The sequence below is a fragment of the Colius striatus genome, chromosome 1, assembly GCF_028858725.1.
Source record: "Colius striatus isolate bColStr4 chromosome 1, bColStr4.1.hap1, whole genome shotgun sequence".
Taxonomy (NCBI): domain Eukaryota; kingdom Metazoa; phylum Chordata; class Aves; order Coliiformes; family Coliidae; genus Colius; species Colius striatus.
The window spans coordinates 61,212,002-61,355,837 of NC_084759.1; the positions used below are offsets into that span (position 1 = coordinate 61,212,002).

At 39.6% G+C, this 143,836-nt stretch overlaps 4 protein-coding genes across 15 annotated transcripts; 2 read left to right on the top strand and 2 right to left on the bottom strand.

Annotated features, from left to right (window-relative positions):
• Positions 1-1,152: 1,152 nt before the first annotated feature.
• Positions 1,153-24,404, bottom strand: DCUN1D2 (defective in cullin neddylation 1 domain containing 2). 4 transcript variants are annotated; one of them, XM_061997147.1, is made up of 7 exons: positions 24,303-24,404; positions 21,564-21,780; positions 18,861-19,029; positions 14,959-15,089; positions 2,882-2,964; positions 2,416-2,512; positions 1,153-1,684 (listed from the first exon to the last, which is right to left on the bottom strand). In XM_061997147.1, the coding sequence occupies exons 1-7, from the start codon at positions 24,303-24,305 to the stop codon at positions 1,605-1,607; spliced, it is 780 nt and encodes a 259-aa protein (XP_061853131.1). In that variant the 5' UTR covers positions 24,306-24,404; the 3' UTR covers positions 1,153-1,604. The 4 variants fall into 4 exon arrangements, 2 of the variants coding, with proteins under 2 accessions (XP_061853131.1, XP_061853113.1); XM_061997129.1 differs by lacking the exon at positions 24,303-24,404 and adding an exon at positions 23,738-24,288; XR_009818814.1 differs by lacking the exons at positions 1,153-1,684; positions 2,416-2,512; positions 24,303-24,404 and adding exons at positions 12,840-12,950; positions 23,738-24,293 and having other exon boundaries at positions 2,880-2,964.
• TMCO3 (transmembrane and coiled-coil domains 3) lies at positions 23,742-63,309 on the top strand. Of its 5 annotated transcripts, XM_061997093.1 has the most exons (14): positions 23,742-24,809; positions 25,140-25,687; positions 27,744-28,286; positions 33,987-34,166; positions 39,620-39,811; positions 40,599-40,727; positions 42,883-42,975; positions 44,049-44,235; positions 45,184-45,301; positions 45,866-46,061; positions 52,998-53,148; positions 59,782-59,861; positions 60,372-60,521; positions 62,116-63,309. In XM_061997093.1, the coding sequence occupies exons 3-14, from the start codon at positions 27,840-27,842 to the stop codon at positions 62,227-62,229; spliced, it is 2,037 nt and encodes a 678-aa protein (XP_061853077.1). In that variant the 5' UTR covers positions 23,742-24,809; positions 25,140-25,687; positions 27,744-27,839; the 3' UTR covers positions 62,230-63,309. The 5 variants fall into 5 exon arrangements, 4 of the variants coding, with proteins under 4 accessions (XP_061853077.1, XP_061853095.1, XP_061853086.1 ...); XR_009818812.1 differs by lacking the exons at positions 59,782-59,861; positions 60,372-60,521; positions 62,116-63,309 and adding an exon at positions 50,854-51,018 and having other exon boundaries at positions 52,998-53,088; XM_061997111.1 differs by lacking the exons at positions 52,998-53,148; positions 62,116-63,309 and having other exon boundaries at positions 60,372-60,460.
• Positions 63,310-67,558: 4,249 nt separating this feature from the next.
• On the top strand, positions 67,559-110,942 carry TFDP1 (transcription factor Dp-1). Of its 4 annotated transcripts, none has more exons than XM_061997176.1 (12): positions 67,559-67,686; positions 69,271-69,355; positions 81,690-81,756; positions 94,698-94,804; positions 99,479-99,600; positions 100,839-101,004; positions 101,195-101,341; positions 103,379-103,447; positions 104,845-104,996; positions 105,650-105,816; positions 106,396-106,477; positions 109,597-110,942. In XM_061997176.1, the coding sequence occupies exons 2-12, from the start codon at positions 69,344-69,346 to the stop codon at positions 109,742-109,744; spliced, it is 1,239 nt and encodes a 412-aa protein (XP_061853160.1). In that variant the 5' UTR covers positions 67,559-67,686; positions 69,271-69,343; the 3' UTR covers positions 109,745-110,942. The 4 variants fall into 4 exon arrangements, with proteins under 4 accessions (XP_061853160.1, XP_061853144.1, XP_061853169.1 ...); XM_061997160.1 differs by lacking the exon at positions 67,559-67,686 and adding an exon at positions 68,241-68,375; XM_061997185.1 differs by lacking the exon at positions 67,559-67,686 and adding an exon at positions 68,241-68,375 and having other exon boundaries at positions 101,198-101,341.
• A 10,688-nt stretch (positions 110,943-121,630) lies between these two features.
• Positions 121,631-129,188, bottom strand: ATP4B (ATPase H+/K+ transporting subunit beta). Of its 2 annotated transcripts, XM_010210401.1 has the most exons (8): positions 129,077-129,188; positions 127,249-127,377; positions 125,641-125,754; positions 124,787-124,986; positions 123,010-123,063; positions 122,274-122,285; positions 121,959-122,051; positions 121,631-121,792 (listed from the first exon to the last, which is right to left on the bottom strand). In XM_010210401.1, exons 1-8 carry the CDS (start codon positions 129,186-129,188, stop codon positions 121,631-121,633), a joined length of 876 nt encoding a protein of 291 aa, XP_010208703.1. The 2 variants fall into 2 exon arrangements, with proteins under 2 accessions (XP_010208703.1, XP_061876549.1); XM_062020565.1 differs by lacking the exon at positions 122,274-122,285 and having other exon boundaries at positions 123,007-123,063.
• Between the last annotated feature and the right edge of the window lie 14,648 nt (positions 129,189-143,836).

Consider the following 143,836-nt stretch of genomic DNA (forward strand, 5'->3'; position numbering starts at 1 on the left):
AGTGACAAAAACGAAAGCTGACTGCTTGTATGAAACTCTAAATATTAGAGTTTAACGACAACGTTGTAAGCTTTTATACCCTCACAACTACAATATAAAATAGTATACTGTCATGCAATACTTAAATGATCTGATGTAATCCAAACAGGTATAAATTATATAACTTAATGCACTGTTATCTCAAAAATTCTTGCATCTAATTCATCCTGACTACAGAAAATAATATTGATCATAGCTGTACATAATCTTTAGCAACTCTTTGTTTTAATAAAGTCTTACAGTGGCTATGACAAACTCATTTTGATGAGGTAGCATTTAAGAAAGCCCCGTGTGAAGTTTCTGGTAAAACTCTTTTTGTGCTTAGGCACTGGAAGACACTGTTTAAGAGGAGACTGATCCCTGTACACTTTATAATCAGTGGCTGGAGAAAGGAGAGAAACAAATGACTGAACACATTCAGGTTTGGTGAAAACTGGTCCAATGCCACTAGCCTTGAGATCAATGATACTGATTACTTTTCCCCCCTCTAAGTAAATAAAACTGAATGCACGACACAACCAGAGGCGTGAATGCTTATTATCACTAACATAAATTCTCCTTACCTCTAACAATTTCTCTGAAGTAGAAGCCAACTAGTTAAGTCTTTAGGCTTATTCATGTTTATTTCCCACGAGAAGGGCTGGGACTTGCATTTACAACTATATCTCATTTAGCCAGAACTTACGGTATGTTTGAGGCTGCAACTAAAAGTTATATTCCACCAGTTCATGATTTAAAAATAAATAGAAACACATGGTGAAGCCTAACTGAATTACAGAAGCATCTTTGGTTGTTTAATGTGTACTTTAAAAGGGCTAATAAAAATCAGATGGAGTTGCAACACAGCACAGAGCAGCAGCCCTTCCTCGGCAATGCTACTGTGACATGCTCAAGCACTTCATGGAGAATAATGAGGAAATTGATCTGACTAGGAGAAACAAAAGGCTGGATGTAATCAATCTATATATCTAGGACTTAAAAATACCAATTTAAAATTTTGGCAAGAAGTAAAAAAAGCTTCAGTGATTTTTTTTTGTTGTTGTTTTGCTACAGTTCTATTTCACCACAGATGCATGGAACTAACTTTTATAAAAATACAACATACTGCATAAGTTTTATTTAGGGATTTAATTTATATACCACAAATATTGCTTTTACTATAAGTACAATATAATACAGTTTTACTTATGTAACTGCTGGTGTTCACTTTGGATCATAAACTGAATGGCATGCTGTGCTGTCAAATCTTTAATAAAAACGGCCTCTAATTAAACTTCTCCAAAGTATAAAATCATGCAAAATCTACATCCTATATGATACAACCAGTACAATAACTGAAGCCAACAGCCTACTAACAGCCTGGGCTATCTTCTGAGTTTGTTCTTGAAGTGTCCACAAATCAGTCATCATTTTCTTCAGGCAGAAAGGAAGAAATTCAGTTTTGTCTGCCGAATCTCATCACAACCAATGAAACCAGCAACGATGTGCACAGTTATCAGCCAACACATCTTCATTACCTAACGCAGTTCAGAGTGCACATTCAGTCCATATTAACAAGTCTGGGGTTAGGAAGTTTTATGTTTTCCTCCTGTGACTACTGGTCGTGCGTATTCCACAAAATCATCTATAAGAACAGGCCATGCTCCTAAAGAGAGAAATCAATCAATTCAGAAAGGAATGTCTCATTATTAGCAATAAATTGATGCAGTCTCTAAATACAAGGGATCAGTAGCTCAGTTGGATGTTTCTGGACTAGTCTAGCTTTAACACAAGAGACAAGACAAACACTTGAAAAGAAAGCACCTAACTAATAAACATTTTAATCTCTTCTTGCAACAGTAGTTCTTAGTGCAAAAATAACATCTTTAAAGCATAATCCACACTCTAAAACCTATAAACATTAGTTGATAGCAAAACCATGGCATTCCTATTACGGCCATTCATCACTTAGGAAATAATTCTGTACATTATCATTCCAAAAGAGAGTTTGCAGGATTAGTAACAGAGTGTAAATTACTTCCAAGTTTGTTAAAAAAGAACCCCAATGTTCATGTAAACACTCCAGTACAAAAGAAGAAATAATGTCTTTCCTTGCAGTTTGCAGCACTTTGTACAAACAAAAATGAAGTTTCATTGAGACTTCTGCTGCATAACAGGTTCAAACAGCATGTGCTATATCATGATGTGACAGTATCTTTATTTCTGTTTACACATTAACTTTATCATTACCGTTTGGGCAATGAGTATGACACCATATTTGCAGTTAACTGCTAAGAGGGAAAGAATTAAGTCAGAATGTAGCAGCGTGTTCTGTTGTTTGTAGCAATACTTTCATTCCTCTGTACCAATTTTTGAAGATATTCAAGCATTGCTTACCTTCTTCATCATAGTTGGACATATCATCTGCAATCATATTTCCAAAGTCTAACAAAAGATTCCAAGTATCTTTTGGAATTGATCTTTTATGGTGTTCCTATGAAGGACAAAAAAATTGTACTGTTCAATCCAAACTATTTTCAGATTCCACAGTAGTATTTTATATTGACATGTGAGAGAAATACACACTTCACAAGTATTTCTTCTTTTTTTTTAAATGAAGTTCAGTTCTTCCAAAGAAAGCAGCAAATTAAATTGCAACTAAAGAAGGCAACAAAGTGTAAGAAGTCTTTGATAGTCACTTTATTTTTTCTGTTATTCTTTTAGGATATGTGTTTCTAATTTGTTACAGAAAAGAACAAGGAAGAAAGCATTTGTATATCTTGCCTTTTTATTGTAAGCACACAGCCTACAAGCCAGACTACTTTGGATTAAGACAGTCAGGAAGGAATTAGTATGTACTTACCAACAAAAATTTATTCCAAAGATCTAGAAATTTAAACCTTCCTGACAAGACTAAATTCCAATATGCAATTGCCATTTCTAGATCTGCAAGAGACACATTAAACGCAACACATTAAATACTACAGCACACTCTATGCAATAAGACTCTTAGGGTTAATCAATTAATGCTACATACAACATTTTATGATACAAAGGAATAACATTCTTTTAAAAATCACTATGAAAACGATAAGGAACTGTCTTCTACTTTCACTGACCCCAAAGGTGGAAGATAAGCAACAATGGTATAAATTGCACACTGAACTTTGCAGTCATAAAAACTAAAAATATTTTATTTAGACAAAAAGATTATCAGTAACTACCTCTATTAATAATAATATAAATCCCCAAATCACACTAACACAGCAAATATTGACAGAAACCCAAATGTTAGCGTCTGCAGGTGTCAATTCCTGTTAGTTTACCATATTTTAAATTCCTTTTAAAGACAAGTGTGTCTAAGGACATGAGGAGATCAGAAATAGATTTGTCTGGAGCAGGATCTGAAATAAATTTGTCTGGAGCATGGTAAGTCCACAGCACCGCTTACAACAACAATTCTTCTCTTCTGGAATCATTCAACAAACACCTATTCCCACTACTAAAAATGTAAGTCCAAGGCAACGGTCCTTATTCTGCACCAGGACCAGTGATCTGGGAGCGGAGCTCAGCTCACGCGTGCCAACAGGAAGATGCAACACTGCCACACAATCAAGTGTACGACTAGGAGCGATATGAGATGCAGCAATAAGGGTAGAAAGGATGTTTTCTTGAAGGCCTGTTTTCCTTCTCAGCATCTCACAGTACCTATAATGGCTTCTGTGCTTGGTACCACAGGTTATAACATCAACTCTATGCAAACTGCTGTGCAACCACAAAATAAAGCACAGCCTTTCTTAAACCACAAAGAGATTTCAGTTAGTGTTTCCAGAGTAAAGTAAGCAAAAAACAAACCAAGAAAATTCATAGAAAGAATTGTCATAGGAGAGGACAGAAACTTGATCTCCACCTACCAGAAGGGAGCACGGTATTTGAAATTGCACATATCACAATACAAATCAAAGGACACACTGTCACCTGAAATCAAGTTTCAAGTCTGAAAGAGACGCTCCATATCTTAACACAGCCAGTTCCCTAGAGTCTGTATCACAGAGGGCTGGGACACAGACAAAGTGCAAAAGTTGAGATGTAGATAAATGTAGTACACCTATACCTAGCTCTACAGAGACTGGGCTGCTGGTGTTTGCTCTACTGTTACCAGTATGAATAAGCTTCTTTCAGTCTTTCCTGTATTTGTCATCATGTTCATTTTTCACAGAAAATAAGAGAATAGTTAAGAGCATTTAAATGATGTTTAGATATGTGGATTAACTACTCATATCTGTAACCTCAAATAAGAGATGGGAAGGTAGAAACTTGAATAGTCTTAAGCATTTCTAAACTTCACTGTGAAGTCACTGGCTTTGATCCCATTCACTCAGGCTACCTTATGAAGTTTCAAGCTTTTCAATCCAGTCTTGCAAATCTGCCATGTGACAACACAAAGCAAAATACACTTTGAAGAAAAAACACCTTAACAGTAGGAGTTTTATACCCGTGATGAAATATTCCTTGGAAAAAAGGAAGAACCCACAGACAGGGAAATGAAGATGATTAAATGTGCCATGAAAAAGTTAAAAAGAGAAAGAAGAAGCTACATTTCCCTGGTTTGTTTGAGTACGTGTCAGATTTACTATTAAGGTGAACTTGATTATTGCAAAACCATATTTAACACACTGCCTGTGAAATATCATCTTAATTGATACATTACATGTGTGTGCAAATCAATTCTCTCACGCAAGGATACCAGAATTGTATGCTATGACATACAACAAGAGCACATCCTGCCGAGAATGCCACTCTGTAGTGGCAGAAAACAGTCCATGCTGGAGCTGCTCTTCCCATTAGGCACATTGAGGGAACATCTGATCTTGGTTAAAATGAATTCAATGGGAGTGGGGGAAAAAAAAAAAAAAGAAGGAAAAAAGAAGCCTTCCTCACCTGGTTCACTGTAAACACACAAACTCATGAACTAAAAGAAGAGATATTTGAACAAAAGGATTAGATGAGACTGTCCCTTTGGTAGTGGTATCAGTTTACATAAAGTACTTGAGAAAACTAGGCCTTCAGGTGCCTAACATCCCCAGAGGATATGACTACACTTCTGTTTGGTAGACAATTCCCTACCTAGGTTGAAATACTTAGCACTGAAGGATGGAAAATAAGATTTTTCTGCTTTAAAGGGAAGACTTAGTCACACAGAGTTACAATTCTAAATTAGTATGCTGATTAGTATCAATAGTATTGATTAGTATCAATAAACAGTAATGCTGTGAGGGTTTGTGCATCTGCTATGCTAAAAGATTTTTAGTATGATGCCATTGGAGTTCTCATCCCTGCAGGAAGATGGTTTTGCAAAGCATGGATTCCTTCAGACTGCAATTACAAAAATGTGCTGCTTTTGTACCAAAAATATGCTTCCCACACTATAGACTAATGATGCACATTCTATAAACAGAAGAGACAGATGCATAAATCTCTGTAAACTCAGACCTAAGCAAGGACTGGTTTAGAAGAATCTTCCTTGCAAACATCTATGTTCATATGGATGAACAGGTAATGTCGAAAGAACATCAAGGAAGTACCACATCATATACTGTACATTATACAACAGTTTGAGCTTTCCCTTCATCCCAAAATATTCTCAGTGTCAATGTCTAGTGAGTATTGTATGTTATGCAGTCCCTTCAGTATAATGGCTTTACAGTCCAAAGTTTTTGCATACACTGAAATAAATCTTCAACATCTAGACGTTATTTTTTTTGCAAGGCAACTGAATGATAAAATATATGTAGCTTCTGTTAAGAGATCAAATTTCAGGTGTTTTCTTTGCAGTCATAGAATTTGTCCTACAGAACCACTTGGGTGACATTACTTAATCTCTTTACTCTTATTTTCTCACAGTGATCACAGGCAAATGTCATATCTGTAGAAGTAAAACAAAGCCTACATTGCACAAATTATTTTCTTTCAATGAAATTCTCGGACACTGCACTGAAGCTGTTTCAGATGTGGGGACAGTGGAAACTGGTGTCAATCTATCTCAACAAGTGGACTGTTGCACTACCTGACCAATAAGCAAAGGAATCATAGAATCATAGAACGGTAGGGGTTGGAAGGGACCTTTAGAGATCATCTAGTCCAATCCCCCTGCAGAAGCAGGTTCACCTAGATCAGGCTGCATAGGAACACGTCCAGGCGGGTCTTGAAGACCTCCAAGGAAGGAGACTCCACAACCCCTCTGGGCAGCCTGTGCCAGGGCTCCCTCACCTGAACAGTGAAATAGTTTTTTCTTATATTTAAGTGGAACTTTTTGTGTTCCAGCTTTATCCCATTACCCCTTGTCCTGTTGCTAGCTACTATAGAAAAAAGGGATGTCCCAAGCTCCTGACACCTACCGTTTAGAGATTTATAAATGTCAATAAGATCATCCCTCAGTCTCCTCTTCTCCAGACTAAACAGCCTCAGTTCCCACAGCCTTTCTTAGTATGAAAGATGTTCCAGTCCCCTGATCATTTTGGTGGCTCTGAGCTGGACTCTCTCCAGCACTTCCCTGTCCCTCCTGAGCTGAGGTGCCCAGAACTGGACACAGGACTCCAGATGAAGACTCACTAGGGCAGAATAGAGGGGGAGAAGAACCTCCCTCGACCTGCTGGCCACACTCTTCTTAATGCATCCCAGGATGCCACTGGCCTTCTTGGCCACGAGGGCACATTGCTAGCTCATGTTCAGTTTATTATCAATCAGGACTTCCAGGTCTCTCTCTGCAGAGCTGCTCTCCAGCAGCTCCCCCCCATCCTGTACTGGTGTATGGGGTTGTTTCTCCCCAGATGCAGGACTCTGCACTTGTCCTTGTTGAACCTCATGAGGTTCCTCTCTGCCCAGTTCTCAAGCCATACTTGAGCACTTGCAAGATTCAGTGAGTTACTTGATTCTTTATTTCCTCATCTCTGAATGATTTTAACAGTCTTCTTTGGCCTCCAAACTACTAAGAACATGGACACAAGAATTAGTTTGCTAATCAGTATGTTTTCTTCTTCTACAAACAAGTAAAATACACACAGCAAAATAACAAGAAAATACTACCAGGATTTAACCTAAAAACCCTTCACCAAATTGCCAAAAGTTTGAAGCAAAATAACCCTTATCTGCAGTTAGGAGCTGCTCCACAGAATGAAGAGAGAAGGGGAAAAACAAGGAAGGAGTACTGGAAGTATCTAAAGTCAGGATGCAGCTGAGTTGTATCCATTCATCCCTCCAAAGTTGTAAGCAAAGAGCTTACCTGTCCTCTACATTAGGGTATGTATAGTGGCACAGTGTCGGATTTATGTCTCTGTGGTATACAGGGAAGAGTGTTGAACAACAGCATGTGGATTTCAGAAGAGCTCTGCAGGGATTGGGCAGGATCTGACTGTGTATTACCTCTCTCTCAGCATCTGCCACGCTGAAACAGGCTGATTCCATGCAGAATCTTTAATGTTTATTGAGTATGAACTGCAGAAAAGCAGGTAAACTGCTTCTGAACGTGATCTAGGTTTAGAAGAAGATAGCTGTCTAAACATCAATTGGAGTGCCACCTAATGAACCTGACTGTGGTCTGTTTCATTAGGCTGCCCTTTCTGCAAATCTCTCCATGTACAATTCAGATATAAGAGATGAATTAAAGTTGACTGGATATATATCTCCCAAATAAAGTAAAACACAAGTAAATGACTCAATGAGGCATTAATAGAACTGGCAGTTATGCTACACTTTTACTGCTACTACTGGCCTTTTTTGATCAAAGCATCCTGTTCTACCCACAGCTTCTCTTAAATTGCTGGAATTTCAGAAAAAATAAAGCAAGGACCATACACATAGATCAAGGCCACTGAAAGATCTAAAACACGGCATTCACAGCCCTCCTCCAAAGTAAACATTAAATTAATTCATTGAACTCCTTCAACTTCTTCCATCCACTCACTCCTATGAACACCCTACAAATGGATCAATTCAACTCTTCATTGAAAGTAGAGGAAATAATGAGCTAAGGGAGAGAAAAACAAAAAAAGGGGAAAAAATTTCCTTCCCTAATGTCTAAGCGTCTTCAAAGAATCTTGAGATACTGCTATGATGAAAGTCAATGTTGATGTTGCTTCAATTAAAAAGAGCATGTTATACTCATCTGCTCATAGAAGATGCAACCTCCTTGAAGTCCACATACCGGATGCAAAGACAATCATTCTTCTGGTCTTGAGGTAATATTTGATTCAAGTCTGAATGCCTTCCTCATGTATCATCTCTTGCTTGATCCCAGGAAACTGGCAGAGAGAAGGAAGCACAACCTTTTGAGCCAGCAAGCAGGCGAAGGGACCACAAAGTAGTGATGAAGGACCAAATCTGCTTTTTGTTTCCGTGTTGAAAGTTGAAGACCATGAAAGAATACATTAAGTTCCTCCACAGTGCTGAAATAAACTGTAGTAAACTCCTGAGCATGAGGAATCTCCTTAATATGTCTTGTTGGGGCCCAAAGGAAGACCCATTAAGAGACTTACAGTACGTATCAGGGTCAAAAAAAAAGAAAAAGAGAGAGATGGAGCAAAGCCCTTGTTTTGAGCTTAGAAAATAGAACAGCTCTGTATACAACATAGTAAAAGATCCTATTCTTTAGTACATTTATGAACTAAGAACTAGGATGCAAAATTTCAGACTGCAGTAATAAAAAAAAAAAAGATAAAACTTGGGAGTAGAAGGCAAGATAAACATCTCCAATTAAAATGTAAAGATTTACTGTATTAAATAAAGTAGTTAGAACACCAGAGAGGGGATAAAACAGGAGGAATCACAGCTACCCATAATAGTTCCTTGTAAAAGTCCCCTGGCAAACCAGACCTTTATAAACTGCACTTTTTACACTATCTTAAAATATATTCAAAACACTCAGATGATGTTTAATATAACTAAATATTATGCCTGTCAGGTCCAACATGCAGACATGAAAATGGCACTGCTGTGTTGAAATTGTGCTGTCTTTTTTGCTTGAATTCATCCACCACTGTTAAGACAACAACAGTCTTAACAGTTGTAGACATCAATTTTTTCTTTGATAATAATCAAATCTATTCAGATATATTTGAAGGCCACATGACAGTTAGGTCCTGAGTAACACTAATCGGAACATTTTCTGCTTAAAATGTAAAAGAAATCAATCAAAGTAGGTCCTATGCAATATGCTTTTGCCTCCTGCATCTCCCTACTCACACTAGCTATCACCTAGAGGAACTGGTACTACTTTCATTTCTTTAAACAGGATGCCTTCAGATCAAAGCATACTACTTGGCAATATTAAGCTAATAAAAGTAAACAGAAACATCCAAGTTGGATGAGATTATAGAGACAGAAGTCCTGCAGATAAAAACAGAACTAAAAATTCCTTAGTATCATAGAATCTTAGAATGGTAGGGTTGGAAGGGACCTTTAGAGATCATCTAGCCCAACACCCCTGCAGAAGCAGGTTCACCTAGATCATGTCGCATGATATAAACTGCGGAAAACAGTTTATATAAAAGACAGTCCTATTTCTAGGAATCGGTATTGGTATACTGAACTCTGTGCTTGTTTTGCAGCATGACAAGATAGATTTAATTTATTGGAGAGGATTCTTCCAAGGTAATTACAGAAAGGCAGAATTTCTTGCCTTGTTTTTAAGGGGAACTGAAGACTAAGAAGAAATTAAAAAGCAACAGAAGACAGGCTGTTCTAAAAATAAATAAACCACATAACTGTACACACTTCCCTTCAACCAGACCACTTCCCTGTAGCAAAATCCACTGTGTCATGTATACAACCGTGTTCTGTGTCACCAAAATTCTTCTATCACCAAAAAACTTCTATGTCTGGCTTCTGTGCCTTCCTATTCCCTCCCTTACAAATGGCAGCTGTTGTAACAAAAGATACTGTGTGTCTTGCTGATAGAACCCAGAAATGAAAAGTTTGAGATACACAAGAGATTTTTTTTTCAAAATATGCTCCAGGCAAACAGGTTCAACGAAAATTGCCAGCAATCTCAGAAACAACTTTTAGAAATCCGATCTAAAAGCACTGGTGTCCAGAGGGAAGTTAGACATGGTGAAATTCATCTCAGTATGCTGAAGCAAACTGCAACCTACAAATTTTGAGACTTCACAGAGGTAAAAGGAGGTTCTAGAAGAACCTCAGTGGTTGTTTGCCAAATTGGAAGACAGTAACTATTCCATGGGAGTCAGTCCTGTATCTAACACTGTCCAAAACTTAAGTAACTTGGATGCTATAACAAGAGAAAAATACCCCTAATAAATCCATAACTTATAAAAAGCCTGAAAAGAGTGCAGCATGGTAACAGATTGGATTAGAATTCAAAGTTATTTGAAAAAAAAAAGGAAAAACCACTTGGAAATAAACAAGGAAGATTTAGTGAAATAGAAATGCAAAGTCATTTATAGCTAGTGAGAACAACTGACTACCGAAATACAAGATCAGAGTTAACCAAGTGCATTGCAGTTCTGCAGACATCACAAATTGCAGACAGTGGCAGTGTTTTAAACACAAGCAAACTTAAGAGTCCGACATAAAACAAGGAGCAAGATATCTAAGGCTCATGGAAAATATCTGGCATGTTTGGGTGTTATAAGACAAAAGGAAATTAGATCAATTGGATTGCAAAGGAGAAGAGTTGGAAGACACAATTCTAGTATAAGAGAGCTTGAAGATAAGATTTATCAGCATTGTTGTTTTTACTGTCTAGAGACTAGAGAAGACGCATACATAATTGCCAAATACATAAAAAGTTGTTACTAACTCTAAGACAACGTGTATTCTGCTTATTTACTTTAGATGGGTAAGTATAGAACTGAAGAATTCAGGAACAGAGATTTAAGTTATATGGTAGAAAAAGGAAAAAAGGACCCCTAAAATCTAACAATAGGTTTGTGCAAACACAGACACAGATGTATGAGACCTGCCAAGTGAAATTTAAGATTATATTATGTGAAGCCAGTGGCTCCCAAACTTTTTCAGCCAGAGGACCACTGTCAATGAGCTTTCAAATTTTGCTCGTTAACTATTGAAATTGAAAAGGCAAGTTAGTATATATTGCTAGGATATCACTGAACATTTGGTTGGAAAAACATCTGTGAGGAATGGTTTTGGTAGATAGTGTATTCCCTTGTGCCAGATGGGGTCAACAAGCATTTTCTTTTAAAATTAAAGACCACATGAAATATTAAAAAGTAACTCATTAATCACTGTATTTCCTGATGTTCTTCAGGATAAATAAGGCCAAAAAAGAGTCATAACTGCTGTTTATAACTTCTGAAAACAGAAGAAATAGATTTTAAAAATAAAAAGGTCATCTGAAACATATGAGAATTCCAACCCCTACCATTCTGTGGTTCTGTGAAAACACTGATAGAGCAACGATCACAACTCATAACCAAAGCATCACCGTTTGGACATTTTAGAGGTATTTCAGTCATTTCTTTTTAGTTTCAATAAAGATGATAAAAGTGATTGGATAAATGAGTCTTGGCCCACCACAGACATTTTTCTGATGAGTTGTATTTTTAAGAGTTATCTCTGTTAAACAAAAAAAGATGCATTAGCACTTAGCTTGAAGGATCCAACAGAATGACCATTTTAATTATGTCTTCTTAGATTTTTATTAACTATCTGCTAAGAAGAATATCCCATTTGTCTCTGGCACTATGTCATATTTGCTTAGTTGTCAAATATGTAAGCATAGTCATAGGTTCTGTGTATACTTGAGAATCAAGCAATATTCTTTTAGTCTACAGAGCCTTCTCCTAAACAATGGGTGTAACAACTACTAGAACTTGGTGATTTACTCTACGAGTGTAATAAAAGGAAGCATTGAATACTTCACACATCAGGAAAAACACATTAAAATATTACGTAACTGAAAGTTAGGAAAGCATTCCTTTGATTATTCCCACTTCATTAATCAGACCATTCGCTTCTATCTCTGCTTAACATAATGTTACTGACATCTTAGTCTTCAAGTCATAATTCAAATGTGAACATACGGGAATTAGAAGGCACGCTATCATGGGAGCGCATCACCAGAAGCATTTTAAGGCAAGCAGCTAGGGCACTAGCTTAGCAGAATCCTATGCTCAGGTAGCACTGTATGCTCATCTAATGTGCATGTGGGGGAGAAAGGAAGGTCAACACCTTAAGGTGACCTAGACAGAAGCAGGCAGAGATTTACACCAGTGCATTTGGTAACAAATCTAATTGGACATTCTGTTTAACTAACTGAACTGAATTAATAAAATCATTCTGAGTCAAGACTCAAAACTTAATAAGACAGAAGAAGATTTTGTAAATGAATGAGATAAATTTCCTCATCTCCTTGACATTAAGGTGCACAGTCATCAGGACACAAATATCAAACACCTCTACATTAGTTTTGGAGAGAGGGAGGGAAGATGGACAGTTTCTCATTCTAGGAGAAAATACAATGTATATACAGAGAAGAAAATGGAAAATAAAAAAACCCACCTAAGCCTAGATCAAATGTAGCTGAAGCATTAGCTCATACAACCACTCCTGTAAGATAATTGACTGATTTTTTTTTAATTGCTGAACACTTCTTTGCCAAAAGAGAACAAACATGACTCTTACAATAAATGGAGCAGGAAGCAGTGCATGGTAATCAGCAATCTGCAAACTTATTTTTTTCCTCCATTTCCCTGCTCTGCTGAGTATAATGGCCTTTCCTGAAAAAAAAATTCAACTCCAAACCCAAACAGTGTTAAATTTTATTTCTATTAGCTATCACTGACCTCAGTCACCCAAAAAATGTCATACCGTTCACCATACTTGCTCAGCACCCTTTTTCTATTCAACCTATGGTGATCCAAGTTCCCACCAGACAGAAATATGGTGTATCTCCACTGAAAAAAAGAGCAGTGGCACATGATTCAATTTATTTAATATCTAGAATAATCTTAGTAAAACCAGAAAGTCTGCTGAAAAAAGTCACCAAAATACTGTCATGCACTAAGCACCACTTAAAAAAATAAAATGAAGAAACTACTACCAGAATTGTTAAGATTCCTCAAAACTGAAATCAGCAACAGTTCCAATCAACTATTCCTACAGTTCATTTTAACCTTACTTTTAATTTTTGCACTTCTTACTTTCTCCTGCTAATAATTCAAGAAGTGCAAGAAGGCACTTAAGTGTTTTATTGCTAAAAAGCACCAACCTTACACAACACAGAAGACAGACTTACAAATGATAGGACCTCCATACCAAATAAACAGAAGTAGTGGAAATCAAGGAAGTTTCCTTTTTCCTCCTCATGTCAAATAAACAGTACACTCAGTTCCTTAATCTGGGTTGGGCTTGCCTTCCCTCCTCCTCTCTTAGTACAAGCCTCAGTGAAAAACTTTTGAGACATATTTCCTAAGCACATGAGTTCCACACTGGAACTGATCCAATTCTAACAGGAAGTCACATTTAACATTTCTTTAGGTATCCCATAGGTTCCAACCCCAGCTGTACCTGACTTACCTTTTCCACAATCTGAAAGTACAAGGCTTTTTAATGGAGAGGCAAGAAACATAACAACTAGTCAAGGGACCTGAATTGCAACCAGCCTCACAGAACAACTACAAGACTATTTAATTTTTCTGTCTGGAAAGGTGGCATGCAACCCATGAAAGAAATCAAAAGTGAAACTTATGGAAAAGAATTAAGAAAAATGGAAACTGGCTGAAAGTTGCCCCCAGTTTAAAAGAATAATAATAATAAAAAAAGAGACCAATATTCTGCTCGTCCATCTTACTCCCCTTCATTAATAAATAGTAAAACCTATTTATTAATGTGCTTCCAAGCAACATAGAGAAAGAGCCAAAGTGGATATGCCAAAAAACCCCCACTTCCTCTCAGTCACAGTACAAAGAGAACAGTGATGACAGTACGGTGCTACTACACACTAAACAGCTTAATTCCTTCCTATATGTCTTTTGAAAGTGAACATAAATTTGAAAAGATATCAGATTTAATTTTACTCTTTTTTTTTCTTCTAGTCACAAAGTAGGTATTTTTGATTTGAGGAGAATAAAATATTGTCATTTAAATAATGTATCTCCAGTGATACAAAGCTTAGATTGGGACAGATCTCAAACTCTATAAAACATAACAACTGAACAGTTTTTAAGCTATATGCCTATTTCTATTCACTAGCTCTGAATCAAGTCATAGAATCATAGAATGGTAGGGGTTGGAAGGGACCTTTAGAGATCATCTAGTCCAATCCCCCTGCAGAAGCAGGGTCACCTAGATCAGGTCACATAGGAACATGTCCAGGTGGGTCTTGAAGACCTCCAGGAAGGAGACTCCACAACCCCTCTGGGCAGCCTTTGCCAGGGCTCCCTCACCTGAACAGTGAAATAGTTTTTTCTTATATTTAAGTGGAACTTTTTGTGTTCCAGCTTCATCCCATTACCCCTTGTCCTCAATATTCTTTCATTAAACTTTACGTAATAACTGTGAGCTAAACCTAAAAATTCTTAGACCAGTTACTTTTGCCCAGAGTTTAGTCCTTCTTTTTAAGTTGATACAGGTATTTTGTTTCAATTGTTCTGAACAAAAGAGAAAACACAAGGAGCTTACTCTTTAAGAAAAAAAAAAAAAAGAGAAGTCTCCAAGAACTGCAGGAACTTCCTTTGATAAGAGGAGAAAGAATGTCAATGGTAGCAGAAAATCCCATTAAGTTATCTGTATCAATGGGATATTAAAAAGGTCAATTAAAAGAAGATAGGACAGAGAAGTAGTCAGTGAAATAAATCAATAATGAATTTACTGTACAACTATTGATGAGAAAACTGTGTTCTTGGAAGTATCTGGAATCGACTTCACTGTCTGTAGATGTTTTCTCAATCTTTTTCTACTTACCTAGACCTTTTTGTCCAGGGTTTTTAGCAAAGTTAAAAGTAAACTGATAAAAATCTTTGAACTTTGTTGGATCCTTTAGCTCTTGTTCCAGTCTTGGCAATAGAGCTTTTAGTTTTTCTGTAGTGTCACACCTGTTCAAAAGAGGTTACATTATTTGTAAATACTTAAGAGGGTTTTTTTCCTGGTTTATTTATTTATTAAGGTTTAGTTTCAGAGCAAAATAAGACAGTAGTTAAGATCAAAATAGGATACCTTTCTGGATAGCATTCTTAATATAAACACTCATATGCCTTTACTAAATGATTTTAAGTGCAATGTTACATATAGGCATCCATTAAGTAAACAACCCCAATGGGATTCAGTGTTTCAACTTCCTTTCTCAGTCTCTTCACGAGTTTATGAACTCAAACAGTAGGTATTATTCTGTTCAAGAGCACAAACTACACTGAAATCTGCCATCCTTTCTCCTTTCATTGCTGTTGTAACACAAGGGTATGATATTAATCTACATAGACATTATTTACTCCCTGCTCTACCTAAATGAAGAGCTGCATATGACATTTACAGTTAATCTTAACATTAGAGGACTTCCCAGTAAAATGAACTATTATTTGCATTCATCTTCGTCCCACCATAGAATGCTTGTGGATAAAATCTAGGAATTGCCAAGTCTGAAGGCTGACAAACAGTTTAACAGTCTTGAACAGGTAAGCCAAGATGAATGGAGTTACTGAGATTCTAACAGAAACGTCTCTCTTAACACAGGACTGAAGCATTTTCAGTGAAAGCACCTGAGCTGACAGGATGCAATTTTAAGATAAAACACAAAAGGTTTCCCTCATACCAAGGAATCAAATAAATATTTAAGGTTTATAGGATATTATCAATATTTTGTATTGTACCTAGAAACTCAAAGCCAAGGAAAGGTTTCAAAGACACAGCTATTGTAACTAGCATCTTACAATTGAAAGTTCCCAGTAAGTAAACATCTGTATTTATTCTAAAGATTCAATACATTTATTGAAAGGTTGGATAACTATAGCAAAAAAATCACAAGATGCAGATGCAATTTTAACTGTCTTGCATGGTACAGATAAAAAGTACCTTTCTGGTCACCAGCAGCTGGTGGATAAAAGAAGGAATTCTGCCAACAATCTTCAACTGAGAAGATCAGTTTCACGGGGACTTGATCTAGTTAACAATAGGGGTAAACATCATACCTTCCTATCCATGTCCTAAAGGTGCTATATGAGTTAAACTTCAGGGAATTTCTTGTCATTCAAATCTTCACCTAATGTTAAATGCTAAAAAACACAGACACTGCACCTCCAGTATGTAACAGAACCATTGCAAATTCTAAGTAAGCACTATACCAGCAGCAAGCAGAAATGATCAGATTATGTATGAGTACTTGATTGCTGTTCATGGCTAGAAATCCATAATTATTCTTACAGTATCTAAACAAAGGGATAAAATAAATCAGTGGACTTCAGATGACAGCAACATTTATTTCATCACAGTTTCTGAATACCCTTACCTAAAAAGAAAAGCTTAGAAAGAAGTCAATAACTGATGAGGTCAGTAACAACAGAACTGCTGGAACTCTGTTAAGAAAAACCATCAAATTTGGTGGAATTTGGTCTACTATGGAAAGGTATTGATAAGGTACCATTCTAAGACGAAATTATCTAGCTACAAAAAATATGCATAAGAAATAAACTGTAATTCTCTACCTCATGCAACCTGTTTTGACATCTCTATATATTAGGAATACTTGATCTCTTCCAAGAAGAAGTTAAACATTCAATACTGTTTTACAGTGACAAATGCTTGCCTCTTGTTTAGCAAACAAGTCAATGTGGTTTGAACCACAACGTGTGGTTTAACCTCAAAGTCTATTACCCAGAACAACTTAATAATCCAGGAAGAAAAAAATTTTACAGTTACATCGCACTGACTAAACAACCTTTTCTACTACCAATACTTGCATTTTGAGTTCTTACAGATATTCTGTACAAATTCAGTATTTATTGTACAAGGTGATAGGAGGAAACTATGGTTTTGGAAACTACTAAAAAGAAAAAAAAAAGTTGTATTTGGTGGTGACAAGGTGAAGGGAAATAATTCAAGGTTCTTCTTTCCTATTTCTTTTCTGTTTCAACCCTGACTGAAGCCTTTTTTCCCCTTTCATACATCTCCAGTGACTTACAGCTTTTAACAGCACACAATCCAACTCAAAACTTTAATACAATCATGCATGTTTGTTACAAATTACATAAAATGATGTGTTGGGTTTGTGTAGAGCTATTTCTGGTAACAAGTGAGGGGCTGCAGTGGCCTCATTGTAAGAAGTTGCTTGAAACTTGCCCCATCTCTAAGTGAAACCCACCTCTGAAGCTGAGTCAGTGGAGTGCTTTTGTGATCACTTTTTGAGAAGGAGAAATTGGAAGATGGAGGTGGAAGTGGTAGAAGGAGTTGGATGAGAGAAAAGTGACCATGCAGACCCCAAGGTCAATGAGGGAAGTGAGGAGGAGGTGTGCTGGAGCAGAAAATTCCCTGCATTCCATGGTGAGATGGCAGCTGTCCCCCTGACACCCATGGAGGGCAACAGCGGAGCTGAGATCTTCTGGCAGCTCCTGGAAGACCCCAAGGCAGAGAGGGTTGCTATGCCTGGAGGGGCCATGACTCTGTGGGGAGGCAGAATTGGAGCAGAATGTGCCTGGAGTTGGACTGCTGTGGAGGAGACACTTTCTGAGGAGGACTCACAACAGAGAGGTTCGTTAGGGACTGCATCCTGTGGGAGGGACCCTGTGTTGGACCAGGGTGAGAATGTGAGGACTTCTCCTCTCCTGAGGAGAAAGGAGTGCCAGAGACAATTTGTGAGCAACTGACCACAACCCCCATTCCCTGACTCCCTGTGCTACTGAGGGGAAGGAGGTAGAGATACAGAATCACAGAACGGTAGGGGTTGGAAGGGACCTTTAGAGATCATCTAGCCCAAACCCCCTGCAGAAGCAGGTTCACCTACATCAGGTCACATGGGAACGTGTCCAGGCAGGTTATGAAGACCTCCAAGGAAGGAGACTCCACACCCTTCCTGGGCAGCCTGTGCCAGGGTTCCCTCACCTGAACAGTGAAATAGTTTTTCCTTGTGTTTAAGCTTCATACCATTACTCCTTGTCCTGTTGCTAGATGCAATAGAAAAAAGGGATGCCCTAACCTCCTGACACCCACCATTTAGATATTTGTAGATTTTAATGAGATCCTCTCTGTCTCCTCTTCTCTAGACTGAACAACCCAAGTTCCTGCAGCAGGGAGCTGAGCCCGGTAAGAGGGGAGGGGTGAGTGAAGGAGATCTTAAAGTACTGTTTGTATTTTTCTCATCATTCTGTTCTGGTTTTACTTCCTGTCTGTTCTGTTTTTAGTCAGTAGTGGATTAAACCGATCTTGTTTTCTTTCCTAAGTCAAATAGTAGAGTCAGCTTTGCCTGGGACCACAATCAGCAAGTGTGCCCTCTTATCCTTGTCTCAATCCACTAGGCCCTTGGTTATCTTTTCTTCTCCCCAGCCCACCATTGTTGGGTAGAGGGGTGACTGAGTGGCTGTGTGGTGCTTTGTTGCCAGCTGGGCTTAAACCATGACAAAAGTTCAACATATCCATCTGTCTTCCCTGCTCTACAGGTAGGAATAATTTTGCTTCACCTTTACTGTGGTTATTGTTAAGGTTTTTCAGTAAAGCACCAATTAAAAGAAGATAGGACTCTACAGGCATTTAGCATTCATCAAGCTTGGTACCAGCCTTTCCAGCTTTTTGAATGCTCACACTTAATTCAATTAAAAACATTTTAAACAGAAAACAAGCTCAGGTCTTATATAATGAACTACGCAAAACCAGATACTTACCCCAAATCTGTCATGCCATCAACAAACTCCTTTTTACTGAATTCACATTGAGTAGCTGCCCTGAACTTCCACGCTACAACCAGAACACTGATACTGGCTGGGTCCAGGCTTAAATCATCACAGAACTGCTGAATTCCATCAATGCCAATTTTATTTTCATCTTGTGGGTCTGCAGTTCAAAATAAAAACAGGAGAATTGCAATTATTTACAAAAACAAATATTTACAAATAACCATCTGCACAGCTTTGGTATGCTGCATAACACAGGTCTTCGTTTTGTTCACAAGCTTCACCAATGACTTCACTCAAAATCTAGTTAATTTTAAAAGTGCCTTGAAGAGTAGCTGCAAATAGATCAAGTATTCTGCAAACTTCCCTAGAAATTGGCTTGCAACTTTTTTTCTTAATTCAACAGCTAAGGTCAATGAAATAGTTTTGTCTTCTCTCCCCAATGCTTTTATAAAACATCTGAATTAACTGAGGAGATGCATGACTACATCTGAAAACAGTAAGGCTGATAAACACATCAAATGTACAATATATTAACTGATTATCTTGTAACAAACTTTAAAAGAACACAAAACATCCCTCCCTCTCCCAATAAAAACCCAGCCTCCAAAACAAAACAAAAAAAAACCCCAAGTCTAACAAAAACACACTTACCAAGTGATCCCACAGATCTTTTTCCTGATAGGGATATATAATTAGCTACTATAACAGTTTAAAGTCTATAAGACCACAATTAACTCAAACATTTTTTATTATAAGTTAAAGAAATGATCAAATCATTGCTCAGACAATGCCTCAGTGTAACAGGCCCTTAAAACTAAACACCACAACTTCAGAAATATGTTTCGGTAGTACTTAGTACCACCTTTTTGAATGTCAGAACCATAGTTGGTAACTACCAATATCAAGGTAGGTATCATTGTAACAATTCTGTAACAGAATTCTCTCTCAAAAAAAGCCCCAAACAAACAAACCCCTCTGCATGTAAACTTAAATAACTACAACAAATGACAGTAAAAAAAAAAAAGCCACCTCATTAGTTTTCAAAGCCTGACAGTTAAACTGTCACACCCAGCTTTGGAGAGGAAAACATTTCAGCATCTTAAGCTGGATGGAGAAAAGTATTCCTTGAGCAAATTTAAGGCTAACTTCTTAAACTGGTAAGTCTTTCAACCATGCTATTTTTAAGTCCCTATCCAAGGAGCTGATTAAAAAATATAGAAATCAAGCCTAAAAGAAATCCAAACCCATCACCCCCTCAGGTGTTCAGCTAAGATCTCTTCCACTTTTCCAGCCAATACTACAGTGGAAGAGATACTAAAATGTAGGGGAAGTTAATTTAGCAAACAAAGCTTACATCCATTAAAGGAATTACATCCAGGGTATAATTCAGGATCTTTGAGCAAGAATAACAAATCATCACATCTATTCTACCACACACCAGATCTAGTTCTAAGACATTTAAAATTTGTTTCCTGTGTATTTGGTAACTAAAGAAGCAAAGGCAAAAAGTGCGCTAGTGTTGAAAACAGTGGAAAAATTCCAATGGATTTTAACAAGGATTGTTTCATCTTCATCATGTTTCAAGCCATCCAGGTAAACAGGACCAAAATGAAACTATCACATTGATAGTTGTTGGATAAACTGATAAGAAAACTAACACAAAGACAGCACAGAAAACGAAAGACCTCTCATCTCAGATTTCAAATACAGTGCAATGTATGTAGGATTCTATGGAGCCTGTAGGACAAAGGAATTCCTTGTTATTGCAAGGCCAATGACTTCAGTTTCAGCTACATATGAAAAAAGGATGGTGCCTAAACAAGCCTTCTATTGTTTTCTCTGACATCTTGTGAAGGTTTTGTTCATGTTCACAACTTTATTCAAGTGTTAAAGTGCTGTAACTGCAAAGGTGTGTAGCTAACCAAAATATGGACAATAAAACTGACTTGGTTTCCTTTCACAAAAACTGAGTGGCCACTACTAGAAAATTATGAATAATAAATAACAGTTGTGGTTATTTCTGTTTTAATTTTAGATCGTCTCAGTAGCATTTACCAATTTGTATATATTTGTGTTCCTAGAAGCCTCTCTGATCAGACACATCACTTTTGCTGTAATATGCCAGCACAAAGAATAAACTTAGGACAGAGCTTTCAAGACAAGCTTTTGAGTTCTAATTTGACCATTTTATCAGACCCTTAGCTGTAATGTTATCTGAAACATTTTTTATTTTAATGTCTAGAAATACTACTACCTTTGAACAAAATTAACTCTCCCCAATATTACTGTAAGAATAATATGTATTCTTTTGCCATGCAAAGTACATTGTACAGATACTTAAAAGCAGCTGCTGGCAAAAAAAAATCAAATAAGTTGCATAATGAGCTTTACCCTCCTTTCCATCATATGTAGCTGACACTATTTCTTCATGATAGGTTTAATTTCCTACCGTGAATTACTTCAAACTCTACAGGAACATCTACATGAGTTGTGTACTGAACATTAAGAGCATTTAAAACCTTTTTCATTCTTATCTCACTACTGCAAACACAGAGTGAGAAGCAAAAGCTGGCAACCTTTGCCATTCTTAAAGACTTCTAAGGGAAGGAAAAAGCAGTAATACCACCCAAACAAAACAGTTTTAAAAAAAACCCCACAACCCAAACTCACAACAAAAACCCCAAGCCTTACCTTTGTATCGATTATACAATTGTTCCAATTTTTTCTTGTCTACTGAATTTTTCATGGATTCCTTGTAGTACAAGTCTGGATTCTGGAAGTAGTTGTCTGTTGCCACTTCTAGTTTCCACTCATTCTGCATTAAGCAGTATATAGCAGTCCTTTCACCAGCTTGGGTAAATGCCATAAACTGGCGGACCTTTTCCTTCTGAGACGATTTAAGCTTATGCTTTGGGATGCAAAAGAAGCAGGAAAGCCAATGAAGCTAATCCAGAAGTTTCAGCATTCTACTACTAATGCCTATCTTTTAAAAGGTTTTAGTTTCCTTGTTGATGACAACTTTCACTTCAGAATTACAGGAAGACAAAGCCTTGTTCTTCTGTGTTAAACAGACAGCATTTTCTTCTGAAAATTGAAATGACAGCATCTATATATACATTTTTAGCAGCACATATCCTGGCAGTACTAAATCTATATTTCTGCTTTATTGCTCAGATGTGCAGAAGTATTTCTGTTCTGTAACAGCAGTAAACACAAGTTTCACTGTGTAACAATCTGGTTATCTTCTGACAATATGCCTAGTGGTTATACAAACAAGAAATTACACAGATACAATTTATAGATTCTCAGATTCTGTGTAAGTCCTTCATAAGAGGATAAAAACTGCTCAACAAGTTTTCCTAATATTTTCCTAGCAACAAGAACAATTCAAAGTTCAATCTTTTTAGGTGATCAGCTGAAAAGGCAGAAGCATATCACATTTTTATGTTAGAAACCTTTGCCAACAGAAGATGTAACCCAAAAAAAATCCCAGACAAAGCAGATGTGTCAGAGACTTGCTGAAGGTTACAACGAGACTATAGAGTTGCTATAAATGTGATCCAAAACTCTGAAAAAGATGCTTCTACTGTTGATACATTAAACACTACCACTGCTATTAAAGCAGTATACAGGAACCAATAAGATAGTTCTCTTAATGGCAGGTAATTGCAGTAACCATATCAAGACAACATCCCTAAGCTTCTGCAAAACCCAAGAGATGGGAATAGTGGATTTTATAGGAAGCAAATTTGCTATTAACATAGTTCAACACTGTTCTTTAATTGTTATTCAATCAGAAGAAGGAAATAGCTTAAATCAAACTCTGTTTTTTATTATATTCTGATACTTTCCAGTTTTGTTAAACCATGCTTAATACATGTTCTGGGCCAACAATGGAGCTGAGAAATTTGTCTAAGTTCCTTGCTACTGTTTAAATCATCAGGTATAACAGAAAATGTATTGGTCTCTTAAACATTAGAGGAAAACAGAATCCAGCTATAATAAGCAGTAAACATAGGACTGTCTTTCAGTTTACTTGTTATCTCTAGTACACATATGGATGGTGACATCTTGACTACAGATGGTCCCAAGACAAGAAACGTATCACGTAAACAAGATAAGGACTTTGGTCTTTCCTACAAGATTTTTCAATTTAATGCAAGAAGAAACATGTAAAGTGGGAAGAAAGTTGCAAAAATAATTACAGTGTGTCTTGGCAAGAATATACTCAATAATCCTTTGACTGCAAACTCTATGTAATCTCCTCCTCCCCACTTATCATTGAGGTCTAATTGTGACAGTCTCCTTGTACTAATTTCTTCCTCAGTTATATAAACTTACTTTTAAAAACAAAGTTAGCAATGAGCACTTCAAAAGAGAGGTCTATGACAATTCCGAAGTAAAACCCATATCCTCTCACAAATCTAATTAACAACATTTAGGCATTTAGGGATATTTTCTAGGTTCAAAAAAAGAAACATTGGGTTATTTGAAGAAATGAAGGAGAAGAGAAGCACATTCGACTATCTAACCTACTACTCTGTCATGTAGTAGAGTTGCGTTTAGTGCCCTGCACAGCTGCTGCAAGACAGAGGAGAGAGGTCTAGTAGTCGCGTTTCCAGTACGCCTTCTGACCCACGGAACCCTGACACGGAGGCATACTCCGCACCACGACGTCATTAAGTCACGTTTCAGAATCCCTCACAAGACGGTAATCATACCATACTGCAAATTCCAAGGAAGGGCTAAAGTTGAAAACAACGCGGGCTGCGGCGGAGGCACCGCGCGAACCAGGACAGCCCCGGCTGCTCCCCTCACTCCCTTCCCGCACCCGCCCCGCTCCGGGAAGAGACATCGCACCTCACCTTTGCCACCTCCTTCTGCTGCGCGACGCGGCCGTCGCTGCACCTGCCGCCTCCCGGGGCGGGGAGCGGGGTCGGCCAGCGGGAGGGCCCCGCCCGGTGTCGGAAGGCGGGGCGGCGACAAGCGAGGGACACGGGGCTCCGGCAACCTGCCCCGCCAGCCCAAAAAAGGGCAAGGTACGCGCCGCGCCGGCTGCCGCCGCTCGAAATACCCGCGGCGCCGCCCGCCCCGCCCGGCCTCCCTCCCCCTCCCGCCTCCGGTGACCTTCCCCGCTCCGGGGCTCGGCGAAAGGGGCGGCGGGAAAGCGATTCCGAATGGCCTGTGCCGCTCACCCCGCGCCGCACTACGTCGCTCGTCCCCCCTCGCCCCTCGGCTCGTGCGGACTCCCCCGCCTGGCGCCGTCCCCATCCTTCCCCCTCCTCCATCGGTAGGGCAACGGGACTCGGCGCTGAAGGAGCGGAGTAGCACGAAGCGTGGGGACGCTCGGCTAACTGGTGCGGGAGGTTGGTGGCTGTTGTGGGTTCCCACCCCTAATGTCTCTCCCTCCCCTTCGCTCCAACAACCTACCATTTTATCACCGGCGCTTTGACCAACTTCACCGTCCGGCGCCGCCTCCCGCGCAGGCGCGCAGCGGCCCGCCCTCACCGCCTATCGCCGGCCGTGCTGCTGGGACCAGGCGCAAAGGCGGAGCGCGGGAGGGGAGCCTGCCGCCTGCCCGGCCCCGCCGCCCGCAGCGAAAGGTGCCGGGCGTGCGCCCGAGGGGCCAGAGCAAGCCGGGACGGCCGCCCCGCGTCGGGAATGGGGTAGGCGGGAACACACCGTTACCTTTCCCATCGCACGCCGCGAGGAGGCGCTCGGACTACAGATCCCGTCTGACTCCGCGCTTAAAGGTGCCGCAGCGGCGGCGGGTGCCCGGCGCAGGGTGAGACGGCTGCCGTGGCGGGGGCGGGACAGGACTGGCTGTAGGCAAGGACGGGGCTCCTCGGCGCCTTCCGTCAGCGGCCCCTGTGACCGCCGCGTTCCCATCCCGTCCTTCCCGCGCTCCGCTGGCCGCTGCCGGCCTCTCTCTCTTAGGTGAGCGGGGCGGAGGGAGGAAGCGGCGCCCGGAGCCCGCGGCTGCCTCCGTCTCCTTTCTGGCAGCAGCTGGGCTAGCCGCTGCCCTGAGGTAGGCGGTTGCTGGCAGGGGATGGGGTGGGGGATACTATGAGGTGGCAGCGGAGGCATTTGTGTCCTATCGCCGCAGGGCCGAGAAGTTGAGTGCCGCTGCCGGGAGCGCCGGGCGGGCTGTGGAGCGGCTGCCTCCCTCCCTCCCTGCGCCGCCATGAGGGGGCGGGAAAGGGGCCGGTCGGCGCTCTCCTGATCTTTCCCTCTTCTCCCTTCTCCTCCTCCCCTGGCCTTCCCCAGGGTGAGGTACCGCCAGGCGCCGCCCGGAAGCCGTCCGGCGGAGAGAGGCGGCGGTACCGGGAGCTGTCCCCCGGTTGCCATCGCGCTCAGGTGGGTGCATGGAGGCGCCCGGCGCGGCAGCGGCCCCAGCCCCTGCCTCGGCTGCCCGGCGGCGGATCCCGGGAGTGGGCTTGGGGTGAGAGGAGGCTGGTGGGTGACAGCAGACTAGCGGGCGGGAAAGGACCCGCAAGCGTCTTGGAGGGGAGGATCAGGGCTTGCAAGGTCCACTATCAGTATCGTGTTCGGGAAGGAAAAGTCGGGAACGTGAGCTGCAGTCCATCGGAAGACAAACTGTACTTCAAAAGGACTCCAAAAGGCAGGAATTCCCTCGAATTTGATACTTACTGGTGCACAGAGAGGAATGTCTAAGGTTTGGGGTTTTTTTTCCTCCTCTATTTGCACTCAGAAGTGTATATTGAGCACCGCCCCAGGTGCAAAAAGTAGTTTTTGCTAGCCAGACTAAAAACATCGTTGCTGAAAGAAAACTCTACTGTGCCTGAACCACAGTGGTAAGTTTACACAGTGTGACGATGTGCAAACTTACTAGTATAAATATCTGCTCAGAATTTAGTTGTGTGGTTTGATATACTGCTGAAAACATGCAGCAGCCTTTTACTCACCTCTCTGCAAACATGCCTGGGGAGGTGGTGGAGTCATCAATCCTGGAGACATTTAAACGTTATGTAGTGAGGTGCTGAAGGACATCATTTGGTGGTAGGCTTGGGAGTGTGAGGTTAGTGGTTGGACTCAGTAATCTTAAAGGCCTTTTCCAACTGAAATAATTCTATGAAGCCTGAACATACACTGGACATTTTCTTCTCCCTCTTTCTTGCGGGAAGAGGTTGTAATATATTCAGCAAATTCTCACCCCCAAGCATGTTAAACAGAAAGATTGTTCCTTCATATACATGGGGAAATATTTCCTTAACTATCACTTTGGAATTTTTCTAGGTGGTAGGGATTGTTATTTTTTTTTCCCTCATCTCTTAAAAACAGTAAACCCCATAGCTTTGTCAAAGTTCTGAAGTATTTCTACTTTATTATTTTACTGATGTTAGGGTGACATAGATATGCTGCTTCTACTTTATTTACACTTTTACTTCTTAATTTTTAAATGTTTTAGTTCTTCATATTGTTAAACTCTTATCCCACATTAAACTGTTGGCAGCTAGATATGTTGGCTTATATTTCATGCACTGAAAAAGAAAGAAACCAACCTATAGACAGATGTTTTCTCAGTAGTCTCTGAAACAGATATGGGAGGGTATTTTAAAATGGAAAGTAGTGCTTGGCTGTGCTTGTCATCTTCCCTTTCCATTCTATATAATGGCAAAGGCTAGATGTGATCTGATTGCCACAGAGTTGTAAGAAAAGAAGAATCTCTCTTAGGCTGACTGCTTCCCGGTGACTATATTGGTATGTCAGTTCCTGATTAAGTCTGTTGGGCCAGAGATCAAGACTGCAGCTAAAGTTTTAGGCAAATACCTGCTAAATACATGCTGCACTGATGGTTCACTAACATGTAGTGTGTGTTGTGCATTTTTACAATCTCATGCTTCAGTGATAAATGTATGTTTCGTACATGCATTGTTGTATTAATTGAACATACATTGTATATTTTGAACATAGATTGCTCTGTATAGCTTCGTGGTGCATGGATTTTCCTTTGCGGGTTTTGGGGTTTACTTAGGTGGTTTTTTAAAAAGAAAATGTAACCATCTTATTTTACAATAATGTCACTTTTCCTCTAGGATCTGTAAATTCATTCTTAGTTTTGAAATTCTATCCTACTTCACATTAAAAGCAAATGCAGTTGTTTAAATAGAGATTGCCAAGTGGCTTCTGGGAAATGAACTAATGAATGAATTGATTTTACTTTAGTGTTCTTAAAACTCTTATTTTAAAATCACAAGGATCAATAATTAGATTTGAAGTAAATTGCCTCAAGGCCATGCAGCCTTTCAGATGAAGGTCTTTTATCCAAACTGACACTGCTCAGAAGTCTAGGAAGTTTTGTTGTTAGTTCTTCACTGTAGAAACACTTCTTTCACAAGCATGATATATGATGTAATCTGTTTCAGTTAAGCGTTGCTATTAATTATGTTTTGTATATTTGTGTGTGTTAATGCTTCTGAGGCAGTATAAATAACAAATTATTATGATGCAATTTTTTCCACATAGGTTTGAAAAAATAGGCAGCTTGCTGATAGATAAGAATAATGAGTTTGGGTCCTAGGTTGAAGTACAGCCTATGGCATCGTGGCTTAACATTTTAAATGGCTTTTCTCTCATGTAAGAAGTGTAGATGATTACCATGTGAAGTGACTAAGCTTTCTGTTCAGTGTTTTTAAAATACAACGATATCTAGAAAATAGTCAAGGGGAAAACAAAAATCCATCAGTAACCTTGGGCTGTTTCTTGGTAGCTGTTGGCTGAAGGAGATGGTGTACATTCTATTCAAGGTCATAGTGTAGGACAGTGCAGTCTTAGGTTTGTTTTTCATATTTGTTTGACCTAATGGCCCAATATTATCACATTTGATAACTGATTGGTACTGTCTTGCAGCACGGTATGAGTACTGGAGATGCAAAAACCATGTAGCAGAAAGCTTTGAGAGTTGTGGATTATCAGTTTCTCCCAACAGCAAAAAAAAAGTGAAGAATGAAGGCAACTGGCTTCATTTCCCTATGGACGTTGGTTTCACTGCCTTGTGGCCAGTTGGCAAATCCTGCAGAGCATGAAGATGTAGTAAAGCATGCCATAAAGCTGCACCGTGGGAAAGGAGCTGTTATCACTCAGAGAAAGCAGTGGGTGTTGGAGAGCTGCAGAAAACTGTCTGGCCTTCTTCGCCAAAAGAATGTTGTTCTCAACAAACTAAAAAATGCCATAAGAGCAGTCGAGAAGGATGCAGGACTATCAGATGAAGAGAAACTTTTTCAGGTGCATACCTTTGAAATTTTCCAAAAGGAACTAAATGAAAGTGAAAACTCGGTCTTTCAAGCAATCCATGGCCTCCAGAGAGCCCTACAGGGTGACTACAAAGATGTTGTAAATATGAAAGAAAGCAGCAGACAGCGACTGGAAGCCTTGAGAGAAGCTGCAATTAAGGTTAGTTACCCCATGTTTATTGCTAGAGTATTAATATTCTACTGGTCATTTTAATTTTACTAGAATTGATGTGGTTTCAATAAAAAAAAGTAGATCTACATGAAACATGTACTGTTCTGTTCTTCACAATTGATTTTGAATGAAATATTTGTTCTCATCAGTAAAATTAGAAGTAATTCTGGTGTAAAGCTTAAAACTTACTAGCAATCCATAGTTCTTCCTTCAAAACAAAGCTAGGCACAATCCTAAGATCTATGACAAATATTGTGTTAAAGGGAAAGGAATACAACAAGTGAGTCAGTGCACACAGTGCAGCTGAACTAGATAAGGCAGTGGGATTATCAGAGTGGAAATAATTCAATAAATGGGCAAATTAGTAACTTTTTTTTTTACTTTGAATGAGAATTGCTCAACCCAAACCTACAATTTAAACAGAATGACTTCTTGCCTTTTCCTGTTCATATGAGTGTGGGTAAAATGGATGTGCAAAATATGAGATGACTAGATTTCTCATCTCAGTGTAGCACTCCTAGCCTAAGAAAAGCAGGTTTGAAAAACCAGGCTGGCAAGAGCTGGCTGAGATAACTTTACCAAGAAAAGCACATGTGAGTAACAGTTGAGCACAAGTACTTCATGGAAAAATTGAGTTTCCTATGTCAATGCAGACCTGTTAAGATGTTCATAGTCTACCAGTGTCTACTGGACTTGACAGTGCTCAGACTGTGTACTGAAAATCTCCCACTGAGAGAAAATGTCATTTAATTGATTTGATATTTAAGTTGTGCTTTTCCTTTCTCTGCCTCTCAGCCACTGGAGGAATATATTAAGAATTTTCTTTGTTTTCTGTCTTCTAAAAGATAAGGCTGCCTCTGTGTAAGGGAACAAGATAAGGAAAAAGAAATGAAAATGGGATATAACATCTGAGCTGGCAGACTCTCTAAAAGGCATTTGTTTAAGATGTAGATCGTAACAGGTGAAGATGGCAAGACATTTTGTGCAAGAAAGGTGTATAGTGAATTGTGTCAAGAGAGGCTGGTGGAAGTAGCAGTAAGGGTGCAGAGTTGGGAGACGAGTGGTCTGTGCAGTGAAAATGAAGACTGAGTTGTGACAAATTTGGATAGGAAGTAGCTTGGATCTAGGTGTTTTCCAGTGAAGTGCTCAATATGACTTTGATATTGCTACTTAATGGTAGTGCTAACCTCTGCTGCATAGAAATTGTAGCAATTGTCATGAAAATGACTTGATTTTCCACCTTTTTTTTCTTCCCTGAGAGCTCTTAAAATAGCAAGAGTGAAGCTGTCCAGAATCTTCCTTCTCATTTACCTAATTCTTGATGTTACTTAAAATCACTGAAGTAATCCATCCTTGAACTTGAGAATGGTGCTTCCTAATTTTTCTCATGAAAAGAGGCCCGTGTGTATAATAATGTATCTTAGATGTGTCTTGTCAAAACTTTGCTTCTGCAGAGGTGGATTGTGTGGGCTTCTTTTTATTGTCAGATCAAGATATTTACTTGAACGAGCAATCTTTTACACCTTTCTTTATGTCATGTGAGTGATTATTGAAACAGAATATTTATAGCTCTAACCTTACAATTGTTATATGAAGGGAAACATAGTTGGGAAATGCATACCAGAAATATGAAAACTACATGGGATATAGTTTTTTGGGCTACTTCTTCAGAAGACAAGCATCAGGTCCGATTTTGTTCCAGTTTCACTTTAATGATTACTCTATTAGTGTAGTCATAAGACATCCTTTCTATTTTTTAAACTATTATAGTGGAAAATAAAAATGGCTGTAGAAGACAGTCTCTTCTGTTCATGTTATTCCTGTTGAAGTATTTGGAAATCTGGTGTTAGGATATGTATGATTGCCTGTTCCTTTGGCTGAGGAGGGTTGGGTTGGGGACCTGCTAAGGCAAGCTGGGCACCCAGGGATCCACGGGCCCTGATGAGATGCACCCTGTGTGCTGAGAGAGCTGGCTGATGTTATTGCTATGCCACTCTCCATCACTTTTGAACAATCATGGAGGACAGAAGAGGTGCCTGAGGACTGGAGAAAGGCCAATGTCACTCCAAGCTTTGAAAAGGGCAAGAAGGAGGACCCAGGAAATCACAGGCCAGCTAGCTCACCTCCATCCCTGGCAAGGTGGTGGAACAACTCATCCGGAATGTCATCACTAAACGTATGAAGGAAAAGATGGCTATCAGAAGCAGTCAACATGGATTCACCAAGGGGAAATCCTTTTTGACCAACCTGATAGCCTTCTATGAGTGCATAACTGGCTGGCTAGATGAGGGGAGAGCAGCAGATGTCATCTACCTTGACTTCAACAAGGCTTTTGACACCATCTCCTATAACATCCTCATAGGAAAGCTCAGGCATTGTAGCTTGGATGAGTGGATACTGAGGTGGATCAAGGTGTCTAGAGGCCCCTTCCAACCCCTGACATTCTGTGATTCTGTGACTTCTTGCTGATTCTGTTGCTGGGAAGAGGTATAGTGGAATCATTCATGAGGCTAGAGGTGAGGAACAAGAAGCACAGAAGATAGCTTCTGCCTGCCTTTGCTCCAGGAACTTGTGTGAGGGCTCAGTAAAAGGCAAAAAAAAAATTACTTTTATCAGCTTATAATTTCTTGAGTGCCTGTTACTCAGACATTGGTCAAAAAAGTAACTTGAAAGTACTGCAAAGATGCATCCTCTTCTGAATGTGCTTTTTCATCCCTGATTAAAGAATGGAGTGCAACAGCAACAACGCGTTCTTAACTAGCATTGTCCCAAAGTCTGAATGAATCTTACTTCATTTTGCTCATGTGTTTCTAGGTGTTCCAGTCTCCTGTTCAGTCCACAACCCTTACCTGTGTTGCCTTGCTTAAAAGATTGTTTGGTGTGCCTTGTGATCATATACCTCCAATCCCAGCATGAGTAGGGGAACAGTGTGTGTGCTGTGCTTAGTGTGTAGCAAGCTGTTTGAGAGAGCTTGTCCTTTTCATGGACACTGTTCTCTGTGATTGTCCCACTGTGCTGCCTTGACAGTGGTCTGTAGGTGAAAACAGAGATGCCACTTTTAATAGACTACAGAAACATTTCCCTTTATTAATTAAAGGAACTTAAACTACTATTTCTTTTAAAGTTCTTCTACCTTGATATTCAGAGAAAACTTCTTGCAAATTAAAGTGGTGTTTATTTTTCTGCAGTTTACCTCCAGCTCTGTTTAGCCTGTTTATCTCAGATGACAGAGAAGGCATATTTCAAGCCTTATCTACTAACAGACAACAACAGATAGGAAATGTTTTTCCTTGAGGCTGTATGACAGTGGCTGTGTCTCTTGCTTGTGAGTTGCATAACAACTAAAGCAGTTGACATGGGGCCAAACACTTTAATATTTACGTTTCCCAACTCCAGTTATTTTGGGAACTGGATAATTTTAATCATACTGGTGTAATGATGGAAATTCTAAACACCAACAGAGGGCAATTCTGTGGTTTCGTCAGAATCCAGAGGCATTCATCAGACTGTCAGGATTTTTTAAAAGGGTTAAGCTGCAGTTACAGTCCGTACTGAACATGCTCTTGTCTTGGCATCAAGGAATTGATTATCTGCATGTTCTTGCAGCTTTCAAGGGGAAAAATGTTCATCTGCAATCACATGTGGAGAAGGAGACACTACAGTTATTTAAACATAGGAGTTTAGGACCATTTGAGATGCTCAGGTTATCTAATATCTGTGTGGGGTAGGTAAATAAACCACACAAACTAAGGGAGACCTGTGTTCTGATTTCTGGCTGGGTATGGCAGGGCATCTAAAATGAAGATGGAAACTTGTGGTTTCTGGGAATTCAGTCTGACCTCAAGATTGCTTGTATTGTTTTTGCCCTCCCTGGGTTTTTTTTCCTCCCTTGATAATGACATTAACTCTCCTAAGGAAGAGAGAGAAGAGTCTCTCTCATCTAAATATTCTTAGCATCCTGAATCTAATTGGAAGGAGGAAGCCTGCCATTGTGAATGTTTCACAGAATCACAGAATGGTAGGGGCTGGAAAAGACCTGTGAAGATCATCTAGTCTAACCGCCCTGCTCAAGCAGGTCCACCTAGATCAGGTCACTTTTCTCACTCGTAGTTGTTTTCTTTCTCAACCAGTGCATCTGTAGCAGAATGTGGGCATGTAAAGTAAAGCATCTTTTTTTTTTTCCAAAAAACCCATCAAATTATACTCTCTCAATACACAGTAACAAGTTTGATTATTGCCTTGGTAACTATGTAGAAGATGCAGTGTGAAGTTTAGTCTTGATCAGGAAATAAACCTTTTGTAGTTATCTCTTTGAACCTGAAGCATCCAAAGAGAAATGAAACATCCTAACTTTATCAGGGAAGCTACTGAAATATTGTCACACCATAGCAAACCACATTGGCACTTTTTCTTCTGAAGCCTAGAAATGGGCTTCACATGTTTTGTGGCCAACTGGTCAAGGGAGGTTCTTCTCCCCCTCTGCTCTGCCCCGGTGAGGCCTCATCTGGAGTACTGTGTCCAGTTCTGGGCTCCTCAGCTCAAGAGGGACAGAGAACTTCTGCAGAGAGTCCAGTGCAGGGCCACCAAGATGATCAGGGGAATGGAACATCTTTCATATGAGGAAAGGCTGTGGGAACTGGGGCTCTTCGGTGTGGAGGAGACTGAGGGGGGATCTTATTAACATTTACATGTATCTAAAGGATGAATGTCAGGAGATTGGGACATCCCATTTTTCTATAGTAGCTAGCAACAGGACAAGGGGTAATGGGATGAAGCTGGAACACTAAAAGTTCCACTTAAATATAAGAAAAAAACTATGTCACTGTTCAGGTGAGGGAGCCCTGGCACAGGTTGCCCAGAGGGGTTGTGGAGTCTCCTTTCTTGGAGGTCTTCAAAACCCACCTGGACATGTTCCTATGCAACGTGATGTAGGTAAACCTGCTTCTGCAGGGGGGTTGGACTAGATGATCTCTAAAGGTCTCTTCCAATCCCTACCATTCTGTGATTCTATGATTCTGTGTTGTTCAACAAATTCAGAAGAGTCCCAAACTGAAAAGATGGACAAAATAATTTATTTCCACTTCAAAAAATGCTTCTTGGGAAACAGGAACCTCAGCTAGAGTGCTCGTCTGCTCATCTGTACTGTCTCTCCACAGCTTTTATATTTTTTTTTGTAGCTATTTGAATAATCATTGTAACTTCTAAAAATCATAAACAAACATCTTCCCATGTTTATAAAATGGCTTATAAAATTAAGTTTTGTTGTGTTTTCCTTCCAGTTTGTTTGTTTGTAGCTAGTAAAGCTATGCTTTCAAGGTTATTATGCTTCCCTACTAAAACACCAAGCTCTAAACTTTACATGGCTCTGAAATGTTTCCTCAAAGTAATTCCTTTCTTGTATTTTCTGGATTCTAACCTTGGGGCAGCTCTGGTGTTTAATGGATTAGAAAAGGTGATTGGTGGGTATTTCGGTGAGTATTTTGTTTGGTAGTTGTTTTTCTTGCCCAGTTTCCCTGAAGGAAATTGACACAAGAGAAAGCAATCTTCAAATACCATTATGAAGTCTATATCGCATTTGCAATTTCACTTGTAAGATGCTTTGTGTCAAAAGAAGTGTACATTTATGTTAATTTTTTTCTACTTAAAGGCCTGGCCAGCCCTTTATCTGTGTGTTGTAAAATTCAACAGGAAGAAATGGAATACGTCGAACTGTTAGCAGCAGAAAAACATCAAGTTGAAGCCCTTAAGAACATGCAGCATCAAAACAAAAGCCTGTCAATGCTTGATGAAATTCTAGAAGATGTCAGGAAGGCAGCTGATAGATTGGAAGAGGAAATAGAAGAGCATGCCTTTGATGACAACAAATCTGTAAGTGACGTTTTTAGATTCAGTCTTTTCATTGGAGTGCCGTTTTTAGTTGGTATTTGCACTGTAGGGGTGTTTCTTACACGTTCAATAGTTGATGGGATTTTAGTGACTGTTTTAAAAAAATGAAACAAAAAGCTTTTGCCTCTACATTTGTTTTTACTTCCCCTTAAACAGAAAAGAAGTATTTAGTGGTAGAATGATTGCTTGTTAGGAGTGAGCAAACAGGAATAATTACTCCTTTTTGCTAGTGATTTCTGTGATTTTGAAAGTCCTCCCTGCAGCTGCCACTTTGTGTCAAGTGTGGCCCATCACACAGATACAGCCTGTGAGAGTTACAACATCTTGGTGATGTTTGTGGGGACTGTGATATTTGGACTTTGCAGTATATATAGTTACAATGATAAGCATAGTCTCCACTTTATTTTCCACGTTCATCTTGAGAAAGTTATGGGAGAACAAGAATTCTTGTAGTTGGTTTTCACAGTCTGGGAAAAAATACATTGCTCAAGGTAAGGATCCGAAATGTGTTTGTGAGATTTCTGTCTTCTACTTCTGACTTCCTCTGCTTTTTGTACCTTTACATATTTGCATTGTTCACTGGTTCTATTTTACATGATGGACAGTATCCCTGAAGTGCATAATTTTATTCTAATATCCCATTGTGCCATCCTCAGAGATAGACTCTCTAAATTGGTCTTGTTTGCATAAACACGGGTTACAGTTTTGACTTTCGATAGGTTTTTGTTCATTTGCAGGCTAGTTTTTGTAGTTGTCTTGGGAGAAATTGAAAGCAGTTTTTTGTTTTGTGTACACCAAGTCGCAGCAATTGTACCCGGTGGTGGGCATCCTACTCAGTAGGACTGAGAGCGGGGAAGGGACGAGGTAGCTGGAGTGCCCTCTTCTGTTCCGATGGGGTATAACGGCACGTTTAAGGAAACCGGGAATGAGGTTTCTTCTGCCACACCTGTTAATTGGCAACATGCCAACACATCCTTTTTCTCCACTCTCTCTCCGATGGTTTTCTGTTTGTATCTCTAGTCATGAAAGAAAAGGAATCATGAAAGGCAACCTGGAGGACTGTTTACATCTCCGTCTTTGCAAGCAGCATCTAATGTGTTTTATCTTGGAATACTGGAGCATTAGAACAAAGAAGCCCTAGTAGAATCATCAATAATCTGATAAAAGATACAAAAGCTTATATTAAAATATAATCAAATAGAAAAGTTTAGTAGGTAAAATTGGGGGAAAAAAAAGACTCTGAGCTAACCACTTAATGTGACACAAGAGTATTTGTGCACTGTATTTTGTTGTGTACAACCTGCTGTCAGGAATTTCTCTCTTGGGAAATAAAGTCCTAAGAATAACTGCTTATGCTCATTATGTTCTCAAATGTATTAGTATTTAAAAGCTCATCTGAACCTGTGCTGTCAACTCTTGCTCTTCTGTCGTCGTTTTTTGTCAGTTCCCTTTTGTAAAACTGCACCATAATATCATAGAATCACAGAATGGTAGGGGTTGGAAGGGACCTTTAGAGATCATCTAGTTCAATCCCCCTGCAGAAGCAGGTCCACCTACATCAAGTCACACAGGAACATGTCCAGGTGGGTTTTGGAGACCTCCAGAGGAGACTCCAGACCCTCCCTGGGCAGCCTGTGCCAGGACTCCCTCACGCTCACAGGTGAGAAGTTTTTTCTTCTGTGTAAATGGAACTTTTTGTCTTCCAGCTTCATCCTATTACCTCTTGTCCTGTTACTAGATACAACAGAAAAAAGGGACGTCCAAACCTTGTGACAGGCACCATTCAGATATTTGTAAATATTAATGAGATCCTCTCTCAGTCTTCTCCAGACTAAATAGCTGCAGTTCCCACAGCCTTTCCTCATAAGGAAGATGCTCCAGACCCCTGATCATCTTGGTGGCCCTGCAATGGACTCTCTCCAGAAGATCCCTGTCCCTCTTGAGCTGAGGAGCCCAGAACTGGACACAGGACTCCAGATGAGGCCTCACCAGGGCAGAGTAGAGAGGCAGAAGAACCTCCCTTGACCTGCTGGCCACGCTCTTCTTGTTGCGTCCCAGGATGCCATTGGCCTTCTTGGCCACGAGGGCACATTGCTGGCTCATGTTCAGTTTATTATCAACCAGGACTCCCAGGTCTCTCTCTGCAGAGCTGCTCTCCAGCAGGTCAGTCCCCAGCCTGTACTGGTGCATGGGGTTGTTCCTTCCCAGATGCAGGACTCTGCACTTGTCCTTGTTGAACCTCATGAGGTTCCTCTCTGCCCAACTTTCAAGCCGATCAAGATCCCACTGAATGGCAGCACAGCCTTCTGGGGAATCAGCCAGTCCCAGTTTGGTGTCATCAGGGAACTTGCTGAGAGTATACTCTGTCCCCTCATCCAGGTCGTTGATGAAGATGTTGAACAAGACTGGCCCCAGAACCCATCCCTGTGGAACTCCACTGCCCACAGGCCTCCAACTCCTTTTTGTGCCACTGATCACCACCCTCTAGGCTCTGTCATTCAGCCAGCTCTTGATCCACATCACAGTCCACTCATCCAAGCCACACTGCTTGAGCTTTCTGATGAGGATGTTGTGGGAGACAGTGTCAAAAGCCTTGCTGAAGTCAAGGTAGATGACATCCGCTGCTCTCCCCTCATCTAGCCATCCGGTTATGCACTCATAGAAGGATATTGGGTTGGTTAAACAGGATTTCTTCTTGGTGAATCCATGCTGACTCCCCCTGATAACCATCTTTTCCTTCATATGTTTAGTGATGACATTCAGGATAAGTTGTTCCATCACCTTTCCAGGGATGGAGGTGAGGCTGACCAGCCTGTAGTTTCCTGGGTTGTCCTTCTTGCCCTTTTTGCAGAATGGCGTGACATTGGCTATTCTCCAGTCCTCAGGCACCTTGTCTGTCCTCTATGATTGTTCAGAAATGAGGGAGAGCAGCTTAGCAACCAAATCAGCCAGTTTCCTCAGCACTTCATGACCTCCCCTTTTCTTCTGGTGGACAGGATGGAAGAGAAAATAACTTGTGCCTCCCTACTCTTCACTTACTCCCCCAGGGTTTTAAAATCCTTGGTTCTGGAGATATCATGCCTCATTACATCATTACATCATTCAGCCTTATTTCAGGATAAGGGGACAGTAGCCCACGTCCCTGATGAGCTGTGGCACTCAGCCACATTGCAGACTTTGGCTCCCAGCAGGCAGCACACCTCACGTGACACCTTTTCCGATGGACAGATGGGTCTCAGTGCCTCTTAGCAATGAGTCACCCATGACAAGCACTCTGTTGCCTCTTTTTGCAGTGCCTATTACCTGTTTCTGGTGGAACAGCTGATGGTGAAGTATTTGCTGGGTTTTCCCCTTCTGGACCTTGCTTGTTTATATCCACACAATGTATGGTTTTTATGTATATTACACAGAAAAAAAACCCAGATTTTTTTCATAATTGTTTTAATCTTACAAACATTTTTTTTTTCTAATATTATTTTTGACCTAGACTGTGAATGCCACTGAATGAGGAATCCATTTATCCAGTTTTGTTGCTTTAAGTGGTCTTTGATGCATTTTTAATTCAGATACAGAGAAGTTTGCCTAGATTCCAGATGCACAAGCTACTAAGTACAAAAGCACATAAAAAAAATGCTGTATTAATTTGGACTTCCAGATCTTCCAAGTGCATGCTTCACTGCTGATGTATTCTATAAGATAATTTTGTTTAGTGAACACTGTCGCTGATGTCGTAACGTTAAGTTCCCAAGAAGATACTAGAACAGATGTTGGCTTATTAGCATTTTGTTTTTTAAGCAAAGTAATAGTAATTTGCAAGATGGGGCCACTGCACTGAATAATGAAATCATTCCACAGTGAAAGTCAGTGTAAAGTATGTTTATTATTGCAAAGCAAACATTTAACGGCAAGCGCGAAGCTCAATTCTAGTATCTCCAGCATAGCAAAAATGACAGAAAAACAGTAGGATTGGGCACTTACTGTGTATTCTGATTAGAAACAGTTCTTCGTGTTTACTGGTTATAGGGAAGTTTTTCTTCTTTGCTCCAATATCGTGAGAATAGTTTGCATGTACGTGGTATGCAGCTGCTCCTGCTTTCTTCCATCAGCTGAAAACAGGAAAACATGGTTTGATGTCTTAGACTTGTCAATCGACATCTCATTCTGGAATGCAAAATAGTCTGGTAAATGGGGAGCTTAGGAAAGGAAAGGCAAAGCATATATAAAAAGATAGATTTGGGGCAAAAAAGGGTGAAAAAACAACTTTGCTAATGCATAAAAAGAAAACAATCATCAGCCTCTTGCTCCAATGGCTAAAAATGCCGATCGTTAAAGCAGTTATTTTATGCTTCTAAGGAATTCTGCAAAGTTCATAATTTGTCTCAAATTTCTTTATTTCCCCTCTTCTTAGTGACTTCCAATTCTTTAGAGGCCCATTATATTGCACGATGCACAAAAACAGGGAAAGAGATCATTCCCACAATGAAAGTGATGATTTAATTCTACATGCACATTCACACACATGCAAATGGAAGAAGTGGAAGAAAATGATAAAAATTGCAGGTTAAATATTGAAAATGCAATGTTTATCTGAACAGTTTGGGGAAAAGTGCTGGTGAATCAGCAAAGGAAAATAGGAAGCTGTTTTATAGACAGCTTATGTGAATGCATTTCTTCATTAAATTGGGGAACTGTGTGGGCAAAATATGCCAATCCATAAAAGTTGAATGTTTTGTAGTCAGTCATTGAAATAACAACAGCCTACTCTCTTTACTGGAGTCTAAAAGAAGTATTAGCCTTAACAGTTTATGAATATTGTTAAAAGCTGCTTTATTTAAAATATAGTGAATAATGAAATCATCCTAGCATCTTCCACTTTGTAATTGCAGACACTCATGTCAGAGCTAGGTAGAAACAGTTCTTACCTTCATTCCTTCAAATTTCCAGGACAGTGACTTTTTCTTGACTTGGAATACAGTCATTATTTCAGATTTTTGTGAACTGAATATCACATTTGTAATTTCTAATTGTTTTTGTTTGAGGGAATAAAATGTTATGTTTCAGTGTAACTTTTTGTGTTCTAAATGTGATAAATCTTTAAAAAAAAAGGAATTGGATTAAATGCAACTTAAAACACTGACTTGGAATTTTACAGCTTTTAAAGTCTGTCTCTATATTTTTTCATTGGACATCTTGTTTAAAGAAGTCTGGAAAACCCCTTATTTTTAAAATGTAAAGCAAATTATAGCCTTTTCTGTCATGGGTACCAGGTTCTGATAAAAAGACTGAAAGACTTCTTCGAGAAGAAACTGCAGTATTTTTAGTCAGTGTCAAGAAATTCTGGATTAACTTCAAGCACAGCTAATAGTCTTTCACTTTTCACTGTGTGCTTCATTGACATACCTCCCCATTTTTTTGGTGTTATTTGCTTTCTACAGGTGAGAGGTGTAAACTTTGAAGCAGTTTTAAGGGTGGAAGAAGATGAAGCCAATTCAAAGAGAAATGCTTCAAAGAGAGAAGTAGAGGATGACTTAGGTCTTAGTATGCTTATTGATTCACAGAACAATCAGTATATCCTTACCAAGCCCAGAGATTCAACCATTCCTCGTGCCGATCATCATTTCATAAAGGTAATCATTTTAGAGACCTTCTTGTCTTTTGGCAAGATTTAATGAAACTAGTTTGCCTGCCGGTGCCCTGTTTGATTGGATTGAATGTAGTTTCAGGATTTGTCTCCCTAAAGTCACCCTGGCATTCATGATTCCCATGTCTATTGGTGATATGGCCAATGTGTTCCTTACTGCTAGTGTAGTCTTTGCAAGACTGATTATGGTGCTGCATGAAACCACTCTGGTTTTATTTGATTGAACTTTAGTTGCACCTTCGGGGCAGCATCATTTCTCTCAGACTGCACAGTGTTAAAGCAAGCCTCTGCTGTGTCTGATAAGCCACTTGCATGTTGTCACTAAAGAGAATTTATCTGTTCATAAGCATGGATTTTTTTGTATTTTTGCTTCATGAAAAATAACTGGATTGTGACTTTTTTAATAAAAAATCAAAATGGATCTGTTTCACCCCTTTGTTTTAATGTAAAGTATCATTCCACCCACAATTCCCCAGGAAATGGTCTGCTTCCTACAATGTATTTGAAATACCTAATAAATTGATCAAAAGTCCCCAAAGCTACCAATTACATAAGGTCAGCACCTCATCTGCTTCATCTGCAAAACTGCAGTGCTTACACCTACAACAAAGTAAGTGTTCAGGTTAGTTTACTGAAGTTGCAGTTTCTTTTCACAGGCAGTATTCTACATGTAATTTTACAATGCTAGTTATATTTTGAAAGATAATAGTCTTTAGTTTCATCACATGTGTGTTTCCTTTATATTAATGTATTTGTAAATCTTATATGTTTAGGACATTGTGACAATAGGAATGTTGTCTTTGCCATGTGGCTGGCTGTGCACAACAATAGGATTGCCAACCATGTTTGGGTATATCATCTGTGGGGTACTCTTAGGACCATCAGGGTTAAATAGTATCAAGGTAAGTGTGCAAGTGTCTTCATGACTGATTTAATTTGTTGAAAAGTAGTTTAAAAGTAGTTTTAAAAGAATGTGGTTGGGACATCCCTTTTTGCTATAGTAGCAAAAGGACAAGGAGCAATGGGATGAAGCTGGAACACAAAAAGTTCCACTTAAATATAAGAAAAAACTATTTCACTGTTCAGGTGAGGGAGCCCTGGCACAGGCTGCCCAGAGGGGTTGTGGAGTCTCCTTCCTTGGAGGTCTTCAAGACCCACCTGGACGTGTTCCTATGCAACCTGATCTAGGTGAACCTGCTTCTGCAGGAGGGTTAGGCTCGATGATCTCTGAAGGTCCCTTTCAACCCCTACCATTCTATGATTCTATGGTGTTCTAAAAAAATAAGAGTCCCCAAACCTAGACTTTTACAAAAGGAGGTCTTAAAATGTTATATCTTTTGAATCACTTTATTTTCAGTGTTTTCCTCCTGTATAACCATGACATAAGCAATCGTTGAAAGTTAAAGCTGAAGGTTGGGTGTTGTGGAGCTTTTTAGTTTGTGTTTTTTTTCTTTTTAACAAGGAAACATCACATTGGAGATCCAAATTATTTAAGTGACATCAAATGTTCAGAAACTTGCAAAATGTCAGTGTTGGTAGTGCAGAAAGTGTTTAAAATAAGTAGTTCCCTGAATAGCATAGCTTGGCTTCCCAGAGTGTTAGTTTTCATCTTGGTAGCTCTTTCATCTGTCCTAGTCACCCTAATTCTTTTCCAATCACCTACCCACATTCCTGAAGTCACTTGAACCTTCCTATCACCATCATTCCTGAAGTCACTTGAACCTTCCTAGCTCCATCACGTGTGCCCTGATAACTAGCTCCTGTGAAACCATGGGCTGTGGTTGGCTAGACACGGCACAGGTTTTGGTCAGTGGTCTGGTGTGCATTAACAGATTGTTTAGCCAGCAGGCAAAACAGAACACAGAGTAAGGTTGCACCATAATGTCTGATTAAGTCTGTCACATCGATCCCCACATAACTGCTTGGATATTCCTGTATTTGCAACCTCTGCTCTTACGTGGACTTGAGTTGCAAATGACTATTGGGCTCAAAACTAAGTAGAGATGAGTAGAAATTGTAAGATTTTTGGCAGCCTTGAATTGGAAGAGAAGACTGCAAGTACTGCACTTTCAAATGTTCATGTTCTAACATTTAGATTAAATAATAGCCTTTGTCCTATACGTGTCCTTACAGGTTGAGAAGATCAGGAAAGCTTGACCACTTAGACTGAGTTTGTAAACTTGGCATTTAGAAAAAGATTCAACAATGAATTGTCAGAGACTTACACTGAGAGAGGTTTCTTTAAGCACAGTTTCTTAGTGAGTTGCCTACTTCTTTTGAAGTTCTGATTAAACATTATTCATCTGGATAATGTTCATGTTGACTGGGTCTCTTTCATATGCTCTCTCCTTTTGTCTCTTCTGTATTTCATAAAAGAGTTAAATGTTGGAAGGACTGAGGAGACAGGTAGATTCGGATGTCAGGTAGATTTTGATGTGTCAGGTAGCTTCCATCTCCACTTCTCTATGATTGATGTTACATCTTGTCCCCTTCTACTCTGGACTGTATATACCTAGAAAAGAAATGTTAGTTTTTCTGTTGTGACAAGGAAGACAACCACTTTCCTTGCTGTTGCATCCTTCTCTCTGAAGTGGAAAGGCTGGCAGCTGTAGTGGTCTGAGAGATGGCTATATGGAGTCTGTAGGATGGAGAGCAAATCCTGTGTGACCTGCTCTGGCTGCCAGAGTAGGGGTTGGGCTAGATGATCTTTTGAGGTCCCTTCCAACCCTTAAGAGCCAGAAGTAACTTTTGGAATGCAAGTCTTAGGGGTTTAATATACATTAATATACATAAAATGTAACCTATTTATTTTCAACAAGCAAGCAAGTAAGCAAACTTAGCTAGATCAACACATGTGTGCAGTTTGGGTGACCAGCACTATCCAACCAAATTATCTAGTAGCAGCCAGGTCACAGGAAAAACGTTTGAAGCCTGAAGATACTGTCATATGACTAACAAGTGAACTAGCTACAGAAATATTATAAGAAACAATTTGTTTTGTAAGTGGACTTAGAAACTGTAAATAGACTGTGCATTGATTTTAATTTTTTTCTTAAGTCTATTGTACAGGTGGAGACATTAGGAGAGTTTGGTGTATTCTTCACCCTCTTTCTAGTTGGTCTGGAATTTTCTCCTGAAAGATTAAGAAAGGTATTTTTGTGTAACACCTCTACATTACAGGATTTAATTGCTAATGTTCAAGCTATCAGTTATATTTCAATTTTTACACTCTCCTTATAGTATACTATTGTAATTTTGTACATTTCTGAAACGAAAAATATGACATTAGCTTCTTCTCTTTAACTCTTTGGAAAGAACAGAGTGCATTATTTATTTGGTGTCTCCAGAAACACACTTTGCTATTCCTCTTCATTTTAGTAAAACAATTTGATTACTAAAAAAAAGTTGGCAATCCATCTCTGCTTAAACATACAGTAACATGCAGTTGCTGTTATGGAGTGTCCAGTGATGCTTGCCAGTCCTGTTATTAAAGAAAAAAAAAGAGTTTAAGTGCTACATACTGAATTGATGACACATGATGATGTACTGGTTAATAAACTGATTCTGCAAGTATGTTAGCAGAGTCTGGAATATTACACGATGTGGCCCTCGGGGTTCTGCAAAGAGGTACAAGTTTCTTTTGGTATTAATTAAAAAACAGTTATAAACCAGCTAGAATTTCAGTAGTGGAAAATATTGCTGCAAAATATGTATGCATGTAAAGAGTTGCATTGTGTGATTTGTTCTCAAACTGATGGTTGTGAGTTCATGGGACCCTAAAAGCTTTGGTTGAAAAGTGTTAATGAACATTCAGCTTAATCTGCTATTTCTAGTCTATCTAGAGTCAAAGGTAAAAATCAGTAATTCAAGGGTTCCTAAACTGTAATTGTAAATTGTTACTTCAGAATGGTGTGCTCACTAGTGTAGAGCAAGCTGTGGGTGTTTATGATGGTCTCTACTATGCCTGTTTTTTTCCCCACCCTTAATTTGTCTGTGACCTTGGGGAAAATTACCTGATTTCCAGTAATGAGCCTTTTGGCATAGAACATTCTCTACTAGGTGTAATAACTACAGAGTATAGGATGACAGTCTGTTATTTCCGTGGCCCAGCAATGTAGCCCCAAATCGTACATCTTTAACTGCTTATTTGCACTGAAAATAATAACTTATCAATGAGAAAAGTGTCATCAGACTTTATCATATGAACTTGTTTTCTTCCCAAGGTATGGAAAATATCTTTGCAAGGACCCTGCTACATGACAGTTCTGATGATTGCCTTCGGTTTACTATGGGGACACTTGCTCCAAATTAGACCAACACAAAGTGTCTTCATTTCAACTTGTTTATCTTTATCAAGCACACCACTGGTGTCAAGATTTCTTGCAGGTAGCGTTCGAGGTGATAAAGAAGGTAGGTATGATTTTTAAATATGGACTACCATAGCACTTGCAATCAAATTTAAAAGACGTTGACTTTGTAATACTACAAAAGAAACTAGTTAACAACTGAAATAGGACAAAGCAAAACTCACTGTTTGTGACCATCGTTCTTTAACACAGCCCAATCTGTGTGTATTCCTGTTGTGATGTGCATCTGCTATTTACATAGCCAGTCCTCTTTGGAGAAAGATGGTGTAGCCCATTCAGTACTCTCCATGTTAAAGAGTTCACTGAGGGTCTGGAATTCTTCTGCTTTTTAAGAGGTTACCAGGTTAGATGATTACTACCAGTCTGTCATCAGGGTAGAAAGGCTAGTAGTAACAAAATAATTAAATCATTCACATCCATCTTCATCAAACTAAAAGCAGCTCAGATAGTCTTTCATAGCTAACAGCCCTTCAAGTAAGTACCTTCAAGTGCCATATTGCTAGTTTCTCAAAGACTTCCAAATATTTTCTTTCAAAAGTTTTGCCATCCTGCTTTCTTTCACTTAAACCTCTCTCTCACGTACTGCATGAAAGTTCTCCCCGCTCCGTAGAATATTCATATTCTAATGCTTAAACTCAAAGGGTTTATTTTAGACATGCTGTCTGTTATTCCAAAGACTAAAGTCTTCAGTAAAGGAATACCAATAAAAGCACAACTAGTGCTTAACTGCTAAGCAAAGTCTGTATTTTTATGGTATAACAGAAGCTTCATATGAATATTTCATTTCTATTTTTAACATATCTTTATGTGTATGTATTTTAATTTACTTACTGGTGGGGAAAGAAAGAAGCAACAGCATGCTTTGAATGACCTCACCTCATCAAGAACTATACTTAGCCTCTATTTGATTAAGATATTTCTAGGTTTCTGAGCATTGCGAGCATTCATAGATTCTGATGGATGTTTCCATTACTGCTTTATTGGTGTACAGGGGATATTGACTACAGCAGCGTACTACTCGGCATGTTGGTGATGCAGGATGTGCAACTTGGTTTATTTATAGCTGTCATGCCTACTCTTATTCAAGCAGGAGTGAGCACGTATTCCAGGTAAAGAAAAAAAGTTATTGTATGTGTCTTTACCCTCAGCCCCTTATGTAGATTGCAATTATGAATGTGAGAGCACTACAGTTTGTGTCAGTTCTATGAAAAATATACACTCTATTCTGTGAGTTCCCTTTACTATTTGTATTTAACATATTGTATGAGGATATTCTTTCTGCTCTAGCTGCCATAGTCCTGTCCAGTACTTCAAATCTGCAGTGAAAAGTTTGTGATTACAAAAAAAGAAGTGAGTTTCTCCAGTTATTTTGTTCCCACAAGACATATTCTGACAAAGACTGTGCAATAGTATTATTAAGCCCGATGGCTCATCTTGAAGATTGGTCAACAAAAATCTGTTTGAATGAACATGGAAATAAATTCTAGGCTGTAGAAGAGATTGCTGGGCACTCCACATATTTAGTATTTGTCTTGTTTACTAATGTATCTAAATATCTCACTGCAGCTACTCAGTTTGAACATCTGTGGAATTAGATCTTTTTACTTAAGGGGAACTGGTTGAGAGGCATGAGTGCACTTGAAAGAAATGTTTTGTTTGTTCTTCTCTTCCAGCATTTTCAAGGAAATACTGAGAATACTGATATTGATTGGCCAAATTCTCTTTTCTCTGGCTGCTGTTTTTATTATGTGTCTTGTTATAAAGACTTACCTCATAGGACCATATTATCGCAAGTTGCATGTGGAAAGCAAAGGGAATAAAGAAATCCTCATTCTAGGAATAACTGCATTCATCTTCCTTATGTTAACGGTAATCTTTTAAATTCATAAAACATTTTGATACACTTGGTAGTTTATTGCATCAGTGTCACAAAAGCCATCGCATTTTCTGTTACCGCCTACCCACGTACCTCTGGAGTTAATTTGGTTTTAAAATGTCTGTGCATTTGGAGTTTGTTTTAAAACAATTCAGGCATTACAGCATAGATGAGTAAGAAGAGATAGAATTTGAATGTCAGTCAGCTGACCTTCTGCCAGTAACCTTTAAAGGATCATGATCCCAATTTTAGTTTTGGGCTACTTCATGCATTTCAAAATAATTCAGGATGGGTTTTGAGATGCTCATGATCGCTGATTGTGACACAAGTTTCTTTTCAATAGCATATTCTTAACATGGTTTTTAGTATAAAATATTTGCTTTTTCTTTTGGAGATAAACAGTTTGGGATGAAGTTGAGAAAGCAGTGAAATGCCTTAAGGTTCATAGATTTTGATATCCCTTTTGGGTTTAGTTCATTTCCCTCTGAATCTCCCTTCTATTTGTTTCTATCTCACATTTCAGCCCTCTGAAAAACTATTCAGCTGGAGAACAGAATGTGACAGATGCTGATAATGTTGTGGGTTTGAAACTCCATTATCCTGGATGTGCAGATTGTCGTGTCCTCTGAGAATTTCTGAGAAAAAAATATCCCAAAAAGTTCCTATGCATGCATCTTTTTTTTTCTATGGGTATTTGCTTAATTATCATGAGTTCAACAGAGAAAGCTTTACAACTGCTTGATTTCTGTTGTGGTTAAAAATACCATCTCTCTAAATGGCTATTCATATTCTAAATGTGTCATCTAATCAGAGAAGGAGCAAAACTAGTTTCTCCCTTTTACTTTCTAATAAGCAGACATAACATTTGTAGAACAACTTCAATAAGAAACAACCACCAAACCACAAAAGTTGCATAAAGTATTAAGATATCTAGAAGCAGTCTTACTTTCATTAAAAAGATGACCTACATAAACAGACCTGAGTTGGGTGTATTGTGCCCAAATTACCTATCCAATATGCAAGGAGTTTGTCTATATGACTTTACATAATATATGTGTATATACAAACCTGAGGGAGAGTATCCTTGAGTGTGTTGGATTCATACTGCAAAACCAGAATGCTTCATAAGCATGGAAAGCGTTTGTGAAGGAGCAAGTTTTTATTTACTTTCAGTGAAAATAATTTTCCTTTTAAAGTTGATAAATAATGTATCAAATGGAACAGTACAAAGGATACTGCATGTAACCTCAGTAAACCAGTTGAGATGCTTGATATATAGCGACACATTCATTATAGTAGTGATACAAGTTGTGGTTTGAGCACAAAGACTTTAAAAAAATCTCCTAAACAAAATGAAAACAGAACAAAAAAGTATTTGGCCCAGTTGAACAGCTCAAGAAAAAAATCTTCTGGAGCACAAATTTTAATTGATTTAGATGCCCTACTATGTCAAGAATGAAAACATGGAAGATGGCAATCTAACTTGAAAAAACACGTTGCATATATTTGGAAAGGATAAACTAAAGTTTTTGAGTGCCAGGTAGAAAAATGATTAAACTGTCATGGACCCTGCAAAGATCTTTCTCTTTGGAAAACCAAGTGTAAAGATTGACAGAGTTTGTGTAATTATCTGCAAATATAAAAGTTTTCATCTGGTGTAATTCTAAAAAAGCTTTTGAAATTGTAGATTGAGGAATAAGAGAGTCCGTAGTTTAGTGGCCTAAATCAAAGATGACTCCGCTTAGAGAACTTGAGAGATGTTTTTAAACAAAATATTTTAACACTCTATATGGTACGTGAGCTACTCTGCAGGTCACGTCCTTTCCAATATGTGACAAAGGAGGTAGGAATGATATGATATTCCTGCTTCATGCATACAGTTACAGGCATACAGTTGCTTGTAAAGTGCTTCAGTGTTGAATGGATTTCTGGGGTCCACATAAATTTATCCTGTATTGGGGTTCATCTGTAACACTTGTTATTTATAAACTTAATTTATTTTACTTTAAACAAAAATTTAAATCATTTTCCTAGGTTTGAAAATCTCAGATGACAAATTAAAGAAGAATTGGTATTTTTTTACCACTAAGGGCAAATTCTATTTGGAAAACAAGAGGGAGAAGGGTTATCCTGTCAGTTGAGGAACTTTCCATATGGAAGTGAATTCTGAGCATTTCTGAACTGCTTGGCTCATTTAGATAGCATTAAAACTCATTAAATCTGAAACAGGATCTTAAATACATATCTTCTTGATAAAGTAACTTAGAATAAAAAAGACACAACAAATCTCAAATATGAGATATTTTACCAAAATTTGGATCTTAAGATTACAATCTCTTTCTATTTCTAGGTATTCTCAGAAGTAACTGAAATGCTCCTCTCATTGCCCTTTGACTAGTTAGGCAGATCAGGTCAGGGGATTTCTTGAGGGTATTGATCAACAGCTGGCTGAACATGAGACAGCAGTGTGCCCAGGTGACCAAGAAGGCCAGTCAGAGCCTGACTTGTATTAGAAATAGTTGGCCACTAGGATCAGGGAAGTGATTGTCTCCCTGTATTTGACACTCATGAGGCTGCAGCTTGAGTACTGTGTTCAATTTCAAGCCCCTCAGTCCAAGAAAGACGCTGAGGTGCTGAAGCATGTCCAGAGACAGGCAACGAAGCTGAAGAAGGGTCTGGAGAACATGTCTAATGAGGAGCAGCTGAGGGAGCTGGGGACGTGTTTAGTCTGGAGAAGAGGAGGCTGAGTGGAGTGGTGATCATTCCCTGTAACTACCTGAAAGGAGGTTGTAGCATGGTGGGGGTAGGACTCTTCTTCCAAGCAATGAGTGATAGGAAAAGAGGAAATGGGCTCAAGTGGTGCCAGGGGACGTTTAGATTTGCGATTAGGAAGAATTTTTTCATATGGAGCGTTGTTAAACACTGACACAGGCTGCCCAGGGAGGTGGCGGAGTCACCATCCCTGGAGATATTTAAAAGATGCATAGAGGAGGTGCTGGGGGACATGGTTTAGTGATGGGCTTGGCAGTGTGAAGTTAGTGGTTGGACTTGATCTTAAAAATCTTTTCCAACCAAAATGATTCCATGATTATGTCAAAAGACAATCCTATAAAAGTCTAGCTGACTTTGAGATACACTTGTGTATCTTTCAGTCATATACTTTTTCATCAGTAACAAAGGATTGATAAATCATTATATCCATTTCAGCAACTCATTTTCAAATTTTAATACTTGATGTGAGGTTTTTTTGTTTGTTTTTTTTTTTTTTAATTGGTAAACTGTTTTCCTGATTTACAACATAAAGAGCAAATCTAGCTTACTGTTTTAAATAGAACCGTTTAGGATTGATAGCCAAAAGCTGGTACTTTTATGTCAAGCTGAAGAACATGTCGTACGTCAGCCAGATTGTTCACTGGTGTAATGTTAGTTTTTCATGTTCTGCATGTACAGAAACATTACAAGCAAAATTGTTTTAAATGCTAATCCTAATAATGAACTGCTGCTTTTAGATCTCTTCAGGGCAACATTATTAATATTATTATTAATGAATATTATTAAGAAACTGGAAAAAAATCCCTACCTGACCTGACAAGAAGGACAGCAGTTACATTTACATGTTTATAGGACTGTGCATATGCATGGAGGGATGAAGTGGCTTCAAATTTGTGTGCATTATGCTTAACCTGGGATGATGGCAGCAAACAAAGGAAATATGCCAACTTGCTTTCTATACCAAAAAGAGGAAAAGAAAATGTAGTTCTGTTATTATAGTGTTTTATATATGAAAATGTACTTTTTTTTTTTATACATACATGCATTAGGAATATCATTCCTTGTTTGCTTGGAGTACTTCTCAATGGCTCATAACCTGCTTATGAACCCTCTTTTATCAATTAGAAGGAGAAGATTAAGAAGGAACTGTAATCTCAAATATTCTAGTTAATTATTTAATAAAATACCATTGAAACGGAGTTTATACAAGGCTTTCTAAAACTTGTTTCCATTTCCTTTAAGATGTACTTCTTTAAAATGCAAGCTTAGAATTCACCTCTTTACTCTTGGGCAGATTTAAGTTATTAAAGCCTGAAAATCTAATACATTTGTTTCCATCAGGGATTTCTGTAATTTTAGTGGCTTATTATATTCATTAAGATTATATGGTGATTAAAGAGTAGCAATAAGACACACATTATTAGAGAAATTAGGCAAAACAACTGCTGAACAAATGGTTGAAATTCAGCTAAAACATGTTAAAGCAATAATGTTTATGTCTTTATTTATTGCTATGGTAGAACATTTGAACATTAATATTCTAGTGAAAGTAAAGCAATCTTTCCTGAATTAAAGTAAAATGGAACCTTTGAAAACAAATGAAAACTAAATTGTAGTGGGAAAAACTTTTAAATTGACAAAACTTCAAATTTCATTTGGGCTAAGAAAGCTTTTTTAATGCAGGAGTTGAGAAAAGGATAGTGAAGAGCCCAGAGATTAGTAGTTTTTAGCCCCTGTTTGGTAAAGGCAAAACATAAAAGATGATGCAAGCAGAGGGAATACTAGATGCAAAATACTTCCCAAGTTTTGCTATATGAGAAATTCTGCTGAGAATGCCTTCCAGTAAAACAAACTCTCTCCCCTGTGTGTATGTGAATGCACACCCACACATTATTTATAATAAACCCTGATGCTACAGATTTAATGTAGGAAATGTATCCACTTATTGGTAATATTATTGGACAACTGTAGAACAGTATGCAAATAGTAAAAGGAGACTCTATTTAAATCTAGGTATAAACAGGTTTCCCAGGGAGAGTTTGAAATCCCCTTCTCTGAAGACTTTTAAAACTCACCTGGATGCATTCCTGTTTGACCTGATCTTGGTGGACATGCTTTAGCGGGGAGTTGGACTTGGTCTCTAGAGGTCCCTTCCAACCCCTACCATCGTGTGATTCTGTACGTCTGAGGAACAGACTGGAGGAGGGGTAATGGGGTTGAGAAAATAATGTTTGGTTTAGTTCTTTTCTTGCCCTCTGATGCAGTTCATGCTTTTCTGTGTGTAGAATGACCTATAGATTTTATAGATGTGAAGTTGTACGCAGTACCAAGGCAGTAGACAAGAAACAGCAAAACTTGCTTTATATCTACCCTTGAGCATACATTAGCTTGCCATAGAGTGAAGGAATGGCATGTTTTTATGCTATGGGAACAAACTCAGATAGATATACAGTTTGTTCCAGTTACATCTGATGATTTCTGAACAAGCATCTTTCCTTTGCACTTAAGTTGCTCTTTGCTTTGATCAGTGATTCTCATAACAGTACAGTATCAGGCAATTCTGATACAAGAGATGGTAAATCTTTTGTGGTAGCCTAACAGATGTGCATGGGAATACTTAAAATATTAGTTGTAAGAATCTTGATCTGAAGTTCTGTTGTAAGCTGTAACACTTAAGTGATGGTGATGCTGGGATTATAGCTGAAGGGTAAAAAAAAATTCCAACTTTATTTGAGGAGGCTATGCTGGATCTTAATCACACTTAAGAGGTTGTGATTGTTTTAAAACAACTAGTGTGTGATTGAGCAGAACTTAAATGTTTCCTTTTCGTAACTGTTTCCTTTATTGTATTCATCTTTGGTAATTTTAAAGCCTTTTATAGACATTTCCTTCTTCCCTTTTACAGTTTCAAACTCTGGTTAAAAGCACTGAAATCCCCTTTGTTTTCAAGTAAGAGTAACAGTAATATTATTTTGTTGGTTTTGCCTGATCAGCAACTATTTGCATTAGTTAACAGAAGAGTTTCATTTTCTTAAATTATTGACTGGTAGCAAAAATGGAGTTACGTGATGAGCATTCAGACATTAATACTTCAATGCACAGAAGCTGGGAGTTTGTTTTTAAGTGGCATTTAGCTTGGAGATTTGTTTATTATTATTTGTTTATTGTTTGTTTATTGCTCTTCTCCATTAATTTCAAGTCACTCAAGTTTTAGCTTCATACTTTACACTGTTTTAGATATGATGAATGTTGTCCATAAAAGTACCATGGTGTATTGTTGCTTAATCTAAACTAGCATGGAATTAAGGCTTCAGTTTTAAATGTTCCATTAATATAAATAGTGTTGCCCTTTCTTGGCAAGATGACCATCTGCAGCAGCATGATTTTAAAGTAATTACTTTAAAACTTACTGTATACTGACTAAAAATGCTGCTTGCTTTTTTTTAAATGTCCTGAGCGTTGCCTTAAGTAGTTGCTTTGGTTTTTAGTTTGGTCTCTTTACTTATGTTTCATCTTTTCCTTCTAGTACCGTATTCAAATAATAAAGAAGAATGAATCAGTCTGAATTCTTTCAAACAAATAATGTTTCATTTCAGCAGTGTACTTCGCATGCTTAAATGCATCCCGATTCAATAAAGCACACAGGCACATTTAAGTCCAATTTACAATAATAAAATGTCATTTGTGCCTGGGACTTTTGCTAAATTGAGACTGTTCTCTCAAATGATAAACTTATATTTTTATTTTTCCCCTTTGTTTGGCGGATGGAAAAGATGCTATTCTTACCGCATTATTTCAATGCACCATGTAGTCGTGACTCCAAAGCTGTTACAATCTTTCTCAGTTTTGTGAAATCAAATGCTCTCCTTAGGAGTGTCATAAAGCATTACAATGTAGATTAAGAAATGTATTTTTGTTTTGTGGGAAAGGAGGTGACATGGAGAGGAAACTGGTTTTGTGAGTCTTTTGCATAAGTACAATACTGCAGAATGCTGAAGTAGACACACTGAATCCTGTTTGTTGTCCAACTTGCATAAAGACACGGTCATTTCCTACATTCGCTATCATGTATGGTTTTATAATCTCACTGTGAAATGATATATAAAAATCACTCAGGGATAGAGGACAGCAATAGATTCTCTGTTATTCCTTGACAGATCACAGAGCTGTTGGATGTTTCAATGGAGCTGGGATGCTTCTTAGCCGGAGCTCTGGTCTCTTCTCAGGGTCACATGGTTACTGAGGAGATTATGTCCTGTATTGAACCAATACGTGACTTTCTTGCCATCATTTTCTTTGCATCCATAGGTAACTTCTAAGAAAACTTACTTAAAAAATAGTGTTAACCTGCAAATGTGGGGGTGGAGTTAGATTTTATTTTGTTAAAATACTAAACTGTTAACTGACCACAACATTGGTTTGACTTTGATAGCATTTTAAAAATGTAACATTAATATTCATAAGTGGTGTGCATGTGTACTCTCAGTTCTTCTTTTAAGGTCAATTTTTCATTGTTAATTCTGAATTCAAGCTATTTAGAACATGTAACCAAAAAAGGGGGAAAATGGTTTTGTTTGGGTGGTTTTGTTTGTTTTTTTTAATGTTTCATCTTCACAGCAGCTATGTTTGTAATTCATACTAAAATCATGTCAGTATTTTGAGTAATTTGATAGAGGCGATTTCAGCTTCTTGTGGCTTGGTTTTCTCTGGAAGTAGGATATGATAATGGAAACATCTTTTTTTATAGCATTTTGTTTCTTTAGTTAGGAAAATGTGATCTGTGTGTTCTCAATGCAGGGAAAAAAATAATTGAACAAGATGTATTCCAGAGACTATCTGAATGCCAAGTGAAATGTAGTTTTGATGCCTAAGACCAGGAGAGCAACTCATCATGCTTGTTATCCAAAACAAGTTAACTCTGGGAATATTTACAGTCAATCAGTAGCTTTATTTTCAACTGCCACGTTCTCTAACTGTCCATGCATGACCCAATACGCTTTTCTCTGAAGGAAACTGAAGTCCTTAGGCTCAGTGAATGAGAAGACAGGCCTTGTGAAAGCACTTGCCTCTCCCTGTGGTTTGTGTAGGAGACACATGTCCTGTTTTGGGCCCATTGCAAGGTCTAGAACAGGAGGTTTGAATATGGCCTATTAAGCAACTGCAACCTTCTTCAATCCATGCTTACTCACAACTTCTTATGATTTGGGTTTTTATCGATCTGTTTTTTTTCAAGACCACTCCTGTTTTTTTCTTCAGATTTTTATCTTCAGTTTTCTACTCTTCTTTTTTATCTCCATATATTTGTTCAGATAATAATGAAATCTCATTGTCGGTATCATTTTTATGCCTTTCCTGATACACCTGTTTGATAACCAAAGAGTTTCAATTTAGAGAAAATAAAACTCTTTCTGGTAGTTGTCAAAATTAAAAGGAGACACAGTTGCACTTGCCAGTCTTGATTTTTGTTTTACCCAGTCCATTATAATAGCTTGTGTTGATCAATTGGGCTGCTTAGTGATATGTTTATTTTAATAGCTTATTTTTTAATAAAGGGAGGAATGTGGTGGGCTATGGTAGAACTCTTGGGCCCATGTAACTGCCAAGTTGAATTGGTAATTGCTAAGTGCTCACAGGTAGGTTTAGTAAATGTGATGATGAAGTGGTTAGTGTTACCAGGGATGCAAAGTACAAGTCATTATAAGCTCAAAGTCAATTTTACAAGGGACTGAACAAAAATACTGTCCTACGCTCTTGAGACTTCATAAATTAAGACTAGAGATGGTACTTTGTACAGTACAAGAAAATAGTAAGATCTCAGTTGGCATGCTGGCAGCATGCCATATAGCCTACAATTGTATTGTAAGGAAATTACTTCAGTAGTTCTGTTACACATTAAAAAAAAAGTCTTTTTAAGTCTTGTTATCATTGTAATTGCAAGAAGAGAGAGAAAAGAAAAATGATTTTATGAAAAGAAAATTGCCTAAGAAGTCTGAATGGTTTTACAGAAGATGAGTGTTATTCCTGCCTCAGAAGAAAGTTAGGTAAAAATCAGAAAATGAGCTATGTTATAGGCCCTGAAAAAATGTGGCAGTACTTGCTTGTAAAAAAAACCAACCAACCCACAACAAGCCAAACCAAAACCAAACAAAAAAGCCCTGCCAAAAAAACCTCAAAACAACAAAGCCAAACCACCCTCCCCCTCAAATAAATGTGATGCCCCTCCTTTACTTTCAGTTACTTTCAAATGTTGTGGTTAATGGGAAGTTCGGTGAGGTGACAAGGTGTTAGGTTTTAAAAAGGAGTGATGTGATGCTGCAAAGAAAATCTGAGTAGGATAAAAAGTATTCCTTCAACTTTTAAAACAGAAAACTAGTAAGAAAAGACTTCTTGCTTGTTCTCTACTTACATATGTACCATGCAAAATGTATGTATCTATAAATATATAGAGATTTACTGTGTGAAATGATGTAAAAGCCACAGGGAAAAATTCCCCCTGCTGTGTAAATAGAAGAGTCATTGCACTATGCAGCAAGCACTTTATAGAGAGCAGAAGCACTTCAGGTCCTGAGGTGGGATGGTACACCACTGCATTAAGGTAATTACCTTTTCTTTTAGAATAACGGAATACATGGGGAAAAAACCAACCAAATTAAAAAGTGTCTGTCATTTGGAAAAGTTAGCCCTGTTTTGCTTGTCTTAAATGACTGCTTTTCTGTTCTCGCTAAAGAAATCCTTCTGGTGCCTTAAAACTGACCTGAGTAGTACTTGTTTGTGTAATGTGTGTAACAGTGGTCCTGCCCTTAGCTTGACCTGTGTATCGTTACTGCTTTCAAATTTGCGCATGGATGCATTTGTGGGAGTAATACACCTTTGCAGTTAGGCATTAACAGCTGCACTTTGACTTGCTCTCCATCTGTACATTCATTTAGGCCCGTGTGTATTCCTCAAGCTTTCTGGCTCTGTGCTATCTGCTGAGGTTAAAAAGTTCCTATTATTCTCTGTTCTCACTAATATTTTTGAGGGAACATCTGCACCAATCCCTCAGAGACACATTTTGAGAACTTTCTCATGTCTGTTTTGGTTCCTGCTACTCAGATCCTTCCCTTTCCACCTTTGCATCATTTGATTTTGTTCTGATTGCTTTTTAGAAAGACAGAAAACATCTTTGCATAGACTGACTTTTTAAAAAAGGCTCCAATATCCTGGTTTTGGCCAGTCTACAGGGCATACAGAGTTTGACATTGGGCATCAGGACCCTATGTGCCACTGGTGATGAGAGAGATTACTTCTACTGACTGACTAAGCTGTTTGTCCTCAGTGTTCTGTACAGATGTACTCACTTGCCAGGCTCCATGTTTCCTTTCTGGATAAATCTTGAGGTCAGCAATACACCTTGAATGCAAGATGCCGAAAACCCTTTAACAGTGTGGTCTTTTTCTTCAGAAAACAGGTGATGCTGACGCTGTCGGTACTACCACTGCCCAGAACAAACATGCACAGAATGTGTTTCTGATAAGCCTCTTCACATTTGAGAGAATTTGAGAGAAATCCAAGGAAGATCCCAACTGGAATTTATTAGCTGGCATACATCACTTTCTCTATATCCATCCAACTCTGCTGCTTTGTTGTCCTGCGTGGAACACAACAAAACTTGGTTTCATGTTCTCAGAACTGACATTACAATCATGAGAGCATTCTCCTTTGCAGGAAATTAGAGACGAATGCTGGCTTTCTCTTCTGCTACTTAACGATCTAGCCAGGGCTACAGCATTTATTACATTTGCCTAGCTACGATCTTCAGCTCATAAAGACTCAGTATATCTATATCAACATCCCAATGCATTGCTAACATGATACCCTGTCTTGAGGATGTGTCAGAATTAACTCTACTGGCTCCAGTTTGACTAAGAGAGTTCTGGTTTCTGTAATCTTGTTTGCCATCAGAGTCTCTCAAGGTTGCTTTTCTTGGTTCTGGATCTCCCAGGATGTGGTCATAACATTTGGATCTCCACGTGCTGTTTAGCATCCATCCATCAGATTGATGGAGTCTGTCTAATCAGGGGCAAGGGGGGAGGAAGTTTACTTGTTAAGAAAAAAGTATATACAAAAAGTATGTGCAAAATCTTGCCTACAATAATCCACAGAAGAACATACACCAGCTTATGTGAGTGAACTGTGCTTTTTGGCTTGTCACTGATGCAAGGTCACCTTTGCCCCAAGACTCCATTCTAGCTATTCCAGAGCACTGCTTACAATTGAAGTCCAGTGTCTTATGCTCATCTCTGAAAATGTACCTAAGTGATAGCCTGGCTATTGGTGACAGGCCAACATGTCCCACGTGCTACCCGATGATGGTGCTGAAGCTCTTGAATTATTTAATTGAAGCATTTCTTCTATTTGAGAGAACAAGTCCTTAGTGACTCTTGAGCTTTGCCACAAAGTCTGATTCGAACTATTTAAATAAATGCCTGTATTCATGCACCTTCTGCCTATGAAGTTATTCTTTCTGATGGTGATTGTGTTGTCTGGAAGGCTTCATGTGCTTGTAATAGCAATCCGATAGATTTCTGGCCCGATCCTAAGTTTACATCTAAGGCTGGGGCAAAGGTCTAATGACCATGAAATCCACTATGGTAGGATTTATTTTCCCCAAAAAGTGTCTGTGTGCTAAGATGTTGGTTTGCTCAGAATAATGTGTGTAACAGGTTTAGGCTTGCTTCACCTTGCAGATGCTTACCTCCACAGGATAGGTATAGAAATCTGCAGTAGTTTTTGCATCAGCTCTTTGGAATATGATAGTAATCTCCATGACGGGCAGCAGTTCAAATGGACTTCAGACTGCCTGACTGCTCCAGAGCTGAAAAGGTAGCTCCACCAGTAGCTAGGCTATATTTATAGCCTGCCTCTGAAACCTTCAATTCTAGATGTCGCAGAGTTAGCCCTCTTATCCAACATGATATAGTTACAGGCTGTATTTCTTTAGCTGCTTTTCAATGGATAATTTCTGAGGCCATCCTGAAGATGAGTGAGCTATGTGCACACAATGCACACTAAAAAAAAAAATGAAAGAGAAGCTACTTGCCCCTCCATATGCATGTGTGCACACATTTGGATTTCTTTTTCAGGTGTGGTGTTTGTCTCTCTTATTCTGCTGTTTCTCCTCTTATTCTGATAGTCTTTTGCATTTGCATTTCAGTAGTTGGAAGGACATTAAGAAATAAACCAAGCTGTGTACATGCTGACAAGGTGGTTCTTGTCTAAAACTCTCTTGATGTACTTGAAATACGTTTCCATCCACAATGGAATGTGCATATGGACGAAACATAGTGAAGTTACTCTAAGTGACTTCTTGTGTGCACTCAGGAAGAGAAGATTGCTTTTAGTTCTCTACAGTTCTGGCTCTGCAGCACTATACAGCAGGGAAAATTAGTGAAAACTTGTCTTGCATTAAAATCAGAAGTTACAGCATCGATCTGTATGTCTCATGCTTTAGAAAGCTAAACTCTTGTCCTTCCCCAGAAATAACTGGGTTGGAGAACTGCCAACTATTATGGATTTACCAGGAACACCACCGCAATTTCAGTTTCTTTTTTTTAAGAGCTTTTGTGAAAAAGGAATGAGCTTCCACAGATACAGTTATGTTTGCCTGCACAAGTTCCTCATAACCTTGGAGGAAAAACATGGACTTAGTCAGCTGTGAGAAAGATTATTCCTCAGTGACTCCAGGACATCTCCAACAAATACATTGTTTTCTTATGTTTAATATTAGCAGGATTTAATTTTAAATTTCTGTGCTCTTTATGGTTCTTGTTATACTGGAGCATCTTTCTTACAAGGGAAAGGCTTCAGGAACTGGGACTGTTCAGCCTGGAGAAGAGGAGACTGAGGGAGGACCTCATTAATACTTACAAGTATTTAAAAGGTGTACGTCAAGAGGATGGGGCAACACTTTTTTCTGTAGTGTCCAAGTGGTAGGACATAATGGGGTGATGGACATAAGCAGACATAACAGAGAAAGTTCCACCTCATCAAAAACTTCTTTCTTGTGAGAGTGAGAGAGCCCTGACACAGGCTGCCCAGGGAGGATGTGGACTCTCCTCTTTGGAGGTCTTCAAAACCCTCCTGGACATGTTTCTGTGTGATCTGATCAAGGTGAACCTGCTTCTGTGGGGGGCATGGACTGGATGATCTCTAGAGGTCCCTTCCAACCCCTACCATTCTGTGATTCTGTGTGACTCAATTACTGAATTAAGATGACTAAATAAAATGTAAAAAAGAAAAGGAAAAAGACACTTCCTTCTCCTCCAAAAACTCCAGCAACTCAGCATTATAGCAGTGGCATTTTATATAATTCCTTGATTGTTAGACCATGCTCAGGGGTTTATGACCGTAGCTGAATGTAGTCTGAGTGACTTCTGAGAAGACTTTCAGTGTTTGCAAGTGAGAGTCATGGGATCACAACAGTTACATTTTCTGTTGTAGCCATGGTCTATGCAAATACTGAATATCATCTTCCTCTCACAGTGATAGTCCATTACCATGTCATACCAAAATGATAAATGGTTAGCAAAGTGTATATGTTACAGTCACCGTGCAGAATAATGGAAGTGTTTTCCTGCATTGTTTTTAAAACTTTCACTAGAAGGGTGCAGATTCTGGATTGTTGACTGGTATAGAAGAGAGAATATAAATCAAAGTGCTCCTGCATTGGTCATGTAGAGTTAAATTCAATTGGGAATATTGTCTGTGCTAAACCTCTTCAAAGGAAAAATGGTTGGATAATGAAGCGCTTTAGTAATCAAGTAGATACTATTGATAGGTATGTTAGGGCTTTTCCTTTGGTTTTGAGAATACAGTCTTGCAATTAAATTATTAACTCAGAGAATTATCAAAGTAAGATATTTGCCTTAAACATGGAAATATATTTTTCTTTCCTTCTAGGACTTCATGTTTTCCCCACGTTTGTCATATATGAACTCACAGTCTTACTGTTCCTTACATTGTCTGTGGTCATAATGAAGGTATTTGCTTCTTCTCTTTATTTTATATTTTAATAATCTAAATGAATTTTGTGCTGCACACCCTAGTGAAAATTTTGTGCAAGAACTGAACATCTGATATAAGAGAGACTATTACATCTTTACTATAAATCTTTATTTGGGGGGACCTTACACATTAAAATACAGATTGATAGAATATTTTTAGGATATGAAAAGAAATATATTTAATGTTTTAAAAGTTACACCTGGAGGAATATCTGTTTAGCTGGGATTGTGACAAAGTTATCTAGTTTTTTTATTATAGTAAACAAGATGATACTTTTTACTGTGCAATGCCTATTTGTCTCTTTTGATGTTAACACAGAAGACACTTTAGAAATTCACTAGTTTATTTTATGTCCAGAATTGTTGTATTTGAGGTAATGAACCTTACAAAGATTGTTCAATTTTATTTATTGCATTTTAATTTAAAAAACCTAACCAAACAAAAAAATCCAAACCCACAACAACCAAAAAAAAATGTTTTTAAAGTTTGTCTTGGCAGTGCTTGTCCTTTCCCTGATTCTTCCAAAGACCAGCCAGTATATCAAGTGGATTGTCTCAGCAGGACTGGCACAAGTCAGTGAATTCTCTTTTGTTCTGGGAAGTAGAGCACGCAGAGCAGGGATCATATCTCGGGAGGTAAGCTGTCCTATAGTTATTAACTGTGAGGTTTGCACCTGAAGAGCTTACTGGGATTTTGCATTACGCGATACTTGAAATACCAATTTGCTCCAATTTTGTGACATCTCTCAACTGGTAACTTGTAGAAACAACAAATGGAGACCAGTATGGTCCCTAACAGAGTTCTTAGTTCTGTTTTTCACTTGTTTTGTATTGCACTTCAATATTTTCAATAGCAGGATTTACTTCTAAATAACCGTGTTCTAAATGCTTTACTTTAACTGCTCTTATAACTTTGTTACTGTATAGTGAGTTGTAGGTAGCACCTAAGTCACTACAACTGAGAAGAATTTGTTTTTAAAATCTTTATATCACTGTAGAAAGAGGTAGAGGATATGAGTAAGGTAATATCAGTAAATAAGAACTAAGGGGCAGATACAGTGAAGTGGAAATGCTCTGAAGATTAAAGCAAGCAAACAAATTTGTAATCTTTACCTGCAAAGCTTGTTAATTTTATATCCTCTGCAGAAGACAAAAACAGCTTTTTCAGTGGTCATGGTACAAGTCCCCTAGGAAAGAAACTTGAAATGTTGTTTTGTCTCAAAGCTGTGAGAACATTATTTTCTTTCAAAATGAAGCCTGCTTTGTGACATTAAATAAATTATAGCTGTAGAGATACAACAACTGACCTCACTTTGTAGTGCTAGCTGCTTTCTTCCTGGTTATCTCTGCTCACAAAAAATACCGTTGCTGTTGCTCTGAGCTGTTCATTGTGTGAGCGAGCAGGCTGTATAATGCTGGAACCAATTCCAAATAAAGCACGTGTGAGAAACTTAACACAGTGCTGTTCACTTGTATAGGCAAAGGTGATTCATTTTCATGTTCACTCCTACATATAATTAGGAGTTATAAATAGCCTGTATTGTATAGAGTTTCAAATTATCCATATGTGATCACAGAACCAGTTTAGGGGCCCCACTCACTGTGCTCGAAGGCCTTTAGGCTTTTTTTCTTTTTTTCTCTGTCAGCTCTCGTGTGATTATCTACTGGATCAGTTTATGTAGCTCTGAAATTTCCAAAAGTTATTCTTCTGTTTGAGACCTCAGAAGTACTTCCTGCTGATGTTCTCTAAGACTCGTCCAGGCTACCTATTTAAGATCTTTTTTTTTTTTTTTTCCAGAAGATGTGCAGTATGACTTAATGGGATTTCTGTTTGGGTTTTTTAGTGTATTAAATATTGGGCTGTGCCCATTATATCATTAAACCAGGACAGTTTTGGATAGTTGTTTTTGTTGTTGTTCTGGTTCTTTTTTAATAAAGTGTATTTGGCTTTTGAGCTTTCAATATTGACCTCTTTACTATTTAAGTACGTGCTTTTCTAGAAGCTCATAATGTTGTTTTTGTAATTCTATCATCAAAACAGGTAAACAGACAATTAGATGATTCAAGCCTGCACTTGTTTGCTTTTGTAGGAACATGCATCGTTGGTTAGGAAGACAGGTGAAGTCACCTAAAAATACTGACCAGAAGAGTCTGATTTCAAATTTCTAGTCACTTCTTAGTTTACTGTTGTAACTAAGAAAAGTAATGGCTTTTTACTTGCAATTTTCAGGTCTATCTTCTTATTCTGAGCGTGACTACTCTAAGCCTTTTACTTGCCCCTGCCCTGTGGAGAGCTGCGATTATGAAATGTGTTCCGAGACCTGAAAGACGCTCGAGTACTTGATTAAGATTTGCACATGTAGAAGAATACATCTTCTTGCAAGGAATCTCTTTGTTGCTTATTGTATTTCTATGCACTCAGAAAACAAGAGGTTTTCAGTAGTCAGTCCTCTTAACGTGCACTTGGTTATAAGCCTTTATACTGACCTTAAAACAACACTCTACAATACAAAATAGTTACATAAATTGAATTGCACACCTTTCATAAAATTCCCTTTCTGACAGATTAGAATCTGCCAGAATATTTTTCCTGATCTAATCAATTATTCAGAGCACAAATTATTTTTTTAAAAATATAGCATCATGCAAAATATGTTGATTTTTTTTGTTTGTTTGTTTTTTTGCCTGAATGTGCCTTTTAATTTTCATCCTATTTTGTTACAGCTGGTTCATCACCAGATTTTGTTTAAAAAGAAAAACAATGTATAAATATATTATGGTGCCTATGGTATCTTCTTTCACTAAATGACTTGAGTCATTTTCACATTTAGGAGCTTAATATACTGGTGTAAAATTAATCACAAAATACATTTCTAATGGTGAGTAAAAGTGTAGTCTTCTACACAAAGATAAGGTTCAACTGTTTATCATTGAACAGTTTCAAGCAGTCAAATAGATATTCCAGATGATGCAGACAATATTGTGTGTATTCTATTCCAAACTGCAGTGTATAATGTATTTTCATATAGTGTTAACTTTTTATTTGTGTTAGTTCTTGTATTTATTTACCTATTTGACTAAAAGCTGACAGTAAGAAAGGACATAAGTTATATTTGAAGACTGACAGTTGTCACCCATTCTTGTTGCTAACTGCTGTTACAGTAATTGTTTACAGATTTTTTTTTCTTGGTTTTAGATCAAAAATAAATTTAGTAAAACTAGGAAGCCTAATTTCAAGCTGATGTGGAAAAGATCACTTCTGTAACTTTGGAGGTTGGATGTTATTTGACACTATGCTGGATTTGAAGTTATTTCAAGTAAAATAATTTGCTTAAAGTGAGAAATGTCAGACTGGAAGTGCATTTTGAACTCCACAACTTCATACGTTGCATTTACATTGAATAAATAGTTAGTCTCTTCAAAATATCACAATATTTTTCAAAAGTGTGTTGAATGGTTGAATGTACTCTTTAATGTAAGTGTTCAGTTCTTTAAAACATTATATGTAATGGGATAAGCCTTGTAAAAGCCCATTCTTTTAGTGTCATAGAGAAAGCTTACTCATAGACTGTAGTCTGCTCTAGCAAACAATTTTAAAAATCATCTTGAGGTTTTTCTGCTAAAACAAATACTATTAAATATCTAATAACACTTTAGGTAAGTACTATAATATCATCTGAAATAATTCTGATGAATACAAAATGGTTAGGAAAATGCATGCTATGTAGGTTTATGTTGCCAATTAAAGTGAAAACTGTCCTCCAAGTAGCAAACTGAAGCTTTGGATGGATTTGTGTGCTTCATACCTCGTTCCTCTATCATCGGAGCCTCAGTTTCCTTCTGTGTTTTCTCTGACATCTGCTGGGCTTGTCAAAATGCAGCTTGGGCTTGTCTGGAGTGTGTATGTACTGTTAGGGTAGGGTTCATAATTTTGGGTTTTTGCTGACTGGATTGGGGGCTTTCTCTCCAGATAAAGGAAATTCCTCTTCATAAAGGAATGTATGGCAATTCCACCTTGCCTTGAATTATGTCAAAAGTTATCAAGGAACAGTGAAAATTACAGAGGAAAAAGCTGCCCTAAAAATAACATAGTTACTTTATAAAATTAATCTGTAACAGAAAAGAAATTTGAAACTGATTTGTTGGTGTATTTCAATATTTCATTTCCAAAATATAGAAGTAATACAAAAGTTTTATGGTACTGTTGAACAATCAGACCCCTTTTTCGGGTGCTTCACTAAAATAATTTGTTTCTTAATCATACTGGGGAGAGAAATCTTACTCTATCCACTGGCCTAGCTCTTAGTTTCTGCTTGAAATACAAGCTTCTCTCCTGACTGCTTCATCTGGGGTTTGAAAGATGCTTATTTGATATGTAGTTTACCACCCATGTTTCAGGGGCAATGAAAGTATCTATGACAGACCATGTTAAAGCCCTCCTTATGGTTTCCATTATGTCTCTTACTTAGCCCTTGAAACTATTATACAAAGTATTACAGCTGTGATGAGTAAACCTTTTGTCTAAATAAATTGCTGTGGGTAGTTGTACTTCTCTGGAAAATTCCCGTTAGGAGAGTATAGGAAATACTGATGGTTTGTTTCTCTTAAAGAAAATATTTTCCAGATTACCTTTCAAAGGAGTTGGGTGAAGAGTCCTTTCGGTACTGTGTCCAAAAAGGAAGGCAAGGCTAGATACCTTACTGATTGCCTCATTGCTGTCACTTCTTTCCCGAGTAATTTTTGATTCATGACTTGGCTAGGCTTTAGGAGAACTAGGGAAAGAGAAATAAGAGCTTCATCCAAGGCTATTGATGTTCAGCACCTCTATGTTGGCATAGACTTGGATTGCCTGAGTGAATATTAGATGTAAATTCAAATTACTGATCTTAGTGGACATATGATAAGTTTGTTTACAATCAGATGTTTGAGATTGTCTCATAGAAATCTGGAGGTATACTGAGATACTATAAATGTTTTCTGAAATGCAAGTAATGGCTCCATGCATTATTCCATATCGAAATGGAATAGTCTCATGATACAATCTTAGGATAGAAACAACAGACCTTATTCCTTAATGACTAATGATGCCTGTATGGAAAATAGGGAGAATGTTTCACCATTGACCCACTTAGACATAATTGCGGCTTTTCAGGAACCTTATGCCTGTACTCTGAAATATTCTCTTTCTGTGTCAAGTAGATAAAATTAAAGCAGAGATCCAGAAGCGCTGAAAAGGACAATCCTACTGATTTGTTGAATAACAGGTGGTCTTTTATGGAAACGTTATTTTCAGCATGTGGTTTTAGCTATCTCCTTAGAATACAGAAAAGCTAATGCACGACAGTCACTTCCTAAGTGATGAGAGGGTATTTCTATGGCAAAGCCAAGCTTAAGGAAGTGGAAAAGAAGGAAGGGTCTGCTCTTTGCTTGAATGGCAACTCATTCAGCATACCTGTTTAGGGGTTGGATTGTTTGGGGTTTCCCTTTTTTTTTTTTTTAACCAGAGGTGAGTGTAACTGGTTGCCTGTTTTGTGTAGCTCTTTCTCTCTGAAAATTTGAGTTCTCCTGTGTCACCTCTTAATTGCTACCTTTGGTCATTGTTCCCTATGAGGGCGGAGGAACCAAAACAGTGTAAAACTGGTCCTCTGTGCTTATTGAGTCATTTCCCTGTGTACAGACCCACAACCACTCTATTTATAGCTCATCCCATATAGAGCAGGCTGCTTCAGTTCCTTAGTCCCTGTAAATCACAGATGCTAATTAATTATTCTTTATTCATAAGTTTCTATCAATTTTGCTTTTACTAGAGAAGGTAGGAGGTTTCTCTTCAACCCATTTTTTTTTTTAATTCAAAATAGCACTAGTCTTTTAAGTAAAACTTAAAAACATCAGAGGAAATGTTCAGTATCTTATCACAGTCATTTAATTATACCTTTTTAAAAACATTATTGCTTTTTTTGTAGTACCTTCTTCGCTGTGGGACAGACATTACCTTGTTGAGGGTGCATTCCTAGAGACTGCAGGACTTTGTGGTAGTTGGGGTAGTGAACAGGTTTTTTTACAATAATTAAGGGAGGGGGGTGGTATGGGCAGGGACTTGCAGATTTAAACTGTCTATATATCTCAAGCATAATATATGTGATGTGTAGAGAGCAGCACCATCAGCTGGAAGATATATTGTCTTTTAGGAAGCAGCTTTTGTGCAGCTGGCGTGGGGTGCTTCATGTTTGTTGTGTGTCAAAGTTCTCGTCTCTTTCTGAGAAGCTGTAAACGGTTAGAAGCACATTTTTGTTATCATCCTTCTTTGATGTCCACTGCCATCAAGCTTAATCAAAAAGAATGAAGAAATGGGGTAATGATGGTCCTTATCAGAGCAAGCTACTGCATAAGCTGCCATGGAACCCCAGAGCAGAAAGCAGGAGCTTACTGTGAATGTAAAACTTCAGCTACCTTGATTTTATTGATAAATAGCAATCTCTGGCGTTTCCTCGGTATTGTAAAACAGAATTTCCCAGCATCTTAAAAATATAAATTGAGTAAGGCATAAAAGTAACTAAATGTGAATCTAGTCAACCGATGAAATGCTTCTTCCCTGGCATCTGTGCGAGGCGTTTTGTGGTTTTTGTGTAGCAGCTCTGCTGGTCGTGTCTTCTATTCCTGACTAGTCTTCTTTCCCAGGCATGATCAGGAAGCAGCACGGAGACATGAAGAACAGCCCTTTTACTTCCTGCTCCCCTCTTGGTTGTGTTCTCAGCAGCCCTGTACCACACAGGCTTGATGTTGCACACAGAACTGCATGCAGCTTACCCCCTATTAAACAGTCTTATATCCACTCACATAAGCAGCCTAGCGTTTGAGCTTTGGCTGCAGTTTCCATTGTTACAGCTATGCCTTTATAGTCCCCAGGACACAAGCTGCAACTTATTTTGCCACGCATTACATCATTCGCATGAAATTTATGTTGCAGGACCCTGGCTTTCATGCACCATTTCATGCATACAGCTGCTCTGGGGGGCATGCAGCATTGTCATGGGCTGGAGAGGTCAGAAATGAGGAGTGCCCAGGGTTGAGGGGTTTTTTCGCGTGGGTCTTGCCTGCTTTTGTGGAGTCTCTTTCTCTGGAGGTTTCCAAACCCGCCTGTGGGTTCTTGGGTGAGCTGGTCAAGGTGAACCTGCTTTAAAAAGGGGTTGGATTGGATGATCTCTATAGAGGTCCCTTCCCAGCCCTACCCCTCTTGTGCTACTGTGCTTGTGTGACTCAAGACTAAGCGGGGCAGTTGCCGAACGATAAATTTGCACGGGAATTACTCCAAAAGTCCTCACTTTAGCAATGATCACTGCGGGCGAACTTGCTCAAGTAACGGCCGGACAAGAGGCGATAAGGAAGCGACTTCAGGATGTTGCAGCAACTGCCTCCGCCGGCTCCCGCCTTCGGCACCCGCAGAGGCGCACTCGGCAGGAGGGGCGGCGGCGCGGGCCAGCCGGCGGCTGTGCCGTGAGGCGGGCTGTTGGGGCCGTGTCCCGCCGCGATAAGGCAGCGGCGGCAGGGCAGAGCGGAGCGGGGCGCGGCGCCGCCCCGCACGCGCGCGCGGGGCCGAAGAGCAGTCTCGCGCCGGTGCTTCCCGCGCGCCCGGGCGCAGGGCGGGCAGTCGGGAAGGCGCGAAACTCGCGCGCATGCTCCCCCCGCCCACTGGAGCGGCGGGCGGTTGGCTGCGGCCGCTCCGCGTGCGCCCGTGCAAGGCACGCTGCACCCCTCCCGTGACGTCAGCGCGCAGCGTCACGCCGGTGGGACGCACAAAAGTGTAAGTTTCAATTTTTTTTTTCCTCCCCCCCCCGGCCAGCGGTGGGGCGATCAAATCGTAATTAAACACAGAAATAAAGAACCAATAACGGCGGGGTCGCGCGCGCGGGGCCCCGCGGAAGGGCCGCCGCGCTCGTGCCCCACAGCCTCCCTCACCCTCAACCGCCCCCCGCGCGGGCAGTTCTTCAGCCACCGGTGCGCGGGTCGGGGCAGCACCAGCGGGCAGGTGTGCACGGGCGGGCGGGCGGAGGCGGCCGGCCGGGAGCCCGGCTGCACCGCCGACCGGCGCGGGCAGAGGCGGGCTGAGAAGTGACAGCCCGCCGGGGCAGACCGTAACCTTTCTTTTCCTCCCCCTACCCCAACCGCCACCGCCACCACCAGCCCTCCGCCCCGGAGCTCGAGGAGAGGGGCGGTCTGTGCCGGCCCCCTTCCCCCGGCGGGCCCCGCCCCGGCCGAGCTGCCGTTGGGGCCGTTGGTCTCCCGCCGCCGCCTCCCCCCTTCCCCTGCCCCCTCCTTCCCTCCCGCCGGGCCCGCGCGCGCGCCGCCGCACATGTGCAGTTGGGCGCCTCCGCAGCAGCGCGGCGGCGGCGGCGGTGGCGGGCGGGAGGTGCTCCCGCTCCGCGCTCCGGGTCCCTGTCTGGGGGCGGCGGCGGGGGATGGAGCCGGCTCTCTCTGCCTTCGGCCGCTCAGGTGCGGGCAGCCCTGGAGAGCCTGCTGTGAGAGCGCGATGGCGAGCATCGAGGATGGGGGTGGGATGGGGAGCGGGGCGCGCCGCGCCGCGGGGTGCTGCCGCCGGCGGGGCGAGGAGGAGGAGGAGGAGGAGGACGGGGCTGCGGTGGACCCCCGCCGCCCCCTCCCCCCACCGCCGGCGGTGCCGCCTGGCGCGCGGGCGCGTACTCCCCTTCCTCGTGCCCCCGCCGCCTCTGAGGCGATTAGCGCGGCCCCTCGCTGCCGAGGGGAGGCGGCGCGGGGCGCAGGGCTTTGCCCGGGCGGTGAGGCCCTGGTCGGGGGGCGCGGTGCGGGAGGCGGGCGGGCGCGGGGTGCCCGGGGCGCGGTGGCGACTGCCAGTCTCCGCAGTCTCTGGGTGCAACCGCGGCCCGTCCGCCTGCGAAGGCGAGGAGGAGGGGAGGGTTGCAAGGCCCCGGGGGGAGCTGGCCTCTGGGGCCTACTTGTGCTTGCTGCTGGAAATGGAGGTGGGGAGGAGGCCAAAGGAGTGATCGCTTCCCCCGCCGCTTCTGCCTTCGCCCCGCTCTGCGGTGTGGCCCGGGGCGCAGCTGGACGGGGGTCGGCCCAGCGTGGGCTGCCGGCTGCCCCGCCGGGACCGGGTATGTGCTGGGGGAAGGGCGCTCCTGACAGGGGAGAGCTCACCCCCGCTGTCGGAAAGGGAGTCTTTCCCACAAGGCGGGGGGGAGGGGTCTGGCTAAGGGGGTGAATTGGTGATGACAGGAAACTTTTTCGTCGTTAAAAACGGTTGTTATGGTTTTTTGAGAACTAAATTGTATTTGCTGGTCGTCAATAATACCAATTGTAAAAACTTTACCTCCTTGTGTTTTTGTAGCTAATGTTGTCTTTACTTGTTTTCTAGAAAATAGCATCGTTGTCTCTGTGCCCTGCAGCCGTCAAGATTTTCAAAGGACTGATTTCTAGTCTTTGGTAACATGGCAAAAGATGTAAGTATCTTTGCAGTACATCATGTGTGGAAGCATATTTTTGCTTTTATTCAAAAAAGCAAACCAGATCATGCTTTATAATAGCAGGCGTCAATGAATACGTGAAACTTACTTTGTCTAGGTTGTACATCAGGCCTAGGCTATGTCTTCCTGTAGATGTAGCAGCATAAAAGCCTTCAGATGTGTAGCCATTTTTTCAGAGTAATTAATTTTGAGAATTCACTATGCTCATAAAAGCACTTGGGCCACTGTCATTGTGTATGTTCATATTGAACACTAAAACAGCTTGGTTTGGAACTGGGTTTTAAAAAAAACCCAGTAAATGCTGTTCAGATGACAGGGTTGTTGTTGACTGCAGTTGTCAACTGGCATTGCCATTTTTGTGTTTAGGGAGGCATCATGTATTCAAGGGAGTGAAGATGGTTTAGTCTCCATATGTCTTGATTGTTTTTTCTCTGCCTACCAAAAGATGCTAGTTACTGCCTGTAAAAACAGGCTTATGGGACTTTCCCTGTAGACTTCCATTACCATTGACACTAAGGTTAGTGACTTTGATATTGTGGCCTACCTCTTGCACCGTACTTTGCTTTTTACATATTCCAGTACTTAAAAAAAATTAAACAGGTTCTGCCTTTAAGATGTAATTCATTGTTAATACCTAACAATACTTGGGCTTTCACATTCCAGTGTTGAAAATAAACCAAGATATTACTCTTTAATCAAGTTGGAATATATCTGCTCTTCAAAAAAAAGCCCCAAACCATCAGCATATGAGCTAAGGAAAAGTGATTCAAATTCTTGAATGGCAGGCTACTGTCTAATGTGGACTGTTGTAGCTTTCAAATATAGAGAATTTCCATAAAGTACCGATTGGTTTAAGAAATTAATCTTGCAGAGGGTTTTAGTAGTTCAGAAGCAACTGAAAAACATCTTAATATGCGGAGAAGCAACCAGAAATACGTAGTCACTTAAAGCTTGCCTGGAAGAGATAAGGGTGTCCAAGTACGTTACAGATAGCAGAGTTCAGGGAATGAAAGGCCGTATAAGTGGGAAGAAAATGAAAGAGGAATATTAGACTAGGAGATGAAACAGTTTAAAGTAATTGAGATATTAAAGTATATTTTTTTACTATTAGCTTTTGAGAGACAGATCTTGAAAAACTGCTGGCACCTGGAAATTCAGCTGAATATGCCAGAAGGTGTAGGAGAGCAGGAGGAGAGTATGACGTTTAAGCAAGAACCTCGTTTTTAAAAGATGGAGCTTATTCTAGAAACGAGAGTAGTTGAGGGAGGAATAGCATACGTGATAATAAACTTCAGAAATGGAAGGAGGTGCTACAGATTGGAAAAAAAATTGCTTTTAGTATCTTTATTACTAGAATTAATATGCAGAATTTGGAAAAATGAAAATCTAGGTCAGGTGTTAAGTGAAATTTTAAGTGTGCTTGAGCACCGGAACAGAGTAGCTAGAAAGGGTATGAAATCTTAATTGAAGGATTGTCTAACCTGTTCTTAAAAACCTCTACGCATACTTAATCCAGCCTTAGGCAAGAAAGATGAACTGCTTACCTTTTTGCAGACTATTACGTACCCACCATTACATTATGTCTAAAACATGTAGGGAATGCTGGGAAATTTTAAATTGGGCTGTATTAGGTTTAATTTAATGATAGAAAATAGAAATGCTAATTGGTATAACACCTTTCTGATTTTCGGAAGGGAAGAGAATTATTGCCATATTTTTTGTCCAAAATTCAAGCTCTTTTCCCTAGCAAAATACTGGAATTGATCATGACAGAGACAGTATCACTAAATTTCTGGGCACTGAGTCTATGAAGACCTGCACGACTGTAAATTCAAACATTCTGACAAGGCAATATTGCTGTGATTAATGGCTTGTGGTTCTGCATGTCACCTATCAAGTACACTAACAGACTGTGAGATGTAGCAGTGAAGAAGATGGCATAACTTTTAAATACCCCCACCCCTTCCATCCGTTTCTCCTGCGATGTCAGAATTGTAGTAAGAACTACGCTGTTACGATGTTAAGTCTGGGCTTCAGGTGACATCTCTATTGCCAAGCTCCTTGGTGTGCCCCAGCCTGGGAATGAACACAGGCTTGATGTACATCCCGTTCATACTGCTGCTGGGGTCGTTGCCTACTCCACTGAGGGTGAAGCAGACAGACTTGCAGAAGAGGAAGGTGAGGAGCCAGGGTGTCACATGAGAACATGCTCCCGCTTAACCCCTTTTCCCACCTGCTACAGGAGAGCACTTTTCCTATTGTCGCTCACCTCCAGCTCTTCTGGTACCTTTGTATAATTTGAAAAGTTTTGAAATGTCAAATACTTGTAAAAGTTTGCGGACCGAGTATTGGATAATTGATCAAGTGGGGATCATGGTGGAGAGTACCAGCAAACTCAGTGAAATGTTTTTATAAAAGGATTAAATAATTATGCAAGTACTGATCAGGTAAGCTGCCAAGATAATGCTTATGAGCTATTTGATCCAAGTCTGAATTCTGTTGACTATTACTTAAAATTTTATCACTCTGATGCTTTACAGAGCATCCAATAAGAAGAAAACAAGCAACAAAGCATGGTTTTGTTGTCTTTTTCAGAATATATTTTAATTTTCTTGGCAGTGGTCAGGAAGCTGTAGGGGCGAAGGAAAAGATATTCATATGTAGTACTTTAATATAGAGCCTACAGGTGGAGTTTTAGAGCATAATGACAAGTAATGTTGTAACTGGATAAGCTGAAAAATACTTATGGAAAAAGAGAAATACTATCTTGTGGAGGTTAAAGCATCTGTTTATTTGTTTAAAAAACTGATATATAAAGGGTAGGGAATCTGGAATGCAATACATGTAAATGAGGAAAAAAAGGAGCAAGCTCATTTTCCAGTGTGATCTGGTAATAGTATTGAGTATTGGTTTTATGTAAATGAGCATTGTGTGGAGCTGAGAAGCACTTCTGACAGAGTCAGGCAGATTGGCCGTGGAATATCATGTTCAATTCTTAGTGTTTAGATCTTAGTTACTAGAAAGACTTTACTTTTTGCATAATTTAAAGAAACAATGAAAAAAACTCATTGCAGTATCTCAAGGACTTGTTTACCTTGCGAGTGGGATCATTCTATTCTTTGTCAGAGGCTGAATAACAACTTGTCATTCAGTTGAGATCAGTAGAGTTGGGTACGCTTCAACACATACATTTGCACTGTATGGGAAGTTTTGTGGTCTGAGATAGAGGTAGTCATTACAGGCAATCTCCAGAGACACCAGCATAGCCAGTAGTCCTCTTTCTGATTAATCCGTGTCATAGCTCTTAAGACTTTGTTGAGTCTACTGTAAACTCTTCAACTGCTTACAAATGTGGCACCTTCCAGGCAAGAACTCGAGGAGCCAAACCTATACTTTGAGGTCCTCAACTGGCTTGGGCTGCTGCCTGGATTCATGGTGTTAGTAGTTTGGTGGAGAGTGTAGTTCCTCTGGTGAAATGGTGACCTATCTGTGCTTGGCATGCTAAAACATTGAAAGAAGGAAGAGGAATTAGCATAGCAAGAAAGTAAATTTGGTAACTTAGTTTTTTGTAAGACTTAATAGTACTTAATGACCACTTTTATGTTCAGTATATATTGAGAATTGTCTTTAAATTAAGATGATAAGTAATTTTCGGTATCAGTGGTTAATATACCTTCCACCACTTAACAGTTTGTGTAGCGTAGGTGAAGTCTAACTTGTGTGACCCTATTCCTCCTCACTTCTGTTGGAAGTGAGCTGCTGAGGCCCCTCAAGCAGCTGTAAAGAGAGAGAAGCTTGTGGCTCTTGCTTTAAGACCCACTCTTAAACAGAAGAGAAGCAGTAGGAGTCTTTTGCAGAACTGGATCTATTAGAGTGGATAGCTCAATGCGTGGTGTTATGGCGAGTACTGAGGAGAAAGGGGCTGGACAAAAGCAGTGAAATTTCCTTCTGATCTTGAAAATTACACATATTGAAACAGATGCATTGCATAAATTAAGTACTCATATAGTAGCAATTGCTTATGATTATTTATAGAACATTTCCAATCCTTAAAAAAAAAATGTTCATGAGAAACATACATTTCAAAACTGGTGTTTCACAAACTTTTCAAACTAATGCACCACTTACCTTCAGAATTTCTCACAGACTAAAATGTCTTTCTTCAGAGTTGTGTGTCTGGAAAGAAAGCTCATGCATTTTACTGTTTCATAGGCAGCTGACGGTGGTGTTGGCTTTGGACCCACTCATTCTAAAATTAGATACTTTTCTTTTTAAAAAAAGTTTATTCCACTGTCATCTTTTGCTTGAATTACCTTGAATGGTTTTTCTCTTTGTCTCTGGTTTGCATAAAACTTAATGTATGTCTTTGATAAAACATCATGTAGTGCTAATCTCATTGAGTAGTAGCTGTGTCCCATATATCTAACTTTGCAAAGGCATCCCTCCACACTTGTAGTAAATCCGAAGACCCCCAAGTTCAGCCTGCAAAGAGTTCAGCATCTGATCTAACATGGCTGTTTTAGGCTATCTAGAGATGTAGGGATTAATGTTGATGGGTTATTCCAATTTAGTATTCAGAATACATTTGAGAATGTAGTTTAGTTCATCAAATTTCTTTCACAGTATTAATAACTATGTTTTGCTCAAAGAATGTTTTAAAAAACGCTCATCAAACTAATTTCTTACTGCAGCTTTACTGGGTGGGTCAAAAGGTCTGCATTTGGGAAAAGAAGTAGATGTATGCTTCTGTATATTAATATTGCTAGAACACCATAAAGGTTGTACTTTTTAATAGCTTTCATGTGGTGCTTTTACATCAGTTGAGCAAGCCTTTGTGGTCTGAAAAAGGATATATTAGAGATGGATTTAAAAAAAAGCGCTAATGGAAGTTGGAAAATGACGTATTTTGGATCTTTTTTATATAATGCACTTTCAATGCCTAGAAAGTTCAAAATATTTTCCAGACTTTTCTTAAAATACCGATGTGTGTTTCTCTTATGTTTATTTTTGATTGTGTGCTGGGAATTACAGTGAGGCAGGCTTGAGAAGTTAAGTCTTCAGTGGATCTCAAGTGGTTCGTGCACCTTTTTTGATAATCTTTTGGTTCAGCAACTTCTTGGTAGCTTGATCTATTTCTATTTGCCTTCAGTGCGTTCTAACACATTCAGAAGTTTGCAAACTGAAGATCAAACAGTAGTATGAAAAAGCATCTAAAAGCATCTCACTCTAGGGTTTTGAATGTTGTAATTTTTTTTTAATATACTTTTTAAAAGAAGGCAGAAGGCAAGTGATCTGTAAGCTCTCAATTTTGCATTCCAAATACAAAATAAGTTTTCCTTTTTTTTTCTCCAATGTTCATTTGCATTTTTAAGTCAAGAGAATAGCAACTCAAAAGTTGACTCTCACCTCACCAATTTATTTGTGTAAATAAAGCATTTTCATGTAGCCTTTAAGTGGTTTAACTTCTATATTGAATTGCCTGTGTCAGTTAATGGTAGTGGCTCTGTATGGGTAGATATTTGTAGTATTAGTACACTGTGCTGACAACACACTAAACAGAAATGCGGCTTGGAAAAGTGAAGTTACACTAGGAGTCACTTATTTTGGTGTCTATATTTCCTTGCCTGCATATCATTTAATGGAGATTTATGGTGGATAATGAGAAGTGGGAGAACCAGTCTGTGCTAAACATTCTCTGTGTTGAAGTCTCTCTCAGAAAGATAGTGGCCAAGTTGATTTTAAATTTTGACGGTGGTCCATACACCCCTCAAAACTGGTGATTATTTACCTTGTGTTATATTACCTTTGCTAAGGTATTGCATTAATGATTACACAGACTTGCTTGAAAATGAAATTGTGGGCTGGTGTAGCCTTATAATATGCTGATAAGGAGATTGGTGAGGCAAATGGTTTTGGAATGAGTCCTGTTTAACATTACTTGTTGATGTCGTCTGTCATTCAGATGCTGCTGAACTAAGTGCTATAAAGATTTTATTTGGCTGGATAACCAAAGGTTTATTAAGGTCAATCTAGAACAGCACCAGGAGCCAGTCGTGGAAGTGGCTGCAGCTGGTACCTCTGCATGTCGGCATTTAGTCCAGGAGGACACAAACAGTGACTTAACTTTCTGATTAGTTTATGTGGTAGAGTGACAAAGCAGTGCTTTGGTCATATTTACCGTAGGAATCTCATATTCCAGCTTTGCAGTTAGGGTGTCAGCTTTAAATTTTAAAAGGATTGTATCACTTGGGCAGTTGAAGTACTGTAAGAATCAACACAATACAATGTTTTTAACTCCTGTGGTTTTGATCTGTGTGTCTTCTTCAATTCATCCAATATTTGACTAATCTTCAAAATGAATTCTTGATTTAATTTTTTTCTGAGCTCTAGCTGTGTTGCTCTGTTCAGAAATAACAGCCAAGCAAGCTAATGGTCTTGACCTATTCTGCAATAAGGAGGCCTCAGGTGTCATTCTCTGTACACTGAGTGTCCAACTTCCCTGCAGTATCAGTGGAGCAGATTCTGACCAAGGATCGACAATACTTACAATACTGTATTTAGTTTTTACTTTCACTATTCTGTGTGATCCAGATCTTTAATATTTAGTACTTTCACTAGTCATTCAAATATGCTTTTTAGAAAGCTAATTTCTATGGTATAGCTCATTACTGAGTGATTGACAAACACATTAATCTTGAAGATGCTGTTGTGAACTGAGTATGTTTCAGAAGTCCACTGAGACACACTGAGACACATTCAAGATTTTTACAGAATCATATACCTGTAGCCTGACTTTAAAAGTTCTCTTCATATTACTTTTTACAGTACAGTTCTCACTGATGTCATTTGGAAAATGAAATTAAAATGTTTTGAATTCACAGACTTTCTTTCCTTTCCTGCAATTCTCTATTTCATTTCTTAATTGCCTTTTAATTTCAGTGGAAAGTGAATGGGATGTCCTGTAAAAATAGTCTCCTGCAGCTACATGGCAATTTATTCCCAGAGCATGTTTACTCTGGTCCCTGAATCATATGTGAATCTGATGGGAAAAACGGTGTATCTTGTATACAAATGGCATTTGTGTTATGGATAGGGATGAAGGAAGAATTAAGATTGATTAAACAGTTATTTCTGATTATAACCTTTCCTCTGCTTTGTAGCTGTGCTAATTTTCAATTGTATTTGTTGCTTTCTGATACTAAAAAAAAGAAACCCCTTCGTTGTCAGTGAAATGGCACATAGTAAAATTGCATGGCATGGGACCTTTACATCTGTTGCTTACTCTCAAACAGGAAGAATGACTAGGATTTGTTATTCTGTATGGATGAAGTCAGGTGCAGTTTGCAAAAGAAGTGTCGTTGTTAGCCAGTAGGCTTTGCAAAAATGCCTGTGGATAGCAAAGATGTCCCTCTGGTGCCTTTGATGAGCTCTGGGAGGAAGTGTACTCTACCAGGAATACTTTTCCTTCCCAGTTTATCCATTTTCAGGTTCTGTCTTTACTACTTCTTTCCTGATTAATTTTGAACTTCTCAGTCTGAGTGCCAAGTTTCTCTACCTCAACTCTTAATCTGCTATCTTCCGTCTAATTTTCTAGCTCACGTTCCCAACCATTAGTCTGTTTTTCTCTCTATCCCATTCTGACTCCCATTCTTTAACCATTGTCATATATTTGGGTCCCACATCTCTTGTTTTGTTGTTGTAACCAGTCCTGTGCTCCAATCCAGTGGTCTTAATCTGCAGTTAGCAACTGGAAAGTTCTCTTCAGACAAATACTTTTGCAAATACCTCTATTTCCATTTGTCTCTACCTTTTTTGCTCTTCTTTCTGCTCCTTTTCAGGGAGTGTACTTAAAATGGGCTTCTTACCTGGAAGCAAGATAGAGGAGATATTTCGGTGATACAAAAGCACCCCTCTGTTCCCTGTATTTACTTATTTCCTAGTAGGGGAGGACATTCCTTTCCGCTTAAACCTGATAGACATAACATGTGTACTTGTTCAGTCTCAGGTTAGTCAAACTATTTGGTCATACTTGTACAGATTCCTTTTCCTTCAGTCCAAATTCAGCTTGAATTATTTCTATTTAGTTTAAAGCCTAATGATCTATTTTTATGCCAATTTTTATTAAGTTTGAGTTGCAAGTCTAAAAAGCTGTGGAAGAAGTTATCCTTTCATTATAAGGACGTTGGGTTTCTAGTACATAACTTCAGAGGCCACAAATATTAAGTTGTTAATAAGATACCAAATTATTCTGTGGTAGTCTCCACCAAGAGATTTTTTGTTTAAGAAGTAAAATTCTCTGCAGTTTTAGCATTTTTTTTTTTCAAATTGACTTTAGTCCCAACAAAAAGATATTACTCAATTTGCTGACTTTCAGGCTGAGGGCACTTGCAGTGCTTTTCAGCTTTTACGTAAACAAAACTGGACATCCCAGTCTGTATGACTGCTGATGATTTCATGGCAGACCAATGCTAGCTTCAGTTGAATATTTGATGCTTAGTCTGTCAGTTGATTTATTTTCCTTAGGAGTTCTGAATGATGTGATGAGACAAAGCCTGGGTGATGGTTAGAGTCTTTATTCCAGTGTAGTTTCCACAGTTGAAATACTCAGATTTATTTATTTGTCCAGTGGTCTTTAACCTTCTTGCTCTCATCTATTGGAAAGGAGGTCTTATCTTTTGATAGTTTAGATATGTTGAGTGTCAAAGGCTATTTTTAAAAATCTGTGTTGATTTTATTGTAATGTGAAAAGGATAAAGGGTGTATCCATATCTGTTGCCTGTTTAGGATCCAGTTTCTTCAGGTAGCTATGGAAAAGTATACATAACCAACATGTCTCTTTGAAGAGGAAAGTAATGCTAAATTCTGAAGTTGAACACTCTTAATAGTTTTAGAATTGAATATTAAGGAGTGTGGTATTGTTTCAAGAAGCCTTGTCATTACCATCAAGGGAAGTAGCACATACTTTGTAGCACATTGAGAATCATGAGAAGGTAAGAAGAAAATGTGAAATATGGAAAAAAAAAAAACCCAACATTTTCAGGTGACAAAAATGAAAATACCTTGTTACAAGCTTGATAAGGCCTGAAAACTATGTGTATTTTCCCATCAGAGAATGGAATTTCCTTGATGTCTTAACCCTCCTTGGCAGAAGGTTATTTTTCCACTGGGGAAAGTCAGATTTTCTTGCTGACATACATTTTATTGTTAGTTTGGTTTTTGGGGGTTATTCGTTATGATCTGTGACTGTGATGTACTTAATGGAAGCTATGCTCAGATATTCCTTTTATTTTTTACTTTGGGCACTGCACTATGCTAGATAGAGATTATCATAGAATCATATGGAGGCGTAATCCTGGTCTCTCCTCCAAAATAACGCGGGAATTTATCTGAAATACACAGCAGAGATTTTTCTGCCTAGTGTTTCCATTTTAGAACAAAGACACCAGAATTTTGTATGGGATGAAGGTTTTGCTTTTCAATTTTCTCTCACCAAAATATTATGTCTGTGACTGAGGAGACTCAAGACTAGTGATAAATTCTTATAAAGTTAGAATTAAGTAGTTGTATTCAGAAGTGTGAAGAGCATACTGAGGCTGGAGTAACAAAATTTTCACTAGAAATTAGTTTTTATTATGAATATTAGCAGCTGGGGGTGCTATTTGCTGTGGGATTTGATGGTATTCTTTCCAGATTGTTTTATTGGAGTCATTCCTAGGCATACTCTTAGGAATTAGTTGATTATTTACCAGACATTTTAACTGCTAGAGCCTGAACCTTTCGTAAGACAGTGGTGTGGAAAGGTGGTGGAACTGTTAACTGCTATACTCTTGATCAGGGTTGTGGTTCCTGAGGGGATTCTTCTTGTTGTTCAGTGATGGCTATTCTCTGAATTTTCCCAAATTTTATTCTCTTATTGATTAAATGCAGGGTTTTTTTCCTCAGATGTTCTCCAGTTTGTCAGCAACTTGCGTAATTTTGGTCACATAAAGCATGGTGCAGAGCATGTGTCACTAACCTGACCCTTTGTAATGCTAGGTTAGCATGTGGTTTTGGAAGTTGCATATTGTTTTGGGTAATGCTTTTCACTGTATATTTTAATTATGTGGGAAAAAACTTGAAGTCTATGAGATTATTTGATAGTAGGTATGGTGGTTGGTTGAATACTTAAGAATAAAGTAAATTAATAGAAATGGCCATATTGCAGTCTGTTCTAGTTTACAAAAATTATGAAGGATCCAATAAGTAATTGATTACTCAGTTGCCTAATTTTTAATCACTGAAATAATGGCTTACATTTAATACTTGAATTTGCTAAATATCACAGCTGAAATATTTGAGTTTGCATTATCACTGTGACATGTGAACTCTATGCAATTTTGCTTTTACGTATTAAACTGGTGAATGGGTTTAATAATTCAAAATTATTAGTGTACCTCTAAAATGGAAGATTAAACCAGACATTTGTTGGTGATCCATTGATCACAAACTCAGTATATGAAATATATTTCCAGTCTCATTGAACTATCTTTTACTTCTCATGGAAAAGAGTTTGCAGGCATCCTTGAGCACAAGCCTTCAATTTCTGCTGTTGTATAGAAACTGAAATACTGCATTTAAAGAAATTGCGAGAATGAGACTGCACTTCCTGTGTTGTTTAACATCCTTGTTGTGAAATTGATGTAGAATGGGAGTATAGTGCAACACTTTACCCAAAAATTCATCACCATATAGCACATTGGGTTTCAGTGCTCTTAAATGTCATATTGCCATAGAGTGCAATCTTCATTGGTCTCATAACATCTTTGTACATGATCCGGGTTTCCCACTGATGAGTATACCTTCTTTCTCTGTAAGTGTGTGATAGTCTGTTGCTTTCTGACTTATGTTATATGATGAAGAGTTAGGCTTAAAAAACTGGGAACAGGGCAGTTAGAACTGTCATTTGTTCAAGTAAACCTCTGAATCCCTACAGTAGGCAAGATGGAGAACAGGCAGTGTTGCCCTAGTGGTAAGCTGTTACAGTCTCCTTAAAGCAATTCTGTTTTATTACTTTGGGGACAGGGAGGATTAGGAGAATGAAGAAGAGAGCTACCTTAGGGTCTTCATTCAACCCACCTGTTCCACTGTCTCTTCATTTGTGTTTTCCTTATGCCACCAGGTCCTCATCACTGATATTTCATTACAAACAACTTCTCTTTATTCTTCCCTTAGCAAAGTTTCTCTTCTGCTCACTTCTTAGACTTTCCCCAGTGCTCTGTCACTGTCATGTCCTTTTCCCCACTCTCCTTGCACTGAAAAAAGAAAGTTTCCTGTCTTTCTTAAGAAATCATCAGTCATACACCTGGATAACAACAGCGCCACAGCATCCTCTAGTGGCTCACCTGGTTTGATGAACTTAGAGCAAATCCTAAGTAGGGATCTTCAGGTAGACTTTCAAGGGAAAAGCTTTGCTGCTGACTGACAGCAAACCACTTAATTGTCTCTTGAAGATGGGCAGTAGCCTGCAGGTACAACCTGTGCACAAAAAGCAGTTGGGGATTTCTCTGCCTTTGTAATGCCACATGCTAAAATTTGGTTAAATACAAGTGTTGACTTTCTTCCTTATCTTTCTAATAGAAGGAGTTTGTGTTCTGTGTTTATTATTTTTTCAGAACTGTTTTGTCTGGAAATACCAAGAAATTACTGTATCAAGTGTTTTCTGTTGAAAAATGAATAGTATTTTTAAATTAACTTCTGCTGTGAGTTTTCTCAAAGGATGGTGATTACTTTATAAACTTGGATGTCTTCCTATAGCTCTCCCACTTAAGCCCTTTACGTTGTCATCTTTAGAATAATAATAATTTAAAAGCTCAAGGTGTTTCTGCTTAATGCCTTTTTCTTTTTTTCTGATTAAAATGGCTTAAGATACTCTCTTCCACCTCCTGGTTTTTCTATGATGTTGTTAACTTCTGTGGTAGATAAATAGTATCTGCACAAAGAAAAATGTCGTTGCAGATATCTGTGGTTCTAATTATAAAGGTGTTCAACTACCTTTTAAAACTGCATGTACACTGTAAGAACTTAGGACGTAAAATAGCAAAGTACATGTAAACTGGTTTTCTGTTTGCTTTTGAAGAATATGGTATGTTGTGAAATCAAGATTTAAAAATTTAGCAAATACTATGCCACAGATAGTGCCATTACCTAGTGACAAATGTGACAAAGTGTAAGTGGTAACAGCACACCAGAAGTCCATGCTGCTGTCTTCCATCTTTAACAATAAAAGGCTCCCTGCATTTGTAAATTTAATAAAAGCTACTTTCTTTAACAGGCTGGACTAATTGAAGCCAATGGAGAGCTTAAGGTGTTTATAGACCAAAACCTAAGTCCTGGAAAAGGTAAGAACACAGTTTTTAGTAAGACTCTCCATATCTTGATTTTTTTAGTTGTTATGCTTATTACTAACTTTAAACTACTTTCTTAGCATAGTTCTTGTGAAGCTTAAGTCATATCTTACATAATCAGCAAGCAAACTGTAGATTTTCTGTGGTTTATAATTGTCTTTAAATTGAGTGTGAAATTCAGTGGTGCTGTGTCATCCCACGTGTGATCTCATTAGTGTAGCCTATATTTAAGTATAAAGGTCAGGATAGTCTAAAACTTCTTTTGAGACCACTATGTTTCAGCAAGTGGGGAAAAATGCAGGGATGTAAAAGTTCAAAATAGATGATGACAGTTTTTGTGATAGTGCATCCGCGCTAGTGCAAGACTATCTGAAAAAAATACTTTGAACAGAACTGTTTTGAACTTGCAGATAATGGCTGTGCATGTATGATAGTGTAATGTAATCAAGCAGTTTAATAAAACACAGGCTGTAAAGTTGAATTTGATATGTGAACTCCAGAACTAAGACTGTCTAAACAGTTTGGGGGTTATGAGCTGCACTTGACAATTAGCATAGTTGGGAAAGAAAAAATAGAAGCACCATGGAGTTCCAGTCACCTGCAGTTCTGCACAGCCATGTCGTCCAACCTCTTATATATAAACTGATTATGCTGTATGTGAAGATTAGGTTTTTGTCATCTATATTCTTATGGGCAGGCTATTGCCAAAGTGAGACTGTAGAACTATTCTCTGCTTTCCAATAAGTATATTCTTGCCAGTTTATGTATTTAGTTGGTGGCAGTGTTATTTTTGAGCTTAACGGTTTTCTTCAGTATGTTTACCTACTCTTTATAAATAACAGTTGGGCATCTTAACAGTCTTTAGTTTGACAGGCCAACTAGCTCCTGTTTGCTAGATTCCTCATCAGATGAGCTCTTTGTCCTCTCTGTTTTCCTTATCATTGTTCTTTGAGCTTGTTTGATTGCTTTCCTCAATTTATTGAACCAAAGTAGTGTCTACAACTCCAAGTGAAGCATCAGTCATGTCCGTACAAAGGTACTAGTAATTTTTCTATGCAACATCAGGTTTGGTTCACAGGCATCTCATGACAGATTTTGGTGAAAGGGCCATTTTCCTTTCATGTTGCTTCCCAGTGATGGTAGTCTGCTTTATTCTTGCGTGTGACAGATGGTGTGCTTTGATAGGCTGTACTAAGTAGGGTGACATTTATTAGGACAGAGTCACCTGCTTCTTGTCAGATGCTCTCATTAACCTTGCTGTTGACAAATCTATTGACTTTACACATCTTTGGATTACATCCCTACTCTGAGATTAACCTGTAGCCCAGTTCAGGTGAACTCCATTAGTATTATTGCTCTAGCCTTTTATATACCATTTTGGGAAGCCCAGTTAAGCATTTATTTTTACAACCTGCAGAACTTTTTATTTCTATCACCACTAATTTAACTAACAGTTTTTCTAGATACATCAAGTATTTTACTGGAATCTCACTAGGCTCTCTTGGATGTTTTCTTGTCTAAAATAAACATTACTTTACAAAAGAGAGCTGCTTGATAGTAGTCTGCCATGAACTACATTTGATAGGCACTGAGGATTGAATAACTGACAGATAATAACTGGACCACATGTATTTGTAAACGCAGTCACACACTGCTGAATGAAAAAAGTATGCAGGTAGATACCAGATCTTAACGCAGTACTGGCTTCTTTAGCCCTGTGGACAGTAAAACTGATGGTTTTGTCAGGTTGGATACTTACAGGGAGGGACATTTTACACCCATGTATGCTTCTGTCTAGTCCTGTTACAGTCAGTGGAGAGCTAGTCAAAACAAAGCAATCCAGACAGAATTGGAAATAGGAATCATCCATTATTACCTAGCTCTTAAAGTAGAACTAGGCATAACAGAGGCCGTTTTGTTGCTGTTAGAGTTTCTAAAATAAATTTAAGTGATTAAGTAGTTTATCATAAGCTTATAGCTCCTCAGGTTTGAGATGAACTTCATTCTCAATGTATATATGGCTATGAATAATACAAACACACTAAGGTATCCACAGTTAATTTCTGCACCTCATTGCTTTTAGAGGACTTCTGTAAAGTTAATGGACGGCAACTAATTCTTAATATTGAGAAGAAACAACTGTTTCTCTTGGCTTGATTGTTTTACGTTTCTTGCCTCTAACATGTCTATGTTTTGTATATGGGCTCTGTTGCCTTAATTGGAGCTTAAAATAGGAAATATTTTGCCACTAAAGTATTCAGATGTAGTACTCATTTTCTGTTGCCACTTTTAAAATAGTTTTTTAGGGGTTTTATGTACTCTTTAAATGTCGGTATTTTAAGTGTAACTGTCCTTAATGGAATTCAGTTTTCCTTTAAGCAAGGAAAAGGAGCCAAGTCTCTTGGGAAACAAGCTCTGACAGAAGGGGTTAATGTCATAAATCAGCAGGTTCACTGTGTGTGAACCTGACTACTCTGCTTCCTTCAAGAGACACTAGAGACTGATAAGATGGGACCCTCATGCCTCAGAAGCCTATGAAGGCTGTATGATTGCCTAATTACCTTGAAGTCATCAAACATCCACAGTAAATTGGGGAAAGGTAAAGATGTCAGGGGGAGATCATGACCTCCAACCTCACAGCCCACCTGCCCAATTCATACTCCAGACCCAAAAGAAGAGGACGGTGGTAGTGAACTAGGCATGTATACTCATTTATGTGCTAGGCAAAGGACTACTAACCAATCACTAAATAGAATAACAATACATATGTATTAGAACATAGAATATGCTAATGTTTTGTGTATAAATACAGCACAGGAGATACTATTGGGGTGCACTAAGCTTTGTGGATTGCCACCTAGCACTCATTTTCACACAAATACACAATAAAGCCATATCTTAACTGTGTGTACGTAGTTCATTTAGAGGGGTAGTAGAGGACAAAAAATGACTTATCTGCCATATCGTAAGGCCATGCTTGCAAAAATGTGATTTAGGAGAAAGGATATTTGTCTTGAAATGATTCTGTGACACTTCTTCAATGTCTATGAGGTGAGTACAGGACTAAGTGGTAGATATATGAATCAAGTATGGAAGATAAGGAAAGATTGGCTTTTCTGGCTAAAACAGGTGGTTATACAGAAATTTATACAGCCTGAACAGCTTTGCTGTGGTGTTTTCAGAAAAGCCTGTGAATGGTCTTCCATAAATTTTAATCTGCAGTGGCAGAAATCTGGGAACTGTGAACAGGTTATTTTTGGACTTAAGTTTTGTTAAGGTGTGTAGCTATTATTTTTAGAGGAATGATGAAAAGGGGATATCACTCATCTCCCTCATCTTGCTCAGCAGTTATAGAACCCTGAACAACCTGTTGCTCAAAAAGTCCTAAAGCTATAGAATTTGGGAGAAAGGGTATGTTGGGAAATTACTTCTGCATAGAAGTCCAATTCCTACATTCATTCCCTGATTATCTGCTAGTAATGACTCAGAAGCAGATTATCAACCTAGACAACCTTTCTTCTTCAAGCTAGTGGGCTCATACTTCAGTCCAATTCACTTCGGAGAGACTGATCTCAACTTTGAATTCCAGGTTAGGATTTTTAAGCAGAAGCTAACTTTAAGAGGAGAAACAGGAATAAAAAAAATTTCTTACAGTGCATGTAATTTTGAGTCAATTGGTCATGGACGTAAAATACCATTCTAGAAAATGCTCTAAAAACTTTTTTTGAAAACACCTTTAGTGTGGAGTAAGAGCTATCAGTTTGTATGTGGTAGAAATGAGCTGATAGTTTTGCTTCTTCCAGTGCTTGTGCAATCTCCAGAAGAGCTTGGTTGTAAATTCACCTGTTTTTTGATACCCCTGTGTATTTCCACTCGTGGAGTATAATATCCCATTTAGCCCTGAAAAAAACCTTGTTCCGTGGAGCTATTCAAGCAAAGACTTTTAAGTTTTCGCTTGTATTGAGATAACACCCTTAGCTGCTCACAGGAGGAAGATTTCCTCTCTGCCTGTGTCTGTTTTTTTACCACTAAGAATTTGGTCTAGAAGGCTAATACTTCCACAGACTTAAATTTAAGTCACAATGTAGTGATACAGCAGTTGTATCAACCCTTGTTTGATCAAAGGCTATATTGGTTCCCAGATCTTAAAATCATAGAATCATTTCAGCTGGAAGAGAACTTTAAGATCATCGAGTCCAGCCTTTGTCTCAGCCGTATCAACCACTAGACCATTTCTCTAAGCACAACATCCATGCATCTCTTAAACACTTCCAGGGATGGTGACTCCACCACCTCCCTGGGCAGCCCGTTCCAATGCCTGGCAACCCTTTCAGTAAAGAAATTCCTCCTCATGTCCAGCCTGAACCTCCCCCGGTGCAACTTGAGGCGTTTTCCTCTTGTTTTATTGCATGTTATTAGGGAGAACAGAACAGATTGACCCCTGCCTCTCTGCAGCTGCCTTTCAGGTGGTTGCAGAGAGCGATAAGGTCTCCCCTGAGCCTTCTCCAGAATAAAGAGCCCCGGATCTCTCAGCCATTCCTCATATGAGACGTGCTCCAACTCTTTTCTTAGTTTGGTAGCCCACCTCTGGATCCTCTCCAGCACCTCAATGTCCTTCTTGTAGAGAGGGGCCCAAAACTGGGATCTAAAAAGGTTTCAGAAAATACACCATCTAGTTAGTTTTTCTTCTTGATGCAAATGCATACGTTTGTGATAAATTTGTTTACTGTTTGAGTATTTGACAGTCCTTGGATGAAGGAAATTTAGGTAATGAGGATTTTCAGTTTGTTTGACTCTAGGGTGATGCTGTTGAAAGACTAGTTTGTGAGGTACGGCATTTACATATTACTGCAGCTTTCCTGCAAAGTGCAAGGTCTGTGGAGTTTGTAGTGTAGTCTGGTAGGGTTTAAGTGCCACAGATCCCCAGTTTTGATTTAGAGTGGTTTGGTTTGGTACAGTTATGACTGTGAAAGGATGTACTTGGTAATGAAGAAGGTAGTTGCTGCTAGAACCTTGTTCAGGAGACAAGCAGCAATGTAATGTGCAGAAAGTGTCTTGAGATGGGAAATTTTTATTTCAGGAAATCCTGAGCCATATCAGGTACTTTTAAAATGTAGCTTTTTTAAAATGTAGACTTCTAGTGACTTAACATGCAGCAAAAGGTAGCTGTATATCCAGATGTCCTCTCACTGATGAACTCTAAAAAAGCCACTTGGTTTTAAATCTGTGGTTTGTCCTGTGCTGTTTTATTTACTGTCAAATTCAATTGTGATATCGTGGAGGAATGCTAAATCCCATTGGGAACAGTAGCAAGTTTCCTTGACTCATTCCAAAATACCCAATTGAATGTTTTTTCCCTAAAGCCTCAATTGCTGATAACATCATTACACAGGGCCCTTTATGTGTTACCTTATATTCAGGAATGGGTTTTGTAGAAATTGTGTCCAAATTATTCCTGGTAAACCCTCAAATTATAATCAGAAGCAGTGTTTATAAAAATTTCAAAACTCAAGTGAAGAAAAGCTATAAGGTCACCTAAAGTTTGATTTATAGCTCTGTCCGTTTTTCTGGCAAGAATAAAAAGGATTCTGGGGGTGCTGGTTGATATGAGGTTCAGCATGAGTCAGCAGGGTGCCCTGGCAGCCAGGAGGCCAAACCGCAGCCTGGGGTGCATCAAACACAGCATAACCAGCCAGTCAAAAGAGGTGATTGTCCTGCTATGTTTGAGTACTGTGGCCCAACTTCTGGACCCCAGATTTTTAAGAAGGATGTGAATGTCCTTGAATGTGTTCAAAGGGAGGCAATAAAGCTGGTGAAAGGGCTGGAAGAAGTTTCATATAAGAAGTGTCTGAAGACTTTGAGCTAGTCTAGTTTGGAGAAAAGATTGGGGAGAGAGGGGGAGCGATCTCATTGCTCTCTGCACCTTCCTGAGGAGAAGACATGGTGAGGGAGATGCTGAGCTCTTCTCTCTGGGATCTAGTGACAGGATGTATGGGAATGGCTCAAAGCTGCCCCAGGGGAGGTTTACACTGGACATAGGGAAGCATTTCTTTATTCAGAGCTTGGTCAAACAGTGGAACAGGCTTCCTGGTGAGGCATTCAGTGCCCCAAGCCTGTCAGTGGCAGGCATTTGTAAGAGGCATTTGGACAACATTTGATTTAACTTTTGGTCAACACTGAATTGGTCAGACAGCTGTACTAGATGATTGTAGCTCCCTTTGTATTCTAAATTGCTTTATCCAAGACAGAATAAGAGCGGTGTAATTGTGGGGTAAAATTCTGAAGTGACTTGATTGTAATTTTTTTACTTCTTTACATAGCTTGGTTACAAGGCAAGGATAACCTTATTTTAATTGTTAGTTTGGTTTTGTTACATTCTGGGGTTTAAAAAGAAAAATATTCATTTGTTTGAATTCCTGGACTTATTTTGGATATCCATCCAATTGCTTAAATTTGAAATTGTTAAATTAGCCTTGTGATAATTATAATGAAAATTCATTTTGATGGTTAGAAAATGCATATGAGTTAGAAGAGTGGAAAGAATTTTTAATACATGTTGGACTAGTACAATTTAGTCATGAGTTTGTGTCTTTTAAAAGTTACTTGTCAGTGAACTTTAGATAAAAAGTTTTGTGCTTCCAGGAGGTTGCATTTTGAAGAAAACTGCTACATGCTGATTCTTGCTAAATTTAGATTAGTATTTATAGAACACTGTTCAATACTAACCCTGCCCCTTGCTTGTGAAGAAATTTGAGTGAAAGGAGTAACTTGCTTCAGGTGAGTGCAACAAGATAAGCAATGCTGTTTAATGTTATACAGAAATGAAAACTCTTAATTTAAAAATCACCGAGTAAGAAAATTTGTATCTTCCGTCCTGCCAGTAGGTGGCACTATTGGTGTGTAGCCAGAAAATACTTTTACGAGATTTCTTTAGCTCCTTTCAACTCTTAAACTTTAAAGTTTCACACTTTATGGGCATGAAGAACTTTTATTTTCATTACCGATTTGGTAATTGGAAAATGTGTAAATTTTTAAAGTGTATTTAAACTCTTACATTTCAATGTCGCCTAACCATAAGGTTGTCTGTTGCTCTATTTATTTGACAAGAAACTTTTGCAATGAGATGCTATTACTAATTTTATTTGCAAGATCAATCTCTCCCTGACTTTTGTCAATAACTGTAATTGTTCCTCCTGAACAGAAGTAGACATCTATTTCAGAGCCCATGATTCATGCTTTAGCAAGCAGATAAAATGCAGATATTACTGCAGCTCAGGTAAAACCAAGCAATTGTTTTTACCTAAAGGCAAGCTCAGGAAAATAGAACTGTTGCTGCAAATGAGAATGTTATTTTGAAAAGTGTCTTCAGGCTGTTTAAAAATATAAAGTTAGACCACAGAGTTTATTTCAACACAGACTTGGAAAAACTGAATTGTCTTACTAGTCATATCTAAGGATAAGAATAACCTAAAAGTCTGAGTTGATTTAAGAAATTACTTAAGTACGGAAGATCCACTGCCCTGACAGTGAGTAGGCTTGGAGGGAGCGCACAAGAAGCTGGGAGGGAGCATGGCCAGGACAGCTAATGTGGCCTGTGATAACCCAGAGCTTTCCAATTGAAAACAGAACCTTTACCAAATCTTGGGTGGACTGAAGCTGCTTCACGTTCCCGTAACAGGCAGTGCTGACTTTTTGGTTCCGAACTTGCTGATTTTTCATGCAGTTTTCTACAGACACCAACTTGGGAGTTGGGGAGTGACACTAGAAAGATAGTGCAATTAAGAGTAGTTTGCTATTTGTTATATAAGTTGTTTTTTCTGGTTCTCGCTAGTAACATTACCTTTTTGGGAGTGTAATAAATACTTGACTTGTATTGAGACTGATTGGCTTAGTAATATTGCTGCCTTCAAGCTGTGTGTCTGTTGTTAAGCTGGATTCCAGCCGCTGTTAAAAACGTCAGTTTCAAAGCTCATTATGTAATTAAGAGAAAAGTTTGTAAGAGTTCATAGGAATGGTTATAAGCAGATGCACTGCAAAATGTCGTCTGGAAAGTTAGTTTTCTTTAGACTGTTCTTAAATAGCCCTTTGTTTAACTCCTAATCTTTGATCATATACAGTATTTACTTACAAATTGGACAGTTTGGTTTGAGACTATTGCAGGAGATTATAGGAATTACTTCTTAACAAATTCAGTTCTCTCATATACAATATTACTTCTATGCTAGAAGGCAAGACTGTCAAGACTTAGTGTGTTAGAAATTGCACTATCAGGTAACTGACTTGTTTTTCTGTTGACTTCTGTTGTTGCATCACTCCTGATGCTCTCTCTTTCACAAGTAAAGAAAACATCAAGACATTACATCAGAAAATGGTATGACACGTAGAATGAATAGGATTTCTGCTCCTGAGTACCTCAGCCCATCCTCTTTGATCTGAAAGACCAAATTTGACGTCATTAGTATGTCATGAGCTGGAGCAGTCAGCTTTTAGAGATATCTACTGCTTTGTCTGCAGAGGGCACTCCTTTCTCTAATTTTAGATAAGCTATACTTTTCTGTGGCATCTCAAGTTATTAAAACTTATCAGCAGGTCTTTTTACTGATAAAATTCTTCAAGGAATTTGTTTTCTTTTTGGCAAATTCTTAGATTTTTGTGTGCAAGCAAAGGTCCAGTTCAAAAGTTCTCCCTAGATGTGATCAGTAACTACAGAAGGCTATTTGCTCACAATCTGTAGGAACAAAGTGTGAGTAAATAAGTGTAGGAACACTTATCTGGAACAGTTGTAGACAGATAAATAACAGATTTTGTTAAAGGTGCGGATGCTTTTGCTGTGCAAATTTTATCCAGAATTACTCTTTAATCCCACCTGAATCTTTACCTTGTCTTTGGAGACATTCTGGAACTTCCTGTTGATGAAGTTCTACTTCCCTGATTGCTTTTAAGTTGCTATGAGTGGTGTTCCAAACTGTCACTGTTTGGAAGACTTGGAATTTAAGTAGTAGTTATATCCTTCTGGATAATTTTTTGTTGGTGTTTTTTATTTGGTTGGGTTTTTTTGCTTTACATGGCCTTTATATATGGTTTTCCAAGTCTTTAGAAGGAGAAACAAGAAGGAGGCATGTCAGAACTAGCAATATCAATAAAGCGTTTATTTTTAAAAGGAGGAAGAGTTGGTGCCAGCAAAACTGTTTGCAAACTTGTGGTTTTAATTTTTACATGCTGTTAAACATGCCCTGTTTTGGCCACAAAGAGCAGGATTATTTGGATTGCAATGATTGCTGTAAGAATAACAGTAATTAACAAACAATTAGTAAAATTCCATTGAGAAACTGAGGAGTCGGTCGCTTGCAAAGCTAAGTTAATAAAGTTATTTCTGCTTGTATACTTACACAAACAAACTAACCACACACACAAAACCACTCTGAAACCAGAGCATTATGGGCTTTTGATGCAAATGCACGTGGATATGAGAAAAGTGTTAGCTAGAACATTAGGTAGATGAGAAAATAGTAGGATGCACTTGGGCAGAGACAAATTAAAAAAACTCCCTTAAAAAATGCAAACAAACCAATGCTCCTCTTTTTTCCCCTCTCATTGTTTAGCAGTTATTCCCTTTGCAATTTAGTACAATACCGTTTATAGGTTGTCTTTGTCTTTGCTTCAAACTCTGAGGTGTGTGTTACTGTTCTTCCAGTTACGTTTGCATTTCTTTGCCTGTTTGTGCCGTAGGGACAGATGTAACTTGCAATTTATTCATAGGGCCAGGCTGGTTCAGTTGCACAGCACTACAGCAAGTATTAATGTAGTTAAAAACTTTAAAGCAGCATGGTATGTTATTTTCCCTTCACACAGATGTTGGAGTTGCAAAGTAGGTTTGTATTCATAGAATTAAATGAATAATGTAAGGACTCTGGAGGCTATCTAATGTAACCTTATAATCAAACAGGGCCAACTTTGAAACACAGAGTCTTCAGTAGTTGATTTTTTTTGTATATCTCCAGAGAACCTCCTAGGCAACCTGTTGCTGTGCTGTACTTTTTTCATTGTGAATTTCTTTTCCTGATGTCTGGTTGGAATTTGCCGTGCAGCAACTTGTGATTGTTTCCTCTTCTCTTTTTGTTCTGTCCTCTGTCATATCTGTAACTCTCAATAACTGAAGGCAGTGGTTAGATTAAACAAATAACACTCCTCACTCCAATCTTTTCTTGCACAGCCTGTGCCACCAAGCACCCCTTATACAACATATGCTTCGGTACCCGAGCCACGTTAGCGTCTTTCCGCTAAACTCTCTCCTGTTTGTTAATACTTCTCGTGCACTGTGGGCCCCAAAACTGAACAGAATAATCTAGGTATAGTTTAAAGAGTGCTGAAGCAAAAGGGAACAATCACTTACTCTTTTACTCTTCCAAATGTAGTCCAGGATGCAGTTAAGTCCTCATTACCATAGGGGTGTACTTTTGGGTCACATTCAGCTTGCTGTCCACCCAGACACTCAGGTCCTGCTCTGCATATCAGCTTCCTAACCATGCAGTGCTGGACCTCTGCTGTTGCACTGCATAATACTGTCACAAGTGCAAGATTTTTGTATTTGTCTTTGTTGACTACATAAAAGTTTTTTGTGAAATGACACAGTAGCATTAAGAATTACTTGATTTTTTAAACATACCAGAAGAACAAAGTCCCTGAGTGCATCTGAAGAGTAGATAGATGATCAAAATGATTAAAGAGTGTCTCATGGCAATACTGTTCTTTATGAAGCTGTTGTCCTACTGAAGTATTGCTAGAAGTTGTTGTCTTAAGAAATCGTTGATAACGTCATCATGGCCGGAGAATTATCTACCTGTGAGTTTTTAAAGGACCTAGGAATGGTACTTCAGTCCTGCTACCTCAGTATGTCTGTAATTCATATGGTACCAGAGGATAGAAAGTCACATATCCTGCACCAGTTTCTGAAGGAAAGTCATGCTTTACAAGAGTCAACAGCCACGTGGATAAGGGTTATCTAATCAGTGTGATGTCCTTGAATTTCTTAAAAATAATAACAAAAAAAGCCTTGATTATCAAGGTCCTTAATCAGTCCATTAAAGAAACTAAGGTCTCGTAGAATGGAATGGGCCTCCCATGGGTTAATAATTGGTGAAAACCAAACTAGATACAGAGTACCCCAAGTGAGCTTATTAGCATTTCAGAAAGCTCTTGAAGTCATAGTAGGTTATATTTTGAAAATGTGGTATCGGGCTTTGGTGGCGAAGCAGCACATTGAATTTTGTGAATTATTTGGAAAGGAACAGGGATTAAAATAGAAAATGTGCTATAGAGTCATACAATAACATATGTCGTTCCTTTGTCATAAATAATGTTTCCACCCCTGTCCTCTGCAAAGATAAATCTCAAAGGGTAAGAGAACTAGAAAATGTATGGGCAACAAGAACCATGAAAGGCAAGAAAAGGTGATGAAATGGATGAGGCATCTTAACCTTGGAAAGCTGTTACAGCTCTTATTTTGTACTGGAAATATAATTCTCAGATTGTTTTGTATTTTTAAAACAATGAAGAGGAGCTTGTTCATCTCGAGGAATCTGAGAAGAGGATCCAAAAGCACTAATAGCCGGGGTAGTTATATCGCTTCACTGAATTCTGTAGAAAAGAAGAACACACTATAAACAGGCCGTGGTAGTGATGGGTATACTTGAAGAGACAGGAAGGCATAATGGAATTCTGTTACAAAGTAAATAGGTACTGGCTTTTTGAAAGAGCACTGGAAGGCTGGTTAATAAGGAAAGATTGACACATTGCTGCATCCTCTTCAGATATGGCAGACTGAGAATAGATTCTTGCATGAAACCATCAGCTTGACATGGTATAGTGTAGCAGCTAGGAAATACAAGCCTTTTGGAGATCAAGGGCTTAAAGAAGATTGGAGTTACCCTCAATGTTCTGTGGACTACCTGAATGCATAAGAGCAGTGGTAGGTAGACTTTTTAAGGCCCTTCCTGGTACAGCCGTTAGAAAAACACTTACTGCTTCTTGTAATTGCATAGCAGAAAAAAGGAAGAGGGATGAAAGTTATGCCAAGTCATTCTGTCCCCAGTGCCCACTTTAAAAGTGATCTGAGGGAAAAAAGTCTTAAACCTTTAACCTGACAACCAAATGACAAATGTTTCAGCAAAATAAATGTCTCCAGTATTTTAAGACTTGTTTGTCCCATTTTTCTTTTTCAGTAGTCAGTCTTTGTTGCTTCTTTCTTTGCTCTCTTTTGTTATTTCCTTTTCTTTAAAAAACCCCTATGGCATAGAGCATTAAATTACTGGCTTGGTACTTTTGCAGTTGAATTTTTGTTTTATACATGGCTTAGGATTTGGCTTATCAATGGTGATTGCAGATGGCTTAGGAGCAGGAAGAGAGTAGCCTTCTGTGCAGGGTTGATTTACTGTTATTTATATTTTACTGAAATAATAGGTTTTTTAAGACTTCTGTTTAATTCCCTGACTTATTCTGGGAGGGGTCGCTTAGAGGAAAGTGGGGAATATTCTCTTGGAAAGACCTGTGCTAGCCAAATGTTTTACCTCCTGTAGCCACATGCTGGGGTGTTTGATGTGTGTTTCAAGTGATGTGGTAAAATATTTCAACGGCCACAAAGGATGGGAGTAGAAGAGGTGGGGATTATTCTGCTTTGAGAGAGCAATTGGAATACAAGGAATTAAAACATGTTCATACTAGATCATTGATTTGTAAGGTTGCATAGGATAAAGTTTCAGAGAACATAACATGAATCTTTATGTCTTTTTTTTGCTACAAGTGTGTAAATGCTGCATTTATATTGACTCTCTGTGGTTCAGAGCTAGTTTTTATTAATACACGTTGGTAGCACAGATGAAGTTGTTAAAATGATACTCTCTGACTGATCTGACGCTATCCACTTGTATTTGTTTCAGGGGTTGTTTCTCTTGTGGCTGTTCATCCTTCTACAGTAAATACGCTTGGAAAACAGCTCCTGCCAAAAACATTCGGACAGTCTAATGTCAACATTGCACAACAAGTGGTAAGAAGATTCTGTGGTTGGTTTTTTTTGTTGCTTGTACTATTACTTACACATACTATGAATCTGACTTAAGCTTAATAGTATCACTTGTTGTGGGCAGATAGTCTAAACTTGTTTCCACTTTTAATAGATTTATGTTAAAACAAATGTTCTCTTGCATGCAGATACTTGAATATTCAGGTGGCTATATCTTTTGCTAGTTTTGTCACTTAAAAGCATAGAAATGTAAATCAAATCCATCAGCACATTTTTCTTGAGATTGAAGTTTGATGGAACGAAATTTAAAACAACTACATTTCCTAGTGCTTAACTTATAAATCCTTTTGCTTCAATACTTATTGTGACCTGTGTGTGAGGTACATGGAATTAGAGGTTTCAAAGAATCTAATTATGCGATAGATCATACATGGATTATGTGAAGTCACTTTTGTAGTGATGAAAATTAAAATTTAGTGATCTGAAAAGAGTCTTAAATTTATCTTCTGGAAAGCAACTGTAACGTCTAAACATCTGAAATGGAATGTCTTCTATTTGGATTACTTCTTGATAGGAAAGCTGTTCCTAGTCTGCCTTTCCCAGCTGTAAGCATAAGGAGCTGCCTGAATCTCTAAACTCTGCTGCTTCAACTGTACAGATACAGTGCAGATCATTCACTGTGCTGTATTTCTGTCAGCAGTGGTGAATTAACTACTGCCAGCAACCACTGGAAAGTTAGACTGCAGAGAAGTTAGTTTAACTGCTGCTCCTTCAGAAGGAGGCTTTTTATCAATACATTTCCAGAGAAGGAAATTCAGAGTAGACAGGCATTCCTTTAATTGAAAATCAGTAACCAACAATAGGAGAATGTTTTAACTGTAGATCATAGACCGTAATGGCACTGAGTGGGTCCCTTCTGGGCATTATTGCAAGACTGTGTATGTACATACTTGAGTTTAGTGTTGAATACTAAATATTCTTTTAGATAAATTTAAAAAAATCTTTCCTCCAAGTACCAAAACTAGGGGATAATAATGGAATTATAAGTGATCTGATGCTTTTTTAAACTTTGAACAATGACTAAATTAATATTTACCTACATATACATATAAATATCTTCCATCATCTATATTGGTTATGATTAATTTTACATGGTAATATTATTTAAAAAATCTGAAATACTAGCTACTTTTAATGGGGATTTTGTTACTTTACGTTTGCAATCATAATTTTTTCAGCATTTTAAGTCTTACTTGGAACATACTAGTATTGATTTGGTTTTTTTTTTGCTGTGAAAGAAGTGGTCCATATTGACATATTTGTATTGTCTCTTATCAGTACAAAATCAAATGCTTACTTGTATGTCGTTAAAAAAAGAGATGGAAGCTTTGTTTTGTGTGTGTATATACATATATATATAAAACTTTGTAGTAAATTTCTGTTGACTTTACAGCTCTGAAGGGAATAACAAGAACTAGAAAAAATTACCTCTAGAATGTTGAAATTAAGAGGAGAAAAATTTTCTATCAATGTGAAAAATGTTCTTGTGAAGCAGATTTGAGTTGTAACCTTTGAGTGGTAAAACCAGGTTTCTAATACTTGAGTACTTTAATTTTCTGAGCCTGTAGGGGTATTTTTCAGATAGTCTAATTTATTTTTCTTAATAGTGTCTGCATGTAAGTTTTTTTCTGTTGAGTCCAGTCAAGTGTATGAGCTGACTTAATGTTTTTCTTGTTGTCCTGATCTTAACCATTATCGAGGAGCTAAACTGTAATCTTGTTCTCTTTTGAAACTGGGCAACTTAAGAAAAACAGCAGACACTTTTTTTTCTACTTTTGCTTTCCTCTGACCCTGTTTTCTCTAAAATCATCTTCTCTATAAGCTTTCATTTTAGGATGTTCTCAGTGACTAGATACTTAATCCTTTTCATTCAAAGTCATGGTTGCTTTTGAACTTATGAATAAAAGCAAGGGACATGAACATTTCTATTAAGGAGACGATACTAAGTAATTCTGGCTAGTTTGCAGACTTTTGTGAATTAGAATGGGAATGCAAAGCAGGTTTTGACTATATTAAAAACAGACTTCACTTTTCCACTTTAAAACAAACCTGTGAGTTTGTTCACACTTGCATTTATCCCATTGTACTCTTGGGTCTTTCAGGACCCTACTGAGTACAGTAAGATGTCCAGGTTTGCTGCTGACAAATGGTTTGGTTTTCCTCCCAGCTGTAATTCCACTCCCTCCCCTCTACTGTCTTGACACTCATTTAATTGCAATCACACAATTTCTAAATGTGGCACCAGAGTGCTGGTGAGGCTGCTTGTAGAGTTAGGAAACTAGGGAGTAGAGTGAGACCGTCTAAATTTTAGCAGCTGTGGGCAACATGTTGAATCATCTCTTCTGGTCCTTTGTAGCTGCATCCTAGAGAACAGAAACCAGCTAACAGCTTTCATCCGTTCACTGTATTTTGTGCATTACTTGAATAGCACTTGAGTGGTTTACAGACATGTGAGACATTTGGTGAACCAGACTGGTCAGGAGCAGAACTGACAATATTGTTTTTTTTCCAAGGAGTGACAGTGTCCTGTGCCTGTTCAGCACCCCTCACCCTCATTATGTTTCTCACCATCAGAATTTTTGGTTATGAGAATTAGTAGAAAAGATTAGTGGACTTTCCATAAGAATTAGAAACATTTTATATATGGAACAAAGATACAGAGGAAGATGTAAGATTTTTTTCCAGCTGTCAGAAATGGATGCAACAAACTTGTATGTTAACTGCTCAGAGAGGTAGCATTAATATAAAGAAAAAATGCAACTGTTTGACCTTACAGGCAGCTGAAATGATAAACATCTCTTAATAGTCACTAAACTACCTTTTACATTCTACCTTTTAAAAGTTATCCAGATCTTGGTTCATTTTAACTTTCACGTATAAAACATTTACTTTTGGATTTTTAGTTTTTCTACTTTATTCTTGTTGCAGCTTAATTATTGAAGCTAGCCTGAAGAAGAAACTTAAAATTTTGTTGGTGAGGCAGAATGTGGCAAGCTTTTGGGTGGTTATGAGTTTGGGTTAATTTGATGTTTGTTTCACTTACCTTATGTCTGCGACCTCATCTAGGTGAACCTGCTTCTGCACAGGGGTTGGACTAGATGATCTCTAAAGGTCCCTTCCAACCCTACCATTCTGTGATTCTATGTCAGGAATTCAACCTGCTGTTTCCACTGAGAGGTGAATTTACTAAAAAAAATAGACATATTTTTCTACAAAATAGAAAACTATACAGTATAATTTTGTTTTCCTAAAGTTACACTTAAAACATTTCAGAGATAATAACATAATCTCAAAAAGTGAGAGTTTTGCTTTGGCTAGTTTCACAGAGGAGAGACAGCTCTGTGTGCCAATGTGTGTATTACTCATGATCAAACTAGCACATCTTCATGGTTTAACCCTGGACATCAGCTAAGTGCCACACAGCCACTTACACTGCCCACTTCCTTCCCCTCCAACCGCCAGTGGGATGGGGAGAAGAATTGGGGACAAAAAGTAAAACTCATGAGTTGACATAAAAACAGTTAAATAACAAAATAGAACTATAATAAAAACAATTATATATAATTGTTGTAGTAATCATAATGAAAAGTATATAGAGAGAAATAAAACCCAAGGAAAATAAACAAAAACCTCCCAACAAACCCAAAACCAAGTGATGCGCATTGCAGTTGCTTGCCAGCTGCTGCCTTATGCCTCAGCAGTGATCCATCCCTCCTAGCCCACTCTCCCCAGTTCATGTAGAGGGTGTGATGTCCTGTAGTATGGAACAGCCCTTTGGCTAGTCAGCTGTCCTGGCCATGCTCCCTCCCAGCTTGTTGTACCCCTCTAGCTTCTTTGCTGGCAGAGCAGGGTGAGAAGAAGAAAAGGCCTTGGTGCTGTGCAAGCACTGTTCAGCAGTAAGCAAAATGTCCTTGTGTTATCAGCACTGTTCTCAACACAAATCCAAAATACAGCTGTTCTGGCCATTACAAAGAAAGTTAACTCTGTCCTAGACCAACTTACCTGTAAGCTGGAAGACTATGATCAGCTAAATGTGGGTGTGTAACATGTTCGGAAAGTAATAGTTTTGCCTAAATTGGCTCTTAGTCACTGCAGTGATAAAGAAAGTTGTCCCCTACTCTTCCTCACCTCTAACATACTTATGTTTTAGTTTTTATTCTGTACTGTTAGAGACTGGCTGCAGGAGAGAATTTAGCCTTTCTTGCAACAGCTGTGCATTTCTCTCCGTTCTAACTGATTTTCAGATCTTCTTGTTTCATATATTCATATTTTAACAGTAATTATTGCAACTTCTTTAGCCTGGTAGGTTTGGTTTTTTTTTTCTCTTTGCTTTTTGAGGAGGAGAGAGTATATATGTCTTAATCTTTCCTAAGTTAGTGTTGACCAGTGTTAGGAAAATCCAGTAGGCATGGAAAGCTCATTTAAGAAGGATTAAAGCATAAATATTCATTACTTAGGAAGTGTTTTAACTATATAATCTTTAGTTTGAATGGTTTTGTGCTAGTGTGCATAAATTCAATGCATCTAATAGAAGTAGGTAGGACCAAAAAAAGTATTAGTGTTGTTTGGATGTGTGCAGTATATGAATACCTTGGAATACTCACAGTCGCTTCCCAAATTATTTCATCTTTACTGTAGGTCATTGGTACACCTCAGAGACCTTCAGCGCCAAATACTATCCTGGTAGGAAGTCCACATACACCTAACACACATTTTGTATCACAGAACCAGACTGCAGATTCTTCGCCATGGTCTGCTGGGTGAGCAATATAAAAGTTATAAAGGATTAATAAATTGTTTGGAACTTGTGCTTTAAATGTTTGCTGTGATAGTGTACATGCTCTTAGCAGGGTGAGAGAGATGGTCTATTTACCGTTCCATCTGGTACGCTTCAATATTAATGTGTATACAGTGTTAAAATCTGGAATAGTCATATATGAGGGTATTCCCTCACTTGTTGTAAAAGGAGATATTCTATTTTCTGTAAACTCTTGACAGGTATTCTTATTTACAGAATTTATCTCCTAAGAGGACGTGGAAATTAATCTGATTTGATTCAGTTGTTAATCTAGTATTTCTGTTTCTCTGGTGTATTTCCAAACAAAATTACAGTACATTTCAGATTGAACAAGTATGTCCTCAATTATAATTTGAAATAAGAATATAGTCCTTATTGGGAAAAAGTATTAGATAAAATGAATACATTCTTTTGGTTGTCTTTTCTCATGCAGGCTTGTTTTTAAGGATCTCTTGTTAAACATAATTGCTTTAAGACTAAATTTATCATCAGTGTCCTGTTACACAAATAGATTTCTGCTTTGGAATTATACAGTGAAATGAGGTGTAGAGAATTGAGAAGTTCCATTGCTGATATTAATTTTGTTAATACTTAACATTTTTCCTCAAAATACAAGGATCTTTAAATGATACACAGGAAACTTTGTTATACTTCTTGCCTCTTGTGATTTTGAAGTTTGTGTAGCAACTTCAAATATAACTTCAAATCAGTGTGTTAGTAATAGTGTCATGGGTTCAACCAGTTGTCTGTTCAGTCAGTAACAGACTTACACAGAAAATGCCCAGATAAATCTAATATTTTGTGGTCAAATTAGATAGGCTATTAATTTTTTTTTTAAAGGGTGAATTACAGGAGATGATTTAGCATTTATCCCTCTATCTCTTATTGTCTTGAAGATTGGAAGGTGTTCTTTGTTGACATCTTCAAGTAATATAATTATTGTTAACTTATCTGCTACTGGAACTGGCAGAGTTGCCAAAAGAATGAATTTATACTGTTTCAGCATCAAGATACTAGAATTGTAAAATATTGTCAATTGCAGGGGAGAAAAATTATAGGAAAAAATGTTGGGAAGGGATGAGAAGCAGAACAGAAGGGAAGGCTTGTTTTTTTTACAGCAGTGTGCCTATATTTGAAAAAGAGACATGAAATATTCCAAAGTTCAAATCTTCTTAAAATATATATTATACGTATATTTAGGAAGCGGAACAAAAAAGGAGAGAAGAATGGCAAGGGTTTACGTCATTTCTCTATGAAGGTTTGTGAGAAGGTACAAAGAAAAGGAACCACCTCATACAATGAGGTGGCAGACGAGTTGGTTGCAGAATTCAGTACCACTGATAATCACATTTCACCAAATGAATCAGTAAGTATATGGGAGGTCAATGTGAACTGAATGGGGGAAGAGAAATTTCTTTTGACACTTTTATATTTCTTTTCCTAGTGCTAAATGAAACAGTTCAGACATTACCCGAGTTTGCCCATTTACTGTAATATATTTATTTTGTAATATTTTTGCCACAGGTATGTTTTTGATTAATGCACTATGTCTACAGCAGGCTTATGACCAGAAGAATATTAGACGACGTGTCTATGATGCCTTAAATGTCCTTATGGCCATGAACATTATCTCTAAGGAGAAGAAGGAAATCAAATGGATTGGTCTACCTACTAACTCGGCTCAGGAATGTCAGAATTTAGAGGTATATGTATTGGGAAGTTCACAGTGGCTTTGTGTTTCAGTAAATGTTTACAGCTGTAACATGTTCTGATAAAACGTGCATGTGATCATCTGAGATAGCAAGGTAGAATAGTATGGTCACTTTTGACTCTACATTAAACTACAGAGCACATTTAAACTTCCAGGTTCAGGTTGCTTAAATGTATTTTTAAATTATTTCTTCAAAAACACAGCTCTATCATGGCTTTTTCAATTTATGTTAAATGGTTCTGAGTGGAAGTTAATCAAACTGAGGGATTCCTGTGCATTTCAAACATTGCAACAGTGATGCTCAAGAGCCAGAAAGATCTTTCTCCAGATGCCAGACAAATAATACATTTGTGATTACTCATCTGTGTGCGACATATATATGCACACATTGCTTCTCCTTTCTTGCTACAGGTCTTAAGTATTTCTGACATTTGTCTTACGTGAACATGTCAGACTTTTTTACTGTATGTCTTGAATACGAAGTAAAATGTTTTATACTGAAAGGCATTTGTAAGTTTTGGCAAGTGTTTTTTTTTTTAGCATCCTGAGATTTTCAAGATAATAAAGTTCACAGGGTTTACTGAAGTCAGTTCATTTCATCAGTATAGAATGAAACATTGTATTTATCCTTAGTAAGTCTAAGTTCGCTTCAGCAGGACTAAAAAAACAGTGTAGAAGCTCATAAATTGGAAAAAGCCTATCTATAGAGGGCTAATTCTATGGAGACACTTGTTTGAAAGTGGTAATGGATTTCTCGGTTAGTACCATAGTTGCTATCTAGATGAAGAAAATACAGGGTATCTAATCAATCTGAGTATTGAAATATTTATCTCAGGTGAGTTGTGGAAAGTTTTTTGAGGGGAGAAGTTTTTTACTTTTTTACTTTCTAAAGCTAAACTGTAAGACTTGATTATTCTACCTTATTTATTTATATATCTATTTATTTGAAATCTAACATCATGCCTTTTGGCAGTATTTTTTCAACTGTGTACACTTCTGGGTAATTTTTCACTGAAATCGTACAGAAAACTGCATTCACGTGGATTTTTAGCTCCAGTCATTTTCTTGTTAGTTGCAGAATTTAAGGACCTGAGAACAAAAGCTATTGAAGCCAGCAGTTTCTGCCCAGTATCTTGCCTTCTAGTAGGAGTTAGCTTGGAGAGAGTGTAAGATTAGAGAAAGTATTTAGTAATGTTTTCTCCTGTAACTTGTGGTCTAAGCGTAACATGAGTCTCTATTCCTTGCTTTGTGCTGATGGTTTTTTTTTAGACACAATAATTTAACATCTTTACTGAACATCATTTTATTTATAAAACATGTTTCCTCACATGTATTACATTATTTTTACCAAAGATAGCATCGAGTCATTACATCATCGAAATTACAGGATTCTTTAAGTGTGTTTTCTGACAAGCTCTCTGTTATACCAGGTAACCCAGCATTGTCAGCAGGTTCTGTCACTTAGCTATTCATCCTCTTACTCTGATGCTCTATAATTTGAATAACAATCTGTAAATTAAGTCCTTGTGGAAATCTGCTGCTGAGCTTCCTCTGCTGAGAAAGCTGTTTGTTTCCTATCATTTCATCTCCTGTCATTTATGTTATTATTTAGTATGAGGACTTAACCTTGGGCTCCATTTATTTAAGTATCTTTCTTCAATACCTCCAATGTCAATAGACTGCATCAAGCGGATCCCTCTGGTCGACATGGTACTTGCCTCCTTGAGAGAATTTGGCTAATTCTTTGAGGCATAACTTCTGTTTACAAAGTTGTTTTAACCCTCTTCCTGATATATTGTGCTTTATTCCCCAGTGTTTTGATTCTGGTCTTTTGTTCTAGTTTTCATCAGTAGTACTGAATATGAGTCTCAATAATTAGGTCTCTAAATTATCTTCATGTCTTCCATGATTGACATCATGTGTCCTATCTCTGGTTCTCTGGTATTGAAATGATTTTAAAGGCAGATAATTTCAACATAAAATGCTTCTTAAAACCAAAAAGCTAACCAATCCTTTTTCTGCTTTTAAGGTGGAAAAACAGAGAAGACTTGAAAGAATAAAACAAAAACAGTCTCAACTACAAGAACTCATTCTACAGGTACAGTCAAGGTACTCTTGTCTATAGGGCAAGGTAACATCTGTATTCCTGTTGTTTTATCCCAGTGAGGAATGGAAACCTTTTGAGATGACTAGACTTGAATTTCAGGGTAAAGTGTAGCACTGTAGTTTAGATAGGACCATGCTATCGGCCATGGCTATTGGAGAAGCCAGCAACCTTTCTTGAGTTATGATGAATTCTTTTGCAATTTCCAGTGTGTTTATTTCCAGGATTTATACTGACAAGAGCTGTAGTTCATACTGTACCTTCTGAATTTTCTAGTTCAGATCTTGTACGTAGAATATTTTTCTTTGTTAGTCACTGTAGAGGTCGCCTCCCATTGTGCTCTGTGTCTTGCTTTTCTGGGATGTTGCTGACCATGACTGCTATGAAATGCTTGGCGAACTCCTTCCCAGATTTCCCATAGTACACTGGGGGAAACAGAAGTTTGTTCACTAGGTCACTATGTTACTGGTTCACCAGAAGGTATCCCTTAGTAGTTGCATTACCTATCTATGTAGTTAGAGAGAATGAGAATCTCAGGGAAGGTGTGCAGAAAGGAAGTGCCGGAAGCTGTGGGATAGCAATCTCAATTTCTATCAAGTCTCTGTCTTGGCTTTGCATTTTGTTTTTGATTCCTGTTTGTTTTCATTTAATTCCAAGACTAGAAAAGTACTTTTTCTTAGTTTGGTGACTTACCATAAGATTTATAACTTGCATTTCAGTAGTTAACTTGAGTTTTTAGTTCTCATAGTTGCTAATCTTTAAAATACGAACATTTCATCCTGAAAAGCAGTTTTGGTAAGATGTGAGAGTAAAGTCATTAGTCTTAGCTGAGTAATTCACAAACTTAATGTCAGACATTTAAATCCCAGACATTAACTGTTCTTTAGCAAATTCAGCAAAAATACAGTGTTAATCATTTGACTGTTCTTGAGGAGTGCAGTAGCTAGCATGGAATAGTAAAGAGTGGAAGTAGAATCATAGAATGCTAGGGGTTGGAAGGGACCTTTAGAGATCATCTAGTCCAACCCCCCCCAATGAATGCTATCTAATCCAGTGAATGCCATCTAGTCCAACCCCCCCCAGGAATGCTATATGGAAGTTCCTTTTTCCAGTCATTCTGTCAAGGATATGTCCCAGGAATTGTCCTGATGTAGTTGTTAGAACATGCTTTTATTTTCTCAGTTGAGTTTTACAATGTTGTATTTTTCAGTACTATCACTTGTGTTTCTTCTTGCATCTCAACAGGCAGGAATATGGTGAATGCACTCTTTCCTTTTCTGCATTTACTTACTGCAACCATTGCTGATATTCTTTATCAAAGGGATATTGGTGTTGTTAATGAGAGCTTAAAGATTGAATTAATAGTTTCATGTCACTGTTGCTTTTTCTAGCAAATTGCCTTCAAGAACCTTGTTCAGCGAAACCGTCAAGCAGAACAGCAGGCAAATCGACCGCCACCTTCCAATTCTGTCATTCATTTGCCATTTATCATTGTGAACACCAGCAAGAAGACAGTGATTGACTGCAGTATTTCAAATGACAAGTGAGTTAAAATTTTCCTGACCTCTAGTACAGCAATAAGTTCTGTGTCCATGATAAAGTATATACAAGTAAACTTAATTGTGCCTTTTGTAAATTGAGAATATGCATTTCAGGCAGGTAAAGCTTAGTCCTATTGAGTTAAAAGCAAAATAAGGCAACTCTGCTGAAGTTTGATATCATACTTTATCAAGTAGTGTTTTCCTTTGGATTTAACACAAAAAATGCAGAGAGTAGAACTGAAAATGGATTTTGATTTCAGAACTGCTTGTCCTACTGCTACTGATTTTAAAAGCTAGGATTTTTATCTGCCAAGTAGAAGCTGAATGTATCAGTAGTTTCTCTTTGCGCTTTTAGCTTACTAGAGAAAAGCTTAAAAACATAGAAAAAACCCCACATAGTAGGCAGAGGAATAGAGAAAAATAATCAAACATGCAAAATGTTTAACCAAAACTCTATCTGTTAAACCTGTTAATGATTTGCATGATGTTTAGAATTACAGTTGTAGTCTCTTGCTATCAAATACGTAAGTCTTGATTGCTTAAGGTGATGTGGCACTAACACTGTGTGTCAAGCTTTCGAAATGCTACAACTCATGAAACTGGGAAAGTAGTTAAAGTAATTGAAGCTAATTGCAATTTTTTTTTTCCTCTACAGGTTTGAATATCTATTTAATTTTGACAATACGTTTGAAATCCATGATGATATAGAAGTACTAAAACGAATGGGAATGGCTTGTGGGCTAGAATCTGGAAGCTGTTCAGCGGAGGACCTAAAAATTGCAAGGAGTTTGGTTCCTAAAGCTCTGGAACCATATGTGACAGGTTAGTTGCTCCAAGAAGGGTTGTTCTATTATTTTTTAGTACATGAAGGAAAAATAAGAAAAAAATGAGATCAGTTAATTTCCACTGGTCTCTGGTGAAGATTTCTAACAAGGTCTCAAATATATATGCTTGTAGTGTACCGTAGGGAACAAGTAACAGAGGTTCGTAGAGAGTGGCCTGTTGCTCTGTGCAGAACCCTGTTTTGTGTTACACCACAGAAGCAGGTCACAAGCAGGTCTTTGCAATGTGTAAGCCTTTTAAGAGAAGAGTATCTGTAGTTGATTCACCTGGAAAGACAAAGAGTTAGTAAGTGAAAACATGGTCATGGCTACATGTTTTATAATTTTCCTTATATAAGAATATTGAAAACATCTGACTTGATAAATGGGTTTTTAAGTATATTTGGAAATTTTGCTGTGTCATTAGCTTCTTGGTTTTTTTAGTTATGCTATGTAAATATGTTTTATTGTTTTGATTGCAAGACTCCTTTTCTGGACTTCAAAAAGGATTAAGGATTTCCACTGAATTAGATGAGTGTATTTTGAAATATTCTTGAAATATATACTACTTATTTTACAGAAATGGCTCAGGGATCAATCAGCAGTGTATATGTCACATCTTCATCAGGTTCTGCATCAAATGGCACAAGATTTTCAGCCAGGTGAGATGAAATTATTAATGAGCTTTCAAAATCTGTGATCATCACAAACTTACAGATTAAATACCTCATGAAACAAATTCTCTTTGATTAAATGTGATGTGAATATGTGTTTTAACTTTACTCTCAGACGTTCCTTTTACTTGGGTAGTGGTGGTTTTTACCAGTGTCATTAAAGAAATTTCCTGTATAGTGTAAAAGAAATTTGAGACTGATGTTAATCTTTAATGTATTATTTTTATTTAGTTTTTAGTTCTGACAAGAGAACAGATATTTCTCTAAAGATACAACATGGGCAAGGTTCCCCCTTGGTCAAAAGTGTCTAACTTGAAAAACTGTTTTGGTCTTTGGGTTTTAAACAGCATCAGAAGCTGGTAGAGTCATAAACTGTAACTTGTATTTAACTTTGTGTGGTTATATGTCATTTCTGAACTTAATAATTGAATTTATTATTAACTTTTATTTTTCTCTTGCTATGTGACACTTTTCCTCATGTAGTCACTACTCACTAGCTGCTGTTGCATTAATCAAAAATATGTCTTCTATGAGCTCTAAGTTGTAAAATGAGTCAAATATTGTGGAAATGATTAACATTGTTAACACATATTTGAATTGAGCAAGCTGATTAGCTGAACAAATTATCTACAAAAGTTTTCATATTCCACCATTTTTTTCTGTTGTGTCCAGAAACTTAGCCTTATCTGAAAAGTTAGTTATATTTCTGTTGTATGTGTAACAACTAGTCCAGTCTGGACAATTTTAGAGTTGCAGAATGGTTTGAGTTGGAAAGGATCTTCAAAGACCATCTAGCCCACGCCCCCACCATGGACAGGGAGAGCTTTTACTTGATGGGGTGCTCAGAGCTCCTTGCAACTTGACTTTGAACACTTCCAGGGATGGGGCATCCACAGCTTCTCCGGGCAACCTGTTCCAGTGTCTAGCCACCCTCAATAAAAAAAAATGTTACATAGATCCAACCTAATCTTATCCTCTTCCTGTTTAAAACCATTGTTCATGTATGTCATGAGAGGCTCTGGTAAAAACATCTTTTTCTATATTTCTTACAAGCCTCCTTTAAGTACTGAAAGGCCACAATAAGGTCTCCCCAGAGCTTTCTCTTCTTACAGCATCATAGAATAGTTTGGTTAGAAAAGGCTTTTAAGTTCATTGAGTCCAACTACTAACCAACCACTAGGTTTTAGACTGAATTACCCCAACTTGTCTCAGCCTTTCTTTGTAGAAGAGATGTTCTGGCACACAAAAAACTGTCAATTTTTATGGTCTTCTTCTGGACCTGTTCTACCAAGTCAGTGTCTCTCTTGTTCAGAGGACCCCAGAGCTGGACACACTACTCTGGGTGGGGTCTCATGAAAGTGGAGCAGAGGGACAGAATCACCTCCCCTGACCAGCTGATCACAAGTGATGTCCCCCAGGGCTCAGTACTGGGACCGCTCCTATTTAACATCTTTATTAATGATCTGGATGAGGGGTTAAAGTGCACCCTTAGTAAGTTTGCAGAGGATGCGAAACTGGGTGGAAATGTTGATCTGCTTGAGGGTAGGGAAGCTTTACAGAGAGAAGCTAGATGGCTGGGCCAAGGCCAATGCCATGGCTGGGCCAAGACCAATGCCATAAGGCCAAGTGCCAGGTCCTGCACTTGGGCCACAACAACTCCCAGCAGTGCTACAAGGCTTGGGAAGAAGTGGCTGGAAAGCTGCCAGGCAGAGGAACTTGGCAGTGTTGGTTGACAGGGGCTGAACGCTAGCCAGCAGGTGGCCAAAATGGTCAATGGCATCCTGACTTGTATCAGAAACAGTGTTGTTGGCAGGAGGAGGGAAGTGATCATTGCCCTCTACTCAGCTTTGGTGAGGGCACACCTCGAATACTGTGTCCAGTTTTGGGCCCCTCCCTACAAGAAGGACACTGAGGTGCTGGAGAGGATCCAGAGGTGGGCTATCAAGCTAGTAAAGGATCTGGAGCATGTCTCCTACAAGGAACAGCTGAGGGATCTGGGGCTCTTTATTCTGGAGAAGAGAAGGTTCAGGAGAGACCTTATTGCTCTCTACAACTACCTGAAAGGAAGTTGTATTGAGATGAGAGTCGGTCTGTTCTGTTCTCCCTAATAACAAGCAATGGAACAAGAGGACACATCCTCAAGTTGCACCAGGGGAGGTTCAGGCTGGATATTAGGAGGAATTTCTTTACTGAAAGGGATGTCAGGCATTGGAACGGGCTGCCTAGGGAGGTGGTGGAGTCACTGTCCCTGGAGGCATTTAAGAGACGGTTGGATGTTTCACTTAAGGAAATGGTCTGGCAGTTGATAGGGCTGGGACAAAGGCTGGACTCGATGATCTTGAAGGTCTCTTCCAGCCAAAACTATTATTTTATGATAAACCATTGAATTAGCTTTCTACAACAACTGTGCATGATTGATTATGTGTGTTAGCTAGATTAAAAAAAAATGCTGGCAAACATGTACTTGAAAGCAATTTTTACATGATTAATGCCTTTCAAATTTAATATTTCTGTGATTTTTAGGAAAATATTTTGTCAAGGATTTGTAACCAAGAGATGGCTGTATAGCCTAAGGATACTCACAGAGGGAATAATAATATGAGATGGCAAAGAAGTTGGTTTTTGTTTGTGTTTAATTAAAAAAACAAAACAAAACCATAATGAGAAGAAAACAATTTCAATTTGGAAGTACAGCACATGTAGCAGTGATAGTTTGCCACGTAATACCAAGGAATTAAGGAGAAGCTATTAATTCCTCAAGTTTTCCAAGTCTCTGACATAAAAATGTTAAAAGGTTTAGATCACTGTGTAGCCTTAACACTAAATGTACCTTAGAAGAAACCTGGAAAGTGTACTTCTAAGGTGCCTGTGAAAATATTTAATCTTTATGCTAAACCTAAAGGAAGAAACATAATAATTTCAAAATTATTTCAACTATTTCTGCTTTTGAGAAACACCTTAGACATATATTAAACACAGTTTATAAAGTATCAGTGGCAGATTCATTAAAAGAATGGAATAGACACATGGCTATATTTAAAAGCACAGTAAACTGGGAAACGTCACTAAACAATGCCAACTGACCTCTATTTGTTTCTTTGTTTCAGTGACTTTTCCAATGGTGGAGATGGGATGTTGGCTACGAGTTCCAATGGATCTCAGTACAGTGGCTCCAGAGTTGAAACACCAGTTTCTTATGTTGGGGATGACGATGATGACGACGATGATTTTAATGAAAATGATGACGACGACTGATGCCCTTTGCTTGTAGACTATTTTTTGTTAAAATTCAGCAAGCTTCAGGAATAAATTGTTCTAGGGAGAAGTGTCTCAAGTTACTTTGCCCCATCCCTCAAGGATAATATTGGTAAGCAGTTCTGAGTTTAGAAATTGCACCTCTGATAAGCAAACAAGGATTGTTTTATGTAGGATATTTTTAAACGTGGTGTGGATGTGTGTTTTTGATACCAGTGTGTTAATGCAGAGCCTTTATTTACTCTTGGTTTAGGGGTTTTTGGTTTGTTGGTTGTTTTTTGTTTGGTTGGGTTGGTTTGTTTTTTTACTTGAAGGAAAATGGATTTTGCCCCAAATGTTCTTGGAAAGTTTGCTAAAGAAAATGTAGACACATCGTTGAGAAATAAAATGCTATCCTTCTGTGGAAAATGAATACACTGAATGGCAATTTATTTGGAGTGTATTTTGATGATGCCACTTTCTGAGGGATAGTGAGCTAATGTAGTAGTGTTTTTTGTTAATCGCGCAGTGTCCAAAGAACCAAACAAGAAAGATACGTCCTACTTTTTTACATGTTAAATTCCAGAAATGTTGTTGTGAACTTATTTTCCCTTAAATTATATCTAACATTATGATTCCATCGAGTTTATATACTTTTCACTGTATATTGGGACATATGAATTACGAAGTTTTTTGGCAAATGTTTACTGCCAGTTGATGCAGCTATATAAAATGTCTTGAAGGTTTGGAATGATTTATTGCTTATGGTAAAATTTGCCTGATTTCTTACAGGCAGACTTTGGAAACTTTTTATTATATAGTTGTTTACATACTTATAAGTCTATCATATAAAGACATGTACTGAAACAAATGTTTGTATTTGTTTCATAAGCATCTTCCTGTAATCTATTATAAAGTTGAAATTAAATATAGAGAATGTTTTAAGTTTTTTAACTCAAAATTTGTCAATCATTTTTAATAGTTCATTTTTATAAAAGGAATTTCAGGGCAGGTGGTAGTCTTTTTAAATTTATTCACAAACAATTAACTGCACAAATACTGTCAGCTGCCTATTCTAAGACAGTAGTCTTTTTATTGAAACACAAATAAACTTTTCTGTAATATTTTATGGAATATAAAGAGACTATAATTGTTTGACTTGTTTAACCTTGGCACTGTTAGTTTTTATTAATAAAACGCGCATGGGCATTTTTAACAAGCTCTGTGGTTTTTCTAATTTTAGGGTTATCTTAGAACATTTCACTTCCTCTCCTCATAAGACCCAGAATTAACTGTCACAGGATAATGCATCTGCACTACAGAGGGCCCATAGTTTTTGCTTTGATTTAGTATTTTGTCCTTATAGGTCTTTAACTTAAAATGCCAAAAGCCGTATCTTACTCTGTATACTCTCTTCTTTCATATCTCCTTATTTCAACCATTTTGGTCCTTGGCATGTCAGGCCAGTCTTAGTACTCTAATCCGTATTCTCTGTTTAAAATCCTATGCTTACTGTCCTAACTTTTCATCTCATATTCCTCAATCCTGACTTTCCCTCATACATTCCCATGTCCTTGAAGCAGGTCTTCATCTACTTTCCATGTACTTCAACCCAAAATCTTTTTGTTATATCATATCCTCTGCCTTCATCTGAAAGCGCAGGTTGCTGAACCGGCTCAGTCTCTGCAGACTGCCATCAGAGTCAGGATCTGTTGCTTCCACAATCTCCAGGGAGTTGCTGCAGAGATGTCTTACGGTCTAGTAACTGCTCTGTCTGTGGTAAGGGCTCCTGGAGGCACTTAAACCCTGTGGTAAATACAAACCATGTAATGTGTTTTTTCCCTGAGGGATTATGCTTTGACAAATCCTCTGTGGTGAGGGGATGTGGGATGCTTACTGCAGAGCGATTGACAGGCACTGAACGTTTTCTAATGATATCAAATCTTGTTGACTGAACCAAGCAAATTACTCAGTTTTATGGCCTGGGAAAACCATTTGGGAGAGTGTTAATTGAATGCTTTGCTTCTCAATGAAGATGCTATTCTTTGCAGTGCTAATGCTAGAAGCAGGGTTCTTATCACAATTGGGTCAGTTGATTCAAGTTTTCTTTGCTGTTGAATGGCAGTTTTATCTGCAGAGTTGAACAATATCAAAGAACTTTGACAGTTCAAGGGGATTATGCCAGTTTTCCCTTAAATTCTAAATCTCCAGTACATGATTCAAGATTTCCCTGCAAAGAAGTGAACACAGGGATGTTGGGTAAGGAAGACTGAAAGCACCTTGACAGTTTCCTTTTTGTTGTTATTGGTAGAGTAGGCCTCAGATGAGATTTACTCACCTCAAGGTCAAAGTGAGAGTGGAAGTGTGGCAAAACATACATTTCCAAATATGTTACTTTGTTTGCTGTTCATTACTGATGAATCTCTGAGATGGATTAAACAAACACCATTGAAGTGGTTCGGAGCAGTTCATCTATATTTATATTATATTTATTATTGGACTCAGAGGTCTTTTCCAACATCAGTGATTCTGTAATTCTACATTACTTTTGTTTCAAAGAGCTTTCTAATAAAACAAGGGAAAATCTATTGACTTTTTAATTACTTGCTAATTTTTCAGGAGCTACCTAGTCATACTGTTTAGGTGAAGGAAGAGAATAGGAAAGAGATCTGTGGTAAAGGGAGAGGTGGAAATGAAGAAAGGAGACTTGAAATATTAAGAGGAAGGAACTAGAAAAGAAAGATTGAAACTTAGGGTCTTTGCAGAAGGCATTAAAAGAGGAGGTGATGAAAGTTGGAAAGAAGTAACAAAACAAGAGGAGACTTATCAAAGGCTAGTAGTATCAACTTGATTTTAAAAATGCATAGAATGGCATAGAACAGATGTTAGTAATGTCAGGCATGGAAGGAACTGAAAGGTGGGAGATAACTTTAAACTGTATGGTTCAGATCCCTGAAAAGAGCAGTACCATGCATACAGGTAGAAAAAGGAAGATCAAAAGCAGAAACAATATAAGAGGAAATTTGTGGAAGTAAAATACTAAAAGGAAACAGAAATTCGAATTCAGTTAAAGATTAAATAATGGTAAAAACAATGAGAATGGTAATAATGACTTAGTTTGGGGACAAACATGAGAGGGATGTGTTACTCCTTTGTCAGCACTTTTTTATTATCTGAAGAAGATGAAAAGTTGTAAACTCTGTGTTTGTATCTCTGAAATTGTCCTGCAGATAAATACTGGGAATATGGTGCATCTGATACTGTTTTTCTAAAGTGATACTGAGCTTTGAAAGACTGTCTCTCTATTTTGACACACGTAACAAGAAACATTTCTTCAGGTGTTTTGTTTCAAAAGTAAATGATTTTGCTTTTTCTGTAGGATTTTGCTTGTCTTAGCTAAAGAAAAGCAATTGTAACTTTAGGGAGTTTTTCCCAATATCTTCCTTCAATGAAAAGCAGCTATTGCAATGAAGAAAAAATAAATGGGGCTGAGAGAGTACTGGCCTTTGAAGATGACCATTTGTTAAATTGTTCATGGAAGGAAGTCACCGTCACGAGAAATCTTTCATTTCTTTATTAGTGAATAGAGGGATTATGAAATCTTCACATCAATGTAAAATCTGAAAATTGGCTGCTACTTCAATAATAAAAGGGTGAATTAAAAAAAAGTATTGATGTAGTACTACTGGAATGATCATCATTGTAAATGAGAGTATATATGCTGTTTTAGGCAAGATGGTCAAGCTGTGGAACAGGTTTCCCAGAGAGGTTATGCTGACTCCATCCTTAGGGTTTTCAAGACCAGTCAGGATAAAAGAGCAGCATAGAGTCTGACATCAACAGCTGACCGTGTATTCAGCAGCAATTGCACTGGAGGAGCCCTGAAGTGCCTTTCAGCCTGATACTATCAGTATCATCAGCGAGCTACTAAGTGGGCCATCTGGCTTGCCTGTGTATTGAAGAATCAGCAGAAAAAGAACGAACGGAAGCTCAGCTCATCTTCAAAGGCTGCCAGAAGTTACCTTTAAAAAAATTAGCTGTCAGAAGACTTCTACAATGGAAAAGGTAGTTGAGGGAGTAGAAGTGAAGACTGTCTTCCTGGAAGGTGAGGTTTCTAAGAAGCAGAAATAGAGCTGCCACTGAGAGCAGAAGGGCAACAGCGGGCACACAAGAACCTTTTCTGCTGCAGCGCTTGGTTACTCTGGTAATTCTCACCTGGCATGGTGGTGGTTGTCATCTATCTGTGCCTGCCTCTCACTTGGTTGGACCCCAGAGAGCAGTGGCACTAACAATCAAAATATTAACCAGAGAAAATTACAGTTATTGATTGACAGCTTTGCTGTGATAAAGGCAGGATGTCCTGATGTGGCGGAGAGTAAAGGAGAATGGCGTTAATCGAAAGTTGCCCATGTAGTATCTTCCCAAGTACTTTTCTTTGTTCTATTATGACCTCTTTTATTTGGTAAATTTTTTGATGGTTTGAACAGCTTAAAGTCCAAACTTGGGCTCAAGGATTACATCTTCTTTTAACACATCTCTGTATACACATTGTGGTGCATGATTGTAAATCAGGAGGGCTGGTCAGAGCACATTTCTGCATCATAGCATGTTAAAAGACCACAGAGGTACAGACTATGGGCAGGGTTCATGTTGTTTATTGTGCAAACTTGAGAGAATTCATTAAAAATAAAGCAGAACGTTAAGCACATATTGGAAGCTTATCTCTTTTAAAACAGGCAGCCCAAGTAATCTATGCTAGGTGCAATGGATCTCTGTATTTCTGATGCTGACTTTTAATGAACCTTGAAACAGTTAAGTTCTTACAGACTGAAATAATTGTGGAGGGCTGGCTTTCAAAGTGATGTGAGGAAGTCCTGTCCAAATGTGGTCTAAGCAGCCTGAGATCAGCTGTGAAACTCATATCAGAAAAACTGTTGAAGGAAATAGCTAAAAGAAAATTAAAAGCCTGGAAGGCAAATTATTAAGGACAAAGTACAGAATAGGTCTTGTCCAATATCACCACAAAGATGACCACAGAACTGGAGCTTCCTGTCCTATGGGACAGTCTGAGAGAGTTGGAATGGTTCAGCCTGGAGAAGGTTCTGAGAGACCTTACAGCAGCATCCCAGTACCCAATGGGGCCCTACAGGAAAGATAGGGAGGGACTTTTGACAAGGGAATGGAGTGACTGGACAAGAGGTAATGGCTTTAAGCTGAAAGAGGGGGGATTTACATTAGATATGAGGAAGAAATTCTTCACTGTGAGGGTGGTGAAACACTGGAACAGGGTGCTCAGAGAAGCTGTGAGTACTTAATCCCTGGCAGTGTTCAAGGCCAGGTTGAATGGGGCTTTGAGCATCCTGGTCTCAAGCAAGGTAGGGGAAGGCGTTCCTTGGCAGAGGAGTTGGAAATAGGTGATCATTAAGGTCCCTTCCAACCCAAACCATTCTAGAAAATGAATGTGGGAGGAGATTGCAACTTCTTAGCTGATGAGGGAAACAATGGATATGTTCATCGTTAAGCCTTTTGTGTTTCACTATATTCTGTACTTAAATAATGTTTCTTACAATATTAACAAATTGTGTATTAAATGAACTGTTTACTGCTGAATCAAAATTACTTTTTATGAGCTTGTCACTGACGGAATAGCTGCATCAAGTCAGACTGTACTTCTGTTTATTCAATAGCCCAGAAGAACATTAGAAAATAGTTTTAAGTGATACTGGTTAGAAAAGAAGCAAACAATTAAAAGGACAGATTAATGTGGATTGCTTGGCAAAAAATGATAAACTACACAACTTTTGAATGAAGGATTCAATCTACACTTTCAGGAGGTAAGACTGTGCTGATAATGTAGGATCTTAAGAGTAATCTGGATGTCAAGGTGGACAAGAACTGCATGTGTCTCCTACATGGCATTTTAAGGAACTAGCTAATGTGATTTTGGATGTATAGATAAAACCAGTAATAGATATACATACAGTGAAACCAATAGTCAGCAGCAGCATTTAAAGATGGTATTGGAAAAACTGGGAAAGGTTAAGAAAAAAGCCCTTCCCCCAATTATTTGATGCCTAAGGTCAACATGTTTTAGTAAGAGATTTAAGGAACTCTGTTTTGGTTTATTTTAAAAAAAAGGAAAATATGTGTCAAGTCACACAAAAAGATATCATTTTAGCAAGCTTATCACTGTTGGAGAGAAAACATACACAAGACTAAAGGACTGGGGCTTGAAATCAGAGTAATTAAAGGTAGTTGTGTAGTTGATAAAGATGGTAAGAAACCCCTGCAGTATATTTTGTTTGGAACAGTAGAACTTGCACATTGGTAACAGTAGGACTACACAAATACAAACATTAATGATGAAGGGCATTGTCCCAAGTGTCTCTCCAGAATTCAGTTCTTTCTCATTTTAGACTGAGAGAGACATAGCGGGATATTAAAAAGAATTTTCAAACCAATTTCTGCTCTTAATATAATGAGAAAAGAAATTGGAAAGCGAACAGACTTTGTCCTCAGTGAGAGAGAGTTTTTCAAATTAAATTGAGGAAAAGAACCAAATGTCACAAAATATATGAAGGAAAAAAAGGTTATCAGGGGGAGCACTGGAACAGGCTGCCCGGGGAGATTGTACGGTCACAGGCTAAGCTGCTCTCCATCATTTTTGAACAATCATGGAGGACAGGTGAGGTGCCTGAGGACTGGAGAAAAGCCAATGTCACGCCATTCTGCAAAAAGGGCAGGAAGGACGACCCAGGAAGCTATAGGCCAGTCAGCCTCACCTCCATCTCTGGAAAGATGATGGAACAACTCATCCTCAATGCTGTCACTAAACATAGGAAGGATAAGATGGTTATCAGAGGGAGTCAACATGGATTCACCAAGGGGAAATCCTGTTTGACCAACCTGATAGCCTTCTATGAGTGCATAACCGGCTGGCTAGAGAGCAGCAGATGTCATCTACCTTGACTTCAGCAGAGCTTTTGACACCATCTTCCATAACATCCTCATCAGAAAGCCCAGACGGTGTGGGCTGGATGAGTGGACAGTGAGATGGATTGAGAGCTGGCTGAATGACAGAGCCCAGAGGGTGCTGATCAATGGCACAGAGTCGAGTTGGAGGCCTGTGGCCAGTGGAGTTCCACAGGGATCGATTCTGGGGCCAGTCTTGTTCAACATCTTCATCAGCGACCTGGATGAGGGGACAGTGTACCCTCAGCAAGTTCCCTGATGACACCAAACTGGGAGGACTGGCTGATTCCCCAGAAGGCTGTGCTGCCATTCAGCGGGATCTCGACCGGCTTGAGAGTTGGGCAGAGAGGAACCTCATGAGGTTCAACAAGGGACAAGTGCAGAATCCTGCATCTGGGAAGGAACAACCCCATGCACCAGTACAGGCTGGGGACTGACCTGCTGGAGAGCAGCTCTGCAGAGAGAGACCTGGGAGTCCTGGTTGATATTAAACTGAACATGAGCCAGCAATGTGCCCTCGTGGCCAAGAAGGCCAATGGCATCCTGGGATGCATTAAGAAGAGTGTGGCCAGCAGGTTGAGGGAGGTTCTTCTCCCCCTCTCCTTGGCCCTGGTGAGGCCTCATCTGGAGTTCTGTGTCCAATTCTGGGCTCCCCAGCTCAAGAGGGACAGAGAACTTCTGGAGAGAGTCGAGCGCAGGACCACCAAAATGATAAGGAGAATGGAACATCTTTCATACGAGGAAAAGCTGCAGGAACTGTGGCTGTTTAGTCTGGAGAAGAGGAGACTGAGGGGGGATCTTATTAATATTTACAAATATCTAAATGGTGTCTGTCATGAGGTTGGGACATCTCTTTTTTTTCTATAGTAGCTAGCAACAGGACAAGGGGTCATGGGATGAAGCTGAAACACAAAAATTTCCATTTAAACATAAGAAAAAACTATTTCACTGTTCAGATGAGGGAGCCCTGACACAGGCTGCCCAGAGGGGTTGTGGAGTCTCCTGCTCTGAAGGTTTTCAGAACCTGCCTGGACACGTTGCTATGCGACCAGATCTAGGTGAACCTGCTTCTGCAGGGGGGTTGGACTAGATGATCTCTAAAGGTCCCTTCCAACCCCTACCGTTCTATGACTCTGTGACGCCTGTTCTTTCATGCACATTTTTGTTTTACTTTAAACAAGATAATCTTATTTGAGCTGTACCTTCTATATATGAAAGAAAAGCATATGAAGCATGTGTGTGTGCAAAGTACAGAGTATTTTCTGCAAGCATTATTGATGCAGCTATTACTCCGCATCCAGCACGTGGTTAGCTTTATTTGCTACAGAATCAATCTCTACCCAGCTTTTATTACAGGCAAGAGATTAAAACTAGTTATATGACATGATGAGAAGAATTCCCAAGTGCAATAGCAAAGACATTATGTGAGACCATTAAGCAAAGACTTATTAATTTATAATACTTAGCAATTCTGAAAGGTAGAGGACAAACCTGAACTTCCTGTAGTCTAGTCATAGCACAAAAATCCTTTAAGCATCAAGGAGCTTGTATTCAGTGTGTTTTTGCACTCTTTGTTTTTCTTCACCATTTTTAATAAGAGATATTAGGGCTTCACACTTCAGTTATTGGCTTTCCCAGTCACATGAGTATTCATAAGAACAGATGGAGGTGTCGAGAGGAAGATACATCTCAACACGACTGCCTTGTTTATCTTCTCTCTGCACTGATCTTTGAGTTTCACTTAACACTTTTAAGTCTGGAAACTGAAATTTATTTAACATAAGAAATCAATAATAGTAGTTTCATGTTATTTTCTTCCCTTTGCCTATTCTCCTGACTAACCTCTCTATTACACAACTGATAGGAAAAAGGGCAAACAGTCTGGCACTGACAGCCACCCTGGTTGTCTCCTGTGGAAACACCTGCCTTTCCCCTCCACTGCTTCAGGGACATGGGCAACCTGCCTTCTCTGGCAGCTGTCCTGCTTCATCCACAGCTAACTAAACTCAGAAATTTGAGTTTACTTGTAAATAGGCTACTTCAGTGTCCTGACCAATGCATATTTGTATTGTTTGGTCCAATCTCTAATCTTGCAAGTTAATTTATGCATATCTATGTGATGTATACATCTATATGTATGCATCTATATATATTCTTGCACGTATGTGGTGTATCACCATCTTTCAAGGAATTGGAGACCTGCAATGAGAGACTGATAAATGAGGCCAATTTTAAACTTGGTAACAAAACCACTGAATTAGTTCCTTAACAACACACTTTGTGCCAATGGTTAGTTGTTGCATGTTGTTAATCGTTGTTGCATGTTGTTAATCATTGTTGCTACATATATAAAACCTTTGGTCTATAACATTTGTATGCTACATTGTCTGTGGATATACAATAGCATGGAGCTGGTGGTGATGGCCGAGGTCCTTGTTAGCCTCTGAGGTGAAGGCGATCAGGCTGGAACACTCTTCCACCATAGGGCATGTCTCTTTTCATTTCTCCCCTGTCATTCTTGGTAGTTTATGCTTCTTGCCTTTCCCCCACCACCCCCATCTTAAAGGAGGATTCATCTGTTCGTTAACTTGGTTTTGCTTTTGTCAGCCTTATGCTGTGGGCAGGATGCCATGCCCGTTATCCTTGCCGTTTGTGTGTTTGGGTCTTTATCATGGCACTTCCGTCACTTGGATATCTCCAAAGCACAACTGTGCAAGCCTGTCCTTGGTATTTTGAGGGTTACATTGCTCACTGCATTAAATGGTAGCACGTAGAGTTGGGATGTGCCATTGCACTATTACAGAATACTTGCATGCTGATCATTCTGCTATTTAGGCACGCTTACATTTGGGTTTCAGGCAAGCTAATAGTAACTATACTCAAGTTCATACACTCAGCTTTCACAGAGCTGTTCCACTTCAGCTACTCTAGCCACACACCTTGCTCTGTATTACTATTGTTTTTAATTCCAGAAAAGAGAGAGAATAATCTGAGATGGGTAAAAGTTCAAGAGAAATCTAAATTTAGGGTGAAAATCTTTGTACTTGAAGAACTGATGGATCTGCATGCTTTTTTTTTTACTTGAGAATGTGTCGTCCTTTGGTCAGCATGAGAATACTTCAGTCTTTCAATGTATTTATCCCATCAAAGGTCTTTCTTAAAGTTGATCTAGACTCTCACTGTGAAGCTGTGGCTATGCGGATTCCCCAGGCCGTGGGAAATTAGTTCAGCATCTTCCTGCATCGTGCCATAGTGCCAGCTAAAATGTGAGCTTGTCATCCCACATTGTCTGATGATCTCTAAAGGTCCCTTCCAACCCCTACCATTGTATGATTCTATGAAATGGTAGATGCTAAATCAAATACAGTCAGGCAGAGAATCTGCCTGTGTTAGAGACACCAAGGGTAGAGTTCTTGGGTTTTTTGGTAATATTTAAATGTTCTGTTTATAAACAGCCTTGAATAACCTTTAAGCATGAATTACTATTTTGTCATCAAAAGTATTTTATTATCTTCCATGTTATTTTTCAAGGATGCACAGGGGAAGAGCTGTGTTCCAACAAGGAGATGAAATTTATTTTCATTCAGTCTCTTAAGAGAGGCAAATTCCCACTGTAAAAAACTGAAACATGATAGGCCAGGGGAAAAAAAAAACAGTTCTGAGGATACATTTTCTTACTGTTTCTGAAATGCAGGATGCATTTTTTCTAAGAAAAGCTCAAATACCATTTGTGGTTTTGAAGGGGAAATATTCCCCCTCCAACTGGATTACTTCAGCAAGCTGGCTATCTGAACACCACTGTAGTAAAGGAGGTTGACCTGTTATATCTTCCTTCTTCCTAAAATGTCTAGGCAATATTCTCTGACCAAGGCATCCTGGACTTCATCTAACAAACATACAATACAGACACAGCTATACAGTGTTTATATCATATCACAGAATCATAGAATGGTAGGGTTGGAAGGGACCTTTAGAGATCATCTAGTCCACCCCCTCTGCAGAAGCAGGGTCACCTAGATCAGGTCACACAGGAACATGTCCAGGTGGGTCTTGATCATATGTGGTAGATATCTCAAATTTTAGATTCACTTATTGAAGTGTTACTTCAGCATCTTCCAGATAAGCCAAACTTCATTATTGGAATATAGGGCTGTTCTACTAGAGTAAGCTGGAAAAACTCTCAAACAAATGACTGCCTGTAATAGTTAAATGAACACAGTTCTCCTGGATGTAACTGGATGTTACAGTCTTGCTGGTCACTTTTATTAAGTTACATATATACAGGAGTTGAAAGTGGTACAATAAAATCTGTAAGCTAGAGGACAGATTTCAGGTTCTCTTGTTTTGCAGTAAATGATTTGTCAGCTAAAAACAGTCCGACTTGGCTGACTAGTACAAAAAGCCAATGCATTAACTAGGATGCAGATAATTTAATATACGTTTACAATTCATCCATCCTATACAAGAGAGATTGAGAACTGTATTACTTGCCAGTATTTCAAAATATTGATTTCTTTTTCTAGCTAATTATTTCTCAATATCCATACAGCAGTATCATACATCAATTATTTATTAGGGTTTGAAAAGTGACAGAAAACAATGTTTTGATCTTATACTTATTTTTCTTCAAAGGTGCAGCTGCTCAGTTTAGAGGGAACTTTGTTTTGCACAAGGATTTGTATGAAGGCAGCAGGGTACTGTAGCCGTGAAATATTAAGCTATGTACATAGAGACAATCCTCATCTCCTTCACAAACTCAGAGTGGTATCTTGATTTTTAGCTATGTGGGTCATCTTTCAGTAGAAAATATCTCCTCGTGCTGTAATTTGCATAAATTTATGTGGAAATCATAGTGAGAAAATAAATATGGGTGAATGTGATAACAGGTAAGTTTACTCTTCACATGTGTTTTTTCAGGAGTGTCTCTGTTGCTTCTCAGTCTTCTATTTTCAATTTAAATTCCACTTTTCCTTCATAGGGATCATGAACGTTATCAAAGGTAATTCCAGCTCCAATGATTTTGCACACTATTTTAACTTCTACGTTCCTCGTAATGTTGAGAAATTTCACAGCTACCAAAGGGTTGCTGTAGCTGGGCTAGGAGGAGGGGGGAAAAAAAGAAAAGCAATTTTACACTACTGGTTAAAAATGAAACCTTAAATTCAGCCTTCTCTCCAGTTCTTGTAAGATTGCAGAGATGCTCCGTACGTTTCATCTTCCACCAAGATAAAGAAGAAAAGTACTGAAATCCATGAGCACCCACCTGTGACTTTTTTCCATAGTAGGGGAAGTAGTGCAGGTTGAAGGTACCATTCACGGGGTAGTAGTCCACCTCCAGCGGGCGAGACTCGTCGCCCTGTGTGCAAAGAGAGGAATGTTGTCAGCTGGGCAAGAACGAGCCAGCCCTGGGCAAGTGTTTTACTGCTGCACCCTGCTACATGGTGTGTCACAAAACTAAAGGTGAGCAGTGTGTTCAGCAATGGTGTTATGTTTATTTTGAAAGAAAAATGGGACTCTCCTACTGTTACTGTTGCCAAGAGAAAAGGGCAAGGGAGTGGGGCATTGGCTTTATGATGACAGGCTGAGGGAGCTGGGGCTCTTTAGCTTGGAGAAGAGGAGACTGAGGGATGATCTCATTAATGTTTGCAAATATGTAAAAGGTGGGTGTCAGGAGGATGGAGTCAGCCTGTTCTCAGTGATGTCCAATGGTAGGACAAGGGGCAACGGGTACAAACTGGAACATAAGAGGTTCCAAAGAAACATAAGGAAAAATGTATTCACTGTGAGAGTGATGGAGCACTGTCACAGGCTGCCCAGGTGGGCTGTGGAGTCTCCTTCTCTGGTGACATTCAAAACCCACCTGGATAAGTTCCCATGTGACCTACTCTAGGTGGTCCTGCTCTGGCAGGGGAGTTGAACTAGATGGTCTTTCAAGGTCCCTTCCAGCCATTAAGATCTTGTGATTCTATGTTCATAGCAGTGTGAATTCAGTGAGTAGAGACCTGCTCAAATGTGCAGAGGACCTGAAGGAGCTACTCTGAGACCTGAACTTTGCTGCTGCGAGCTGAAAGCAAACAGCAAAGCTGCTCTGCAGCTTTGGGTGATTTGAAGTAAAGCAATCCATTTTTGTTCTTGTTCTTACAATTCTGCTGTTGCAAGAAATTGTACAGAACTGAGAATATTCTCAGTATTTGGCCAGAATGATCTGATTTCCAGAGGTACAGGGCAGGGTAATCTTTCTGGCCACAACTGCACTTGCTACCAGAGCTGCAGTGCTAGAAGTTTTTGAGATTCGGACCTCATTCACTTACCACATATGTACAGTCTACCCTTGGTGCAGTGCCATTGCCAGGGAGAAACTTGATAATCTGAAATAGAAATCACACATTTGGTCAACTTGGAGATAGTTTTGAGATAAAGATGAGCAAACAGATACAAATGAGCTTCAGAAGATGCTTAGTGTGATTCTGCATAAGACAATATGGAGCAGATATCTCATGTACGTAGGTGAACAACAATGTTGTGGCTGGATAGTTGGGAAGTAGGACTCAGCACTGGCCAGGATGAGCAGGTTGTGTGGCACATGCTGTCAGGTCCAGGTCATTTACCCACACATACCCCTGGCTCCTTCTGATGCCCAGGCAGCCAGGAAACTCTTAAAACAGCTAATTGTGTGCCAATAAAGGAAAACATCTCTCTCTGATGAGGAAAGTCTGGGGGACCGGGGACTGTTTAGTCTGAATAAGAGGAGAAAACTGAGAGGGGCCCTTATCAATACTTATAAACACCTGAAGGGTGGATGTTGAGAGGATGGGAAGAGTCTTTTGTCTGAAGGGTGGATGTTGAGAGGATGGGAAGAGTCTTTTGTCTGCAGTGCCCCAGTGACAGGACAAGGGGTAACAAGCACAAGCTTGAACACAGGAACTGCCACTGGAACAGGAGGGGAAATGTCATTCCTGTGAGGGCGAGGGAGCCCTGGCACAGGCTGCTCAGGAAGGATGTGGAGTCTCCTCTGGAGGTTTCCAGACTCACCTGGACGTGTTCCTGTGTGACCTGATCAAGGTGAACCTGCTTTAGCAGAGGGTTGGACTGGATGATCCCTAGAGGTCCCTTACCATGCTGTGACACTCTAAAAGTAAAATCTATGCTTTTAATCTTTTGCCATGTTAGAAAACATTGGCTTTGGCAGAAACCAATTCATCCCACAAAAATAGTGAGGTTGCATCCTGTAGGAGCAAAGATAAAAGGAGGTAAAGCTCTCAGGGTGCTATTCATGTGCCTTTCCCCTGCTGGGGCTGACACGCAGCCTGCTGAAGGAGGCAAATGTTCTCAGGAAAAGCCTGCATTTTACCAACCAAAATCAGGGACAGAGCTCTCACAGTTAGATCTGGCACAAATTCTTGAAAGTGACTTCGTCACTTTGTCCATCAGGAAGTGAAGGAGAATTGAGCTCTTCATTTTCTACTGAAATTGAACTAGAAGGCTCAGAATTTTACCTGAAAGCAAAAATAAAATGTTTACGCCTTTATCTACATCCTGAAAAAATTAAAGGAAGCATAGAAGATACTCTTTTTCCTCTCAAAAAAACCATGTGTTGATGGTTTTCACTGAAAAGAAAATATCTACCAGATCTGAATTTCGTTTTTATAGGTTCTGCTAAAGATTTTCATTGCAGCATGGAGAAATAAGGTGTGCAAGTATCTCTGGAATCACTTTGATTCCTGTCACATCCCAACACCTCAGCTGAAGGCACAGGATCGCAGCATTGCAGAATGAAACTGTTTTACATGCTAGTTAGTTGGATGAGAGCACTACAGAGACAACATCACCACTAAATGAAAGCCAAAGCTTTAGAGAGTCAGTTCAGGGATTGATTTGCCCTCCATTGCTTTCCTAGGGATGTTGCGACCAAGTCTCCCTGAGCTCTTTGAAGGTCTAATAGGAAAAGCACGTGAATTTTTCTTCCCAGTATAGAGTAAGAGTTTAGAGCCCATGCCAGCAGATGATACAACAGCTCCCCAACAGAGACTTGAGCTATCAGGGATTTCTTGTTGAATTCTTTCCTGCTCAGCACCTTAAGCTTGTACTTACCCTGTTCATTTTTACAATAAAACAGGGTTTTCCTTCTGGAAATCCAAAAGTCGGATCTGTGATGCCAGAGCAGTTTTTCAGCATATCTGAGGTAAATTTGCAGGATAGTTTTGTTTTATTTGGGCCATCAAAGGTGTCTTGGAAGAAGTACTTGTCACCGGTGCAGTTGATGTTCAGATGCTGAGCAGCTGGCGTATATGCTAGATGTACAAAGGAAGGAATAGTATCAGGCTGGAGGTTATATCATGGGAGACCGTACTTCAGGTAAAGTGGGGATTAGATGGAATGAGCACAAAAAAAAGAGGTTAATTTGACCTCAGACTGGCAATTTGTGTTGATAGCTCCATATAAAGTAATTTTCAAATATATTTTGTCTCAATATATACACGAGAAACACAGAAACATGCTATTAAGGCTCAGAAGGAATATAAATGCATTAAGATACTCTCTGATGACACTATGCAATGACTTCACAAGGCTTACAATAACACTTTGATATTTGTGGTCACGGACAGTGTTAGATTAATTTAGATGAGACTAGTTTTGAAAGCCTTTTTTCCTCTCTCTTCCTTCAAACATTCTATTGGCCTATTTTCTTAAGGCTTTTTAGGATTAAGCAAAGTAAAAGCTCTGAAGCAGGGCCTCATTTTAATAGATCTATTTACTTATGTTTGATTTATAGATTCATGAGGTGGATGCCCATCCCTTTGAGAAGGCGCATTTTCCACGCAAAACCTGTGATTTCAGAAGGACAAATAGAAAATGGAAACACTGGCTTAAGGTCCTCAGACCTAATAAGGGAGATGTGACAGCATATTTCTTCAACATTCTGCAGGAAACCTGCTTTTTTTTACCTGTCAGAAAAGTCCGAAGAGTTGTCACTAAACCTTCCCAGGTTTTGTTGTCGGATGCATTGTAATAAATTTGTAATCCTCTGTCACCATAAACGTCAGGTCGTAATGTTACACCTTTGTGGGGGGGAAAAAAAAGGGAAGGCAAAGCAGAGGAGAGGTGCCAGACACAATTGGTTTATTTTAAGATGGCAATAGTAACTATACTGTATCAAGACTCTATTGTAGGCCTCAGAGATCCCCAAGCTTTGCTGGGGAGGATTTAACCACATACAGAAACCATCTTGGCTGTGAGTTGTTGAAGTAATGCCCTAAAGCTTCTGCTTTTGCTAAATTCTTGTCTCTTCATGTATATGCATGCTATTATCAGAGCAGCTTGGAAAATTATTCCAGCAATTGCTCTGGATTTCCCCAGGAAACATTAACCAAAGCAGTTACAATAGTCACTACAGGCTGAAGAAACAGATCGTACTACAGTGTGAGAAACACCTTTGGAAAAGCCACACTTTGCATTTTACAGGAATTATTTTGCCAGTAATCACTGAACTTAATATTAGGAGGGGAAACTTCAAAACACAGCAACAGCTGCCAGAATAACTTTTAGGGCTACAGCTTCAGAAAGTTACCTTTTTCCCTCCCCATTGCAGAAACAAGCCATTAAGGGGGTGAAGTTTCAGTAGTGTGCACTGAGGATCTCTCACAGATGATCTCCTCACTTCATGTCCTACAAATCTTTATTCCCAATCCAACATGTCTTTGTGTTATTTTTACTTGCTTGGCCCCTTGCACAGCACATCCTGCTGGGAAGGGATTCCTGCTCTCCCAGGCAATTTCCGTGCTGCTGGCTGCCCTCTTTTTAGGATGAGAGGAAATATCCCCAGATTGGACCAGGAGAGGTTTAGATTGGAGATGAGGAAGAATTTTTTCAAGGTGAGGGTTGTTAGACACTGGCTTAGGCTGCCCAAGGAGATGGTGAAGCCATTTTCCCTGGAGATGTTTAAAAGCTGTGTAGATGAGGTGCTGAGGGATATAGTTTAGTGATGGGCTTGGCAGTATGAGGTTAGTGGTTGGACTCGATGATCTTAAAGGTCTTTTCCAAACAGGATTCTAAGCAAGGAAATACCCACCTCAGGCTGCTCACCTCAGCACCCCTCCCTTCAGTCTTGCTGGGCACCCCAAAACCCTCCAGGGTGCTTGGTAGGGCTGGAACAGAAACCAGGGTTTCCCCAGGGGCTGACCCCTGCCCATGGGGAGAGAATATGACCTGCAGCCCAGGAAAGGTGTCTGCACTTGCAGGTGACAGCTACAGGCAGACACTCATCGTCTCAATAGAGTGATGAAATAAATGAATGTATACATTCATTTATATCACATTATATATCTGTTCATTAATATATCAATACAGACTATATTAATGTAAAACATATTAATGAATAAAGTAAATTAATGCACCAAATATTTTTTAAGTGTTTTCAGGTGAAGGTTAACTTGTGCAGGGATAGTTTAGGTAGAATTGACCTAATTTATTCCACATTTGTCTCCCATCCCATTCAAGCTCTGTGGGCATTTAACTCTCCCTCCAGGCAGCAGCAGGTCAGACTGTGGCACTACCTGGGGATTTCAGCTGGTCTTGATAATCCGGCTCGTAGGGATTCACCGTCCTCATCAAAGAATATATAGAGAGTGCGAACAGGCCTGACATCACCACGTAGAAAGCCAGGTAGTATAGGCTGATCCACACTGGGGAAAAAAAAAGGAGGGGAAAATCTCATTTCTCAAGCAAGGTGAAGCAGTGATCCCTCCATGGCAGGGACCGTCCTCGTTCTGGCAGTATCATCTGTCCTCCTTTCCACCCTTGGCCCAAGGGAGGTTTTCCCTGTGAAGGGACAGGTGTTTTGGAACTTTGCACTCTAAAGAATATTCTTCTAGACAAATTTGTAAATTTGTTGTTTTACAAGGATTTTTGAAATAGTTTGTGCATAGCTCATACTACTTAAAACATTGTATGGCTTCCTGAAGTAACTTCACATCTTTAAGCCATTTATCTACTTATTACACGTGGACTAAAGCAACACAACCAAAGTGTTTCTTTGACAAAAACAAGTTGCTCCTTGTCTTATTTGGATGCCAGATGTCAATATTTCATCTGTGTTGATTTTAGACCCGTATCACTTCTGTGCTTTCTACAGCTGATATAATCTTCAGGAAAATGTGTCCTTTTGCTATTTTATTCTGGGGTGAGATGCAGAATAACATCATGTTTCTGTCTGTATGTGCACGATGTGTCTTAAGTGTGGCTGATGCCCCACAAGCAGACAGTGGTTAATTGGGGGGGATGTAAAAAAACACTCCCTGTGATCATCAGCACCTCGTAGCACCTTCTTTTCTCCAAACCAGAAAGGTTCACATTTTGCCTTTACTTTCTATAACATTCTGGTTTTAAGATTGGCCAATAAGCTACACTCCTAGGCTTCACGGCAGACAAAAAGTCACCTGGAAACTTACAGCTACTTTTATGGTCTGTGGGAAGAGCAGGGTCTTCCTTAGGAGTGGTCAGGGCTGCCCTTCTCGGAATGTCAATCGATCAGAAAATATATCATTGTTGTTGACACAAGTTTGGCTATGGGCAGGGAGACTCAGCAGAAATATTCACTAGCATGCAGTGACAAGAGACAAAATCTACTAAGCAGGCAATAATTCAGAAAAGAATTTCAGAAAAGCAGAATTCCAGAGAACTGGATGACACTCACTAATTAAGCAAACTTCTCCATATACCAGAACCCCCTTTAGTCAGCAATATCAGAAACGTACAGTAACCATCACCCTTAGCTATTAGTAAGTTAACTGTTAATGTGTTAAATTTTGGTTTTTTGAAGTATATCATGGAATCACAGAATCATAGAATGGTAGGGGTTGGAAGAGACCTTTAGAGATCATCCAGTCCAACCACCCCTGCAGAAGCAGGTTCACCTAGATCAGGTCACACAGGAACACATCCAGGAGGGTCTTGAAGACCTCCAAGGAAGGAGACTCCACACTCTCCCTGGGCAGCCTGTGCCAGGGCTCCCTCACCTCAACAGTGAAATAGTTTCTTCTTACATTGAAATGGAACTTTTTGTGTTCTGGCTTCATCCCATTACTCCTTGTCCTGTCACTAGATTTAGAGAAAAAAATGATAACCCAACCTCCTGCAGACACCATTCAAATATTTGTAAAACAGTGTTACATTTGAAGGAACTGCTTGGATCAATGTTTTGATCTAATTAATTCAGCTAATAGGGCCACTGTAAAAGTAGCTCAGAGGGATATATGAGAACTGATGTCTGTAACAATTCAACACATCTACCACCATATTGTGTCCCATCCATTAGGATTGCCCCACACCCAAAGTTTTTAAGCACACCAGAAGGAAGAAGCATGCTTGCATGTGAAAACCTACCCCAGTTAATTAAGGTCCTTCCCATGAAGAGCCTTGTTTCTGGATTCCAGACAAAACGACGGAAATTTTCCATCCGTTCGCTGCAGGTCTTTTTTTCATTTAAAGTTGCCATTTTCTCACAAAATTTCCCCAAAACACGTCCTTCTCTGAAACTAAGAAATTCAACTGGTGCCCAAACAGTCACCCAAGAAAAACACTTTGGTTTTTATACCCTTTACTGTGCTGAAGGTCACCGAGATTACTTCCTATACCAATGAAAACCCCTGCTCACCATTATCAACCTGCAGCAGATACAGTTCTTTATAAAGCCTGCTGATAATGCTGATGTGGAGGCTGGCAGTGAGAAAAAGTTAGCTCCTATCAAATGCCCTTCTCCTTTCTCTTGACTGCCCTAGCAGATTGGCAGAATTACGCATTTTGCCAAGTGCCCCTAGGATTTGGACTTAGTGTGATAGTGGTTATCAGAGCAGATAAGCAAAGGAGAATTCCTTTTCTCTTTTCTTTTCTTTTCTTTTCTTTTCTTTTCTTTTCTTTTCTTTTCTTTTCTTTTCTTTTCTTTTCTTTTCTTTTCTTTTCTTTTCTTTTCTTTTCTTTTCTTTTCTTTTCTTTTCTTTTCTTTTCTCTTCTCTTCTCTTCTCTTCTCTTCTCTTCTCTTCTCTTCTCTTCTCTTCTCTTCTCTTCTCTTCTCTTCCCTTACCTTTTCTTCCCTTCCCTTCCCTTCCCTTCCCTTCCCTTCCCTTCCCTTCCCTTCCCTTCCCTTCCCTTCCCTTCCCTTCCCTTCCCTTCCCTTCCCTTCCCTTCCCTTCCCTTCCCTTCCCTTCCCTTCCCTTCCCTTCCCTTCCCTTCCCTTCCCTTTTTCCTTCCCTTCCCAGAGTGTTTGCCATGTCGTGCAGCTGGGGAAATCAAGACTAATGTCTCTTTTCTGTGGGAAATTTAGCTGACCTCTTTTAGGTGACCTCTGATGATGCTAACTCAGCTTCAGAGTATGTGCAATAAAAGTTTTGACCTGCAGAGCAGAGAACTTACAGACAGGCAGCCCAGGGAAGGTGTGAGGTCTCCTCTGGAGGTTTTCAAAACCCACCTGGACACGTTCCTGTGTGACCTGATTGAGGTGAACTTGCTTTAGCAAAGGAGTTGGACTGGATGATCTCTGGAGGGCCTTTCCAAACTCTACCATACTGTGATTCTGTGATTTAACTATCTTTCTGTCTGCTTTGAACCAAAGGCTCCGATGTGTTCAGAAGCAGATGTCCAACCCTGAGCTCACTCTGTGCACAGAGGAGCAATTCTCAACAGTGTTCCCCAGCAGCCTCCTACAGACAAAAAGCAAAGGCCACAAGGCAAATGGCAGAGCTGATAGGCTCCCTAAATACCCCTGCTGCAAGGGAAGCTGGAATTTTAGAAAGCCTCTCCAGGCTTGTCAGTGTCCTTGCTACTTGTCCAAGTTGTTTTCTAATGCTCTTAGTCTCTTTTTGAACCCCAGTAATTTCAAACCCCAAAACTGCCCAGTGAATTCGACAGGGCCAGGGTTTCTTCCCTTTTAACTAATTATATTGGTGTGTAGTGCCTTTCACTCACTTCATAGGACACATGGTGGGGGCAAAGTCTTTTAAATGAGTGTGAAGATAAAGTTAACTGAGAGATTTTGAGTTATTTGGAAGAGAGTAGACTGAGTTGTTAGACATTGGCACAGGCTGCCAAGGGAGTCACCATTCCTGGAGATACTGAAAAGATGAGTCAATGAGGTGCTGAAGGACATGGTTTAGTGGTAGACATGGCAGTGCTGGGTTAATGATTGGGACTCGATGGTCTTAAAGGTCTTTTCCAACCAAAACGACTCTGTGGTTCTACGATTCTATGACACTGAGATGGCTGTAACTGAGCCTGACATCTGGAGTCATGTGGCAGGGTTAGTCTGTCAGCTAAATAACACTGAGTTTCTGAACACAGAGATTCATTGTGCTTTTCTGCCTCAGATCAGACAGCAGAATAGTTGAGTGCAATTGCCACCAGTTTGGGTTGTTTTAACTTGTTTTCAGGTGATGAAACAGGACACAGGCCAAGTATATGATAAATAAGATTAACAGACGTTTCACTGATTTGTGTTTCCCACAGAAAGGAGATGAGGATGAACATAAAGATACCTTCAGCCATTGCACCATGAGCTGGCTGATATTAAGGACAAACATGGGTTTTTAAAAGAAGTTAAAATAAATCATAGAGATTGGGCAGTAACCTGGAGATGTGGAAAATGAAACAGATGCCCAGATGTTAAAAGACTTGGGGAGGCTCCCATGTATCAGTTTCACAAATGGGAACAGAGGTGTGAGGGGGAAACCAGGGAGGGATGTAGCAGGTCTTCAGTGGGACTTTTTCTGGGTTGTGCAGGAGCCCTTTGGGTGAATCTGATGGAGAGGAGCAACTGGACACGGTGAGCTGTGGAGTTAGAGGCTTTCTGAAGGAGGAGCGCTTTGTGCACTGCACTGTAGAAATCAGTAGAGTGCAAATGTCCGCTCAGGGGGCAAAATGCAGCCTCTCAAAACTTAGGAGTTTGTTCTGTAACACAACTGAGGACAAAGATTTCATCTTCTCTCTGATATTATATCCCCCCTGTTCCCATCGATCACTGGCTGGGGAACCTAAAAGTCTGCTGAGTTCAGCAGCACTCATCCAGGGCTGCAGAGAACAAAGGAAAACCTGTGTAAAAACTGTAAAACAAGGAAGCCAGAGCCACATGCAGATGGGCAAGAAAGGCACGGGGCAGCTCGATGAGACAGCGTGGGCAATGAGAGAGAAGCACCTTTGGGCACTTTCATCCCAATTGAGTCAAATAAGTTTCTCAGGTTTTGTGTGTTACAGAACAGGCAGGAAAATGATGGTTGAAGGAAAGGAAAGCCAGAGTTCAAATAGACGGGGAAGGGCAGATTTCAAACAGACAGGGAAGGCCTGACTGCTTTCAATGCTGCCTGTAACCTGTACATAACCTGCTAACCCAGATTCAACGGTGACAGCTCTATTAGGCAAGAGTAAGGAAGGGAAATGATTCAAGTTGATGATTTAAATTAAATTTCCTTATTTCTAAACTGGGGTTAGTAAAGTTCAGTGAAAACTGGAAATGCATGTACACCAGGTTAACAGCAGTGTCTACAGTAAAAGGTAAGAATAAAGCAGAACAATATTATGGCTGAAAATCTGTTCTGACTAGAAGGTCTAAAAATATGAATTAGAGAATAATAGAATCATAGAATGGTAGGGGTTGGAAGGGACCTTTAGAGATCATCTAGTCCAACCCCCCTGCAGAAGCAGGTTCACCTAGATCAGGTCACGTAGGAACATGTCCAGGCGGGTCTTGAAGACCTTCAAGGAAGGAGACTCCACACCCTCCCTGGGCAGCCTGTGCCAGGGCTCCCTCACCTCAACAGTGAAATAGTTTTTTCTTATGTTTAAGTGGAACTTTTTGTGTTCCAGCTTCATCCCATTACCCCCTGTCCTGTTGCTAGCTACTGTAGTAAAAAGGGATGTCCCAACCTCCTGACACCCACCCTTTAGATATTTATAAATGTTAATAAGATCTCCCCTCAATCTCCTCTTCTCCAGAATAAACAGCCTCAGTTCCTGCAGCCTTTCCTCGTATGAAAGATGTTCCATTCCCCTGATCATCTTGGTGGCCTTGCAATGGACTCTCTCCAGCAGTTCCCTGTCCCTCTTGAGCTGAGGAGCCCAGAACTGGACACAGGACTCCAGATGAGGCCTCACCAGGGCAGAGTAGAGGGGGAGAAGAACTTCCCTCAATCTGCTGGCCACACTCTTTTGATGCATCCCAGGATGCCATTGGCCTTCTTGGCCATGAGAGCACATTGCTGGCTCATGGTTAGTTTATTATCAACCAGGACTCCCAGGTCTCTCTTCATCAGAGACTCCCAGAGCTGCTCTCCAGCAGTTCGACCCCCAGTCTGTACTGGTGCATGGTGTTGTTCCTTCCCAGGTGCAGGACTCTGCACTTGTCCTTGTTGAATCTCATGAGATTCCTCTCTGCCCAACTCTCAAGCCAGTCAATATCCCACTGTATGGCAGCACAGCCTTCTGGGGAAACATAAATAGAATTAGTAAAATGTTATTATATTCTTATTGTGTAATAAGCCATGTACAGAATTGCAACTGATGAAAGAATCAAATACATAAATATATCGGAATGACTCAATTACAAAAAATGTGTTTACATAAAGACCAGAAGAAAAACAAAGTCACGTAACATTGGATGTTTATATTAAGGTGGTTTTTCTCTCAGATTTCTCCTCCAGTAGTGGAAATTGTTAATGAAAATATCAGATATTTGTCAGTGAAAATGGAAGCTGTCAGTATTTGGAGAATGATGCATCTGTAGGTCTGAGCTGAGAAACTTGCAGTTGAATGAAGAAATCACCGGGAGTTTTGAGCCAGCATCAAATTTAACGACAAGATTTGCTTGTGGAAGTGGTGCTTGTGAGCAGGAGATTTCTATTTAACACAAGATGGAAAACTGCAGAAGCAATTTGCATTAAAAGCTGCATTTCACTTGCATGATTCCTAAATATACTAGATGACCTTTCGAGATTTCTTCCAACCTTTAAGATCCTGTGATTCTGTGAAATGGGATTGGTTAGAAAATAAGTAACTACTCATTAACTACTCAGTTCCTCTTAGAAGCTATTTGTAAGCCCATGAAAGACAAGTAAGTGGTTGGGATTTACTAAGGAGGCACTGTGCCCACTAGCCTGGTTATTTTCTCTTGTTAGATGAGGAGGCTGGTGAGCAAAGGTGGAGGGAAGGAAGGACCAGGGGGATGGATGGAAGCTGAGCAGCCAGAACTGCAGTACAGGGCTGAGGAGGTGGACATCCAGCTGTGCCCTAGAACTGGTGCCAGGGCTGTTTAATATCTTAATTAACCATGGACAGCATGGAGTGGTTGGTGGTTGATGCACTGGAGGGCAGGGCTGCTGTTCAGAGAGATATCAGCCAGTTGCAGAAGGGCGCTCCAGACCCTCCTGAGCTTAGCAAGGGCAAAGGCAGAGTCTGCACCTGGGACAGGACAGCCCCATGGCAAGTTGAACATAAGTTAGTAGTGCACCCTTGCAGCAAGTAAAGCAAAACATGTACTAGGTAGCATGAAGAGTGCAGCTGAGAGGCTGAACAACGTAGTTATTCCCCTTCATGCAGGCTCACCAGGCTACATCTGGAGCTCTGTGTCCAGGGCTTACTTAGCAGGAGGCAAAGGCTGCAGAGAGATCCTGCTGCTGTCTTTAGTGGACTGACGGGAGATTATAGGGTCAAAGTCTTCTGTGAGGAGCACAGCAAAAGGACATGAGGCAACAAACATGGGTGGCAGTGTAGCAAACTCCATCAAGCTTGAAGGAGAAAGAGTGGTCACTGCAGGAACAGGAGCCCTGAGAGGTGGTGCAGCTTCCATCCTTGAAGATACTAAAAGGTCAGGTGGGTGCAACTCTGCCCAGCCTGCTGTACCTTTGGGATACCAAAGATCCCTTCCTACACAGACCATCCCGTGCATCTATGATCCTAATCTACTTTTAGTTGGCAGGATGTGAAGCAGAAAAGGACCCCTAACACTGAAAACCTGTAATAGTGTTGTTATACGGCAACACTTTGCATTTCTGTAATTGTCACTTCCAGGTCTGTTGCTGGGATTCATGAAAACAAGCATATGCTGTGCTGTCTCCCGTGTCAGGGGACAGACAGCCTGATGCTGGAGGTCTTAGAGCCCAGGTGGGAAAGGATGGAGAGCCCCTGCAACAGTCCCAAGCAGCAATGCTCCTCCCTCCCTGAGAGCTCTTGCATCTCACCAACCCAGCACAGCAGCAGCTGTTGAACTCTGTGTTGTGCCCGTTGAACCTCATCAATCACAGATGTACGACCACCAAAGCCCACACAGGTGTCGTTCTCCTTCCCTCCCCATTCAGAGCTGCTGGTAGACTGTGGGGAAGAGTTGTTTTTCTGTCCGTGGTTTGTGGCTCCAGAGGGCTCTGTGTGAATGTCTTCCAGCTGCCTCGGGAGAAGTAATGCAGAAGAGCATGTTCCATGGGCATGTGTTCCCTGAACAGGGATCTGCATCTCTGCTGAAAAGTGCTTAGAAAAATCCACAGCAGGGTTTCCTCAGCAGGCACCACAGGTCCCTGCCTGGCCAGGGACCACATCCCATGACCCAGGACAGGTCAGAAGAGATGCTTAAACTTAACCCTTGTTATGATGTGACAGCAGAGGCCAACCCAGCCTGATGCTGAACTGAACCAGAATGGAATGGTTTAAAATGTCAGGTATTTTTTTATTCCTTGTATATTTTGAACATTCCAATCTCTCCTTCTGTCAGGTCTGGTTAAAGGTTGCTGACAGCCTCACAGTCTCCCCATTGCTGCTGCCAAAGGAGCTGCTCTCCTGCTTCTGCCTTCTCTCTCCATCCTCTCCATCTTTTTACTCCACTCTCAGCTCCTCCTGCTTCAGCAGGCAGCTTCAGGGAGGTGAGCTTGCCAGGGTGACTGTGCATGTGTCTCCTTGCTTGTGTGCATGCAGGCATGAGACAGTCATTTGCAATCACAGCTCTTCTTCCATACCCACAGTGATTCACTGAATCCAGATACTCTGGTGAAGACTGAATAAATTTCAATGTGTTGTGAAACATTCTTCTGAAAAGTGATGCTGACTTTGTAAAGCTTCTCTTTCTGGTTGTGCTGTGGGTGAGGGCAAGACTCAAAACTCTTTTCAAGCAAGGAGTGCCTTGGTGGAAGGAAATCACAAAATCACACTTTTTTTTTTCCTGTGCCACCTTGGCTTTGAAATTGAAAAGTATCATTTTTCCAGATTAATGTTTATTAAACAGCTTATCTTAAAAAAAACCTGCTTTCCTTGTCTGACCATGCAGGGCTGCCCATCAGCATCCATGCTGGTCCCTCTGCTGTACCAACCCTTCAGCACAGAGCCTTTTGTTGTGTTTAATGTACCCAAAGCTACTCGAAAGGCGACGGGCAAATTTGCTTTCCCTGGCTGGTGTTTAATGCCTGCACAACTGACCTTGGGCTGGCCACCGAAGGGAAGGACAACCAAAGAGGAAGGTTGTGCAGGAGCATGGGGGTGGTAAGAGGAGGAGAGGAGACCATGACCCAGCTTCCACCCCGGGGCTGGCAAGCTGTGCTAGCACCAGTTTTGAGGGGAGCCTGGGACACTCTCCCACGCAGCGCTGGAATGGTGGTGGCCAGGCCTAGGCAGGCTCTGTGCATTTTAACTCTCTGGCTGACATAGGTGTGAGCAAAGCAGAGCCCTGCCTCAGGAAGGCCTAGACTCCAAAGAAAGAATGGAGAATGTGTTTGGGAGAGCTGCACAGCTGCAATTGGAGGTAGCTGAACTTGTATGTACAAAGAGGGAGGTAAAGCTTAAGTAACAAGCGTGAAGACCTCTTCTGGAGCACTGTGCCTTAAAGGTTGGAGACAGCCAAAGAAGTTATCACTTGGAGGTGTTAGCCCAGGCATTCCTTAGTGCTGGCTAAGCCTGCTTCAGGCAGAGCTACTCAACGCTGTACCTACTAGACTTGCTTTAGATTTGCCCAGCACCCAGTGAGAGCTGCCTGTCAATGTCAATAAAACATTAACTTTGTTCACTCATGATAACGGCACCAACTCCTCCCTCCCGTGGAGGCTGCATGGGAGGTGGTGGCTGCAGGGGAAGTGCCGAGAGAACAGGTCAGAGCCTGCTGCCTCACTGGAGCAAGGCCAGCACCATGATGAGGGGTCAGCCTGCGGCTTTTGGATTACTCTGTTGCACTGCCTCTCTGAGCACCCTCATTTCAGCCCAGCTCCCCAGCAGAACTGTGTGGTATGAGCTGCCTCGGGGCTTCCCCAGAGAGCAGGAGGAAAACCCACCCTGGTGTAGCAGGACATGGAGAGGGCCCCCTTGGGCTCCCTCCCTGCTGCACCAGGGGGTTGCTGATGGGGTCATAGGTTAGGGATGACATTTGAAGTGCATCTCCTGAGGGAGAAATGAGGTGTTTAAGCCTTTTGCTTCAGCCTGTGGCTGTCTTCATGGCCTCTCTCATGGCAATGGTAAAGAAAATCGTCTGCAAATGTCTGAAGTCTAAAATTCAGAATGTAAGAGAACACATCAGAAATCGATGCCAGCACCAAAGACCGTGGAGCATGGTGAGGGGATGCTTTTCACATCCAGGGGTGTGTTTCTTTAGTATTTTTTTTAAATTGGTTTTAGCTCTGTTTTAGCAATCTTTCTCATTTGCTTCTCTCCTATGTTTCACAGGTTGACAAGAGAAAACGTGCTGGCACCTTTCAGACTTGGGGAACACAGTTATTCCGTGTTTGACAATAAAGATATCGGATCTTCAGCTTGAACAATTCAATGGAAGAAAATAGTGAAAACATCTTGAACTGAATTGATATTCCCACTGTTTCCAGCCTCAGGGCAGGTGATAAGAGGAAGCAGGGAGTCTGACAAAAGCTCATCGCTGGGCTTACAATAGCACAGAATGATCAGGGCTGTGGAAAAGACAAAATAGCCTCTCTTCAGGGCTGACCTACCACTCACCCTTGCTCTCCAGAAGGAGCTTGGCTGGTCTCTGCTTTTCTGTCCTGCTCCTGTTTGTCCAAGGGCTGCTGACCGCACTAGGAACCCAGCCAGCTGCCTGCATATCTCCTCTGCCTCCTTAGAAACTAAAGGAAAATTGTTGCTATGAAAACACGCTGAGCCAAATGCAAAAATAAACCTAGCAAAACCCAGTGATGTTCCTTTCAGACATGGTTGAGTGTCAAAGCCTGCTGTTGTGGGGGCAACATGGCCTCTTTTGGATGATGATGAGTAATGAGGTCCTTAGGAGTGTTAAACATCCCATGAAGCATCTCCAGCTGTTCTGGCTTCATCAACTTTTACCAAAGGGATTTCTCCATCTGCACAGACTATCACAGGCCATAGAATTTCATACAGCTTTGCAAGGAAATAAGCCATACACCCAGCCAAATGCCAGCTGCAAAGCTGCACCCTGGCTCTCCTTACACTCAAGATCTTGTTCATGGGCAAAAAGTATGCTCATCAAGTAAAGCCAAGAATTTTTGTTAGTGTAATTGACATCTTAGAGTCTAACCACCATTGCTCTAAATCTAGCTGTTGCAGGGATGAATGCAGTGAACATTGTACACACACTTTTTGGCTTCTAACTCCTTTTTCTGATGTTATGCTCCTCCTTCACTGGCTCCTTGGGGTCCTGAGGTTGGTAGTGTCTTGCTGATTGGTCTGGTAGTAGGGATTATAGAGAGTCATGAGCATCTGAACTCCTGCACCAGGAACAAAGTGGTGTCTATGTGAAATGCTTCTTTGGCCTCACTTAAGGAATCACATGGGGCCGTTTCTGTTTGTACCTTATTCTTTCTTCACTGGTCTACAGTTTCACATTGCACCTGCATTTGCTCTGCATGGTGCGTGCTGTCCTTGTTGTTACCAGATATTCTACCCTTTTAGGCCTGGTTCCTCTGCTCACAAGTACCTTCTTCCCACCCCTAGGCCATGTGTCCTCACCTGCCCCTCCAAGAGCTGTTAACAGCTGGGGGAGGGAGTGGTGCTGGGGAGGCGGGGGATGTCTCTCCATATGAAACTATCATAGAATGGTAGGGGTTGGAAGGGACCTTTAGAGATCGTCCAGTCCAACCCCCCTGCAGAAGCAGGGTCACCTAGATCAGGTCACATAGGAACATGTCCAGGTGGGTCTTGAAGACCTCCACGGAAGGAGACTCCACAACCCCTCTGGGCAGCCTGTGCCAGGGCTCCCTCACCTCAACAGTGAAATAGTTTCTTCTTATATTTAAATGGAACTTTTTGTGTTCAAGCTTCATCCCATGACTATATGGCTACTATGGCTATATAATACAAAGATAAAACACAAGTAAAGCAAACGTGGCCAAGGCCACCTAGTCCAATAGAAAAGCGGCTGTATATAAATAAAACTAAACCAAGTAACCCAGAGTTGACAGCAACTATGGTCAAGAGAAGCCCAGACTCAGCACACCTGACAGACCTCACTCCTGAGACTCAATGCCAAGCCTGTGGCTGGCCAGTGGTGATGGTAGCCTTGTACCAGGCACACTCTGTCTCTCCAAGGCAGCCCAGAGAAATCCTATCATATTTAAATTACAGTAGGCTAAGCCTTTAAATCTTTACATGTGTGCTGGTATGGGCTTCTCCTTAACTCTGGCCTCACCATGGCTGTAGTGGGACTGCTATCTTGCAAGGTATTGGTTCCCCTCACCTTTCTCTCCTTCAAACATTGTTCAGGTACTGCTTTGCCATGCTATTAACGATTTATTGACTCTTCAATCTTACTTCCTGAGCCAGTTCTCCTACATCTTGTTCCTGCTGTTTTCCTTTGAACTTTTCACAGCTTGTCAGCTTCTTGGGGATAATAAGGTGTCCAGAATGGGATGGTATTCAAGGTGTGGCCTCACCAATCATGAGCCCACTGAAATCAATGGCAACATGCCCACTGACTTAAATTTATTTGGGAATCTGGCCCAAAGAGAAGAATACTGCTTTTCAGCTTGGTAACATGATGTCTCAGCATTAGCCACTCAAAATTACTTTAGGCTTTTATATTTATTTGCTTTGTTTTGTTTTCACATAGCCCTGTCAAGTGGCAAATTTGCAGATTGCAAATTTGAATCTCCATCTAATTCAGCAAGTTCTCCAAACTGCTCTGAGTGCTGCTTCTTCTCACAGTCCTTCCTGCCATCAATTTTTCACCATTCACATACTTGTCCTCTGGTTTAGTGTCTTGTACTTTACCACACTGAAATGATGTTATTTTATGCCCCAGTTTCTAATCCTGACAGCGCTCCACTTTTGTTGCCAAAGCACCCCACAGACAGGCTGATCCTCTCGCTTGCATCAGTGGCAGATATGTGCTGGTTCCCAACTTTTAATGGAGATGAAAAAGTAAGACCAGCAGAGACTGGGTCTTAATTTTAACATGTCTTGCTTAGCTCTTCTCCAAACATGTCCAAAGAGCCCCATTTTTAAAGGACACACAGCTCAATTCCTGCATCTGATTTTGAGAGCAAGGGTAAGGTACTTTGACATTTGTTTACCTGCTAAGGACAAGAGATTGGGAAAACTGCATGTAACAGCACTCAAGCAACACCTGCCACCATGCTGACACATTGCTGCCTTGTTCTGGTGCAGCAGGTCTCTTCACTACAAATTGCATCCTTCCAATTCATGACTGCACTCTTCACCCAGCCTCTGTTAGGTAATTAACGACATTATTCAATAAAACAGTCGGTAACTCACATAGTGCATTACCAGTGATGTAATGGGAAGGAGGTAATGGAGTACCATTTCATCACTAAACCTATAGTGTATTTTTAGGAAGAAAAATTCCTTCATTCAAGATATACCCTCCTACTTTAGAGGAAAGCATGGATAAGTACAGATAGCTGTTGAAACTCCTCTTTGGGAATAGGTTTTCTAACGCTTATGAATTCGCCTAATGGTTATTTCACCTAGACCTTGTTATCAAAGTTACATTGGAGAAATGCTAAGTGAAATGATTTAAAACCTTACCTAAATCATGATATGCCAAGTGTACCACCAAGTGTACCTCCTAGGCAAAGCAAGAAATGAGAGTGCTCTGGCATTTTCTGGCACTTGAATCACTGTGAACTGGTAGGCATTTAGAAGCTGATTGTGTAATACTTCTTCTAGCCTCACTGAAGTGAGACTGGATGATTTCCACAGATCCTTCCTTTCTCTCTTTAAACAAAGGTGGTGTATTTACCTGACCTTGAGGCCCTGGACAGGAGGCTGATCTTTGACAAGATTTTCAGAGAAAGCTTTGGCTACTTGTTGAGTTGCTCTGCTTTTGACCAGCTGGAAATCACTTTGTTTATCTACACATTCTTTAACTTGATCTCACTTTTTTCTGGCTTGCACACAGTCTTGGCTTTGTCTGATACTGAGTTGCTGCTCTCTGCCAACTCCTGCATGAACTTCCCCCAGCTAAGGGGTGAATCAATGTGCAGTTTGCCCTTCCCTCCCAGCCACAGCAGACGAAGGATGCCATCTGGTATCAGCCAAAGTGGACATCTCCCAACTATAGCAGGGCTCTGCCAGACCTAGGTGATGAGATGATTATTTTCTTTATCACATCTTTGGAGCTGGGTCCTCAGCGACCACTGAAGACTTCTGCCCTGACCAACTGAGGTAAGGATCAGCCACCTGAAATTGCCTGGAGGCATCAGGGTTTGTCTGCACATGGTAGGTCTAGGCAGCCCTTGGATGTGCTGGTTTGGATATCAACTCTGCCTCAGACCTGGCAGGGAAAGGTCAGCCTCAATTGGGTGAGAAATCAATACTGGGTGGAAAGTGGCATCTCAAGCTGTGGATGTTAAAATACCATTGGGGAGACCTGCTTTTACAGATGCTCCTCATACTCACTGACAATTTCCCTCAAGTATACATGACTTTGCTGTCAGTCTGAGTAATATGGTGTATATTTATTTCTATAGATATATATGAAAATATAAATAGAATAAAGGCATTTTTCCCCCAGACTGATAGGAGGATAGAAGGGCATCTAGAAAGTGTAGAATTATCTTCCAGTGTACCCACTGCTAAGTCTTCAGCAGTTAACAAACTCACTTTAGCATGCAGATGTCCTTTTACAGCTCCCTGTCCCTCTGAAGCTGCTCAGCCTCCTCCTGGCCTTTTTATGACAACAGACTGTCACTCTTTTAATTGATGTGGCTCCTTTCACTGCATAGATACATGTTTGTGCCAAAAATGTATTCTGAGCTATTGAAAAGTGTGATGTGATAGTGCTATGCTATAAGGGACTTCCTAAACTTAGGCTGGATTGCTCCTTAGGCTGGATTGTTCCTCAAAGTCACTTCTCCCCACCTCTGCAGCAGTAGGGGTGTCAGTGGAACTATGTTGCTGCTGTCCTCCAGGGTACTGGCACAGGCAGCCACTGAGGCATCCCTTCAGGGCTGCATAAGAGGATGCAGTGCAGGGAGAACACCCTCAAGAGTAACCTCCATGGTGGGTTGTGCATGATTACATGGCTCTGGAAACCACCACAAAGCTCCCTTTGCACGTCTCCTAAGCTGTGCATGATAAGAGGTGTCTTAAAGCGGTGCATAAATGACTAAGGAAATGGCAAAAACGATGTATTCAGTCTTTATCCAGAGATAGAAATACTTCTCTTGTTCCAGTAAATTCTGGTAACTGGGAAAAGATGAGAGTTTCTCCTTGATAGTGGGACTGTAAGTACAAAGGAGGGATCCTTAAAAAAAGGAAGTGAGAGAAATCTGAGGACAAGGGCTGAGCACAAGCAGGTTTTAGTATTAAATGATCTCTGTATGCCTATTTGTGGAGCTATTAAACCACTGGTCTAAGCTACACCATCCAATATCTTCTGTAACAATCTTATCTTTATCTTGATATTAAAAAGGTACATGGCTACAGATGAAACAGTTCTACTTTGGCTATTTCACTGCAAGGAAAACCAAACCTCTGCTTTCAGAGAGACAAGGTGAACAGTTTTAGTGGAGATGCCAGTAATGCAAATGCTGTCTGAATCAACATTTCAAGGGAAGGCCAGATTGAGGAAAAAATGTTTTTAAAATGTTTCACTAAAATGGGTTAGGAGCATTTATGGCACTTTTATGTTTAGCTGTCATCCTGCTGAGATGGGAACATTTCAGAATATGGTTGTGCGTCAGAATTTAACTGTCAGTGTATCTTTATATTGATCTGAGTGCCTGGGATCAGCATCCATAATGGATAATGAAGCTTGTGATCCCAAGACAGCGTTACAAAGCCCCAGTATTTGGAATTAACTACTGCAATCAGCAGAAGTTGTGGAGATACTTGTGAATACCAGGCCTGGTTTTAAGAATATATCCCAGTTACTATAAAGAACCGGGATATGGCTCTGTTCCTAAACTATAAGACTGTCACAAAAAATGTGTTTGTTGCATTTATCATTTGCCTTGTACCTGTGCTTAGAGTCATTCCTTCCTAGGAAAGAATGTATTAACATTGGCACACTTGTCAGGATCTGTGGCAAAGATAGCCAGCTATGCTTTAAGACAGTGAGTCTGCCAGCAAGCCAGACTTGTAAATCTGAACCACCAACTGAACAGGGCAACAGCAACAGATGTGATTTAGCCTTTAATTTACCCCAGTAACTTCAAAGACCCTGTTTGAGATTCATTATGCCCACCACCACCCACTCCCTGACCTCACTGAGTAGGACTTTTCTTGCAGAGAGTGTTCATTGAAGTGAGCCACAGCGAGCCAATGGCAAGTCCAGCTGCTCAGCTGCCAGAGCCATGCTTCAGTGAGTTTCTTTTATTGAAGGAATAACAAATGAAAACACCATTTGAGTAAGTAAAGAGGTTTTGATGCTGACTTTAATGCTATTTTCATGCTACAGGGAAATATGCAATAGATTCAGTAAACCCCTTCAGAGATCGATGCTGAGTGGCTCAATGTGTAAGAGTATATCTACTGCCAGATCGCTGGGGCAGTATTTGAGAAGTATTCTTACCTCTACATTAACCAGTGAGAGATGCCTGAATAATGATAGTTCTCAGAAAGCTGCTGCTATCAGGGGAAAAAAATTGTAACAGGTACAGGAAGGAAAGTAACAGATCACAGATTTGCTTGTTGGCATCTTTTAAATAAGGGAAAGAAATTTTAAGCAGTTTACACAAATTGAGG

Coding starts and splice junctions, on each gene's coding strand:
- DCUN1D2 (XM_061997129.1), bottom strand. CDS start 24,160: ATGGAGGAGGGGGAAGGATGGGGACGGCGCCAGGCGGGGGAGTCCGCA. Junction 21,781..23,737: donor AGCAGAAGGAGGTGGCAAAG/GTGAGGTGCGAT, acceptor TGCATCCCAAAG/CATAAGCTTAAATCGTCTCA. Junction 2,965..14,958: donor CCCTGGACAAAAAGGTCTAG/GTAAGTAGAAAA, acceptor TGTCTCTTGCAG/ATCTAGAAATGGCAATTGCA.
- ATP4B (XM_010210401.1), bottom strand. CDS start 129,188: ATGGCAACTTTAAATGAAAAAAAGACCTGCAGCGAACGGATGGAAAAT. Junction 125,755..127,248: donor AGACCAGCTGAAATCCCCAG/GTAGTGCCACAG, acceptor CCCCCCACAAAG/GTGTAACATTACGACCTGAC. Junction 124,987..125,640: donor TCTTCGGACTTTTCTGACAG/GTAAAAAAAAGC, acceptor TTGTACATCTAG/CATATACGCCAGCTGCTCAG.
- TMCO3 (XM_061997093.1), top strand. CDS start 27,840: ATGAAGGCAACTGGCTTCATTTCCCTATGGACGTTGGTTTCACTGCCT. Junction 45,302..45,865: donor GGAGTGAGCACGTATTCCAG/GTAAAGAAAAAA, acceptor CTTCTCTTCCAG/CATTTTCAAGGAAATACTGA. Junction 46,062..52,997: donor TCATCTTCCTTATGTTAACG/GTAATCTTTTAA, acceptor ATTCCTTGACAG/ATCACAGAGCTGTTGGATGT.
- TFDP1 (XM_061997176.1), top strand. Junction 94,805..99,478: donor TCAACATTGCACAACAAGTG/GTAAGAAGATTC, acceptor TCTTTACTGTAG/GTCATTGGTACACCTCAGAG. Junction 99,601..100,838: donor TCTTCGCCATGGTCTGCTGG/GTGAGCAATATA, acceptor ACGTATATTTAG/GAAGCGGAACAAAAAAGGAG.